The 128,243-nt window shown below is 33.2% G+C and overlaps 6 protein-coding genes across 17 annotated transcripts; 3 read left to right on the top strand and 3 right to left on the bottom strand.

Annotated features, from left to right (window-relative positions):
* Nucleotides 1-9,752: 9,752 nt before the first annotated feature.
* LOC128180990 (hairy/enhancer-of-split related with YRPW motif protein 1-like) lies at nt 9,753-14,530 on the top strand. The gene is made up of 4 exons (XM_052849226.1): nt 9,753-11,632; nt 11,855-11,903; nt 12,059-12,215; nt 12,742-14,530. Exons 1-4 carry the CDS (start codon nt 11,367-11,369, stop codon nt 13,374-13,376), a joined length of 1,107 nt encoding a protein of 368 aa, XP_052705186.1. The 5' UTR covers nt 9,753-11,366; the 3' UTR covers nt 13,377-14,530.
* Nucleotides 14,531-14,650: 120 nt separating this feature from the next.
* On the bottom strand, nt 14,651-22,548 carry LOC128180981 (origin recognition complex subunit 4-like). Of its 2 annotated transcripts, XM_052849214.1 has the most exons (13): nt 22,292-22,548; nt 22,008-22,098; nt 19,428-19,503; nt 18,082-18,167; nt 17,428-17,476; nt 17,078-17,226; nt 16,727-16,900; nt 16,438-16,524; nt 16,120-16,228; nt 15,828-15,923; nt 15,622-15,686; nt 15,259-15,458; nt 14,651-14,873 (listed from the first exon to the last, which is right to left on the bottom strand). In XM_052849214.1, the coding sequence occupies exons 1-12, from the start codon at nt 22,513-22,515 to the stop codon at nt 15,273-15,275; spliced, it is 1,392 nt and encodes a 463-aa protein (XP_052705174.1). In that variant the 5' UTR covers nt 22,516-22,548; the 3' UTR covers nt 14,651-14,873; nt 15,259-15,272. The 2 variants fall into 2 exon arrangements, with proteins under 2 accessions (XP_052705174.1, XP_052705165.1); XM_052849205.1 differs by lacking the exon at nt 14,651-14,873 and having other exon boundaries at nt 15,250-15,458.
* Nucleotides 22,549-33,565: 11,017 nt separating this feature from the next.
* On the top strand, nt 33,566-48,627 carry LOC128182482 (zinc transporter 1-like). Of its 4 annotated transcripts, none has more exons than XM_052851120.1 (10): nt 33,566-33,835; nt 37,662-37,903; nt 38,293-38,521; nt 39,696-39,884; nt 40,068-40,094; nt 43,769-43,910; nt 45,272-45,315; nt 45,466-45,545; nt 46,017-46,199; nt 46,567-48,627. In XM_052851120.1, exons 2-10 carry the CDS (start codon nt 37,727-37,729, stop codon nt 46,774-46,776), a joined length of 1,281 nt encoding a protein of 426 aa, XP_052707080.1. In that variant the 5' UTR covers nt 33,566-33,835; nt 37,662-37,726; the 3' UTR covers nt 46,777-48,627. The 4 variants fall into 4 exon arrangements, with proteins under 4 accessions (XP_052707080.1, XP_052707087.1, XP_052707102.1 ...); XM_052851127.1 differs by having other exon boundaries at nt 33,567-33,727; XM_052851135.1 differs by lacking the exon at nt 33,566-33,835 and adding an exon at nt 36,412-37,246.
* A 671-nt stretch (nt 48,628-49,298) lies between these two features.
* On the bottom strand, nt 49,299-85,167 carry LOC128169185 (oxysterol-binding protein-related protein 8-like). Of its 8 annotated transcripts, XM_052835353.1 has the most exons (22): nt 84,965-85,167; nt 76,985-77,062; nt 72,076-72,186; nt 64,161-64,249; nt 59,401-59,478; nt 59,087-59,275; nt 57,763-57,885; nt 57,437-57,521; nt 56,988-57,182; nt 56,272-56,420; nt 55,826-55,897; nt 54,848-54,960; nt 54,553-54,634; nt 54,224-54,322; nt 53,705-53,801; nt 53,428-53,526; nt 53,233-53,330; nt 52,938-53,063; nt 52,728-52,828; nt 52,324-52,509; nt 51,837-52,105; nt 49,299-51,647 (listed from the first exon to the last, which is right to left on the bottom strand). In XM_052835353.1, exons 2-22 carry the CDS (start codon nt 77,019-77,021, stop codon nt 51,403-51,405), a joined length of 2,643 nt encoding a protein of 880 aa, XP_052691313.1. In that variant the 5' UTR covers nt 77,022-77,062; nt 84,965-85,167; the 3' UTR covers nt 49,299-51,402. The 8 variants fall into 8 exon arrangements, with proteins under 8 accessions (XP_052691313.1, XP_052691334.1, XP_052691321.1 ...); XM_052835374.1 differs by lacking the exons at nt 76,985-77,062; nt 84,965-85,167 and adding an exon at nt 76,826-76,952; XM_052835361.1 differs by lacking the exons at nt 76,985-77,062; nt 84,965-85,167 and adding an exon at nt 76,506-76,723.
* Nucleotides 85,168-85,305: 138 nt separating this feature from the next.
* Nucleotides 85,306-118,634, bottom strand: LOC128169176 (RNA polymerase-associated protein CTR9 homolog). Its single transcript, XM_052835344.1, has 23 exons — nt 118,495-118,634; nt 117,191-117,289; nt 116,552-116,791; nt 116,082-116,171; nt 115,582-115,760; nt 115,113-115,308; nt 113,636-113,743; nt 113,291-113,410; nt 113,063-113,179; nt 112,791-112,880; nt 112,435-112,563; nt 111,701-111,884; nt 111,298-111,386; nt 111,000-111,185; nt 110,438-110,525; nt 95,015-95,163; nt 92,693-92,809; nt 91,758-91,903; nt 91,070-91,277; nt 90,621-90,755; nt 89,967-90,100; nt 89,408-89,593; nt 85,306-86,259 (listed from the first exon to the last, which is right to left on the bottom strand). Exons 1-23 carry the CDS (start codon nt 118,534-118,536, stop codon nt 85,686-85,688), a joined length of 3,606 nt encoding a protein of 1,201 aa, XP_052691304.1. The 5' UTR covers nt 118,537-118,634; the 3' UTR covers nt 85,306-85,685.
* Nucleotides 106,159-110,401, top strand: LOC128169240 (uncharacterized). Its single transcript, XM_052835408.1, has one exon. It carries the CDS (start codon nt 106,563-106,565, stop codon nt 107,703-107,705), a length of 1,143 nt encoding a protein of 380 aa, XP_052691368.1. The 5' UTR covers nt 106,159-106,562; the 3' UTR covers nt 107,706-110,401.
* Nucleotides 118,635-128,243: the final 9,609 nt, after the last annotated feature.

Genomic DNA, 128,243 nt, shown 5'->3' on the forward strand with positions numbered 1-128,243 from the left:
ATATATCTACAATTTCACCGTTAACCGTCTTTGTCTGTGATAACATTACAAATCAATTTTTAAGCCTATAACCCAATAATTTCATGAAAAGCTGAGCGACACAAAATGGGCGTGTCTTACAGCATAACCGAAACACGGTATCGGCTGCGCCGCGTAGTAATATATAGCATGTGCTACATGAAATAAAAAATACTGATTTTAAAATATTGTTTTAAACTGTCGAAATTGGAAATAATATAAATATAAGTAATAAGAAATCACTCTTTTAATATTATGAGGTGATAATTTCGGTTGGAGCGTGGTCCAATTTATCATAAAGCCATTCGGGCTTTACTTGGATTTGACCACATCCCGACCAAAATTATCACCTCATAATGCTTAACGAATGATTCCTTAATCCTTAAGTACATGTGTGTATAAAGCTAATATACTAGTATGCAAAATATTTAAATTATTATTGACTAGAAATGGCCTTTTTTTATCTAAGAGAAGATAAATGCAAAATTGTACTCTGCCCCCCCCCCCCCCCAAAAAAAAAAGTGCGTCGATGTTTCACCGTTCGATAATTAACTTTTCGCATATCTTATTAATTCAGTATATTTTTAATCAATCAAATGAATCGTCTGAACACAGAAAATTGTTATCGTGTCATATCCAGAATCCACGTGACCAACACGTGTACACCAGCTGTAGCATCGAATCGAAGTTTCATGACAGTTATGTGTATCTTCTGGGAATAGCATAATCTTTATGTTCCGTCATAAAATTTCGATCAGTAGTTTTTTTCTATCGAAGACAAGGCTGTATATTTATTAATAATTTAATTTAATGAAAATAATTTTAATTCGACGTGTGCGGCTTTGAAACCTTTTTTTTTGTCATTATTACTTCTACTGTACATGTGATCCTTGACTGTATTCGTGTACATTTGTATATACTGATTTTGAACCTCAAATACCAGTGAACTGGTCTTGAGCGAATAAAGAATTGAAATTGAGAAAGTTTATTGAAAAACATACAATGAATTAAATACTTTCCAAAAAAATAATAGCAATTTACCCCGGTATCGCAACAAACAGCTACTTTTAATACCAATACTGGGAATCATATTATTGTGTTTACACCTGCGCCCTGGGGTGATTGCCAACTTTTAATTAAGTATTACAAGTAGTAATTTCTAACTATTTCTACTGGTATCAGTGCCTTTTTAATTTTCAGAAGCAAGTTACCAGGCGCAATGAAGAGTACATTTTTAAAATGGTCGATTCCACTCATTTTCCTTTAATACACGACACTGGATTTTGAGACTTTTTCTCATAAATACTTATTTTTAAATGAGTATTGATTTATTACTTCAAATAGATGCATTGTATTGGACGTAGCAGTTCTTCGGATTTTATGGATTACTATATCCGATTTGCTCACGTACGCGTATTAACACAGAAACTTGAACAAGTATTTTTTCTTTAAAATTTGGAGACAAAAAAAGGAAAAAATATGGAAATTTTAGAAATTAAATTTTGAACTAATTAACCGAATAAAGATATCCGAACGCTAATACTAGTAACCAAGATTGGTGTCGAGTATAAACTATTTCATTACTTTTAAATATCATATTCAGACGACTTTTCATAATATGTAATGAAGTAGTAAAGAAAGAGGATTACATAATTCCCATTTGTTTATTAGCTAGTGAATTGTGACATTCGAAAAGATATTCCACTGATATGATGACCATAGCAAAATGCTCTGCTTTAACTAAAAAGAAATTACATTGTTGATTATAGAAAAGCGTTTGATAGTGTGAATAGAAACAAGCTATTGCATAAACTTGCCACAAATGGAGTCACGGAAAAGTTGTTAAATATTATTAAGCATATTTATTGAGAGTTATAATCATTTGTCAGATATAAGTCTGAACTGTCAAATTATTTTTCGTCTACAACTGGACTTAAAGGGGCATGCTCACGATTTTGGTCAAAATTTTTTTTTTTGTTAGTAAGGCATTTTTAATAGGCAACCAAAATTTTGTGTCATTCGTTGAGTTATAAGCGAGTTACAAAGCTTGCAATTCTTTGCTATGTAAACAAAGCTTTTGTTTACATTTTGAATGTTGAAGTAAAATTTCCAGTTTTAGACCTAAAATGAATGTGGTGAACGTTAGGAACTTTTTATTTATGCTTAAAATCAATAAGATGATAAACAAATCTGCTTGAAAAAGATTTTTTACTGGTATATTAAACCTATGTAAACAAAAACAGGGCACGAGCCTTGTTTACGTGACAAATAATTGTGAGCCCTGTATCTTGCTAATAACTCATTGACATTATTATGTAATTGCAAGAAAAAATCTTTTTGAATTACTTTTTAATAGGTTTGATGAAACAATTTTAATTAACTCACTTTTGCTTCTTTGGGGTAGTGACAATTTGTCTTACAATACAAACTGCTTTATTTTTTCAGCAGTTCAAAAGTTCATTAAAGAGTCTGGAAGATTTAATAATTAAATTCCTTTTTGCTTTTACTGTATATTAACGTTATCTACTATATATTTGCAATTACTTTGTAAATGTATGTCTATGAATTTAATTATTATAAAGTCAATAACTATAAGTAACATGTAATATTACATGTACTATGACAAATGTATATATTGTATGCATTATCATTAGGAGAGGAACTTGTAAGTTGCAAGAACTTGTTTCCAACCCTTTTGTGTTATTTACACAATGAAATATGTTCAAATCAACTCATTGACAGACTCTCTAATTTCATTTGATCACTATATATGCATTCTTAAAAAAAATAAAAATAAAAACAGGAAAATAGAATTTGACCAAAATCGTGCCCCTTTAAGCATAGAGAGGCATTGTCGTCTTTTCTTGATGTTGATTTTCGATAAAATGATTGTTCCAATTTTACTGTATGGTTCTGAATTGTGGGGTTTTAAAAAAAATTGTATCATTGAAAAATTGCATCTTAAAGAAAGTGAGCGCACAAGATTGTAAGTTTGCAGGAATCCTCGACACGAATCAATTGGGATTTAAATGTCTATAACCTCGAAAGGCTAAGTACAGGTTTCAACAAAAATATATCATGTTGAGAGTCAAAATACATGGCTATTCCGGTTATTAAAAAACTCACAAGCTTTCAAAAATGGCAATGAGAGGTAAACCGAAAACTTGTTAGAAATGTTAATGCAAACATATTTTAATGAAGTTATATTGTGTATATCCTAAAAAACTAGTAATAAGAAAAGAAAATAGTGTTAATTCAGCAGATCTAGAAATCAATAACAACAAATTAAAATATACCGGCATATTATAATTCAACATCATGTTACAATAACAAACATTTAAAACAAAAAAGTTTAATTTTTTTTCAAAAGACCACCCGTTGGATTTGAACCCAAAACACTGAATGTTTGTATTCACTAATCCAGGACGAAACCACTGAGCCATGCGAGACTTGTCAATATGCTCTATAAAGTACTGTTTGAAACAACATTGTCATATCAATGGACTTTGTTTTTTATCCTTAAGTAGTCATCTCTAGGTCATCTCTCCATTTTTTTTAAAAAAGCGACATTTTTAATGTTGAAATATATCATGTTGAGAGTCGAAATACATGGCTATTCCGGTTATTAAAAATCTTTATCTTTAAAAATCCTTTAAAATCCTATCTTTACACGTTTCAAATTTGTGAAGAGAAGACCCAGAGACAACAAAATCATTTAAAAACAGTTGTAAACAAGTAGGAATTTGCACGAATTGCATCGTGTTGCTACATTTAGACCCATATTATGATAAAACCTTTTGCATTTCAAATATTTGTCCACTCATTCCACATCCAACAGACACCAAATACCGGTTATATTTCGAAAAATATTTAAAATTAATTGATGAAATTTTCACTCCCCTTGTGCGCCCAGATTCCTGCCGAATGTACATCTTAAATATCAGATTGTAACGCATCTAGTAAAGGATTGATCTATAACTCGTTTACCAATAACATTTTTGTACCTAGAAATCATATAAACTCCGGTTCTTATATGAATAACATTACTACATTACTTAGATTTAGAACAAGCAACCATAAACTGCCAATTGAGTCAGGCAGATGGAACAATGTACCTACAAAACCTGCGAATATTATTGTCATTTAAATTTTAGACCACGTGATTTTATTTGACCCTTTCAGTTTCGCAGTAAAAATCATACCTCGTGTTTATAGTTCATAGAATCTAAGTACTTGTAGTCAAATATAAAATCTAGAGCTTTATTGATTTTAAACTTTATCTTCATTAATTGGTGGATAAAATGTGTTCTAGAAATAAATACAATACAAAAAAACAGTTTTTGTCTGCTGTTGCAAGTTAACATGCTTGTGGAGATCCTCCCTGAGGATTAATTTTCGATCGGCTGACCCAGTAATGGCATCAATAGTGAAACAGACTATACTATTTTATGGAGAATGTTCCTTGAAAATGATTCGATATACAAAATTTTGATGCAAAACAGACACTCATTATTTTTCTTAAAACATGGTATTGCACACCACTAGCATCAAACATGGCTATGATTTTATTAAGCAACCCGTTGTTTATATTTTCAACCACTCTACACGTGGTTGAACACGATCGACAACTCTGTTCTGAATATTATCGTTTAATATAAATAACCGCTATATGGTGAAATAAGACATATATCTTAAACGATTTTTCATGTTTTAACATAAAGCCAAGTAGGATATGATATGAAAAACGACAAGTACTTAAGCATTTTGTGAATATTATCCGAACATTTATACTTCCGCTCGAAGTTTTACAGGAACTGAACAAATCTCGGTGAAGTCTCGTGAACTTTCATTCGAGCTCCTCTGGATTTATTACATAGTTAGCAAGGATAAAGAAAACATTTCGAACACATTCGCAGGGGTGACCTAGAAATCAACGATTTTGTAATTTATGTAAAAATAACATTAGCGACGAATATCATTATATTATGATATGTCCGGAATTGAAAGAATATTTCAAATCTTTTGAATTATTTTCATGTAACAAATTAGTTATTAAATTAATAACTTTTGTAAATTTAACAATATTATAAATAAGAAAGTCAACTCTCCAGGTTGATGTGTACAGTATACACTCGTTGTTGATTTATACAATATGAGAATAAATAAAATGAAATGAAATGGACTTATGACTAAAAGCATGTTGAGGTTACCAATTTTAGGAATTGTATTAAAAAAAATATTACTGGACTCGTCCTTCAATGTTCAAGTTAGTTCAACTCCTTGCCATTCATAATCGCAAATAATTGTGCCATCTCGCAATGTATCTGCGTGAGGATGGAGAAAACGGGAATATAAGACTATTCGTACATCCAATTAATGAAAAATCTTTAAAACCTATAAAATATTGGATATTTTTCTTTTTTGTTCGCAAGTTTTCTTTTAAAATCTGTAATGAAGATATTAATCTGAAAATATTTTTTTTTCTTTTTGAAGAAATTTAAAAACAATATCTATATATATATATATGTGTCAACTGTTTCATTCCAGCACCTGACATTTTAAGAAGCCTTCCTGTTCTTCGACCACCTGCATTTCTGGGTTTCTTTCAAACCTCTCGTAGACTGTATGCTGAGAATGTCTATACCTTTTAATTGGTTCAAAGAGTATCAACGACCTGTGGTGCGTAAAAGGATAGACTGTTGCGTATTTAAGGGCGGTAGCTTCCTTGTCTGAGCTCACACCTTGTTTAGACAAAGGCATTGGGTTTTGAAAGTTAAGGAAAACAGAAATTTGAGCAGTATTTGCCTTTAGGTTTTCCATCTGGTTTGATGAACTTGAAGACGAAATTATGAGTTTCGTATTTTACCAGTGTAGGCCGTATTTGTTAAGAATGTTGTTCTTGAACTCTTCAGTTTTCCTCACTGAACATTGCTTTCACATATTTAAACGCGATTTAATAATAAATGCTCAACGACATGCACTCCTTAGTCGTTAGAACTATTTTTTTCACCAAACAGGTGCTCTACAGTTGTACATAATATACCCAAGATAATTTTCAATCATCTGAGATACAAGAGAAACAAGTGTATAGATTTTAGTAATTCTTCCCTCCAAAGAATATGTTATCATATTGAACAGTTGACACAGGCATATTCTTTTTCCCCTTGGATTTCTCAACGAGTTCTGACAACAGGGTTCGAGTCTCTAACCTTTTCCATTGTAGATGATTGACACGTAAACGATAAAATTGATTATGTTCAAAAATAAAACTACAGTTCGACGAGGCATCTCTAAAAAATGTTCAGTGTATATTAGTGCAAAGGCACTAAGAATATCCTACATCCACTCTGTTCAACCTTATACAAATTAACTTCTTTTATCATTTTCATTTGACCGAAACAAACCAATTCGAAATGCTTTACTTTAAAAATTGTTCTCTTCTTACTTTTCAACTAAAGGGAGATGATTAACATGATTAACAAGTGAATTGTGACCAAAATGAATATATCTACAATTAGACAATTTAACAAGATTTTCAATATACATGTATTAGTAACGAGGATAAAAGGGCAAAATTAACAATTCATTGGAAATAAATTTATTTTTTTAAAGGAACTAGAAGAAAATGTTTAAATTACACAGATGATTTTTTTTTCAACATGTTAATGTTCAAATTCTAGAAGTAAATACTGATCGAGTATAAATGTTTTCCTCGACTCTCAACAATTGATTTTCCTTTTGAAACAATTTATTGACAAATACAATGAAACAAACTAATATTTAGTCATCTTTAAAAGAATCTGAGAGTTATTGGAGTTGTAATTTCAAGAGTGGTGTATTAACCATCTGAAGATATTAAAGTTACGAGTTGCATTCAAAAAATTCAAAATTATGCATAGTAATATACAAGTCATGCAACTGTTAGAGATTGTTACTGAACGTTATACTTGTGTATACCAAAACTGTGAATCAATTCAAAAATGGCGACGCTATCCAAATAAAGATATTAAAGTACGAGAGAATGAGAAAAACCAACAAAAAGAAGCTTTAGGAACACTAGATAAGAAACAAACGAAATCGATAAAGACTGGTCCTGAGAAAGTGAGAGGCAGGAACAGCGGTCAATAAAGAGTCTTGTTTAAATGCTGGGAAATGCAACTTGGACGAGTTTCTCATGAAAATTACTGTATCGCTCGCGTGTATCATTAATCAATGATCTTCAGTTACAGTAGATGATTAAATTAATATCTGTTCCTGTTTCAATGTCTCCACAACCCCCAAATTGTCCCAGGAAGGTAGCTGGTTAAATATTTATGTAACCATTGTTGGAAAACTTGATTTGTCTTCAATGACCAGTGTGAGAAACGTTCTGGTGGATAAAAATATATATAGACAAATAATAAAGACATCATCATCAAACATATTTCTTTATTACTTGTAAAACAAAGGTAATGTACTCTTATATTTTAAATTGGAAAGAAAATACTACATAAAAATTTTACATTAAAGTAACTGGTCTTCGGTAAAACTGAACATCTAATTTTAAGAAAAAAGTCTAACACTGGAATTGACTTAACACAATCAACTGATATAAGATAAAAAGAATCAAATGGATCAATTTCAAACATCTACCTTTTGTCAAAGATGGTGCCTTCCAATTCGATCCATACTAGTACACATACTTTATTATAGATTATTACAAAACATATCATAATGAATGTGCAGCTTATTTTGTTCTCGGTCATTTTAATTTTTTAAAAAGAAAAATTAAAACCAATTCTAAAATTCTGTACAATATACTATGCTCTTGCTTTTCGCTTTTTTTTCATGTTTATTTATTGCTGTTTATTTCAGGTTGTACTACGCGGTATGTTGCAGTCGAAATCAGGCATGTGTTTAATATATTTATTTCATGTCTCATTACTTGTAAATATTTTAGTGCAATCTTACAATATTAAGTAAACAGCGTCAAAGAAAAATCCTGAACATATCAATTATTATATACATAAACGATAACTTCATATGGTTAAAAGAGTCAATAAAATCATCAATTTAATGTCTTTAAATGTCTGACCTAAACAGATTTCTACCGTTATTGGTATGGCTCCTTTAGGTGTCAGATATGTGCATCTGGCAGTTGACAAAGACAAAAATGATGTATCAATCTGCTGTATCAATGTCAAAAATACAGCCAAAATGTCACTGCAGAAATTTACTGTTAGCTTACAAAACACCCTATTAAATCTTTGTCGTTTAAAGTGTCAGATATGGTTCAGTGTCGCCTACAAATAGCGTGGCACGCGACTCGACACATTATCGCTCAATGAGGTGACGTCACATAAGCCAGGTGCGCGGTGGCAAGAACAGCCCAAGCATAGAGTTCGCGTGCCCACTAAGCAATCGATTTTCATAATTCAATGAGCTCCAGACAAAATATTAAACCTCGTATTTACATAGTGTTACTTCTACGAGAAAATCATAACTTTGTATGTCGAGGAACATTTTTCACAACTCTATACCACTTTCCTGCATTTGAATAGGTTAAGTTTCCGGAATAAACATTTACACTACAGACAAAAGCAGACGAGCTGGCGAATACCCGTATTTACAGTAGCAGGTGACTTATTGGTTTTTGGCACGACTAGGGGGAGGACTTCCTCTTCATTCAGAGCGTGTCAACCGTTATATTTCATGCAAGGCCGAGTTTTGGCATGCATATGACATGCATTGGTGGAGTTGTCAGGAAATCTAATAGCACAAAAAAATCGATATTTTTCAATGGATTACTAGCAATTTGCTCGATTGGCTCCAATGCAACATTAATATTTAGTACGTGTCAAAATTAAGCACAGGTGAAAATGTTTTGACATTTTAATGACAATGATGTTTCTCAAGATTTTTTTCCGTGAAAAAAAAAACAAACAAACTAAAATAGGTATTTCATTTAAAAAAAAGAATAGTTCTGTTTTCTTTAACAGAAGCTATTATAAACGTCGATATATATCTGGGGTATTAAATTTTACCAATTTATATACATGTATATTGGTTTGTTTTTTCATCGTAATAAAATATCTCAATTCAATTTTACAAATGAAGTTTTCTGATCAATCAAATTGTACTTTTAGAAATTGGCGCGATTTTTCATTGGCTTTAGTGTCTCATTGGGAAAGATTTTTCAAAAATAATATATAAAAATTTGTTAATAAATTCACCATCAGTTAAAGCATTCTGCTTCGTCACAAACACATATGGTACATGTACGAACATGTGTAAAAAAAATCTTACACATTTCTAGTTTTCTATCTTATCAGTTTTTCAATATTCAAAAAGTTTTACGTCAGAAATGTCTCCTTTTGTATCTTTTTTATTTCATATCATTAGTAATTTGCGTCTTATCAATTTTTTTAAATTTCAGTAATCCTATTTGGGTAACAATTCCATTCATTCATTTTCTCAAAACCATATAAATGGTCTTATTAACGAGTGCAAGTCAAATAAACTTATTTACATACATGTAAATGTATTATGTATATAAATTGTCAGGAAGAACAAAGCTAAATCATTGTGTTTGTGGAGAACAGACAAATAATTAGTGATGATTATACACAGATTTTTAAAAGAAATTCAGAGTTCGTGTTTTTATTTTAAAACATTTTCTTGCTAAAAAAAATTTCGAGTTGGGGATACGTGTAATATGTTACATTTTAACTTCGTCACATATTTAATTTTTAATACATAAATTTGATTTTATTTTTTTTACGTGTCAATGTAACCTGCAACAAACCTTTACATCATTTTTATAATCATTATGTGTTAAATTTACAAATAATAAAAACCCTGATTTAAAAACTTGTTCACAAACATACCCTCATGAGTTTTAAAAAAGTGTACATTTGTTCACACATTTATTTTACATATACAGGTGGATAAAAGATGGATTATTATCACTTTATTTAAAAATTTACAAGAGGTTCAGAGGCAAATTCCAACAACTTACAAGTTCTTCTTAAATTGTAATCTAATTATACACAAATGTCGTTGAAAAATTAATATACAGAGAACATATTCAATCAATTCTATTCTCTTGATATGTATATTATCAACAGCTAATCTTTTTAGTTTCATGAAAATACGTCTGTACATAGGAAAAAATGGAATTATTTACTAGTATCTAATTTACAAATTATTTGGTATACAAGACAACATCACCCCGAAGTGAATAAGCTAAACAATATTGCCATAAATTCATATCTCGCATAAAAAGCATGCATATTTCAACAAATTTGATTTATGAGTAAATATATACATGTAATGATGAAACTTCGAATCATTACAGAAGAATGTATAGTTTTTGAAGAGTGCCAGAAAAAATGAGGAACACAAGCTTTTTTTCAAACACGTATACCGCGTGTATTTTGTCTTTACTACTTATCGGAATTCCAATGGCAACCATCATAAAGGTTCACCTTTGTGTAATCTAATATAGGCTAATAACGAATTCCGTTTGAGTCTAGATAGATAAAATGGCCCTTGGGAAAAAAAGAGTAACGTGCATTACACAATGAAGTGTTTAATCGCGATCGCCACCCAAATTATCAGTTGGTTTTGTATTACAAACCTAAAATGTGATATATTCGTTAAACGTCTACCTTTGATGTGAAACACTTGTGTACGTTACAATACATAGAGGACTAATGTGAGTAGGTAAAAGAGTGTTAATTAGTAACATTCGCAACACGGTGTAAATTTATCTACCAATACTAAATAAATACTAAATAAATAACAAATAAAACACATTTATACAAGGAATGATTTTATATATACCCACTGTTTATTCTGATTTGTATACGTTTTCTTCAGTTCACACGGGACTTGCTGTGTGTTAGTATTGTGCAGTTAAAGAACACTGCAAACAAATGCAGAACAGTTCCCAAATTAAATGATGGAGGAATAAAATATCGGGGTTTCCCACGATCTACTCGTGCAAGCCGTGCGGTTCCAATTTACATTCACCTGCATTATACCTGATAAAGTACATATCAGTTACAACACAACATAAACAAATATGTATACTACTTAAAACTCTCTTTAAATCAAATAAAGTGTCTGAAATAAATAAATTTTTCTATGTAATATAGTCATATTTAACTGTCTTCATAATTTGAGACATACTTTGACACTTAATTTTGGCCAAAGCACGTGGATGGTAGCCGGTTTGTTTAGCATCGGACGCCTGCCATGTGTATCTTCGCTGCAGTATGCATGGCACGGGCCGCGCATCTGGCGCGCGCGTGAGGGCCGTCAGCCAATCGCATCGCGTGTGACAATCGGTATCAAACAATCTACGCATGTCGGACAAGCGACTGACTGTCAATCAACCGCGGGTTACAATTAACGGGAGGCGTGCGCTTCGTCCGGAGACACATTTTAATAGATTAAAGTGCGTGGGAAACGTAGGTCAATTTTACTCTGAACGTGGCTCAGGAAGGGAGCAACATCCGCAATTTATTTCTTTTCACAAATTCGCCTTTTCCGCTTTAAGAAAAAAGAACATGAAACGAAGCTTAAGCGACAGTGAGGCCGAAGATTGCTACGATGATTCTCTGAAATCCAGGTAGGTAGTATTGATGTGTGCATTTTGACAGACACGCGCGTGAATACTATACTACGAACGTACAACTCCGGACTTGTGCCATCGCACGTGCACACGTGCGATATGACATCCACCTTTTTACTTTGGATATGAATACATATGTACGAATTTAATGAACTCATTTGACTTCTAACGAAGGAAATATGAACATAAGTCTTATGGATCTTTTATTTTCATTTACAGCTCTCCTTCACAAAGTTGTCAAATTGGAGACAGGAAAAAAAGGCGTGGGGTTAGTACTTTGGAATTTTAATAAACTTAACGCTAAAATTTCTTATAATTCTTCTTATTTACAAGGCAATAATCAAAGCTATTCATAAACACTCCTATTTCAATCCGAAAATTTTATTCATTCATTTTAAAATTAAATTATTTATTTTGTTTTAGGTGATAGAGAAACGGCGCAGAGATCGCATTAACAACAGTCTCTCCGAGCTTAGAAGACTAGTTCCCACTGCCTTCGAAAAACAGGGGTCCGCGAAATTAGAAAAAGCCGAAATTCTTCAGATGACAGTTGACCACTTGAAACTTCTTCATCAGAAAGGTAAATATTCTTCAATCTTTAAAAAACTGTAATCAAAATAATTTTACTTTTACCGCGATTCTACTTTTACATTACATCTCTTTGTACAATATTGTACGAACGAGTTTAAAATAAGAGTGATTGGGAGAAGGCTGTACCTAATTTGTTAAAAGGGTCGTTGATGATACTGTGACAGAGATTAAGATGTCAAGAGAAAAGTAAACGGGACATTTGGCCTTTGTCTCTGGCGATGGCCGATGTGCGACCTAACCGTAGTAACTAGCTAAGATGATTTAATAAAATTAACACTGAAACAATATCGCGGCGATGAGAGGCTAATGTGTGAAATCTTGATGAAACAAAGCCCAAGTGTGCAAGGGCGACACGAGAAAACTATCACTGTCCATGTTAAATATCAGTAATAAAATAAATCATACGAAAATATTCTCTGGGTAATAACGAATAACTCAATTTCTCAAGACTAGATCGTAATGAGATTTACCGATGATGTGGAATAAGATTTGAATTCTTTCTCTTTATTTTCCAGGTTTGAATACTTACAACTATCCAGATCCACAAGCACTGGCCATTGATTACCGGGGCGTTGGCTTCCGTGAGTGTGCTGCAGAGGTTGCCCGTTACTTGGTAGCAGTAGAGGGGCTAGATTTACAAGACCCCCTCCGCATGAGGTTGCTCAGTCACCTTCAGTGTTTCTCCGCCCAACGGGAAGCCGCAGCCAAAGCTTCCCTTCAACATTCCTCCTGGAGCCCCCTTCCCTCTCACACAGGGATAAACAGTCAGTACCCGACAAGTGCGATGACGCCGATGGGGTCCATGATTACGTCACAATTACCGAATCAGTCAGAGTTAAACATGGGTCCTCATTCGTCCGCACAGGCGCTGTCGTCGTTGTCCTACAGTGAATCCAGAGTGAGTCAAACGGACATGTCATCATCCTCACTCCACGGGAATATGCGAATTCAGTCCTCTGCTAACATGTCTTCCCACTCTCAGATGGCCAGCATGAATTCCACGGGACAGGACCCGTTAATTTCCTCCATCCCCCAACTATCCAGTCAGTTCCCAGTGTCTCTTAACTCTATGAACATGATGTCTCAAAACGGGAACTTCAACAGTTCATCAAAGCCGTATCGGCCTTGGGGAGCAGAACTTGCCTACTAAATCAAAAGAACTAAACCACATTCCTTAAACTCATTGCGTGGCAGCAAGTGTGGTGTTGTGTTTGTAAATACAATTTCTTTTTTTGCTGCTTTCAAGTGCTTTTTCTTTTTACAATTAATTTATTCCGATTCATTCTTGGAGTAAACATTTACATATTTTGGATTTAAGTGCCATTGTGTTCAGGGGTATTGCAATAAGAATTTCTTTGTACTTACATGTATATTTTTACAATTTTATTATTATTTTCATTTTTTTGCCACACTTCGATGCTTTTTTCTAGTGCTTATACATGTGATTTATTTTATTGTTTACATTTTAAGTATATGTATACAGTAGAGCAGCGCTTTGTTAGATATCTTTGTTATAGAACGCCAGATTTTTGATACCTTTTTCCCGTTTTGCGTCCGTGTGCTACGTCATTTGCTACCATAACGAGACTTGTCTGTTCAAAGATTTGCGTTTCTATTTTCTACAGACATCTGATAACCTTTAAACGTTAGTTCCATTTTGTGTAGCATTATGACGCAAAAACGGAAAATAGGTCTGTATTTATTTGGCGTTTTTTTTTATTCATTTTCATTTATTGACATTTCCATTTTGCAATTACATGGATCAACTATGCAATAATTCTTTAAACAACGAAGATAAGCGATTACAAAATATTCCTCCAATATCACAACGATTTGAGGTTTACATGCGTTAACTTTTGTAAGTCTGAATATTAGAGTTGTTCAGACTGTTACTTTTTATATATACATTTTTTTCTCCCAATCAAAATGAGCATGCTTGATTACTTGCTTGACTTTACATGAAAGTTTATACATGAATATTTTCAATTTGATACAACAAAATAAACGTTAATGAAATATAATGTCTGTGTTCCATTCCTTTACTTTTATTGCATAGATGTGACTGTCGTATTTTCATCGTTTTAAAAATCATCTCTCTACAAGAAGAAACACAAAGGCGCCGCCATCTTCAAAATTTGTTTGCCTTCTCCAAACTCACTCATGAAAAAATATCACACTCCGATATTTCCATTTAAAATCATCATTCAATTATTTTCTACATATTCTATTTGTTTGCAGATCAACTTATTGCTGTTATTCCATCAATATAATTTCAAAATTTAATTTTTAATGTACCGGTAATTCCTTTATCATAGAGTCTTGAGGGAGGGCAAACAATTACAATTTTAAAGTCGCCCAAAAAAACAAATGATTTTTTGTTAATTGAATTATTTAATAAATAACATAAAAACTCAAACAACCAAATGAATGTGAACATTTTCTAATAATCCCATCAATGAAAAGAAAGTACAAACTGAAACTGTGTTAGTATAAACAGTCTTTATCAAAGACATTCACAAAACAAAAGTTTCCAGAGTACCAGGACGTCAGATTCCAGTCTCCACCACTGGTTTGCTCAGGCGAGGCCTTCACAGGACTTCAGCTTATATACCGTCTTATGACAAACCTCATTTTTCATAAGTTTGTTCTGTAAATATAAAATATTATTAATGAATAAACCTGTCAAAGCAATTGAAAAGAAGTTTATTGTTTACAGTTCATTGTTTTCTAATGCCCATTCAAACCATTTTTTGAGCAATCATAATATCTCCTATAAGAAATATCACCTTCATATAAAAAGATTGCTTTTCAATTCACCTGGTTTTTTTTTATATAGAAAGGCAAGTTTATTTTAAAGGCCATTTTTTGTTCTCCACTAAGGTGGAAAACCAATAAATGAAGAACAAAATCATTTACTAGTATATAAATTGTTAATCAAAAATTTATGCTGAAATTTTTCTTAATATATAGATACCCCTTACAGGGTAATCAGAGTGCATCTTCTATATGAACTGCCATTATACCAGAGGTGCCTTTAATGATGCCATCATGTAGCTAGAGAAGAGGCTGCCCACTGTCGTACGTCGGTTGGACACTGGGGGTACTTCTGCAGAGCGTCCAGTATCTGGGTCGGGTGGATCAACATCTGCATCAGTCTGTACTCCTTCTGGACTCGGCTGCCTGCTCCATCCACGGTCCGCACTAGCTCCAGGTGGATCAGGTGCTCAAACGCCTGAAAGACCAGGAATTGCACAGAAAAACTCTACATTTAACAACATTCAATACCATACAGATTTTATTCATGGAAATGTATGTCACAGGAATATTTAATAGCTACAACATTGATAAAGATGAGCCTATTAATGAGTACTTAACATTGGATGTTAACAACTGACCTTTAGTACAACTGCTTTTTCAAACACCTGCATGGAAGATTTTCTTTGTGCAAATTTTGAATATTCTACAACAAAAATTGAAATTTACCAATAAAACAACTCAGTAAGGATTTGAATGGTTGAGCTTATTATTTCATACAGTAAATTTATCTATCAATTACCTATTTTAATCAAAATAGATCAACATATCAAAGATAAGGACTTACCACTGTATACCATTTCAAAGTTAAATGGTTCTCCTTCATAAATTTCCGTCAGGTGTTTCATTGCAATGATCAGACAAAGTTCCAGAATAGAAACGCCTACAAGATAAGGCAGGTAATTGCCTATTACTACACAAGAAATCGAGAAACCTTGTATGCTGTATCACAGAGATAAAAGTAATGTGTCAAAATTAGTATTATCACATTAACTGTCAACATACATCATGTTAATGCAGTCTTGTGTGATTATTTTCTTCAATGAAATTTTTTTTAATAAAAGTGTTTTACATCCTACCATGCAGCATAGCCGACTTGGAATCCATTGTGATCAGCTTTCTCGACTCAACAAAATCGCTAACAGATAAACTGGGCGACATTTCGCTTAGCTGACAGACTGGATACATCTGTAAAAGATGGCATCCTTTTACACTATAGTCTTACATATTGTTACAGCATCCCATAAAACTCAGCATACATTACTTGGCTGGGTTAAGATGTTCAACATTTTGATGATAAAACTGACCAGAGTATAATCATTTAAATAATGAAATAGAAAATCCCGATTGTTTCCTCTATAAAATCAGAACATTTTTAGAGATAAAGAAATAATTACCAGCAGCTGTTGGAGAGCTCTAACATCTTTAGTAAACTCAAACTGCTGTCTCAGTATATCAGTAATGGTTGGATCCCTGGCAAGTTGCTGTAATCACAGAATGTTATGACCATTTGCAACACAAGGTCAACCAATACAGAGCCCAAGTATACCCTATACAGAACACAATCATTAACAAACAATTTTGATACATGGAAAAAAATCCAGAGATATATTTTTGACTGGCTTAACATTTTACTATATTTCTAATTATTTTATGCATGAACATCTGCTATATTTGATGACAAACCTCAACTTGAAGATTCCAACTGTCTGCAAATTTTTGATCAGGGAAATTAACATCCAAACATAACAATTTCTTGAATATGACAATAAAGTCTTCAAATGTCTGACTGTTGAAAAGATGAATCTGACGATGTGAAAAGCGAGACTTCACTCTTTTTTCCAACAGTTCAATCACATCCTGTCAAAGAAATAAAATTTCAAGTACAAGAGAGATAACCCCGGCTTTTCAAAACAACTAATATTCAAGAACAAGAGAGATAACTCCTATCACACTAAATAAAATATATTCAGGTACATGTATGAGGGATATAACTCCTGCTTTTAAAAAATAGCTACAAAGGAAAGAGATGCCTACCAATCGGCAGGTGATCCCAACAACACAGATAGGAGCCTGGGCTGATTGAGCCACATCAAACAGATTGTAGAGTAGGGTCTGGTTCTTGTGATGGGCAAATAAGTCAAACTCATCCAACAGAAATAAGATTGGTTTACTGCTCTGGTCCCCTAACAAAGCCATTGAAAGAGGTCATATTTCTGAGTAAATGTGAAACCAAATATGTAATTCCATTGATAATGTTAACATTGCTTTAACATATATTTTTTTTAAAGTGAGCCTTCAATATTTTCCATTCTGTCAAAATCTTTTAGTGGCAATATGCCAAAAACAGTCTTCGCAGTGTAAGTGTCCAACTCTCAATTACTTGCCACTTTTCAAGGCTTCCAACAAGAACTGCAGAGTTTCTGAGAATGATCCCTGTAACAAAAACAAACATTTCAATAAATGCAGTTTGTACAAAAAAAAAGTTCCAATTATTGATAAACAAGCTGATCATAAGTTTCCGAACACCCTGCTAAAGCCAGAGTAAATAAGTTATGTGTATGTGCAATGTTATCGATCTACACATACATGTAAAATATGTGGATAAATGAATTTGCTTATAAAAATTGCTAAATATTCATATCAATCGGAATAAGGCACAAGGGTGTATAGAACACAACTTGGGGTAGATCTCTGCAATGTCCAGATTTGAACCTGGATACCTAATAACAAGAAGTAAAATATTCATGGCTCCAATGTCAATCAAAAATGCTTAGCCTTGAAGAAATTTCATACCTTATAAAAATGATAAAAGCAGGTTTTACGAAATTACCACTGTCGCCCTACAAAGTGCTGCCTGTTTTCTTAAAACAATATTTAATTGTACATGTTATTAATAATTACCTGTAACTGCTCTAAAACAGATCTCAACACTAAATGAAGATGAACAATAAGGAATCAATTTTGTCCCTTTTAAATCGTCTACACATAAAAGTTTGTTACATATTTAAATTCTATGATTGAAGAAAAAAATTGCCTACAAAAACTTTGTCTCCAAGAGTGTTTTCCAGTTTCAACTGCCGGGTGATTTCTGTGAGGGCTATCCTATCATCAGTCTGCAACAAACCTGTAAAGAATTTTTCAATCAACATTTTCAAAACTAAGATTGATATTTCATCTAAAAATTTACTTGAAAATATTCATATATTAAATACATGAATATTTTCCAGTAGATATATATAAAGTACACAGTACTGTTTAAGGATATTAAAGTGCTTATAAATCCAATAAAATTTAGCAGATTTATTATTTTTTAATAAGGCTTCATAATCTAACATGACTGTCTGCTTGATGAGGCAAGTATTAGTACCCTATTTCCTTAAAAGGTTAAATTTATATATCAAAACAGTAAAAGTTCGTGTCCCCAGTAGAGCTAAGGGATTTCTGCCTGCAATAGGGACAAAATAATATTTTAAAGTATATCAACAACATTTTGGATGTCCAATTTCTCCATTATTGTTTGAAAATCACCCTCATTCACATCATTTAAAATTTTGAGGACGGAAAGCTCATGCACATTTGTATTGGTAACATTATTGTGATATCAAATTTTCTTTAGAAAAAATTTTCTTGCCATGATTGATGGTAAGCATGTTAAACTGGCATTGTATGGCATTGTAATATATTATGTACATTGTACAACAAGGAGAGCCTGGATTCTGTAAGTGGAACTTGTGTCCAATCCTTTTGGCATCATTAGTCAATAAAATATGTTCAACTCAAACATGTTTTCTCTACTAAATAATTAAAAAGGAAATGTTGATTTTTTTAATTTACAGCCTGCATCTCCGTGTCAATTTAATATTTGGGCATCTAAATTGTCACCAGGAAGAAAGATAGCTATTTCTTTCTTTTTAGCAAGTGGCAAGAAGGAAAACTCTACATGTCCTGTTACAGCCTCGACGATTGTCATCAGACATGCAAGTATTGCATTTTATATCATATTGTGAAGGAGGCACTTGGATTCAGTCCTAGTCATCAAAAATCCTCAAAAATAATTGGACGAACATAAATTAAACTAATTAACCACTGAATATCATATATCTAAGGTCATTCTTATTAAATTGTTTGTTTGGAATTGCTACCTGGAGGTTTTTAGACTCAAAAGGGAGGAAGGAAATTTTTTTGAGTTTTCAAACTTGTAATTTAACTAAATTAAGAATTGGAAACAAATAAAAATCTCCTGAGATAATAATAAGGAGTCTCATTTTAAAACCAGAAATTTGAAGTTTTTCAGTTGAAAAAATTTCAGTGAGTATATGATTTTAATATAAATCTTTGGTATGTTGTAGATTGTACCACATGATTAGTTTACCACTCTACTTACCATTCAGATGTACTTGTAGAAGATTCTCTCTAATGTGATCATCTAACAATAACTCTGCAATCACATGTTTGATCAGCTGAAAAGGAAAGTGGTCTGTACTAACACTTGATACTGAGTCATGCAGGATACATACTGAGCAGCTTACGTACCTTATACCGTATTTTTCCGACGATTAGTCGGTATTTTTTTCATCTGAAGCAGAGCACCCGACTTATCGTCTTGTTCGACTTGTCGTAGGCTCGTAGTCAGAAATTTTTTAAAAATAGCATTAAAAATCTTGGTTTTAATCATCTTGAGTTGGCTGTGTGATTGAAAATTACGTTGTTGAATTCACTGTTCATCTTTAATAATTATCATTTTCACTCATCTGTCAACACTTGAATACATAATAATAACAACAGTTATTAAAAAATGTTACATTGTCGTTTATCAATTAAAAGTTTTACCGTTCCGTTTTTATAAACACATCGTCACATGGTTCTATGTATCACTAGTAGGAAGATAACATTGCGCAGTAAAATTGAAACCAAGTTTGAATGGAAGAAAATATTGCAGTAGGTCCGGGGGATGTTTTTTTAAATTTAATTATTTTATTTGTAAAGAGTTGTTAGTGGAAAGTATAAATCAGAAATATTTAATGGTCAAATTCAATCTTAAAATACGTAATTGGCAATTATCAATACTACTGTTTATACAATAGGCTGACACCGGTTGTGTTAATAATCTTGCCCTAAGGCTGAGATCTTTACGGCAATTTCACTCCCTGTGTATATAAAGAGTACCGTTATAAGAGTGATTATAGTTCATTGATTAATTATTGTCCAATTCTTTGATTATTGTTAGATAATTTTTTTAGGAAACGTATGTATGTCGTATATCGTCATTATCAAGTCGTACAAATGATCGATCTATTTCTAACAGTGTCTATGTAAAACAATAGCGTGTAACTGCATTACTGGATACAAAGTAAACAAGTTTCATCAAATCATAGTAATTGCTAAGCTTTCTGCACTTGAGATCCCCCTTTGAAGTCCGACACGAGACAGGTGCATGCCTATGACACCGGAAATTGTTAAACAAACATTGACCACGCGCCGAGTCAACAGGTGGCTGGTTACGTAATGGCGAATACACTGGCGATAGTCAGAGTGGATACTTATTTTAATGCTTGGGAATAAAATATTTCTGACAAAGTAAGTTTAGTTTTGCATAACACGCGATATCGGGAATTGTTTAAAATGCAAGCGACTTTGTAGAAGTTGCCGGTATTTGAAAATTTGATGCATAAGTATAAAGCGTAATTGTTTAAATGTTAATCATTAATAATAATTGGTAGCAATATCGGTGACATCGTGGCATCATACACTGATAATGTTACTGCAGTTTTATAGGCCATTTTGAAGTGATAAGATCGACGTATGGTCTGAGATCGACGTATCATAGGATTTTGTTAAAATTTTGGCTAAAAATGGGCAATTCGACGAGTCGTCCGCATCGACGAGTCGTCGGGAAAATACGGTAATCAGTACTTTCCATAAAAAAATCTAGTTCTAGAAAATTGACACTTAAATATTGTTTTTTCCCCACTGAATGTTGACTTTTCCTACATTTTACATTACATTTACAGACTTTCTATTTTCATGTAAAATAGTGGGGGAACACAAAAATATATACAAATATATATTGAAAGATAATCAATTAATTCATATGAAAAAAATACATCCTTACTTATCATTACTGACCAGGTCTATTTTGCAGTGTCAATTGAATAATATTACTAAAAACAGCTTCATTGATTGTAGAAATAATTTTTCAGGGGGCAAGAACAAAATTACAGAATGCAAGATAAAAGAAAAAAAATTGACCTGAAGCTTGATCAACTAATCAATAGTAAAATGAACATAAAAATGAAACGTGTTACAAAGCTATACAGTAATACAGATAAATGTCTCCATGCATGTAGAGTTAACTAGTAATAATTACAGTCAAACTTTGTTATCTCAAACTAGATGGGACTATTTAAAAACTTTGAGATAACCGAGTATTCAAGATATCAAAGGTAAAATACTTTAAAAATAAGTGATTGGGACTTACAAATTACTTCGACATATCTATTATATTCGAGATATTGGTATTTGAGATATTGAAGTTTAGCTGTATATCCATGTCCAAGTTTAATTTGTTAAGCCATGATTCTGTGCTTCATTCAAATCGCAAAGTACTTAAAAAATAAGACTGGCATATGGATAAATCTTGTTTCAGTGGCAATTTCTTTCTCAAATTTATCATTTGTTTTGGGAATAAAAATTTATACAATCATCTGCACAAATTTTTCATGTTCCCTTGACCAGATGAATTTGGCAACTATTTGATTATTCTTACAATTATCTACTGCAATATGCAGCATGATACTGACAATACTTTTATTGTCAATCATTATTGCTGATTCATGACACCTAAAAACTTCTATCAGTGATAGCAAGACTTTGATTATCACTACATTTAGTTAGAATCTACATTGCTGTTACTGTAATCACCATTTACCTCTACCAATGGTACAGTGTATCAAGACTTACTCACCTTCGACTTGCCACTCCCTCTTGGTCCAATCACGAGGACAGAGTTACTTTCTCCTGATGTTGCTGTTCTTCTCAACAAATCTAACAGCTGCCTGTTCAATCAAAATTCTTTTGTACTGTCTGACGATCAAAAATTTGCAAGCTTAAACTGTCATATACTTTTCTCTCTACCCTTTTTTTTTTGCATAGTGCTGAGATAAAATTTGTTTTTCTATCTGTTGCATTTTATATGTGTAATCATGGCATTCTGTGATATATTTACCTGAATAAAATGAAATGAAATACCTTTCTTCCTGATGAAGTCCCTCGCCAAGGTGTGTACCCTTTTCACTGTTTCTGTATGTGGACACTCCTTCTGTTAGCTGCTTCCTCAGCACTGCCTGACATAAAGAGACAGGAGACATGTCACCTTGTGACACACAACCAACAGAATCTTTCAGGGCAGTAGATTCTGGCGTCGATGCATCATGTGATGAGGCTGCTTTACTTCTTCTCTTGTTCTTTGTCATTGTTGTTCACAGACAAAATGGCTTTTTGACTTTCTAAAAAAATTATATAAATCAACTTTAGATAAAAAGAATTCATATTGACAAGTCAAATATAAATTTAATGATCATGAAATGGAGTATCAAATTGCATACACTTACACAAACAAGCTCTACATGTTTTTGCATCACATTTTCCTTAATCATTCAAAATTCATGAAACTTTTAAAACTTTTGGTTCTCAACAATATTCATTAACAAGTAAGAAAAAATCCTCATAATTTCCCAATTCAAATAATCTTGTCAAATTCTACAATAAAAAGTCTTTTGATTTCTGTATTGCAAACGTCATGAAACTATTACACCAGAACATATAGTTCGCCAGCTTGCGATGAAAACAGTCCAAATTCTGATCCAAAATTTGATTTTGTAACTGGAATTAAAAGTTACTTTTATTTTCATGACTCCATCTTTGATCATTTAGGCCTAAGAAAAAATTGTTTGTTTCCGCTATCCAGACCGACCCTATCTTTTACCGCCGACTCAAAACTTTTTTTAAAGGAATTGGCGAAAATTGTTTTTATCCGTTTTTATCTGATTTGGAAAAAATTTTTACTGAAAATTTTAGTCACAAAAACGCTTTAGCAGTTACTCTTCTCAAATCAGTGTAACTCAAATGTTTTGTTTCAAAATAACTGTATATTCCATGTGTTGTAGATAATGATAATGTTCTCATCGCTGGCAGAGGAAGTATCTGATATATAATATCGTTTTTTGTTTACTTTAGGCCAGCTTAAAAGTCAGGAAAGATAATAAAGAGTATTTCTCATTTTATACCATTAGCAAAGCAGAACCAGTACCTTACTGGCAAATATGGATAGTGCACTCAATACCTACTACTGTGCAACAAGGGAAAAAAAATTATTTAAATTTTTTTTTTTAAATTCCAACATAGCGACCCTACTTTTTTCAGCATGAAAGCGGAAACAAACCATTATCAATTTTTTTTACGTGTCAGTCTTTAAAAATATGTTTGAATAAATACTTTCTTGAATAATTTTTACAATGTGCTAAAAGAATTAATATTGACAACAGCTGCCATAAAAAAAAAAGGGATGAAGCCATCAATTAACACAAGATTCAGAAAACAGAGAAACAAAAGACTGGTTTAAAAAAAACTTGCAGAGACTAAGTAATTTTTGACAACCCTGTTAATACCTGAAAGCAGGTAAATCCTGTTTAAAATATTACATAATTTGTTTAATTACTGTGGTTTAATTAACATTCAAGGGTATCAGTTTTCATGGATAAAGTGGAAAGCACATGCAGTTACAATGATACATAAATTCCATACATACAATGACCCTATCAATACAAAATGTTAATAGAAATTGCACTTCAATGAACACTTAATTTCGTGGATCAACTTATTAACCCTTTGTGTGCTGACTTGTTTTACGGCAACTTATGTCCCAGTACTGAGTTGTTTAAGAACATCAGCAAATTTAGTAGCTTTCGTATTTAACATTAAGTAATTTTAGTAATTGTTAGCTTACGCTGTTGAAATTTGTCACAGATATTGTTTAATATCAGCTCTCTCTGACACAAATTAATGAAGATGGATTTTTACATTTATGCCCATTTTTCGGTAACCATGGCAACAAAAATTAAGTAAAATGAAGATTTTTTGATATTCAATGTTTTAATATGGGGATAACATCAAACTTCCCATAATAAAATGAAAAAAAAATTAATACAAGTACTTTTGAGAAATTAAATCAAGAAAATAAAAAGAATTGCTGGCAAAATTATCAGAAATCAATTCAAAAAATTCATTTCAATGCATGCGTTAAATCAATGAATATCAAATGTCAATTAATGTCAATAAATTATAAATTCCGATAAAATGTGGACAGTTAAATATATAGTGAAGTGAGTTCACCTCTCAGTAGGCTGGCCTAATAGCCTCTTATAAGCTAAAACATAGTCTTGCTTGGTGTGGTATATCGCAAAACATGGCTCTATGCACAATGCCAGATTACATTGGCTACATTCATATAAAGTCTGCCTTCCTGGCCTTTTTCTTCTTTCCACTCATCTGCACGCTTTGCAGCATATACAAAATATTTTTTTCTAACAATTGATGAAATTTAAGTCTGTTAAGTTGAAATCAGTTCGGTTTTTCAACTTTCATCAGAGAATTTTACGAGTATGGAGTTACCTTAATTGTATTTATATGCTTATTCCTCCTTTCCTACTACAGATGATGTTGTGACCTTCCTTGTTCAGGCAATATAAATATAAGTCTTGACAAGGTGAACTTGTGTTGCGTCTTCGGGGTCAAAGACTATTTAAGGAGAGAGGAATGTAGTAGTTGGGGCTTTATGATATGACAGTGGATATTGGCCTGGATAGCTCAATGGTAGGCTCCAGACTAGAGTTGCAGGGGTCCCAGGTTCGATTCCTTGTCCAACCATAGATTTTAATTGTATTTGTATGCTCATTCCTGTTTTTGTACCACACATTAAATATTACCACCAGAGTTGCTCAGGAGCTTATGGATCAGTTTTCTTTGAAAAAGCCTATGATTTCTTCACAATTTTCCTTGTAAAGGACATAAGTATTTAAAATGATGAGGGTCAAAATGGGAAAAAATACTTTTTTCCATCATTTCAAAGTTTTCACTGCAAGCAAAGATCAATTCAAGAGTCCTAATAAATACATTTTACTTTCCACATGCATGGTTGGAAAGTGATTACAATTCATGCATTTTAAAACTGCTTATCAATAAACTATATTTTTGGTAAAGTTTGGTTTATGTTGAAAACATTTCAGATCAACAGAGCACAAAATAAATGTTTATAGCAAATGCAAAATAGGAAAGTAGAATGCTGCAATAACTATCTGAAAATAGTTTGGGAACCTCTTAGAGTATCCCACGTCAATAAGAACGGACTGTGCCAGCTAGTAGCACCCATTACGAGACACCATAGATCCATGAATAGTTGTGGACTTGAAAAATACATGTACCGGTAATTGTCACAGTATAGAATGTGTCCAAAAGCATAGTGGTTTCATAAAAGTGACATAACCAAGTCGCAAGTATCACCTTTGTCACTGGGGGGGGGTGGGTGGGGGGGGGGGGGGGGGGGTCTGAAGATTTCCCTGTGTGCAACTTCATTTTCAAACAATACTTATTTTCTGCATCACAAAGTATGTAAGCTTTAGGCCCATACTTGTCTGGCTTAATTATCTGGACTGTACACTTGGAAATGTAGATTTCCTCTCCAAGGGACCATGGCTTTATCTATGCATAAATTTTGATGGGGCTGATACACATGCAATGTCAAACCTTGAAAGAATCAAGTTAGCAGAAATATATTCACAGAATCAGTATTTATTTCAGTAAACAAATTCTTTTACTATGACCATTTTACAGGATATATATTTAAGAAACGGACTAACACACTCTGTGAAATTGAATTTTGATTGTGATGTGACCATGACTTGTTCAATAACTTGGATTAGGGACATGATGCATCCTCAGGTCAAGTTTGACCAAAGGGTTTTGAACTAGTGACCATTCGGTTACTGATATACCGGTAATACTTTTGACCACTTAGCTACATGTATGTGCTCCACAACATTTGATGTTTCTTACAAGGATTTATAATGGGTAAATCTTACATATTGTATCCATCTCTATCTACCAGAAGGGCACAAACATATAAGTGTTTGATTATCTACCGTAAATATTAAGCAAAAGATAGTGGTAGTAGAAACCTGGGACAGAATATCGAAGTGGTCTGCACAAATCACGTCCTCTAGCTCACAAATATACAGACAAACAAGGTGATTCTAAAACCCCCCAATTCCATTTCAGGTAGGTATCATAATAAAAGTTCTATATCATCAGACTTATTACATGCATTACATTTTCTTTACCCCTCCAAAATCTTGTGATACAATGGACCCAGTTTAAAGAGAGAATCATAGCCATCTTTTCCATGTGGCACATAATCTGAGTTGTCATTGAGATGAAAAAACAGTCATCAAAGACAAACACCTGTCCCTTGGCATGACACTTGGAAAAAAGGGTGTTGCAGTCAGTTAGTCTGTTTTCCAGTACTTGATGCAGAAGTTCCACCAGCATGAGAAGTGATATGAATTACTTCATATCTGAGGAAGTTGTTTCATACCGTTTGTGAAACCTACTACATGAACATTGTCAATTGAGCAGAGCTCAAGAATTGCTGTGCATACAGATCTGTCTGTTGTGCAAGAAAATCAAAAACACTGTTATTGAAAAATGATTTAAATATTCTTGTGGTGAACATTTGTTGTTTATTGCTTGTATTAAGCCAGGAGATTTTGCCTAGTCAAGGGATGGGGGCTCCCCGTCTCCTGCCACCCAGTTGTCTGAATCTATAAAATTTTCTAAGTTTTCGGTAGGTCGATCTACTCACAAATCAAAATCGTCAAATTCAAAATCACTGTTCTCTGCTGCAAACTCATTCAAAAATGCTTCAAAATCGATGCTCCTTGCTGTTGCCATTAAATTATCTTCTGCTCAGTACACTCAGAAGATAAGTATTTACATGTACACTTGCATGTCAAAAGTACGTCAATTTTTTAATTTTTTCCCTATATATTTCATTGAAAACAAGACTTATTTGAAAAAAGTTTTCTGTTGTTATTTTTTGACAGATTTTGAAGAAATTTATATTGATTAAAGTAGATTGAATTCGCAAATTTTGACATTCATTGTAATATTTTTTTGATGACTCATTTGTAAAATTTGATATTTCAAACACAACACAAAGATATTTTTTAAGAGCTCTACTATATATCTTTTGCAATATGCAAGCCTTTGGATTATTACATGTAACTCCAAATCTCAGAAACAAAAGATTGGAAAAAATATTTAAATATGATGCAAAAAAGCTATAGAAATTGTGAATTTATCAATCCAGGTCTTTTCAAAATCGGTCAAGGGGTTACTTTTTAATGATTCTTTGAAAAATGTTGGTTTTCAATGAAATATATAATGAAAAGGAAAAACATTGACATACTTTTGACGTATGCATAGCAACATTCATTATAGCTACATTTTCCATAATTTTTGCTGTGTTCATACTAGGTTTAAATAATAGTTTCATGAATAATAACGTTTCACTTAAAAGATTATAAATAATAAGGACAAAAGATGAAAGAATTGTGGTTAAACTTTTATTTTAAAACACTGATAAGATGTAAATAACTCGCGTTTTCTGTTTGGAGATATCTCGCGCGTTTTCGAACGTGTTTATATAATTATCATGAAGGCATATGTCGTACTTACAGCAAGGATGAAACAATCAAATGTACACACAGTCCGAAAAACAATTAATCACATTGGTGTAATCATTTTTTAGCGAAAATATCACGAATGAACAAAAACAACCTGCAACTTTCGTTTTAACCGGAAGAAATACGCAAGGTTAAGGTCAATGTTAAGAAAGTCTCCAAATTTCCTCTTCTTCTTACTTTTTTATACATTAACCTAAGTAATCTTTTACTTTTTTATCAAAATTATAGTTTTTCTCTTGATTATATATGTTATTGATTTTGTTTTCTTTGTTAGAGTTTTAGATTGACCGATTGTTTTAGAGATTAGTAATGGCGCGGAATTTCCCTATTTCCAAAATTAGATGACGAATTTAAATTCGTCTTTTAAGCTATATTCTTTTAAAAATAGGCTTATATTTTTCATTTTTTAAACAGAAATCATTTATTGTCTTTAAATTTATTGATTCACAAGAAAAACACTCGACCGTTTTAATTTTATTTTAGGCTAAAGTAACTAAGTGCTGATTTCTTTCTCAAACCCAACATGTTGGGTTGCCGCACGGTAACGTCGGCTATTCCATACCCAATATGTTGGGTCGCCGCACACAAAGGGTTAACGAAATCCACGAAAATTGGTATTCAACGAATATTGATGAAACCACAGTACCTTGTGTATTGTTTTAATGTAATAATGATTATCAAATACTTCAATTCAAATACTGTCATTTCTTTTACTGTTTTACAGTATAAGTTATCTCCTTTTGATTATTGAATAAATCAATATTTACCGGGAGTTTTCCAATTATATGACTTCAATAATAGCAATATGTATGTACCCAGAAATCACACCTGATCAAACATGTTTATTGTTTGTATATGTACTACAGTGTTCATCTCAGCCAGTGTTCATAATTTTTGTAACAAAGTATCTAATTTAAAACAACATGTACATATGTCATATGTAATTCATTAGTGACAAATAATACACTTTCCCAGATGATAAAAATGAAAAGTAGAGAGTCCGAGGAATGATGCCATGTCATGTTTTGAATAAAATCAATCTTTTTTTTAAGATAAAAACACATTGTTACGAGTGTGTATTATACACAATACTTTACAATACACATAGGCTGTAACACATCATTCCCTGCAGACAAATTGAATACTGCATGTTAGCATGGTATGAGGATTTGTCTGCACCGCTTGGTGTGTTATGGGACCAACAATATCCCAAAATAAGTATGTGCATGCTAATATGCCGTGATCAGGTTTGTCTTGTGTTATAGAACATTTAGTGTTAGATTTCTATAGCAAACATAAGGGGAAATACAGGCACTGAATGTAGATAATCAGTAAGTAAACATGTCAAGAGTACTTGCCCCTGTGATAAAGTTGATGAACTTTTACTTCAGAAAAATGTAATCTGAGATAAATGAAACTGTCCATGAACAAAAAATGTCCCATTTGGTAGTTAAACAGGTCCATTACAATCACTAGCTTTAGTTACCTAGCTTGATTTACCCTACATAGCTTTATTTACCTACCTGAAGTAGGTTTATTTAGCTACTCAATCATACTTTTGTCTTAAATGGGCATTTGTACTAAAAGTCATACTCAGGTGCAGCAATAATTTTCAACTTTAAACTAATCTGAAAATAATTCACAAAAAAATCACTCTTAAAATTGTTGCTCTTTTTACGCAAATGCAGTCAAAAGTTCTAAAAGTTTCGGGGCTATGTATAACTGTTTATGTGTTGCCAAACAGCTAGTTACCAGGTCCAGTACAATCCCTAGATTTACCTATGTAGTTTGATTTACCTACATAGCTTTATTTACCTACCTGAAGTAGGTTTATTTAGCTACCTTTATGCAATTTATTATTTTGCATTTTATGTAAAACAGACAAAAAGTCTCAAGGAACTGTCAATCTATATTTGTACTGTGTAGTTTTATAAAAGCAACCCAGAGCAAAAATAGTTAAAACATCGCTGCATTTAAGGTCAGATGACACGTTCCTCGAGAATCTCCTAGTAATAAAGAGTTCCAATGAAAAAAATTAATTTTATAATTATTTTAAAAATGATTAAAATTTAATCGAATGTGGTTATGTGTCTAAATGGCCGAGTGGTTAGAACCGTGGCTGCTTATTGCCAGAAGCGCATAGGTTCTAGTGGTCGTGAGTTCAAAGCCCCCCCCCCGGCCGAGATAGAGTTCCAATATGCTGTGCTGTATCTATACTACTATATTAAAATAATAAACTCGAATTTTTGGTCTTTAATACCGATAAATCGGAAGAATACAGTCTTTTGTTTTATATATTCTAAACATCATTGATACTTGAAGATTACCAATTTGTTTTTATTTTTTCTCATTTAAGCTTCGTTAATTAATACTCAACGAAAATTCATAAAACAATCCCGGAAATCTTCTGGATTTTTCATATTTTACAATCTTGCTCTTGCACAATACATTCATGCTAACGAGAATGGCCGGATCTTTAGTTTATGTTTCCACAATATCATATTTGCATGAATAAACTCAGAAAAGATAATATAAAAACGGGTAAATTTTCATAGGAAATTTGCTTTATATTCTGTTCATATACCCTAATGATTTCTCATGAGAGAAAGTATAAAATACCAAATATACATTTCAACTAAGAACATGTACTTACTTTTGTCTTCGTGATGACAAATAATATTTGATTACATGCAAAAATTTACATTATATTTCTTAGGAGAGTGAAGATAGAATATGTTTTATCGTAAAAATGAAAAATGTCCTACAAACACTGTTTTACAATAGAATGTGTTCCGTATATTGTCTCTGTAGGAAAGAAAATATGTGTACGTTGGTGAAAAAAGTGTTGAATTCTTCCATTATATGGATTAAAATTTTTAAATGAAAGGTACACATACTTACAGTCTCAAAAAGGTTTATTATGATGAATTTGACTGTTATTTTCAAGGCAATTTCATTAATTTTCTCTAAATTAATTCTGAAATTTTCTGCTACATTACGGGACACGGGTAAATTATTCAAACTAAGGAAAGTGTAGTGAAATTAATAGCATTATTGTAGGCTTATAGCTTTGTTATGTAAATGTCAATAATTGTGTGTAGATGTATCTATTTCGTAAATGTCTGATATGCAAAGTCTAGTATGTATTTATTTTTATATCAGCAATTCAAGTGTATTTTCAAGAAGATTATACAGGAAATTGCATACTGTAGTATTTTGCAGAAATGCCTGGTAAGGTACCCTAATTTTTTGCAAGAAAACTTGTCAAAATAGTAGTAAACCATCAACAAATTCCTGGAAAAAGTTATATAAAATTGAGGAACGTGTCGTCTGACCTTAAACAGTTTGAAGGAAAACATGCATTTCTATTGTTTGATTAACTGAATGATACCTTGTGTGCGATGACGCATGGATAAGTGTGATTACTTCATATTGTGCTGAATTATCAATCAATCATCATGTTAACCAGAACTGTTCTTCTTTGTTGTTCCGTTTAGAAAATAGCTGTTTGGAAACACAAAAACAGTAAAACTAAAACATAGCCCCAAAACTTTTAAAACTTTGACTGCATTTGGGCAAAAAGAGCAATAGTTTTAAGAGTGATTTTTTTATGAATTGTTTTTGGATCAATTCAAAGTAAAAAAAATTACTGCTGCACCTTAGTGCGACTTTTAGTACAAGTGCCCATTTCTGACAAAAGTATGGTTGAGTAGCTAAATAAACGACATCGGGTGCGTTCGCCCTATCCACATGTTCGCCTTAGTCCATTCGCTCTAGGACCCTTCGCTCTAATTATCGTTCGCCCAAATAATCGTTCGCCTTAAACCTCGTTCGCTTCTTGTTTATAAATAAAACATACTATAAGTTATTTCATTTACTTTTAACTTGTTAACTTTTATTAATTATTCGTAAACAATATGTTTTTCCTTCATCAAAAGACGTAATTGGTATAGTTGTAAGATTTTATTGCCGTAAATTGTCGATAACCGTCTTATTGTTTTTATAATGATTTGCTTGGTGTTTTTTAAACAATTAAAGAATTTAATTGAGACTTTAATTGGCTCATTCAGAAGCTTAGCAGATGATTATCACCTATTCTATCTTTAAAGAATTTACATAATACAATCCTTTGATCTCTAAATATTATATATATATATATATATATATATATATATATATATATATATATATATATATATATATATATATATATATATATATATATATATATATATATATACGGAAATGGAACATGTAACTGTATTAAACTACTGTCAACCATGGTGATTATTATGTAGAAGTAGAAAGGGCGATATTGTTTTATATATGTATCTTTCAAAATGTTTAAATTGACCAGAATACACAAAAATATATAAATTAATTAATCCTATATAAAAATTAAGGCGAACGGACACAGTGCGAACGGCGTAAAGAGCGAACGGACCTAGGGCGAACGAAAACTAGAGCGAACGGCGTCAAGGGCGGACGCGTTTTAGGGCGAACGAACAGCCAATCTAAATAAACCTACTTCAGGTAGGTAAATAAAGCTATGTAGGTAAATCAAGCCACGTAACTAAAGCTAGTGATTGTACTTGACCTGTTTAACTTTGGTTACTTCTTAAATGGAATAACAAAGAACAGGGGTCTATATATACTATAAAAAAAAAACAGTATATATAGATCCCTGCAAAGAAGAACAGTTCTGGTTAACATGATGATTGATACATTGCTTAATTGACAACCAGGATGTCAATAAAGGATTGAAATTCATAGTCTACAACAAATAATATTCTTAGCATACAAATAATCACTCTAAATAACGGAGTAAAATACTCACATAGTTTAACCCAATATTTCCCGCCAAATTGTCCACGAAAACTAATCAATTCTTTCAATGTTGATTCTTATATGGAGTGTATACATAAACGTAGAAGGCAACATTGTTGTGGCATCCATTTTTATCTCTTATGATATAATTTGTTGAATCATCATATAGTTGAAATACCCTTATATTTAATGTCTATTTTTTAAAATGAGAATTTATCAATCGAATGGGAGTATGTAAGAACTAATATGGAAGTGTCCCTGGTTTTATAATATACCCAAAAGGACACAATAATACACCCATTGTGGAAACAAAATTTTTTAAAAATGTTATGTTTAACTATCTTTTTTATATCAATTGAATTTTCAAAAGAAAATACAAGGACAGGGGAAATGTATTTATTTTTAAAAAAGATAACGATATCATGCCTTAATTTCTGTTTTGGCACGACTGTTAGAGAAAATTAACAATTAACAAAGTCATTACCGATGCTTCAATAATGTGGAAAACATATAAAGATATTTTCATTGCTAATAACTCAAAAAAAATTTAATATATTCGAATAAACTTATTTTTATCAAATAAAAAACTAAACAGATCATTTGGGTTATCAGCTGCTATGTTTGTGGAGACAAGACCAGTCGGAACGTGTATTAATGAATAATAATTATACTGCAGTTTACAAAAGGTACATTGAAAGTATGATGCAACGATTTACATCAACTTCTATATATGTTTATAAGCTCTGCACATCTGTACACATAATTCTCTTTCTGTGACCTTCACATTGTGGCCCATAATGGGATTGAGAAACGTGCACACGAAGATAATGCATGCCGTATCCCTCGCAAAAAATGAGCCATAGGCTGTGGTCATTGTGGTGGTTAGGGGTTTGAACTTGGTATCCAACGATAGGCCTAACTCAAATACCTTACTCGGATAAAGTTCAGTTTTTTTATCGATGGCTGTTTGCACACAGTCCCATTTAAAAACATGGAGTGACGCGTGCATATTAAATATATTTCCATTAAATGACTTCAGACCGGCTCGCCACTTTTTTAGGTGATGTGTGCAAATTTTTGTCTTTTATATAATTAACTGAAGTCTTGAAATTTTATGAATGTGAATTCTTGTGGGACTGATACACTGCGTTGATTATTTAGGATCACAGTAAGTATGAACAGCTGATTTTTTTTTACAGCACGTTTCATTGTCTCATTATTTATATAATGCCTATATATAAGATGTGTTTCATTGCACTTAAATGTTGAAACTAATAAGAATCAACCAATTTTTAAATGATAACAGTTGTATGATTTATTGATTCTTTTGTAAGATATATGAACATGTATTTATAATATTGCACCCTCTTTGAAGAAGGTTTATTTGCATAAAACAAACATAATTTTACATTTAACCAGGTAAGGGGATTGATTTTGGTTAATTATTAGGTTAGTTTAATGATATCAAAGACATAAATATTTTATTTATGTCTCTGATGATATGATCATGATGATGTGGACCACTCCAGTAAAAGATCCCGGGTCTGAGAGATAATTTTGTTTGCCAGAGGGGAATGGGTTCAGAGACCTATTCTTGGTAATTTTACCATTAGAATTTAATAAGTTTGAATTTATCAGGGGGATTGGTCCAGACCTTGACACTAACTTCTAGATCATATTCATTTATTTTGTAAATGATATACATGCAGTTGTAGATATCGAAAATTAAGACTCTGTTTGTTGAGGGTTTTAATGTATTATGACAATGTATTTAACTCAATAACAATCCTTGGCTGTAAGTTATAAACATCAAGCAAGAAAAAGCACATTATGTAACTTTCTTTAGGTCAAGGTTTAGGAAATAAAACTCTAGTATATACCTGTTTATAACAAATATATACACAAGCAACACAAATGTTTAATATATGTACCGGTATATCTTTAGGATAGCCAACCAAGTGCATTTTCTGGCCATCAAATTTATTAGCAATAGCTGCAGATTTAGATTTAGCTACTTCAGATTTGATATGCCTCAAAAAAATTAACACCTGCATGATAAGGACTATAAGAAAGATGCATGGTTCAAGGCTTTTCAGTGTTCAAATAATTTTATGTGCAATTGTAACTTTCCATGCAGTCTGAATGTGTGTTACTACATAAAAACAGAATGCACTGTTATGTTACTACATTGTACTGACCGTCAAGTCCAACGGTAATTTTCCCTCTTTAATGTAAGACATGAACCAGCTGCATTCAATGTCATTCTCTCTCTTCTACCGCTGAGTTCATTAATTAACATGTGAGAACACTGCACCCCACTGCTTAACCTTTGACATTAACACATGCCTTGTCTATTTACCAGTGCATGTCTGAGTCTGGACTAAATACTCCAAGCATGCATATTCAGCATGTATGAACCGAATGCTCTTTACTTTAGGTGCACATATTACATGTATTTTGCATATGAACTGAATGTTCTGGGTTTAGTATGCACTCATGCATGCACCAATTGCTATATACTTTATAAGTACATGTTACATGTATTTATCATCTGAACTGAGTGTTTTTTACTAGATGTGTTGATTGCATGGATTTAGAATTTAAACTGAATGCTGATTTCTTAACAAGACCATCTTACTTTTTTTGCCTTATACCTATCTGTACCGGTTTTACAGCGTCTAAATGGAATGTTCTATATGGTACTTCATTTTAGCACTTGAAAGGCTATAAATTTTTCTCAGAAAAAAAGGTTTTATTAAACAATTATTGTCAATGAAAATTCTAATGTTAATGTATTACCCTGTGTATCATCAGATAAGACTGACACAATAGAAAATTTATGCACCTGTTTTTAAAATATACGAGTTTTTCAGTCTTCAAAAAGATATTTTATGATAGTGTTTCTAATAGTTAATCCAATGGAGGCAGTACCGGTAGGTTCTGAGAATCAGATTTTTTTAAACAAGTCACACAGATTATAGGTACAGATGAATAATGATACGGTATGGTAACTTGGTAAGTGAAGAGTACTGGTAGATTCTAGAAAATCTTGACAGAAGGAGAAAATCTACCTTTGTTCCCTCTTGTTTTATCCTTATTTTTATTGGTTTTAATTCCATGAGATTGTAGATTTTCTTGTTGGGTCCTTAGGCAATTTAGCTGTGATATACACTATAACCTTTTAAAACAACAATTTATGGCACACCATCATATGGTACGTGTGTACTGGTGCATGTACTTTTAGAACATGCATGTAAAAAATGGCCAGGGTCATGGCCAGGTGACCCTGGCCGAATGTTATCAGGGCGATAAAGTACACAGTGCATTATGATTCAGGGCAATTTGTTATTTTATTTATTTCCGAAAGGTAGCCTGATATACCAGATATGCTGCTTATACAAGGTCTAGAAACAATTTGAAACAATATCACACTATGGGAAATCTTTAACTTTATCTGTCACATTGAGGTGAAGGTCTGACTCTTAAAATCTGCTAACTGATAAAGTTGGAGAAAGTATGTACCAGTATTTCAAGAAGTAATTACCCGGTACATGATTGGATTGTTCTGTGTAACACAGTAAAGGCTGCATGTACCTATATTTAATAATTTAGTTGAATTGAATTCCAAGACTTCTAAATAAAAATAATTACTGTAAAATATCAATGGATCTAAGAATGATTGCATGCAGTCACAAATTGCTGATCTTCTACTTAAATATTCTATCTGTGTCATCTAATACTTGACAATGATTTATGAATGACAAGCATTTATAAAAGATGCCTTCCTTTTGGTTGAGTATAAAGAGCAAATTTGGTCGTACAAATCTATGAAAGTGCTGAGATTTCATTCTTATTGTCCAGCCCATGTTGTCTACCCTTCAGTTGTCAGTTTATTTTAAAAAAAAACAACCAAGCAGTGTCACTATGCCACTTTCAAAATTCAGCTGTCATTTTAAATCTTATCCTTAATAAAAACTTGTATTAATGTCTTCAAAAAGTGTTTGTTATGTTAATCATGTTATAGAGATTTTTGTTTTGTTAAGTTTTCCAGTAAAGTTTAAGTGTAAAATAAGAACTTTGATTTGTTAACTGGCATGTAAGAGGAGAGTGAAATGATTTCTTGAATGTTATTTGCTTGAACTATAATTGTGTTTTCTTCATTTGTGTCACGTACTATACAGAGATGGATTAGATGACCTATCAATTACTAATTGTACTATATACTAATTTAGTTTCAAGCTTCAGAAGGATTGGTGCAAAGCTGGTCCAATCTATTTAACTCGGCCTACTAGTAACTTTAATTTGTAGAAACATTTTTCTAACCTATTTTGAAGATGAATAAACATGCGCAGTATTGTAAGTTTTTCAAGCTATTAATCTTCTTGGCGGTCTGGAAAAATGCAAATCATCTGGTTGAAATACACATAAATGGGAACAACTCTTTATATTGATGAATTTAGGGAGTATATATATCAGCACACGCTCAAATGTTGCACGCAGACTGTAGTACTGTAAATATAATACATCACCAAGGGGAATTTAGATATTTGATCACGGAATAGTTTCAGCTGCCAGTCCAGTATGTTAATTTTACTTTAATTTTATTTTATTGTTTTAAGACTATTATAACATTGTGTGGAATGCCTTTATGGGGAAAATTGATTTATAATACTTTTCAGTTCAAATACATGTATTAAATTGTATGTGTGATGGGGGGGGGGGGGGGATTATAATTATTTTTTTTTTACAGACATACCTTATACATGTATACCGGTATATACAGTACAGAAACATAATGTACATGTATAAGCATTCATTTGAAATGGATGATAATTGAATTAACCATAACTTCACAATCTATTGCATGCTTTTACCCCAATAAAATGATATACCAGTATATACATGTATTTGGTGCTTAATTTTTTCATAACAGCTAGTGTAGCATTATTTGAGCTAAATATTAACTCTATTCTAATAGTGTGTCATTATTTCAGGAAGGTTGTAAGCAGTGTGACCTATCTTTATTGCTTTACGTCGGAGACATCCAGTGAATTACAACATGGCAAAGTACTCGGGGAAGACGTGTCGTCTGCTGACCATGCTGTCCATGACTGCCTCATTCTTCCTTGTGGAGATCATCGTCGGCTACATCACCAACTCCATTGCTCTGGTGGCCGACTCCTTCCACATGCTATCTGATGTTGTGGCACTCATCGTAGGATTTGCCTCCGTTAGAGTAAGTATTGCCACCTTGTTTCTTCTTGATTCTACTGTAGTTTTGCAATATACTGTGGAGTCATTAGGATTTGTGGAGGCTCAATTTTCGTGGTATTTGTGGGTAGCCCTCCCCCACAAATTTACATCCTCAATGAAAACAAATTTTGAAAGGGTTTGTTTTCTTACTGAAACTGAAAACTGACGCATCCAAGAAATTACATTCCCACAAATAAGGATCCACAATCCACGAAATTTGACCCCCAAAAATTTAAATGATTCCAAAGTATTGGATGAAGTTTTTTAATGTGAGTAGAAGAATTGCACTGATGAAAGACTTTTTTTTTCCCACTACAGATAAAGACTAAGTACATGTATTGAAATGTTTATAATAGTCCTTTCTTTGGGCAGATTTCAAAATGGCAGACAGAAAAGAATACATTTGGCTGGATCCGGGCGGAGGTACTCGGAGCTTTGGTGAATGCCGTCTTTCTAGTGGCGCTCTGCTTCTCTATCCTGGTGGAAGCTCTGAAGCGATTGGTGGAATTTGAAGAAGTGAACAACCCCAAGCTGCTGTTGATTGTTGGGGGTGCTGGACTGCTGGTCAATGTCATTGGGCTGTTCCTGTTCCATGAACATGGTGAGGATAATTAACAAAGAAATTAATTAGCATAGGGAATCAATGTAAACCAGTTTTTATTTGTGGGATGATGCCACTGGCATCTTTATTTTGTGAAATACTAGAGATAAACTTGTTTATAAACAGCAATTTTTTTTTTGCAATCAAGCCATAACCATACTCATGTTTTTATTATATCCATGTGCCAATTAGGACTGGTTCGCAGCAAGAAATATTCACAACCATGAGAATCTCGCAAAAGTAATGAAAATTTCTTGCTCGCAAATAAAAGTTGATTTACAGTAATGGGACGTTATTGGTAGTCCATTTTTTTTAAAGATAAAAAGCAAATAAGACCTGTTCCAGTTGTTGTTCAGAAGATAGCTTATAAAGAGAGAGAGAGTTTATAATCGATAATTTTAGATATACAGGTTATAACTAATGGTTAAACATGTCGGGCTCTGCAATTATTCACAAAGTCCCTGTATGTCCTGCTACAGTACTGGTATGTAAGTGTAATGACTGGAGCAGTAAAGTGACCAGATGCATCATTAGTCCGTACAATTGGACCATTACTGCCTGTGATTAGCAAGCATGAGATCAACAATCTAGGAATGAATTGCTGCGGGTCAAATGTTAAAATCACTGGTGTGAAATCTGTGTACGGTGGCTATATCCATCAAGTGAATTAAACAGACAATAGATCTGGTTACTGTCACCTGTCTAGGTCCTCAATCCCTGAAAATAGTGTGTGTATATATGTAGATGTTGTGTGCAGGATGCTGTTTATGAAATTAAAACGTTTAAAATAATACAAACAGATCAATCTAAATTAAGATATGATCGTAAGTATACATCTACTGCTCATGTAAGGTAGACTGTATTAGTTTTTGTATGATTAACATTTAATTATCATTTCACATGGACCAGACAAGTACTTCATATAAGCTAGTCTATTTGTCAAGAATATTGCTTTTCAGATTAAGGGCCCCCATTATAAGTTATTATATAGACACATTTGCTGTATTAATGTACCGGTATGTGAAATGGATGCAAAAAACAAAAATTACATAACCAGTCTTACTTAATTTTAAATTTCTGAAGCAAGAAAATTTCATTTGATCCAACAATTAGCATGTAATATGAAATGTCTTACAGCAAACATTTTTCATAAGCAGATGGAATTGTATTTTAGGTCACAGCCATGGGGGGTCAGGAGGTCACGGTCACGGCCACAGTCATGGAGGTGACCCAGAAAACGTTGATCATCACGAGGGTGAAGAGAGCAACGCCTTGATGGACAGGTCAGCAGGGAGCAACACAGCAACTGAAGTAGCCATCCGGAACGGGACAGTCAAACTGGATTTAGATAACCCCAAAGTCGGTAGGTGTCGCAAAGGAAATAAGCAATTGATCAGATGTCTAAATGAAGTGGTTTTCACAAGTTTATATATGTCTTAATTGTTTCAGTATTTTAAGTTTGTGAAGTGAAGAATAAAAAATTAAAATGTGATGATTGTTACAACTCAAGATATGTATGTGAAAAGCCCTTGTTTTCTTTCTAAAGAGATAGAGGAGAGCAGGAAAAAGCCGAGTAAGCCATTTGTTTTGTTTCATTTAACCTTGCACAGAGCCCGCACTCACTCTCCTCTCAATATCTCCAGTAGACATTTAATTACTTCTGATTAAACACTAGGATCTCTGTAGTGTCTCCAAGGTTAACACAAAGGTCTCTTATATTGAACTCTATCTTTCTCAGTCTATGTGACTCTCAGTCTTTGTCTCTACACAGTGGTTGGGAGTAGATTTTTTTTTTCATTTTACACTCAAGCTTTCTTCATTGTGTGAAGTTTTAACATATATATATATCACTGGGTCAAAAGGTTCTTTAGGGCAAAACCATAGTTTGCCTTTAAAACATACATATATTGTAAGCTGATAAAGGAACTTTGATATACAAAATTGCAGTGTTTCACTAGAGCTTTTGTGTTTAGTGTGCTAGATTTTCACATTATAATTTCTTACTAAGAAATTTATAATGTAATTTCATTTGCTGGTTGTAAGTATAAGTTTGTAGTGTGAATAAAAATTTATTTGATTCTCCAGGAACATTTCGTATTTTCATATTATATGTATAATGTAAATATTTTCAAAATGTCCTTAGAAACATGTACAAATCCTTCTGCACAATACATAGAAATAATGTTTTTATCCAACATCTATACATACATGTGCAGATCCAGAGAGTATGGGGATCAAGGAATTTTTTTTCTGGATCTGCATTTGACTTGTATGTGTGTGCTCTTCTCCAATGCTTGCAAATCCTACCAGTGTGCAGACACACTGTTTTAAGACAACATTAACTGGCAAGATTGGAAATATACAGCTTACGTCAGTTTGACTTGTTACATGTACAGTCAAAACATTTGAAATGGGCTGGAACAAATTGACACGGACGTCTTTCAATCCACCTCAGCATTTCTAACTTGAATACTAATGTAAAGCGATCGAAAATCATTTTAGTTAGTATCAGAAAAGCGGTTGAAAAACATTTTATCAATAAGTACATAATCAGCAAATGTGAAAAAATACCAATATCATACGCAGGACAATCACTTTGCTAATACTAAATATACTGTTTTTCGATCGCTTTAATTAAAATGTATATAGCAAGTTAGAAATGCCAAGGTGGATTGAAAATACATTTCCTATAACTACATGTACATATACAGTTTCAATCCAATGTTTTCTCAGACCTCCGTGTCAATTTGTTCCCGCCCATTTCAAATGTTTTGACTGCAACAAGTGAAATTGATGTACGCTGTATATATCCAATCTTGCCAGTTAATGTTCCGCGGTCTTATATCTATACATTTACTACATTGGTTCAATGAAGTAATTCAAGTTTGTATTCAGAGATTGTTAATCATGATACAGATTTCTAATACAGTACACAGAGTGACTTATACCTCATTTAAAATCATAATGCTAATTAAGATTCATAGTAGACGGATATAAATATTTTTAATACCAATTAAATTGGGAACATAATAAAGTTGTGTGATTGTATTGTGCATTATTAACTCTATAATCATGCAGAGTGTCATTTAATAATTTATTAAAAGTTGCTGCTTAAAAAAGACAACAGAAATTAATCAGAGTGAATTTGGTTAAGAAGCCTTTAGAGGAACAAAACAAACAAAACTCATTAATGAAAACTTTTTAATCATTTCAAGTAGTGGATTGCAAATTCTTTGGAGTTTGGGCGTAACATTAAGATGGATCATGAGTTATAAATAAAACTTATGTAACAGAATTTGCCAATGGTATAATTAAAATATGCGGGGAACGATAATAATTCATTGTTGGATACCCACAGTTGATTACGCTTTGTTCTTCTGTCACAAACAATACGGAGAGAAACGAAGCGTAAGCAGCCATGGGAATTTCTAATAATGCATTTAGCCAGCATGAATACTAATGATTCCACAGTTTCTGTTAAAATTAAAGATCTCTACATGTAGTATAGAGTGATGCAGATAATAGAGCTATCTAACAAAACAGTTCATTTACTGACACAGAACATTTCAAGTGATTTGGTGAATATACATATTAAATTGGTCAATAGAAATCCCCTATTGGAGGTAAGACTGTCAGAAGGCACCAGCCAACTTATGCATCAGCCACTCAGAAACTTTTACTTTATATATTTGATTTGATATACAGTAAATTTGTGACATGTACAGTAATTTGCAGTAGAGATTTGACTTGATTTTATTTTTTAGAGATATAGTCCCCATACCCAAAAAATGTACATTATAGGCATACTTTTTGTCTAAAAATTTAGGTACAAAAAAAACATAACTAAAGTATGCAAGTTTGGAACCATTTATTAGGCATGGTTCAAAATTTGCACTTTCTAGGCATGCCAATCTTGTACTTATTCCCAAAATAAGTACAACATAGGCATGCTTTTAAAAAATTTATTTCTTTTATATAAAAATAAAGGCACATAAAAAGCATGATGCAGGTATGTCTAACAAGTAGGCATGACTAATATGTGCCTAGCAATTACACACATATTGATGTACTATTGTAGGCATACTTTAGGCATGTCTTACACAAGACAATCTTATCATAGGCATACTTGAGGTACTATTATAGGCATACTTTAGGCATGTCTTACACAAGACAATCTTATCATAGGCATACTTGAGTTACTATTATAGGCATACTTTAGGCACGCCTGTACACAAGACAATCTTATCATAGGCATACTTGAGGGACTATTATAGGTATACTTTTGACACGTCTGTACAATTTCATTATAGGCATATATTTGGCACCAAATAGGTTCATTTCAGGCACAGTCAAAAGCATGCTTAAGGCATATCTTTACTTAAAGATGACAGCACGATTTAGGTATACTTAAAGTACATGTTAGGCACATTTTTATAAAAAGTAGGTATACTTTAGATACATATTGGGTACATTTTAGGTACACATATAGACTTACTTTACATGCAGAAAAAGCACAAAATAGGTACATAAGAAGGTATCACCAAGGCATTGAAAAAGGAACCTTTCTGATAAATTTACTGACATAAACATGTTTACAACAACAACACACACACACACACACACACATATAGTTATTTATTTATATATATCAATGATAAATAATCTCTCTAACACATAAAAAGAGTATATACTATTTAGTATACTAGTATATTTCTTTCGTACTAAGAACAGTAATTAATGTACACAAAAATGATACTAGCTACTATTACAGATATGTTACCTATGTACAGTGGTGATAGTAGCTACTATTATGTTATATACTGGTATGAATATCTAAGTTATTAATTTATCTATACTTTTAATAGATTTAATAGAATAGGATTTACTTTGTATAGTGTAAATACAGTGCATTAGGAATATATGACTTACAGTATATTTGTTAATTACTGGTAATGTACAGTGTATTTGTTAATTACTGGTAATGTACAGTGTACATGTTTATGTTAATTTAGAGTATAATGTATATATGATTTGCAGTTAATATGTTAAATACCAGTGATATACAAAAGATGTGTTACATGTATACCTGGTAATTTACAGAGGATTATACAGGACTTGATTTACTTTAGATTATTTACCGTAATTAAAATGCAGTAGAGACGTTAATTAATTTACAATAGATATGCTCCTTGATTTACAGTAACTTTACAGCTTGATTCACAGTCAATCTTTCTTTGGTTTTGACAGCTTCTAGCTCCCAGCTGAACATGAGGGGTGTGTTCCTGCACGTTTTGGGGGATGCCTTGGGGTCTGTGGTCGTCATCATCAGTGCCCTGATCATCTGGCTGTGTGAGGGAGAGTGGAGGTTCTATGTTGACCCAGCCATGAGGTAAAGTTTGGACAGAAACTATTATACAATATGGATATGGATAAGTCAGCTACAACACTTGCACAATATCTATACTGACTACAAATTGACAAGTCAGCGACAACTCTTATTCAATACATGTATCTATACATTACCACACACAAATAGACAAGTCAGCAACAACTCTTATACAATACATGTATCTGTAGATGACTACAAATAGACAAGTCAGCAACAACACTTGTACAGTACTTACACTGACTACAAATAGACAAGTCAGAGACAACACTTGTACAGTACTTACACTGACGACAAATAGACAAGTCAGAGACAACACTTGTACAGTACTTACACTGACTACAAATAGACAAGTCAGAGACAACACTTGTACAGTACTTACACTGACTACAAATAGACAAGTCAGAGACAACACTTGTACAGTTCTTACACTGACTACAAATAGACAAGTCAGAGACAACTCTTGTACAGTACTTACACTGACTACAAATAGACAAGTCAGAGACAACTCTTGTACAGTACTTACACTGACTACAAATAGACAAGTGAGAGACAACACTTGTACAGTACTTACACTGACTACAAATAGACAAGTCAGAGACAACACTTGTACAGTACTTACACTGACTACAAATAGACAAGTCAGAGACAACACTTGTACAGTTCTTACACTGACTACAAATAGACAAGTCAGAGACAACTCTTGTACAGTACTTACACTGACTACAAATAGACAAGTCAGAGACAACACTTGTACAGTTCTTACACTGACTACAAATAGACAAGTCAGCAACAACACTTGTACAGTACTTATACTGACTACAAATAGACAAGTCAGAGACAACACTTGTACAGTACTTATACTGACTACAAATAGACAAGTCAGAGACAACACTTGTACAGTACTTACACTGACTACAAATAGACAAGTCAGAGACAACACTTGTACAGTACTTACACTGACTACAAGTAGACAAGTCAGAGACAACTCTTGTACAGTACTTACACTGACTACAAATAGATCGATCAGTATCATCATTTACACAGTACAGTAAATCATGGTTGTAGTAAAGCATTAGGAATGAGCAATTTGGATTTTATTTTATTTTATTCAATAGTTTTGTAATACAGACTTCTAGTTCTAAGCATGATTTTGTAATAAGAGTTTTTGCTGTGACCATGTGTTTCTGTACCCGTATATTTTGTATTTTAATAACTTTAGAAATTAAGAAAAATTTGAGGTGGGGGATAGGTACATGTATATATCAGTAAGAAAGATACAATGTTTCACAGTTTCACAAAATATTAAAATTGACGAATAATAAATGTAACCAGAATTCTGACCATCTATGATTTTTTTACAGCATTATAATGGTGATAATAATTCTAGGAACCACATTCCCTCTCTGTGAGTATACCTCGCAATATTCTCTATAAACCAAATATTAGAACTTAAGCACAATATTATGAAAAAAAAATTAAATTGTCAATTTTTTTAATATATGAATTTTTGAAATTATGTGAAGTCTTGATTAAGATGTCTTTTCTTCTCTTTCAGTAAAAGAGTCCGGTTTCATTTTGTTGCAGACAGTTCCATCTCATATAAAGCTTGAGGACATTCAAAGAAAAATAGAAGAGGTGAGTGGGGCTGTTCACCTTTGAACAGATGATATGTGTACATGTAACAATTGTAAAAAAAAAAAAAAAAAATTTAAACCCACTCGTAAAGCCCAAATTACATAAACTTGTATCTGATAAGGAGTGAGAAAAAGAATTCAAGTTACAAAGAGAGAAAATATTTGTCTGTAGACTTGATGGACAATGTTTGTTGAACAATTTCTAAGCCTTTCCCTTATCAGGCTTCTCAAACATTTAATTATACTGGTACTTTAAAACTGACCAGAAAAGATAAGTATAGTATGGAATCAAATTTTATTTTTTTCTCCAATTAAATTCTTTTCACATTTGTCACACTTTGTGACTTGCAATCCTGGTTATTAATTTCAAGTCCAAGAGTTACCATAATGAAACTTTCTGCCTCAAACTTCAATTGGAAGAACTTTTGTTAGATGTATTTTTGAATTCTGAGTCTATTCTTCTAACTCCTAGGTTGAAGGTGTTCTTGCTGTTCACGAGTTCCATGTATGGCAGCTAGCCGGCAGTAGGATCATCGCATCAGCTCACATCACATGTAAAAATCTACATGATTATTTTACAATATCAGAGACAGTGAAGGAGATCTTTCATAATGAAGGAATCCACTCAACCTCAATTCAACCAGAGTTTGTACAGGTAATATCTCTTGGGTTTTGTTTTGTCAATTTTTTTTTTCATTAATGAAATATTGTTAAGTACCTATAGATCACTATTCTGTGTATTATCTTGTTATATAAATGCACAGTCTCAAAGCTTTCAGTAAGAGGGGAGGAGGTGAATAACTCATTTGACGAATCATCAGAAAATTCATTTTTAATACTTTATTTTATTGATTATGAAATTTGAAGTGGCCTATTCTGATCATTTAAACAATGAAAAATCACAAGCCCAGCATTCCTCTTCCCTGACAGAGCTATTTAAATTCCTCTGTATTCAAAAATAGCATATAGCTATAGACTGATGCTTTTATACTTGATTGATGGGTTTTTTATTTGTGCTTTAGGATCCTCTAGAGGAAGGGGAAGAGAACAAGACAAACTGTATCCTGGAGTGTGGACCAGACAAGGTGTGTTACACTGACACCTGCTGTGGTCAAAAAAGAACGGACTCCAAAAAAATGAAAAACGGGGATAGCCCCCTAAGGGAGGGAAGCACCAAGGGGCTGGAGCGTTCCAAATCAGACCCCAAAACAACAGCGCTGGAGGAGGTGTAACACGCTGGAGGGGCAGGGGATTTAGGAACATAGCCGATCAGGGATAATTATTCTATACACTCTCACAGATGTGATAGGATGCTTGTCTGTATAGTTCTACAGTTGTCTGTGATTGCAATGTGATAGACACAACAAAACACAGGGTGCAATAAGAGAGGACAATGGTGGGACCAGGAAACAGGGTTTACATATTTGTCTTGCCAGTTTGCTTATTAATCAATGTAATGCACACTGCAGTGTGATATATTGAAAAGGACGGTGAATGGCATACATGTATATGGCTATTTCACTGTCAAGTGATTGTGTTTAAGTTGTGTTCTTATTATTTTCAGATTATTTATGAAACCCCAAAAAATATATTTATTAAACATGTTTAATGTAGAATGTGTTTCAGTATGTAACATACACACAAGTAAAATTTTAAATGTCATATTTTGACGGGTCATTGACAGAATACTACAAATCAGGAAAAGTTACTTACTGTGTGATAATGGTGAAAAAGTTTGGCAACTTATCATGGACTCAATGAACCAGTAGAAACTATTAGTGCATGTTTTATGAAACCAAGTGAAATCCATGTTTTAATGCTTTAAATATTACTTGTATAAATGAACAGCTGTTTGATGATAAGGTTGTGTGAGCTATTCTACATTGCTTCATATATTAACTGGGTTTGTTTTCTTCTGTTTGTTTATATTTATTTTGCTAATTTTTTTGGTTGGGAAAATATTGCATTTACTGTTGGTGAACAAAATTTTTAAATCATAGATCATGAACAAACATGATGGTAAGATGCAAGGTACTCGGAATCCAGGTGTTCCCTCTCACCTGTCAGGTGTCGCATGTTACCGTGGTTTCTTCAGTATTCATTAAACACTCTTTTTTGGGATTTCGTTGTCAGACCATTCCACAAAAAACATTTATCAAGAAAAAAAACTTGATATCAAATGTTATTGAAATTATCATTGTCCAACTTTCAAAACTGTGATTTTTAGTTAAATTCACAGATACTATTATTAGTAAAATTATTTTACTATATCATAAAATTTGATGCTGTGAAATGTTAATGAAAACACAGTAATTCAGGTAAAAAATTCAAACGTATTTATGTACAGGCATTTATTTTAAACCTGTATGATGCCAGTATGTTGTATAATTGTGATTACATGTTTTTAAGATTTATAAAGAAGAATACAGTATATTTTTCATCTTTTTATGCAGTTTTAGAAATGTGTTAATGAGGAATACAATAACATTTGAAATACCGGTAGACAACTTATGGAATGATTCAATGGACATGTATTCAAATGGAAGGTTTTGATTTTATGTATGAAACTTTTTTTTTATCAAGACACAAAATATAATTCCAGTTCCATTTATTACCGTACTCTACAATCATTTAGACATTCATGGGGTATACGTGTATCAATATTGATATATAGTTTTCTTCTTTTATGATAACAAATGTTAATTTTCATGAATATAGAACTTTTTTATATTAAACATATATTTTCAAGACACAAAATGCTTTATTTTTAAAATGACTAAATATGATTGATCTAGTTTTAACCTTTTTTTATAACTTTATTTTTACCAGAAGTGTTGAACGGAAAATATTGTTTGTAAAGCCTGTTTGATTGTACATACCAGGCATCCCTCAAGTAAACCTATAGTAAAAATAATTTGTACTATGTACAAGTACTGTGCTATATTTGTACTCTGTGACAGTTGCTATGCCTGTGTTGCACTAATCATAAGGATGGAATTTTTTGAATTTTATTATTATTTTAAACTATCTTCAATGTAATAACTGTTATTCTATTGTTCAATATTAAACATATGATAAAACTCCCTCAGTGTTGTAATATGTATTCTGAATTTCATCCAACAAGTTTCCACACCTTGTGCGGACTTGCAGTTTTGGGCAAAGTGCACACAACAGTTATAAAGTTGAATTTAAAAATTTATATTTTCATGGAAAATAATGTTTTTCAGTATAAACAAAATTCTCCTTCAGGATGTTGATAACAGCTCAACCATTTTTAGGTATTATCTACTAACTAGGTTTTGAAATGTTCATTTCATGTAGACAATCAATAGAAATCTCATTTACTGAATGAACTATCAATACAAGCCTCCCATCTATGGGAAATCATTGCTGCAATGTAAAATATACATTTTTAGCTTGCCAAAATGAAGTCTTGGTGAGCTCTGTAACTTTGATTACCTAGGTTTTAGTATATAACTTGATTTCTAGTTTTGAGTCAGTCCCTGAAATATCAGATGGCAACTCATTTTTATATGCCCTTCTATCTCTTTTTCAAAAGAATTGCCATACTTTTAAGGGTAAAAAATATCATTAGTATCAGAAATGATACCTCTATGGCAGGTGTGGAGGTTATCATGAATTACATTTAGACTTGTCTCATTAAAATTGTAAGTTCCTTACATTTCAACCATTAATTCTACACAACTGATTGCAGAACGTATTAGATTTTCCTTGATACTTATATAAAAAAAAATTTAAGATTTTGGTTTGTTTTATTGCATCAATATATGCATACAATTAAAACTGTCAACAATTAAGGTACAGTAACATGTACATGTACATTTATCTGTACAGAGAACTTGGTTATACAGAATATCTTTTGTATAAATACTAGTACACGCTTGACAAAACTTGAGTGAAAAAGTTACGTCCATCCCAACAATAACTTCATGTTTGTAAAATCCCTTTTACTACAGAATTTCCTCAGTCTACTATTTGTGCATCTTTTTAGTTGGATGCACATGGAGGTAGGGATATTATCCCAGATATGTCATATACTGTGGTTTCATCAATATTCACTGAATAACATTTTAAATGGATTTTGTTGTGATCCACAAATTTAAAATTAAATGTTCATTGACATGCAATATCTAGTAACATATTGTATTGTTATTGATAGGATCATTGGCAGCTGCCACAAATTTATAAATCTTTTAAAATGATTTGCACAAAATCCACGAAATTTGGATCTCATTAATATACATGTAAATTAAACCACAGTACAATTAATAAAAAAAAATCTTAAATTATCTTTTTAAACAGATCTAATTGCACAAGAATCACGCCCAATATCTTGTTTTAGCCATTGAACAAGTGGTCCTCCACTGGTTATGTCCCAGACATGGCATTTCTTTAAATTGAATGTTTCATGTATATGTAGCTCATCACTTGGCCAAAGCAACATCTATTATAATAGTACATAAAAGCTGTTCATGCTTGTTATTCCCCCTGGAGATACATCTGCCATGCATTACAGATAGAAGTACATGTATAGTAAGTCAGACTGCCTGCACCTGACTACAAGACACTTCATACAGTCTTAAGTAGTACCAGTGGATAGAACTTCTACTAAATTAACACAAGTACTGTATATTATACATGTAATATTGATTGACAATTCATTCTTTGGGTCTACATTGTTACACTGTATCTTTCCCAAAAATAAAGACCTGCTAAGGAAAGAAAAAGAATTTGTGACAGCAGCAAATATTGCTTACACTTGGTAAATAAAGCATAAGACATAAATAATGCACCAAATAGTACGTCAAGTAAATATAAAGTACTCAATATATATTAAATTCATAAAGTAACAGAACAACCCCAGATTGCACATTAGAGGGATACAAACGCTGATACTCATATTGATATATTGCACAACAAATCAAGCAGAAATAAATAAATAAAGAGCTAAAATCAACAAATGAAGTAAACTGAACACATAAATCTGAAACACATTGCAGTTACTGATTGATATAACGATCATACATTACATTGCAGTTACTGACTGATATAACAATCATACAACACATTGCAGTTACTGATTGATATAACTATCATATAACACATTGCAGTTACTGATTGATATAACGATCATACAACACATTGCAGTTACTGATTGATATAACGATCATATAACACATTGCAGTTACTGATTGATATAACGATCATATAACACATTGCAGTTACTGATTGATATAACAATCATATAACACATTGCAGTTACTGATTGATATAACGATCATACAACACATTGCAGTTACTGATTGATATAACAATCATATAGCACATTGCAGTTACTGATTGATATAACGATCATACAACACATTGCAGTTACTGACTGATATAACAATCATACAACACATTGCAGTTACTGATTGATATAACTATCATAAAACACTTTTCAGTTACTGATTGATATAAAAATCATATAACACATATCAGTTACTGATTGAAATAACAATCATATAACACATTGCAGTTACTGATTGATATAACCATCATATAACACATTGCAGTTACTGATTGATATAACCATCATATAACACATTGCAGTTACTGATTGATATAACAATCATATAACACATTGCAGTTACTCATTGATATAATAATCATATTATACATTGCAGTTACTCTTTCAATTGATATAACAATCATATACATTGTAGATGATTATTGCACCTGATCCCAAAACAACAATCAACATAAGAAGTCAATCATCACACAGATAAAGTCTCCTATCTGCTCTTACTGGATTTCAATGGGACGTTAAATTACATACAGTAGTCTCTCTATGTTTTTCACCGAAAGAGCCACTGAACAAACAACTGAATAACAAAGGCAGCAATCAGTACAACCAGGGACCACGATGATAGGCTTCCTTGCTGCTGCTCACTGATGCGATTGGACAGGGAGTTCAGGCGGGCATTCATCAATTTCAAAGATTCGTTTGTCTCCTCCTGTAGCTTAGTCAGTGGTTGAATCGCTTTGACTAGAGCATCTTCAGACAACCTTACTCTGGAGGAGGATTTCTGTACCCTTCGACCTTTAACAGAAATTTGCATCATAAAAAAAGATGTACATTGTATCACTGGGCAAAGCTTTTCTGCATCCTCTTTCATTCAAAAGAAATTTCAGATACAATTTAATTTTCTGGTTTAACATTTCATTATCCTTTCAAAGTACAAGTGTCTCCATCTGAGTTGAAGTACCAGGGAAGTTTATGTTGGCCTACCTTTACTAGGCTCTGAGGAGTCGCTATCCAGACGGGAATTCTCGATCTCTGCGGTAGAACTTTCGCTCTCCTCCACAGCACACAACGCCTTGTTTTTGATGGAACAGTTGCGGGACAGGATCTTCCTGCCGACGAAGGTCTCCGGCTTCTGCTCCAGACTGGTGATGCTGCAGGTCCGAACGACCGGAGTGCGATGCTTGGTCCACGTCTGGATCCTGTAGCCCTGTTCATACTGCAGCAAGTCATTGCTTTGATCCCATGGCCGCATGCTACACAATAAAACATACTAGTTGAATGTACATACAACATATATATGGCAAAGTGTAAATTTTACACTGAACAAATTACAATCTTTAGAGTGGTTCTCAAACTAAGCATGTCTTAGTATACAGTATTACAGAACTGTGGCTGTTTACATTATTACAGTTACTGTATTGTGGCTTTTTACAGTATTACAGTACTTTGGCTGTTTAGTTGACCCACTTACTCCACAAACTTGTACACCCAGTCCCCTGTCAGAGGGTCCCTCTCAAACAGGCGCGGCATCCATTCCAGCATCTTGGCCTTCCTCTCCTTAGCCTCATTTCTCTGCCGTTCCTCCAATATATATTTCTCATGAGTTGCTGCATGCATGTCAGAAGTTGCTATTGCATCACTGACATTTTTCCACAACCTTTTCAAGAGACATGTTAGTGAAAATGCATTTTTATAGCATTGTTGTGTGAAAAAAATCATAATTTTGATATTCTACTGCACAAAATTCAATTGTGAACAAAATTATAATATTCATAGATTCACAGAATGTTACAATTGAATGATCTTTTGTTCCATATACATATATATAATGAGGCTGCTAAGGACAGCTACCACTCAAACACTGCCTCTGGATACCTTTCAGATTCCATGTCCTCTTGATGGTCTACAGGCACAGTGAATCTCCTCAGTCTCTGAGCCTTTACCTCCACTGTTGGACTCCAAAACAAATGGGACTCCTGTAAACATACAGAATGATAACCATTGATTGTAACTTGTATACTGTTATATTCCTTTATTTCTGTCATTCAGTGCGAGAATTGTGCAGAGACACAGATATGCACATACCCCTGTGCTTCTGTCCCTGATGTAGATATCCTGGTCCCAGTGACCCTCCAGCGTGGCCAGTGTATCCGAGCCTACTTTCAGTTTCCCTATGATCTTGTTAGAGGCCTCGCCCATATTAAGGAAAGGCTGGAAAAACAATAAACAGAAATAATACACTGCATGTACATGTAGAATACAATGCATTTAACACACAGGTAGGAATATGTTTGCAATTTATTGGGTAGTTAATTTTGTAACAGGAATATTCCGAGTTGTAGACTGATGATTATGGAGATATCTGAGGTAAGGGTCTCACCTTGAGCTTGAACTCGACCTCTGCTCTGTAGCTAGTTTTGGGACAACTGATGGTCACTTTCCCTCCCATCTCCATGGTCAGGGTACCAATCAAAATTCCTTCACAAAATAGATTGTTACATGTTGATTCATCTTTTACATTGGAAAAGTGTCACATTGAAAACCTTTATATCAAAGAGTTAAATTCACACCTTACCTTTACAATGAGCATAAGGCATAGTGATGAGGTAATCTTCCCCTCTTTTCAGGAAAGTTAATTTGGCAGTGCCATCTAGTATAGCTGATAATGAATTCCCTGTACAAAAGTGAAGGTCAGTCTCAGTTCATTGATCTCAAGTATAAGCTTGTGCATGTATTAGTAATTAATTATATATCTGTACATTAAAATTCATAATTACATAAGATACTGGTGTGCAATATTTAAAATTTCATTAGGCTTCACTGCAGTTATGACTTTTGGTTCAAATACCTACCGTAAAATTTTGATTTTGCTAGGATGCTGCCACTGATATTGAATCCGTCCTGACGATTTGTGATATGAAAGGCAGACACAGGGGGATGATGGGAAATCTACAAAAACGTCAAACATCAACCCCAACTTATTCAGTGACTAAAGACTTCAGAAGCTTCATTGATTTCTGTTCTTGATAGTAACTTTATTAAAAAAAATTCTTTCCCACTTGATCAGGCTAACAAACAAGTTTATCAAATTATGTTGTCTTGAATTAAAATAAAATAGTTTTAAGACCCCAAAAATTCTTAAATTTCTCTGGTCGGATATTTGAAAATACATGTATCAATGCCAAAAGCAGGAATTTTATTTTCTTTTTGAATGCAAGATAATTAACATTTCATATATTAAACTTCAAAATTGAAAAAGAGAGTTATTCCCCTTTTCAATATGGCAATCCTGCAGCTGGCCATTCCTGAGAACATTTTAAAACTTTTTGGCCTCATAAAAATTACTATGTTCATCAGGTTCGTGTACCTACCTGTTCAGCAATGTAAAATGTTCTACTGTTAGTTTTAGGATGCTTCCAGTAACATCTAAAGGTTTCTCCAATAATTGGATTATATGGTTTTTTGAGACCCTGTTTATGACATAAAAATCATAAATTGAAGACATTTTTCAAATTCCTTAAGTGATTTAAAGTATTCACAGATACACATGCAACGAAATGAAAAAAGGAAATGTTTGCTAGATTTTCCCTAACATTCTAAAATTAAGGCAAAAATGTTTCAAAATAACAAAATGAAGTATTTTTTTGCTTCCATTTGACAAAATACTAATTTTTAGGACAAGCTATGGATCAGATTTTACCTTAGGTTTCTTGTAGAATCCTGAGAGGTACCAGCGCACCACAGCCTTCAGCCTGGCATAGGGATCGTCTAACAAAACAGCCCTGACAGAGAGAGTAATAGTCGTTGCAGTGAAACTCAGTGAGTACATGTATAGCCTAACATACACTGCATGTATTTAGCTTTGACAGAAAAGTAACAATCAATGCAGTGAACCATAGTGAGCGGAGCTTAGGTTTTATCATATTCAAAATCAGAAGAATTTGTACTGGTACATCTTGTAACCAACAGCTGATAAGTTCTGTTAAGTGACGTACTCTGAGAGGATGTCCGAGTGGTAGTAGTAATCACTCAGTTTGTCGAGGAAGGACCGCGGCTCCAGGATAAAGGTGGGCAATACCACCTTAGATAGATCCATGCCTGGACGAACCTGTTCATAAAAAGAAGATATAAGAATATAATAATGAAAAAGTTAATAACACAGAAATCATGCAATCATCACCTTGTAAAGATAAATAATCAAAATGTCTTTAATCTAAACAAAAAATGTTTCAAACATTTTATCTACATATTAAAATCAAAGTACTGAAGAATTGATTGGAGTTGATTTTGTTGATGTTTATTTATTTTAAAATCACTGATGTGTTATTTTGCATGACAAGTACATGTAGTTTCTAATTTGAATTGCGCACATTTTTATGATATGGATTTCTCGACCAAACGCTCGGCTGACACCGTAAATTTCCGACAAGGATTTACGGAGACAGCCGAGCATCGAGTTGAACGAGACCATATTGAACTCCGTCGTAGGAATACATACATGTACGACTACAAAAAATATTTAAATTGTTCGTACCATTTAAAATCTGACTATTTTCAAGGTATTTATAAATAAGTTTTCTTGAAAAACAATGCTTTAGCATACATTACAACGAATTGATAAACTATTTTCAAGAACTAAGTCTTGTCAGCAGCAATGATTTGTGCTGAGGTCCAAACACTGTTTCACTTTCGGTTTGTCTGAGTAACTGCATAGGAGAGTTGATTAAAATCAACTCCCAAAAATCAAAATTCAACAAAAAATGTTTCAAACAGAAGTATGAAATGGCTTTAAGGAGAATATTGGGAACTAAAACATATTGTTCTAGATACCAATTTCACTGTCAAAATTAAAGATTTAATGTTCCATGTTCTAGATTTTTTCACATTTGTAAACATGGTTACATTGATCAGATATAATTGGAAATCTAGACAGTTTTTGGCCTTTTTTAAGAGGCAGTAATCTGTGTATTGACCTGTTTGACTAGGGTCCATATAAGGCTTTTGTTTTCTTCGTCCACTTCCTCTGTCTGACTGGAATCGCCTTGCTATCCAACAAAATAGTCTCAATTAATAACACGTTGAACAGTAGTGACAAAAGTATAAATTTAGTTGTATAGTGCAACAAAGAGGTCTTTAGCTCTTTTCTGGAGCCTTCATTAACTCTACAACTGGGTTTAAAGTATTGATATCCAACAACAAGAGATCATGACCTCTCTCTCTCTAGTACTGTACTGGTGCCTCAGCCTATTTATGACCTCTTTACTAACATTGTGGTGTTGACACTGACCTTCAGTGACAGAGGTCACGACCTCTATTAATAGTATTGTTGCACATGAATTGACACTGTCTGACTTCCAGTAGCTAATAGGTCATGACCTTTGGTTACAAGAATTTGACCTACATTTAAAGAAGTTCTTACCTGTCCCAGCTCCTCCCTGGCATTCTCCACATACTTGGTCTCTGTGGGTGGCCGGTCGTCCTCAAACACCTTGACCTCCTCCTCCTCTGACTCGGATTCTGTGTCTGTCTTCATTTCCTCTCGGTCCGTTTTACTGTCCTCATCAAGGCCTGCGTATTACAAACAATACACAATGTTAGAACCATGTAACACACAATACACAATTTCAATACACAATAGAGAAATGGAAGAACTAGGAACAATTGATGATTGCAATTTTAATAGTTTGTAAACTTTCCTGAATGAAACATAGGCAAAAAAAGTATTTTTCGATGATATTTCTTTTAATCTGTAATGCTATAATATGAACAAATAAGGACAACCACTAATATGTATTAGTACTACATGTATATATAAAAACATTATGTTTCTGTTGTCTTTTATATAGGCGGTACAATGGTTCTGTCTTTATTAGTCTGATCACAAAAATCTTCCATTGGATTTTGCCCACAACCAGTCTCTTTTGATAATCATTTTCTGTATTGATGTATTACCCTTCAGTTATAAGGCACTGCTGTTAATCAATTCTCTATGATAGAACTTTATCAACTAAATAATTTCTGATCAGCCAACTGTGGTTAAAATGTTTTGCTAATAAATCCATCTTTATAAAATAATTAAGATCTTGCAAAATAAACAAGATCTACAGTACTATGACCTTTAACAATTCCTTTTACCTTGTCCTTCAAAATGTTTTTCGCAGTCACTCTCATTCATCTGTTCGCTATGATTGGTTGGAAATGTGGGGGTGAGAATGGCCTCCTGGGATAGGTCTGAGGCAACATGAGCGATTTCTACATCCTTTTTCATGGAACGTACCAACAGGCTAGTGCAGCGGAGAGCAAGGTCCAAGGCGTCCATCCAGCATTTTCCTGTGAGAGGACAGAATAAGTCATCATTCATTTGACTGAATGACGAAGTGATCTATTTATTGCAATTTATTTCGATTTGAAAGATTTTAAACGAGTATGTCTTATTTTTTTATGAAAATATATGGTATATGCATACAAGTGCTAATTGATGACCACTGCTTGAAATCAGTTAAAACATTATCAGTGCTATACAAATAGATTCAGTGCACGCACATCACAAATAAAGATTTGATATTAAACAGCTCTAAAATTACCTGCAGATTCTGACATTGCTCTGAAAATAAGATAGGAGTAAGGTAGGGGCTGTACAATGGCCCCAATGGTCTCTCCTTTAGGTCCCTACAAAAAAGGTTACCATGGAAACATCATAACAAGTTCACACAATTTTGTCAGACAATGGTGTATAAATCCTTTGATGCTTAGCTTTACATACTGGTTCTTGTTATTGAGATTCCAAAGTCAACAGTTTCTTTTATGCTACTGACATGATTCACATATATATTTAAGTGAAATTCATTCTTGTTGAGTTTGTGTGTTTTTTAAATGCTTTTGATATACTGGTAAAAACCCTTGCTCTGACCTTTGTGGCCCATATGGATTGGTCAAGTGGATGGAAGAGTTTGAAACAGAATCCATCTTTTTTGGACGGTCTTTCAATGATTCTGCACGTGTTCAATAAAACTGTGCCAACCCAATGGCTGCTCTGAAAAACCAATACATGTACGGGTATTACAGGATAGATTCCCTTTCAGAATGATTCAACTCTTACTTCTGTGAACATTGTGGATTATTATTGACATTGATCTCAAGAGATTCTTAACAATAGTGAAGGATTGAATGCTTAAACTTTCATTCAAATAAACATTTGTATGTCAAGCACATTTTATGGCATGAAACGGCTTTACTTTTTCAATAACAGAAAATCATTCATTCCTCCTAATAATTCTTTGAAAACACAATGTGAAAATGTGGAGACATATTTTCAAGCATACAACAGATTGGTTGACTTCTCAACAAGTAAATCTATATATGGACAAAGTACATGACAATATACAAGTATGCAATTTAAAATCTACTTTTTATATCACTCATGTTACAAGGTATTCCAATTCCCAAGAGAAAACTGTAATGACAGATATATTCATCATTGAGCCAGTTCTTTAAGCCAAGAATGTAAAGGTATTCTCAAGTTTACACATGTTATTGCTTGTACCAACATAGAACTGATGTTTGCTGTTTATTTATCAGGAGTCAATCTATTCACATAGTACTGGTCAAATTAGTGAAGAAAAAAAGGTTCAGATTGCTTATTTATCCATATTTTGAAATGTTCATTGATGTTTGATAGTTCTTGTGTACATCCTCATCCTTGTTGTAAACATAGATCAATCAACTTCCAGCTTCATATGCTACACTTTATTTAAAAAGCTAAAATTACCCCAAATTAAGCAAACTGCTGCGTTTATTTCAAGAATGATCACATTCTTTCTATTTTCAGATTTGAATTACCGGTATATAAACACAAATAGCACCAAGTTCAATTTTACATGTCATATAGTCCAACGCTATGATCCCCAAGAGGATATTATATTCAACAAAATAACAAAACACATGACACATAAGATTACATATTGTCCAACGTTAGCAAGTTCAATTACGTAACAAGTGTAACGAATCAAATTTCAAGTTTTCTTTTTAAATGACCTTCAATGAGGAAGTATTTAACAAAGTAACTTTGATAAAACATTATTGATTTTGTGAAACTTACAACCATAATTCAAACACCGACACACCAGAAACCAATCCTTTCTTATAGGAAAGATTGCATTAGACACTCCCATTATATTTTTCTGGCAAGATATTGATGTTTTCCCGAACGTCAAGCGGCCTGGCACTGTGCTTACCTTCTGTTTCTCACTTTTATACAGCACCAGTAGTCCTGGCTTGAGCACACACCATAACTTGGTCCAGCTTTTGAGAGTGCCCCTGACCTTGAGCCAGTCCGCAAGTACCACCACCGAGGAGTCGGACAGCGTGCTCTGTAGCTCCTTGGCCGCTTGCTTCTTCTGACTCCGGTAATTCTTCTTCTGTACCTGCATGCAAGGAGAGTCGGGGTCCATTGTTAGTAAACAAGTCTTATGTTCTGTACAGTTTAAAATCTTTTTGATAGTACAAGCACAGTCTTGAATTTGTGTATTTAAAGTGATAAGGAGTATACCTTTAAGGATTCCCTCTTGGAGAGTTTGGCACTGGTTTTGTCGGGGGTTCCAGTGGGGGAAAAAAGCTTGGACTCAGACTGAAAAATAAAACTCACTCAATTACTTGCACTCTGAATATGGCAAGCAAACAGAACTCATAGTATAATTAAATGAAACTTATTCAAGTGCAACCTTCATTCACAGGAAGTGGTACAAAAAAATTGAAATCAAGATCCTATATTTTATGCACTCTAAATGTAATATTCTACTCCAATCATAAATAAAAATATTGTTAAATAAACAACACAAGGTCCTATCAAAACAGATAAGTCCACTCACACAATTTCTCAACACTAAACTAAGTTAATCCCTCAATGTACAGTAGTTGGCCATAAGTATGTTCCCAAAATGGCCGCTGTAACTTTTTTTTTTTCTGTAAGGTACATTTTAAAAGGAAATAAAGCATATTTTTCTTTGATGTCCAGATTCAAAAAATGTGCCCTATGATTCTCCGACTTTTTTTCTTCTTTTGCCGAGTTAATTTTTGGAGTTATTCCCCTTTGGTAAACATTTATCGTCTGCACAACAACATGGCGACGAACGACAAAAAATGTATGGGAAGACAGAAACAAGTCGTAATACAGATGTCAGATTTGGGATTTATACATAAATAAAACTGGAAGGATCAACGGAATAAACAACCGAAACTGTTATGTAAAGTTTAAAAATACGGAAGACCGGAATAATGGTAAAATCGTAACTCGATCTGAAAGTTGTAAGATTCGGTAACCACGAGATGACTGAATCCCATTTTAAAGTCCCCAGAACAAACCAAAAACATGCTTTCAAAAATCAAACAGCTTGATTTACAGCAAGACCAAAGTATAATGTGATAAATAAAACTGTAAGTAGACTGTTTCTCATCAGTAATTGTTTGGCACTTCACATATCGCCAATAGTTTGTTAGAAAAAGATAACCAGGCTTTCTAGTCCCAATTAAACAGAGCAGAATGACAGCATCAACATATATTTTAGCTAACATACTGTTCAGACACTAATATCATTAAAATTATGTGAAAAATGCTAATAATACGGTAACAAAGGTAAAAAAACGAAATCCGAATTTTCCAAAACCTAGAAAAAGTTGTACTTGACATTTCGAGTAGTCTCACTTTATATTGACTGCAAGCCTTTACATCGTTAAACGAGGAAAATTGCAAGAATATTTCATATCCTAGGATATAATACAAAGTAATATATATGTTTGCCTAGTCATTTTTTCTTTGTTGTTAGAAGTAGTTAGTCAAAAAACTTCAGGCGATGACGAGATCTACGTTAACGTCGACCATTTTGGGAACATACTTATGGCCAACTACTGTACATTACAAATAAATCAAGTTTTACCTTCATCACAACACAAGGTCACAAAGTCAAATCTCTTAAGATCAGCTGATCACCAACAATAAAAATAAATCCTTCAATTACAACGAAACAATAAACCTCTCTCTATCTTGACCTTCTATGAGAGGGACAGTAATTGTCTTAGGATGGTCCCACCCCCAGATTTTGCTCGGTCCGCTGCTGTAAACATTCCCTGCTTAATGACCACCCTCTGGCCCATCAAGAGATGGTGTCTATAGACAGGGTGATTGGGTTCACCTTACTCTCTCGTGGACAATAATGTGTACTGTGTGTTTTGGTTGTAGGTGAATCATGAAATATCTGTTGATTGCCCGGACTAAGCAAGGACAGACAGATCAATAAAGTTGTCTAATTATGTGCAGTATTATAGGCCTGCCTCCACTATACTGCAATGGCACTCAATAAAACATCATCAAATTGTTTCTATATAGTTAATTACAATATTTTTTCTCCACTCCATTAATTCAAATACTTCAATGGTTAATGATGTACAACACTCTGAGTTAACAGACTGACTTGATACAATTACTGCATGAATGTGCTGACTGTGGTCTGACTTCAGTCATCAATACACAATTATCTGCATTAGAAAGCTTTCAATAGATGAAATCACTTGTGTGAGATTGAGATTAATTCAGACAAGAGTTGATAATCTTATCAAAGCCTCTTAAGAAGATGAAGGATACAGATAAATTGTCAAATCAAAGCATAACAAGAAAACAAACCTTCAAGCGCATGGTAAATATTGTAAATGTCTGAGCTGGAATTGTAAATATTCAAATTGGAATAAACAAAAACACGACAATAAGGAAATACAATGCACACTCTCAATAAGAATGGTTCCCGGTTTGATATCTCTAGTTTCAATTTCCTTTTTTGATGCACACATTGTAAGACTGCCCTATTTTGCCCCTATCATATTTCTTGAACTTCCTCCTTTCCCCTAAGATACACAGGGAAGTGTTATCTCCAAGTACCAGCAGGGAATATATGTCAGCATTCACAACCCAGGGTCTCAGGTGAAACTATACAAATACAAGGACCTAGTCCTTAGAGAACTGGAAGAGTGTTTATGTGTAGTAGTCAAACTCCCCACCCCCACTCACACACACTTTCTTTCAATTTCCATTTCGTATAAATCTTTACACACAAATACTCTTATCTATATGTGTATCCTCATGTTAGGTTCGGAAGCATGATGAAAATTAATTGAATGTTTAAAGTGATTGAATGAACTGCACTTAAAATGGTGATATGATTAACGTAAAAATATTACTATGATAAGCACTAAGTACCTGTACACATAAATATCTGTCAAATCAAAGAATAAAACTGTTGCTTTATTGTGTTCATACAATATGCTACTCAAAATGAAGGCCAACATATGAAAACAGAGACTTTTTTAAAGATACTTTGCAAATGAATGAATGAATGAATGAAAAGGCTGTAGATTTGAATGCACTAAGCATATGCTTTAACAAATTCTCTGGAAATAATATAAACCAAAAATTATTTCAATATCTTCTAACTGAGTTTTAAAATTAAGTTATCTCTTAACTTTCCTAAGTCTGAGGCAAGTTAAGAGATAAATTCAGCATGAAGATATTGAAATAATTTTTGATATAGAATTCAGTATGTAGTTACAGATCTTTAGCTTATTTCAACCATCTTACAATATATGTATTCCCAATCTCTTGATATTCCAATCACACCACAAGAAATATTTCTAACACTATTTTGAGCAAATATTCCTGTTCCGTCTGACCATAGATACAGTATTTTTTGCATACCAGCCAAGTAGAAATTCTACCACTTTTACAAAATCTTGATATTTCTTCCCTTCCACAATACATATTCCAGCCAGAAGTGGATGTTCCTACCATTCCATAAAGGTTATTTCTACCATGCAAATATTGATATTCCAATCAGCTCATAAAAGAAATCTTTACATCTCACAAAAAACATTTGGACCATCTCACAAGAGATATCCCCCCTGCCCATCTCATTGATGAATATTCCCTCAGACTATCTCACAAGAAATATTCCCTCTTCCCATCTCACAAGAAATCTCACAAGAAATATTCCTCTCACAAGAAATATTGCCTCAGATTATCACAAAAGAAATATTCCCTCTGACCATCTCTCAAGAAATATTCCATCTCAGAATATATAATCCTTCTGCCCATCTCACAAGAGATTCCCTTAGACCATCTCTCAAGAAACATTTTCTCCACCCAGCCTAAGTCATGTTGGGGTGGATCTTGGTACAAACCTTGGCAGTCAGGTTTTTGAAGCTCTGGGACAGGGACTTCTTCAGCATGGTGTGGAGAGAGAGAGAGAACTCCTCACACCCCGCACCTAGCGCCGCCAAACCGCCAGCACAGTCCCGACTTCATTAATATTTCATCACTTCCTCACTCTCCTTCTCCTCAGGATGTACACACATCAGCTCCTCTACTTTATCAAAACCCCAATCTTTTGGTGTACATATTTATATATATACTTCACCACCGGTCCATACCAACAAGACTGTTACAATGAAATCGGTCTATAAAGGTATCCTAATTGTTTTTCACCCCCAATCACATCCCTGTTCCCTCTAGAACTGGATCCATTTGGATATTGATACATATTTATAGATACAGGAAGACATGCCTCAACAATTTTACTTGTTTTTAATTTTAACAATCAACATAGGCAAATAACATGTGCGTTGTAGTTTAGCATACAAGATGTGTGTTTCATTTCAAGTACACAAATCAAAGTACATAAAGGAACTCATGGTACTTGAGAGAGTCTTCATAATATCAACCCTTAACAAGGGGTTAACATATTCTTAATCTAGGACAATTTCATTTTTTCAGAAAACTTACTTTCAATTAAATAATACATGTCCTGCAATTTTTACAATCAATTACACAAGATTTAGGTTCTTATTTTGTCTTCTTTTTTTTAAATAAAAAGGACAAAATTTTCAAAAACTCTTAATGTAAGTCAAAATTATTTTAATATAATTGTTTATAAGTAAATGGCAGTATCAAATTGTGTCAATATTAGCTACCGGTACTTTGAAATAAGGACTCCCCCATCCCCGCCCAACCCTCGAAATCCTATAGGTAGACATGTTTTATGGTTATACATTGGGTATAAAGCCCTCGTGTGTAAGCTATGATATATATAAATAATTGATTACTCTAATTCCATATGGTCATTGTCTACAACCAATTTATGTTATCAATAGAGAATGTTTGCAAATTTAATAATGACCATAAATGTTAGTGCTACAATCTTCTCCCCCACAGGTCATTTCTCGAGCTACACTACACCCACACAGCTTTGTACGTATATGTATACTTACGTTGGCCCTGTTTTGTGCGAACACGAACGCTGGTGAGGAGACGGAAGGGTGCATACAGTGGGTCTGGTCAGCATGTTCTACTTCTTGACCTGTAAATACAAGTTCAAGGTCAGCAATCTGTTCTATCTGTGTAAAGACATCATATTCATCCAATGAAAGTTTAGGGTAATGTGGTTTCATCAATATTCGTTAAATACCAATTTTCGTGGATTTCATTGTTAAGTTGATCCACGAAATTAAATGTTTATTGAAGTTCAATTTCAAGTAACATTTTGTATTGATAGGATCATTGGCCACGAATTTACGTATCCTTGAAACTGTGATTTTCAGAAAATCCACGAAAATTGATACCCACGAAAATTAATGAAACCACAGTATTAAAGATAAGTCTTTAAAAGGGTCTTCAGATCTAAACATCAAAGATTGACATCTCTCACACTGGGATGCTAGCAGTAAAGTAATCAATGTTTCTATTATTATAAAACTGCCCATGGACAGTCTATACTAAGAACAACTCGCAACTGTTCATAATGTCAGAGATTAGCTAAAGGGAACACTATCTGTAACAATAGCCCATACTGACTAGAACTACAGTCCATACTGACCAGGGCTATAGTCCATATGACTAAGACTACCGACCACATTTACTGGAACTAAAGCCCACGCTTTCAAGGGCTATAGTCAATATTAATAAGGAATACAGTCCACAGTCACTAGTGCTACAGTTCCAGAGACAAGAAATACACTCCACAATGATTTGGACTTCAGTCAACATTGAAGGAGACTATAGTCCACACTACAGTAACTTTTGCACTGAATATGACTACAGTCACCATTACCTAAAATTACAATCCACAGTGACATAAACTATCACAGTCCTTACTGACTTGAACTACAGTCCACACTGTCTAGGACCACAGTCCACAATGACTTAAACTATAGTCCACACAGTCTTCGATGACTTAAACTATAGTCCATACTTACGAGACTACAGTCCACATCCACTAGAGCTAAACCCCAACAATGACAAGAGCTACAGTCCCAATTTATTAGCACTGTAGTACACAATGACTGTCTAGTACTACAGCTATGATGACTAGAGTTACAATCCACACTGACTACAACTACAGTCCACACTAAATAGGACTACAGTCCACACTGACTAGCACTACAGTCAGCCCTAACTTAAAACTAAAAACCATACTTTCACACCAGAACTTTGTTGATACTAACAAAAACTACAGTCCACACTTAAGAGGCTACAGTTCACACTGACTAGAACTGCAGTCCACATTGATTAGGACTATAGTCCACACTGATTAAAACTTCAGTCCACATTGATTGGGACTACAAGCCACACTGACTAGAATTGCCCCAGTGACAAAGACAGTAGACCTTCAGACCATATTGACTATACTCTGTCCAAAGTTTCTGCTTCCACCTCTTTTTGCGTAATATTTTGATGATCATAAATACCTTTAGACCAAAACTACATCCATTCACTAGAATGACAGGCCCTCTTTACCACTTCAGGTCTATATACACAGTCAAAAAGAAAACCTCTACGTGGATTTTGCATTGCAAGAGACATGAAACGACCCAGGATATCATGAACGTTAAAAAATTGTGTGAGGTGTCCCAAATACTTCCGAATGGAGAAAATGTTAACACTTCCCATTTTGAATCTCTGTAGGATGTTTTAATTCATGCAAAATTCTCCAGGTATAAACAGATGATGTATCAATATATAAATCTTTGATTTTTCCCTTTTTATCGATTTGAATTACACTTCATTGACAGGTATATGTAATTTAATATTCATAAATTTCATAAAAAAGTGATGGAAGCAATAACTTGGAACAGACTAAAGGACTATAATAAACACAGACCAAAACTTCCGGAAACATTGAGTGGACCAACAGACCATACTGAGTGGGACTTGAGCCCACGGTAAGTGGAATTAAAGCTCAAACTGATGGTTACTACAGCAAAATCTGAAGTCAGCTTCAGTATTAATGACTGGGGGGGGGGGGGGGGGGGTATAAACATTCATTTCATATTCATTCAAAATCTTCTTATACCAATGAATGTCAAGCAAACTGCTGCAGGTTTACCTCATGTTGACTATTCAATTAACTTGCATTCATCAGTGATAAAGATAATATATCACAATTACTTTATCAATCTATACAAAATGTTTAGCAAAACAGAAATATGACGGAGGTCATTGACTCTGTCATAACAGATCATTGATCATTTCTTGTCATCCAGATACAAAGGATAAAACAGTTTACCGCGTACTATCATCTAGAATAAACTATAACTCATTTATCATACAAACCCAACCAAGCTATATTGAACTTCACAAGCGCTGCAAGCAAATTAAATGTCAACACGTGGGACTAAGCAAGAACTTGCACAGAGACAACTGAAGATGAAAAAGCAGACATTAGCTGCTAGAAATCTGATCGGGGACATACATAAGTCCCTGATCTGATTAAATGATGGAGATGTACAGTCTTTTCACTTAATGATGTCATCAATTCAGGGTGTGGCAGTATATAATTGTCAATTAACTGAGTCAGCATCAGCAACAACAACACACAGAATGACAAGCACAAAAAGATCAACAAATTACGAAATTAATCAGACAAGTTTAGGACATCAGTCTCTGAACTTACCATCTGAGCGAGTCCTACGTTTTGGTAAGTTCATTTTCTCTACTGAGTGCTTCATTGGCAAGTTCTTAATCCCTTTGAACAAAGCCATATCATAACCACTGGTAATCATACACAACAATGACAACTGAGGATCGGCTGGGGTATACCATCATACTAATCCATTAAAGGAAGAAAGCATCAAAGGACATAGACCCTTGACCTGAATTAAACTCATAAACAAATTATGTCTCCTGTGAAATTCATCACATTTTATCCCCATTGCTTATAGTCACATCGCTTTTGTGTCATTCAAAGAAAAATAAAATAAATTGATATACGATGCACTCCTTGTTATCTTAGCAGCGACAGTAAAATCCAAGGGTTTTCCAAATCATTTGTGTATTAGCTTCAACTCCAGACAGCCTTGATGCCCTCAATCTAATCTGAATGCAGATAGTCATTAATTTATAATTCTGTACAGTTTCTGCTCCATCTACATCAGACGGTAGTCTCTCTAATCACAATGCACTCCAAACCCCTGTAAACAAGGCAAAGAAGTCGCTCTGACACATTCCATATATCATGACTTTAGCTCCATCCTCAACACTGATTCACAATCAATGGATACTTAGAGAAAGGACTGCTTCCAGGGACTGTATTTTGATCACTGAGTGTTGTGGTATTCCATCTGCACATTCCTGACAATTACTTATTCTATCTGAGGAGACTAGGGTACGATTATATATACTCCAGAGCACTATTAACTCCGAGTCCTCAGCAAGTAGGAACCATCACTGTCATAATCATTATCTCTAATTGTCACGAATAATTCAAACTTCAGCAACTATATGGCCAGTGCCTCTCTTATGCAAGCCGGATTCATTCAACTTACTAAGTGTCATTCTATATCCCCGCCCCGGCCATAAAATTATGTATTAACTTATCAGTCAACAACTACCTGTAGTAGAATTATATAACGTACGACGCACTTCTTTTTATTATATCATAATCTTCTTTCAATCCACACAAAAAAAAAATTCAAATGTGTTAACGTACAACGCAGAATATTAACTTGGTTTTTTTTTATGAATACCTGTTTGTCAGCTAGATAGAAATTAGGTCACATTCCCTGTCTTCTGACATTATCATAACACTAATTGTATGTAAATAGTTCTCAAGGCCAGAGATCAAGGCCTATTTGTTATAAACACATCTTCCACAATAAGGTCCATAGCATCTCAGGTTATTTGTTACCAACAAGATCAATTACAAGGATGCAAATTTTGGAAGGTCACAACCGATAGAGCATTTTAAAATAGTTGCTCAATTCTCCACACTGTAGAATATCATATTCCATTGGCACACTAAATGCTAGATATGATTCCCTTTCTCAATCAATGCACCACTCCACAGGTCAAGCAAACAGTCAAAGGAATCACTATAAATGGTGAAGCAACAAGTGCACAGTAATTTTGAGTGGAAAATTTATTAACATCTCTATATCTGGCCATTTGTAAATAAACACTCTGTGCTTCTGGAACATTGTGGCCAGATAAAAATTGATAAGGATTCATAAATAATTCTGGTAATGGGAACATTAACACCTACATAAACATTCTGACTGTAGGCTGTGACATATAAAACTCTGTCATTGTCCATGGTCAGTTGGACAATAACCAAATTCATTGGTCTGAATTCTACCCTGGGTCCTTAGATAATCTACATGTACCTAGTAAGTGTATTCAATACCACACTGGGCCCATGGTCCATCTACATGAACCTGAGTATTTACAACCCTATACTAAGACCTGCTACATGAACTGAGTATTTACAACCCTACACTAAGATCTGTGCTACATGAACCTGGGTATTTACAACCCTACACTAGGACCTGCTACATGAACCTGAGTATTTACAACCCTCCACTAAGACCTGTGCTGTATGAACCTAGGTATTTACAACCCTACACTAAGACCTGCTACATGAACCTGAGTATTTACAACCCCACACTAGAACCAGAGCGACATGAACCTGAGTATTTACAACCCTACACTAGAACCAGTGCGACATGAACCTGAGTATTTACAACCCTACACTAAGACCTGCTACATGAACCTGAGTATTTACAACCCTACACTAAGACCTGCTACATGAACCTGAGTAATTACAACCATACACTAGGACCAGTGCTACATGAACCTGAGTATTCACAACACTACACTAGGACCTGCTACATGAACCTGAGTAATTACAACCCTACACTAAGACCTGCTACATGAACCTGAGTAATTACAACCATACACTAGGACCAGTGCTACATGAACCTGAGTATTCACAACACTACACTAGGACCTGCTACATGAACCTGAGTAATTACAACCCTACACTAAGACCTACTACATGAACCTGAGTATTTACAACCCTACACTAGGACCAGTGCTACATGAACCTGAGTAATTACAACACTACACTAGGACCAGTGCTACATGAACCTGAGTAATTACAACCTTACACTAGAACCAGTGCGACATGAAACCCTACACTAAGACCTGCTACATGAACCTGAGTATTTACAACCCTACACTAAGACCTGTGCTGTATGAACCTAGGTATTTACAACCCTACACTAAGACCTGCTACATGAACCTGAGTATTTACAACCCTACACTAGAACCAGAGCGACATGAACCTGAGTATTTACAACCCTACACTAGAACCAGTGCGACATGAACCTGAGTATTTACAACCCTACACTAAGACCTGCTACATGAACCTGAGTATTTACAACCCTACACTAAGACCTGCTACATGAACCTGAGTAATTACAACCCTACACTAGGACCAGTGCTACATGAACCTGAGTATTCACAACACTACACTAGGACCTGCTACATGAACCTGAGTAATTACAACCATACACTAAGACCTGCTACATGAACCTGAGTATTTACAACCCTACACTAGGACCAGTGCGACATGAACCTGAGTAATTACAACCCTACACTAGAACCAGAGCGACATGAACCTGAGTATTTACAACCCTACACTAGAACCAGTGCGACATGAACCTGAGTATTTACAACCCTACACTAAGACCTGCTACATGAACCTGAGTATTTACTACCCTACACTAAGACCTGCTACATGAACCTGAGTAATTACAACCCTACACTAGGACCAGTGCTACATGAACCTGAGTATTCACAACACTACACTAGGACCTGCTACATGAACCTGAGTAATTACAACCCTACACTAAGACCTGCTACATGAACCTGAGTAATTACAACCTTACACTAGGACCTGCTACATGAACCTGAGTATTTACAACCTTACACTAGGACCTTCTACATATACCTAAGAGTTTACAATCCTACTATGAGCCCTTGCACCATCTACTCAGTATATGTACTTATCTGAGTATCATATCCTGGGCCTATAAACCATCTACATACACATACACCTATCTCAGTATTTAATTTACTGGACTATTGACAACAACAAAATTGAGTAATCATCCTTTTTTGTAAATAAAGCAAACAATCCTGAATCGCAATAAATAAATGTACCTAATTTCTGAGTGGAATTACCAAAACTTCCTCCTATATTAGATATTTAGAGTTCTAGGGTACCAGCGTTAAGAGTATAGCATGCCCTAAGATACAGAGCACTGCATTACAAATATTATTTGTTGACTGCCACACAATTCTAACAAAAGCATTATAACCATAATCACCACAATTCACTATCTAAAGCAAGTTAGGAGTAGAAAATCTTTGAAGTTGAAATACTGTTGACTTGAAATTTTAAGCTTAATATTCATTTGGTTTTCCCTTCAGGAAGGGTTATTTTACTAATAAATGGGTGTTGTGCAAATATGTTTAAAAAATAACCATCCTTAGGCTAGTTTTAATCGTAGATAGTCACTGAAAATAGATTCAAAACAAAAAACAGTACATTATTTTGTGTTTTTTCTTTTCATTTTATTGTGGAATGTATTAGGTCTTTAAAGCTCAATTTTTAAGGCTTCTGCAGATACCTTATCCAAAAATATATAACCTTAAAATTATACAATTTTATAAATCACTCTTTTCCACCGTACAATAACATAAACAATGTTATGACCTCACAAATCTATCAAACTTTGGCATCTAAAATCTCCTTTTTTGACAATTTCAACGTCTGATACATATTATTCCATATATCAAAATTAGGGTAAAGAAGTTCAGCAAAGGACAACTTTTTATTTACCATAGCTCCAATCAGTTCCCAATCATCAATGGAAGCAATTTAATTGAAAGGCTATCACATCTATAAAGCTCGTAGGCATTAAATGATATTAAATTTTCAGACAAGTTTAATTCAAAATCAAACATTTTAATACATGTTGTCGTAAAATACCAAACAAACACTTAAAATTTCATTTTAAAGAGATGGCTCCTGATAAATTTGAATCAACAAGATTCAATGGGAAAATCTTACTTCTCATTTTTTCTAATGAGATTTTCTGTTTCCAATGCAAGGTGTAAAACCTTATGACTTATTGAACTCTACACATCATTCAAATCTGACCCTGTTCTTTCAAACACCAGTCTGATGCATGTACCAGGTAATTTAAAAGGAATGTATAACCTTGGTAATAAGATCTTTGGTTTTGAGTTCGTCAAATAAATTTAAACAAAATTGTGAAATCAACAAAAGTAACAAAATTTCTTCACAGGTTGGGAACAGAAAAAAACATAATCAAACTGACTTTTACATGCATAACAACCAACTGTCCAAAGCGTAACACATAAGTTAACAAGGGATACTTTACTGTCATTGTGCAATATCTCCATTGTGTAAGTCCGCGGCAGTCGGTCCTGCACTAATACATAATAATCTGTGCCAAAAAATTAGTACCTATCAACCAGTTGTGAAGTTACAATTATGTAATTTTGTGTGCACATGCACATGTATCTAACATGTGTTAACTTCATGAAGTATATGTAATATGTTTAAACTTCATTCATAATGAAGTGAATAGTGACTAAATATCATATGTGACACCATCTATATCAGTTCATGTATTTATGTAAACTGCATTTAAAATGAAGTCTACGCGTAATATGTATAAACTTCATTCATTGTGGGGCTTTTTTTAAATCATTAACTGCATATTTTGAGATATCAGCATTTATAGTAAAATTACAGTACTACCCCACCAATAAATGCCATATATAAAATCTGATGACTAGATCACTAACAGTACTTACCATTGAGGGGCATCTTGCGGGGGGTGGAGGTTTGTGAATCGGCACTCGGTGACCGTGGCATCATGGACCCAGGGCTCTTATCCTCCCAGTCTGTGTCTTCTACATATATCACTGTATAGACATACAAAGAGAGATAACTCTAACTCAAAATTGCATACATTTTTGACTGGCAGAAGTTCTATATGTTTTTACAATGCATACATTATAAATATCTTGGTTAGCCAGAAGAGATGATAAAAACATGATAGCTACCATTCACTTTCTTCTATCTATCCAAGCAAAAACTAATGCAAACTGGATATATATAATTAAATTTTGTGTTAATAGCAATACAATATATATAATTAAATTTTGTGTTAATAGCAATACAATGTACCAAAATCTATAAAGCTGTGCTAACAATTCCCATTCTCATCAGCACAGGTCTAAAGTACATGCACTTCTATTTAATTTTATGCATGGAACAGCTTCCCTGCTTAACGAGGCCGAGTACAGAACGAGTACGCACGCTTTCGCGCAGCGTTTCATTTGTATTGTGACGTCATCTTTTTGCTTGGTTGACGCCATGGCGTGATAGTTTGAACTGCAGATATTCAGCGAAAATTGTTGAAAATATCTCGTTTGATGCGTAAAAATAATGTTATATTGTGGAATAAACATAAATGTCTCTAAGTATAAGCTATATTTGGGCTCGGGTCGAAAACGAGAAGAGGGTTCAGCAAGCCTAGCCCTCTGTCACGTTTTCTTAACCCGCCTAAATATAGCTTAATTCATATATTTCAAGACAGTAACCATGTATTTTATATTAATGACCCTTAATATGTAATGTTATATATTTTTTTATTACTTAAATAAGTCTGAATGTTTTAATAATACTATATAGATCACCTTTTCCGCCTTTGTCAAATAAAAAATAGCCATTATCTGACGAATCTGGGAAATTGGGCATACAAAAATCAATTTTGATAAGACCCCTGGAACAAACCAGGAGGTAAAAGGTTTTTTTTATTTGACCATTTGATGCCTTTTAGCAATAACTTTAATATGTAGAACAGAAAAAGAAATCCCTAGGGCAGAAGTTTTGAGAAAATGTAAAAAATATGCAAAATTGATACATTTCAAGCAAAATCCCATAGGGTCCTATGTTAAAGATTAACAAACTTTGAGATGACCCCCTAAACAAACGGTGTGGTAAATGTCTTATTTTTTAATCTTAAAATAATAATTATATCAGTAGAAATCCATGTAAAAAGTTTCATCCAAAAATCTAGGGCAGAACAAATTAGACCCGGCCTCGTTAAGACAATGTATATTCCAGCATTTAAATAGAAACTCTATTTTTTTCCATTAGCAAAGCTGATTAATTTTTAACATAAAAATCTGTGCATCTGTCACACCGAAATGACAGGAAATTATGCAGGAGACAATACATATTAGATTAACTTGACTATGCTATGTTCAAAGCTTCACAATTCATAACCTAAACACACATATTTCCTGTTTGAATGAAGAGGGCTGGCTTTTGCCATTTCATACTGCACTTGATTTACATTTCATGAATACCACAGTGCCAACTCATTTGAGCAAGATAATTGGTCAAAGTAAAAGAACTTTGGATAGTGCCATTGTCATGATTGACATTGTACATTTGGAACAAAAGATGCAAGACAATAAATGGCTAAAATTGTGGAAAAATTAGGGTTTCAAAACAGTAATTACTTGTCTATTGTCAAGCAAATGGAATAACATTATTAGCTGTTTTAATTCTAGTTTGTCTATTTTTCACAATATACTGAATGCGTTTTAAGATCCACTTCAAATTAGCTTTATAGACAACTCTTTTTAACATGTGGTTTGTCATTCTGTATGGAATTAAAGATTTTGGTGCTCTCCATGATGTCATTCTGTTTCATTGTTTTTAGCTTCAACTGTGAACTGTGACAAAATTCTGAAGAAGGGAAAATACTCTAATGCAAATATTAAATGGCTTAATTAAAAGAAGTCTACATGACATACTATGGGAATTAAGCACTTGTACTTTCATAATTTTTTTTGTACTATAATGAACATGTGAACAAAGGAGCATACCAGTTATTTATTGTGGTATGGTACACCTGTCAACATTAATTTGGATAAAGGTATACAATAATCAAAAAACTTTCACCGTTTAAGAATTTTCCCATTTCACAATAACTGACCAAAAGATAAGTGTGGATTATTTGAGATACTAGAAACTGAGGAGAGGGATAAAAATCATAAAAGCTCCAGCAGGTTTCGAACTCATGACTTACAGATTCATAGTTAACACTAACCCATTGCGCTTATACGCTGTAAGGTAACAACATCGGGAAAGAAACAGATTTATAAAATTATACTTTATTTTACAGTTTATTTTGATATCTTAATATGGAGTTGTCCCATACCACCTAAAGCTTATATGATTATAATAATGGGTTGAAAAAATGTGTACTATATTTTTAAATATGTAATTATATAATAAGCAGAAATAAGCTACTAAGTTTATTTTTAACTCTCTGTACATCTATTATTACCTAATGAGACATATTTTATATTCCCAATATCACCCCAAGGTTCACTTCTCATTACAAGTATACATGTACATATATTTTGTAACTGAGGAGAATTGGTTTCCTGAATTACATCATTCAACAGTAACTGAAGTTAATATGTTTTACGGTGCGACCGTTGGGGCGAGCACAGCATGTGATCAAACAATGAATTATAATAAATTAATAAAATAAAATTAACAACGTGAAATTTGAATGCCAAAAAATAAAACATACCTATTTTTCAGTAAATTTTCATTATTCATAGTTTATAAGATTTGTTATAATTTATTTATTTATATGTAGAACAATAGTTTAATCTCAGATACAATGTTGTTAAATAATAAAGATTTTAATATATAAATATTCATTGCACTGCATTTTTTTTCATTTTTGTCAATTTATACATAGAAAATCGACTTACCATGGATTTGCCCCTCCACTTAAAAAAAAATAATTAATGTTTAATTTTATTTTTAATTTACGCTTAAAAATATTTGCTTATCATGTTAAAAGAATATGGTGTTGTCCCCCCCCCCCCCCCCCCCCCCCCCCCCCGGATGTAATAAATGGAAGTGAAAATAAAGAAACCATTGAACTGCTAAAGAGCTGAAGGATTAGAATTTTCATGATTTATTTTTCTTTTTGCTTGCAAAGACCCACCCACCCCCTTTAAAAAAAAAAAGGCGCTGCTACGTATAACGTTACGTTTCAGGAAATTACCGTAATTATAGTAAATAAAATATTTGTGAGCATTCATCCAAATTAGTGCAATTTACAACTGTTTCCTGTATCTGAAGAAATGTCCTTATTCGTCAGCTGTTCTTTATCTTAGCCTTTGCAAGATTTTAAGAGGATTTTGGTCATTTCAGCAGATTTACAATAACTTCAATTAGAGTAATTTCCCCTTATCAGTGCTTATTGTGACGTCAAAGCTGACGTTGGTTAAGTGTCGTCTTACTCTTTAAAACTCCCCTGAGAAATAAAAGTATGCGAAGTATACTGTTTTATTTACTTAAAAAGCATGATGTTCTTAAAATGACACATCTTATAAGCTTTTCAAAGGTTTTACTTTGATTCTCGGGAGAACGTGATGTTGGAACGTGAGGTTGGAAACCATTGGTACTATGAATTGTGGGTCAAAATTTACTGACTCCGAAAAAATATATCGGATCAATGTGTAAACGTTTGTGACGTCACACGATTATTTTTTATTGAAAGTGTACTGAGGTGAACTTTAGAGGTAACATTGACTGTATGTCGCTTACATCGTTATTGTTTTTACTGTCTAAATTTGTCTTGCTGATTCTCGTGAGAGTGTGAAGTGATAAAAATTGCCATGATTACAGGGAACTACTGGGACGATTAAAACGATGCATTACTGGTCCGATTTACTGACGCCAAAAAAATCCGTTGAATGAATGTGCAAATAGTCCGAATTTTCTATTCACACACGCCTTGCCGGTAGAGCTCGCTTCGCGCCGGCGCTGCGCGCCGGCTAGCTGCGCTCGCTATAATACCAGGTATGTTATTATGTATTATTTTGTGTCGCTAAGCCTCCACCAACTGAAAGAGATGATATGTTAGTATATACGTCCCTGATAATATATAGGGAAATAAAAATTTCAAAATGCTTTAATCCAACCAATTTGGGATTAAGACTGTCATACTTTTTGTGTCGCTAAGCCTCCACCAACTTAAAGTAAATGTCAACAAATGTGTTATTTCAAAACACTAATGACATTTATAATTATCCTGAGTTTTCATAACCATTGTCCTTGAAAATTAAACCATTGGTTTAATGCAGTTTTCCACATATGAAATACACACAAAATAATCTGGCAACCCATTATCAGTGGTTACCTTCTGGGGTAAGTCCATTCTCTTGTTCCATTTTGTGAAATTGTCACGTCCTCTGCTTCAGCAAAGCAAAAGCAGTGAAATGACTCACCAAGAAACACCAAGAAAATCAAATGAAGGTCTGTTTGGTTGTGTATTGAGTGCTTTGAACATAGTAATATTAGCTTGATTGAATTACATGAATTATATTGTCTATTTAAAGGCCAACAGCCCAACACGTATGAATTGATCACGCCATATATTAAACAGTTAAATCCCAATCTTCTTAACAGTTTTAAATAGAACGGAGCAAACTTTCAAAATAACCGTGACAATTTACTTACACGAAACATACACCTATATTCATCCATCATTTTCTCGATTCAACCGTTTTGTTTTCACCCATCAATATTCAGCGCCACCATTCGGGAGAAAATTTCAGATAAAAATAAAATCTGAGATGGATATTATATTTCCGGCATTCAACTTAAGCGAAATCTTACCTGGAGTTTGTATAGTGTGTTCATTGGTCCCATTCATTTCCAATTTTGTTAATTTTCTGCTGACTCGACAAAAATTAGCTGTAATGGAAAAGAGTATTGTATTTTCATGGTTCAATGGTAGTTTAATATATTTTTTTTAAATCTCACTCGTATAAATTTATTTTCCTCCAAAATATAAATAACGGGCGATGATCATATATGCTCTTCTACAGTGTTCTATGCACAATTTCAATTTACCATTAAGTCGTGCACAGGTCTAGAGAGGAGAAGGTCGGGTCTGGACCTCCCTTTAATATGCAGTAAGTTAATAAATAACAATCTATACTAAAAATACTTGATGGTACACATTGAACACCCCCCCCCCTTTTCGGGAAGGAAGAAAAAACAATGCTAATGACGCATTGAATTCTGCGTTTGTTTCAATTGATTGAAAGAGCTGGGATCTACCAAGTGAGACCAATTATTCTACCGAAACTCTTACTCCACACTCAGGAGTTCTGATGGATGACTAAAATTTTAGTGTGATGCCTGAATTGATAAACGGCATTTATTTCTCCTTTTTACGTATTATTGAATTTCTACCGGTACCAACTTACACCAAAATATTAACCAAGATGTAATGACAGTCGTTTTTTATACCAGAGATCCACCGAAATATTTTGAATTTTACCAAGGTGTAGTTCTGGTTGGTGATCATGTGAATAATGCATGGTCGAAACATTGATTATTGGGCTTTAAATATACCTAACTTGAAGTACATGTCTACAATAGATATGTTGGTAAAGAAAAAAGTAAGTGGCATATATTCCTTATAGGCTAAAAAGGCTGCAGCCTACACATCATTTTATCTAGGTGTATGTATATATAAATATATTTGATACTAGTAATTGAAAAAATGGACAGTAAAGTAATGATAAAATTAGCCTTACCTTGGAGTCAGTAACAGAATATTAAAAAAAACATCAGTAACTAATGAACAAGAAACGACAGAAAAAACCAAATGTAGTTATATCATGCGAGAATACCAGGTGTTTTGCATGAGCCAGTGTACATGTTTCTTTTCAATTTTTGTGTACTAACGATTGATTAAAGTTGCGTTTTTCACAGAAAACTCCTATCTTAACAGTAAGTAATGAAACAAACAGAAAGATCTTTTTTTTATTTTGGTTATCCGAATCATTATCAACACTGAGCCGTATGTACCTTTAAATAAATTATTACATGTATTTGAATTCGGAATAATTATCAGGAGGGAAGCATTAACAACAATTCGGAATGTTTTTTGTGGAAGAAAGTTTCCGTCTTTACCAGGTACTAAAAAGGTTCAAATGTATGCTGTTAACATTTGTCGATTTTACCAAATGGTACGATTTGATTTCTGAATAACCTAAAATATGATAACACTATTTTTTATTTTCATAGCACTGGGCAAATAACATTAAGGCTGTCTTCAAATTCGCAAAATAAAAAATCAAAATTTTCCTAGGAGACGATTTTTTCCCTCTTTTTTTTTTGGTGGTGGTGGGGGGGGGGGGGACAACAACAATGATTTATATACATGTACACTGTACTTGTACATGATTACAAACAGAGTCATTGTTTTCAATCTTAATATCATAAATAAGTTACATATAATATTCCTGCATTGTTTTCTTTTTATGAAACAAATTAATATATTCGAGGATTTTTCGGGGGGGGGGGGGGGGCTGCAAATATGATATAACCAGGACTTGTCTCCCAAACATAGTTAAATCCGCCCACTCTAGTCCATACACAAGGCTTGATTTATACAAAGATCGCAAATAAGGAATCATTCGTTGAGTATTATGAGGCGATAATTTTGGTCGGGGCGTGATCAAATCCAGTAAAGCCCGAAGGGCTTTATGATAGATTTGATCACGCCCGATCGAAATTATCACCTCATATTATTTAAAGAATGATTGCTTATTACTTATATTTATATAATTTTAAGCCACTATACGATTAAATATTAATACAAATAAGAAAACTACGCTGGCGCCCCAATTATACATGTACGTCTTTTGAAGTTATGGGTTATATAGTACAAAATGGATGCGTAGTGTTATCACAGGCGAAGAATAGACACTCGAAAATGTAAATATTAAGACATATACATGCAATGTATCCTTAATCTCTCTTGTGAGTTGATGAGTCCCTGGAACATTTTGAAGACAGATGTCAGATGGGAGGCTGGTGTAGACGAATGACGGTGTTTCGTAGAAACTCATTTCAGTAGACAGTCATCTGATTGTCGAGATGGAAGGCACCCCCCACCCCACCCCACCACCCCCAAATGACCAGCCAACCTTCCACTTCCCTTTTGGTGATTTTGATCAAGATAAGTTTTTGTTCTTTAAGCATATGTTACATCAAAGTTTTAAAATTCAGAGAATTTAAAACTATATAAGGAATAAGGAATCATTCTATGAGTATTATGATGTGATAATTTTGGTCGGGGCGTGATCAAATCCAGTAAAGCCCGAAGGGCTTTATGATAGATTTGATCACGCCCCGACCAAAATTATCACCTCATAATATTCAAAGAATGACTCCTTTTTACTTATATTTATATAATATTGAGCCATCGTACGATTAAATATTTAAATATAAATAAGCAAACCCCGCTGGCGCCTCAATTTGGCGTCTTTGTATTATGGGTTATATAGTACAAAATCGATACGTAGTGTTATCACAGGCAAAGACACTGGAAAATGTAAATAGATATCAATATTGTTATAAATAGTTTTAAATTCTCTGGATTTTAAAACTTTGATGTAACACATATATCAAAACCATGTGTATCTGGAAATCGATGTAAACCTGAGTGTGCGTTATTTAATTTCATAAATTCATAAAACTTCTTGTTTCCTTTACATAAATGCTACCCTTAATGCTAGACTATAGAATTTTTTCATATTAGTAATCAGTATCAAACAATCGACAGAGTTAAAGCTTCGCTTGAAGTATTAAAAAGACTACCTTGCTTCGTGAACTGAAGAAATGAAGAAACTGAATGAAGAAATTTTAATGCATGTAAAAAACAGCTTGGCGCAGGTGAAAGATCAATACAATTCAAGAATATTTTACTTTAAATTAGTAGAGAATATAAGTACCAATGTGAATCATGGTTGGGAAACCAACGGATTTACCTCAATTTCAAGTAAATCGCTTTCAATTAGTAAAAATGTGCTTTATTTTGATGATTTGGTGAAGTGTTTTTACAATATCTTTAATAAACGAAATATCTATTTCAAGCCCAAGCAAGAACTTCAAAGAATATGGCATAACAAAAGATTTTTCTGAAAAAAAATGTTTCTGATTAAATGTAATAAATCACCTGCGCCGATGCGATTTAATTAGATAATTTGCAATGTTAGGATACGAACGTTACGTGACAACGAAGTACATATGACGTCACAAAAATGCATAAAAAATAATGTTTAACATTGTTGTCAATATATGTTATTGAGATTTTGAGAAATACTCCCGGTCAAAGTATTATTTCGTTGATTCCAAAAATATTGTTTTTCAGCCGTATTTTAGTTTCGGGACGCTTTAACATTGCTGCGTTGTGGCCAAAATTGTCATTTAGTGTTAATGTAATGTATAATGTTTAAAAAACGTCTACTTACAAAGAATAAAAACCGACTGCATATTATAAGAAAAAAAATTACCTGCCATCTTTATTAATATTTCATGTCACCTACATGTAAGGAAAGGTTTATGGCCGGGGGGGGGGGGGGGGGGGGGGTTGTCTTATTATTTTGCTCAGGAATGTGAACTGTGACAAAATTCTGAAGAAGGGAAAATACTCTAATGCAAATATTAAATGGCTTAATTAAAAGAAGTCTACATGACATACTATGGGAATTAAGCACTTGTACTTTCATAATTTCAATGAAAGAAATGAGTAAATTCACATATTTAATAGAGAGAAAAAATAAAGCAAGACATTGTGAAAGCATTTAAAGAGTTAAGGGGGAAGGGTTGTAACAGTTAATGAAGTTGTCTCCCTTGCTTCTTCATAATGGAGTTACCTTCCTTTGCTTGTTCATACTTAGTAATTAATCATTGAATATAATGTAATTTAGAAGTTGTATGATAAAAAGAGTTATGCAAGTTTTTTATCACTTGAAACAGAAACCTGTTTTTGAACTTTCTAAATAAACAAATAGACTTGTTAATAATAAAGTAATCATTGGCTAACCAAAATCACTGATAAGCAGTATACATATAAAATGATTTTGGTATGTACATGTACATGCCAGATCGTGGTAAAAAGTCAATGAGGGATGAATATTCAAAAGCTTTAACAGGAGATTAGCCGACTTTTTGGTTTTAATGCCCACAGTGAGGGTTTCTGTCTGCCCCATGGGATGGGGAATGGGGGACGTGTATGTATATACATACTAGCCACCTTGTTTTAGTTTACCTATGAAAACAGATGCACTTAAAACCTATCTTGAAAGTTAACAAATATGGGTAAGTTATTTTTCCAGCAGAATTTTGTACCCTTTTCAATACCAGGTCATGTACTCTATAATGATCTTTAAGTTTTTCGCTAAAATTAAAGGTTTGATGGTCCTTTTTGAAAGATTTCAGGCAGGGAGGTGGTCTACACTAAATCGTCCATATGAAACTCAATTAAATGCATATATGAAACTCCTCGACAAGTTTGTGTATGTGCTATGGTACTCAGGTGACCGTTAAGACCAATTGGCCTCTTCTTTAAGTGCATTTTTATGTAAAATGTACCCTTTTTTATGAATAAAATATATAACGCCAGGCGCCAGTGACACTGACATAATATTTAATAATTGAAAATTAATGTAGACTTAATTTTGAATTATTAAAACCGATTCCTCGTTTACCGAAAATATTTGATCAATCAATAAATGTTTAACAACAATTAATCGTTGAGGGAAATGCACGGTACAAGAGCATTAATTTTGCCAGTCATGATCTTAGATTTATTGCAATGTTCTCTACCAAAGTAAATGAAATCTAAAACATTAAATAAGCCAAATAAGTCTAATTTTATTTCATTGGAAGAAGTAAAACCTTTTTCAGTATTTTGTTCGACTTGCCCATGAAATCTAAAACATTGCTGTTTTTTTTTTTTTTTTTTTGTTTTTTTTTTTTTTTTTTGGGGGGGGGGGGGGGGTGTTATATATCATTGACCCAGAAATGTCGACTACAAACAATGAATTATTTTATTGTCTTTGGTGATCTTCTTTTTTTTTTTGGAACATTAGCAATGGCCAATTACTTCACAAGATGTTGCTGTATGCCATATTCGTAGAACATTTGATTAAACTGGCAACTCGCTGGAACCGTCTCACTATGGTATGATGAGTACGACAGTGTTCAGGCGTCCTTCTTTGTCACGTCTTAATGCTTTTTAAGAATTATTTTAGCAGTCCCCCAAAACCCACTCTCTCTCTCTCTCTCTCTCTCTCTGACAATGTGCAATTCATAAAATACATGCATTGTACTTCTCGTCCACAGACACCCGACGTTAAACTTTAAACGTTAAATGTCTTTCAAAAGACGAGGATTTCCTGTACTATCGTTATTACCATAGTACATGAAATCATCTTATCATAAAAAGAATATGTCCAACATCTCAATAATCACAGGTGCAATAAGTGAACGATAACACAGGGGATTAGATTTACAAAGCTTCTAGCTCGGTGGTTTTCACATCCTATATTTACACATGGATGATTTATTGCACGCACTTTAGATTATCCTACATTGCAAATATTTCTGTGTCCCAATTTAACGAAGATCTAAGTAAATACTGCTGGTTTAAAGTTACTCTGAACTGGTTTATAATTCAAGAAAATTCGTACTTAATTGTAAACTTTTGTTTAAAAAAATTGAACTTAAAAAATATTGAATCAGGGGTTACTACTATTTGTTCAGAGAGGAAAATGATAGTCCATTGAAATACTAATGATATATCAATATATATGATATGTCAAAATTACAGGTTTAAGTGTGTAAAATTCCATTGATTCTGTTGTTTTACTGATAAAACATGTTTAAATGAAGTCAGTTCAGGTCATTAACATGATCAATTCCTGTGGGGTACTCAAAAGATGTTGGATCAACAAATTTGATGTCCCATAAAAAGTCTTATTTCTTGTACCAATTTATATTGAAACCACCTGATTCAAGTTCAAAATAAAATTGTCATGCAACCGCTGACCCTTCAATATACATGTACTTCCCAGAGAATAATCAATGAAGGTATGTTCCTTTTAACCATGAGAGGACTGGGTAGTTGAGACAATTTATCTTTTTTATATGATAAAATAAATAGCTCTGTATATATACATGTATTGATTGATAGGAAAATATTCAAATTTTGACACAAAATAATTTAGATTTTTTCCTTACTGAATAATACATTTTATGGCTTAGAATTATATTGAAAATTTTATGAGGGTAAATCTCATGGGCAATTTAACTGTTAAGCACCCAGCCTCCTTATATGGACAGGGTGGTCTAGTTCGGCCATTTTGAGACTATTTATTAATCTCTAGAGATGAAGAGATCAGTATAAGGCTATAGAAAAGTAACAAATGTTATGGCCAAAAAATATTCTCAATTTTTTGTTCTTTACTTAATAATAGTTTATAGTTAATTAAAACACTGCTGTGATGTCATTCCTTTGTTCCAGCAGTCTAAATTTTTACCTGTGACAGTCCAATATTAGATTTTTAATATCAGACCGTTACCAGTGGTTACAGTACTGATATCCTTCAATAGGACTGTCTCAAGTAAATCAACGATGAAGTTCAATGGCAGTGTTTTAAGTATGATATATGCCTCAAACACTTCTGTATAAGAAAATATCAGACATTTCTTGACCCTAACAAACCTCGAAAGTCTCTGATATTTTTTTCATACAGCTGTGTTTGAGGCACATATCCATTACAAAAATCATATTTGATAAATTAAGGTAGATCTGATAAAGGTAAATTGTTGTCCCACAGTCTCCTAAAATGCTAGTTGCAGGACTGTACCTCATCGGGAAATTTTGGTTGACAGACTGTTATTTCCCGTAGAGCAACAGTTCTACAGCTACACAAATGCTTGTGGATACACTTGGGAGATTTGGTATAAGCCTCTCACCATACCTGATACTAATATCACATCAATGGTCTCCAACAGTAAATAAATTGAGGTATACTTGACACTCTTCCAGTTTATATGGAGGAGAAGAGTAAACTAATGGTTATCCGAGACCTTGTCTGTGGATTGTACTCCCCTCAGCTTGTATTACTCTACACCGTGTTACTTTACACTTCAATGTATGGGTAGATCTCCGGTTTCTCAGAGAACACTAATGTTATTTCTATATAACTCAAGGCAAATCAGAAAATAATAAACTTCATTGCAAGAAATATTTTGTATAACGCTTGGTCATTTCAGAACGAAGATAAAACTATCACAGAGCTAATCTACTACCCTGCATTTGTAGGGACGGGAACTAAAAATATAGGAATTCAAAAATGGGATACAATTAATCTGATACATTCATAATTCTTTAAACTATTTGATGGCAGCAGGTCCTGTCACAAAAATAAAACAGATTTGTGTTGACAATTTCCTTAACTTTCTGATTTATTTGAATTCAACTGAACCTATGAAAATCTACAAAAATTGAAAAAAACATACAAAATTGCTAACATACTTCAGTAACAAAAATAAAACAGATTTGTGTTGACAATTTCTTTAACTTTCCGATTTATTTGAATTAAACAGAACCCTATATCTATGAAAATTGAAAAACCATACAAAATTGCTAACTTTAGTAAATTATGTAGAACATTACATCAGTACATGTACTACTGTTGTCATTTACTACTAATTAGTCATTTACTACTAATTAGTCACTGAATAACACTGTATTCAAAAAGCAATTAATAGAGCAAAGACAAGACTTACCACTCAACAGATGTCAATTCATCAAGAAACTGTCAACAGCTTACACCACCATTTTAAATCAATATCCATTCGCCCATGCTATTTACCGGCACTAAATCTCCAGCAAACACTGACCAGAGTCCATCAGGGAAGGAAGTACAACTACAAATGGCGTTGTTTATCAGACCGATTCATGAAGGAAACGTTTGATTAAGACTCTGCCATGCAATCCATTGTCGCCACTTCTTGTGAGCTATTTATATCCCCTACTCTAACTGTTGTCAACAATCGCCATCTGTGATTTTGTAAATCATTCCAGATAGCCTCATGTCTGACTTCACAATGAGGACAACTTAATGAAATTTCAATGTTTGATTCTATGCTACAATTTATTTTGAAAATCAAAACCAGTTTCAATATGAATATACAACAATATGTAAGCTTTGAACATTCTGATGATTACAAAAACAATGCACAGCTGTTACAAAACCTAAAAAATGATAAATTAGTAACTTGCTCAAATCAATACTTTTTAATGATTTCATAACACTTTTTTCTATGCATTCAATTGGATGAATAACAGCATTAAATTTTGTATTCAACACAACAACCTATACTCTGTTACTCTTAGCTGCAACAAATATCTCTTCTTTAGTTATAAGAATAATCTGGATGATTTTCAGATATAAGTTCATTTTTGCAAGTACATGCATGTGTATTTGTTCAGAGTAAATGTTAATGTTTAATCGCTTTCATTTCCACTGTTAGAATTTGCTGGTGACCTTTGACCTCCAGATCCTGGACTTCCACTTCTAGCTGGACTGCCGGACCTAGATCTGGATCGTGACCTGGAAGCAGACCTTGATCTGGCTGGTGACCCACTTCCACTTCTAGCTGGTGACCCACTTCCACTTCTAGCTGGTGACCCACTTCCACTTCTGGCTGGTGACCCACTTCCACTTCTGGCTGGAGATCCACTTCTGGATCTGCTGCCAGATCTTGATCTTGATTTGGAAACAGATCGTGACCTTGATCTGGATCGGGAAGGTGACCGAGACCCGGAGCGTGATCTGGAGCGAGACCTGGAACGGGATCCAGATCTGGATCGAGATCTGGATCCTGACTTCCTGCTTGCTGCACTTCCTGACCTCCTTGAACCAGAGCGACTCCTGGATCGACTCCTCGATCCTGACCGGCTGCGAGATCGTGACCTTGAACCAGATTTTTTACTGCCAGCATCACTCTCACTGTCTGACATTATCCTCCTTCTTTTACCCACACCTTCTGCTGCCTCATCCTCACTTCCACTGCTAGCCCTACAGAAAAAGGAAAATGTACATCAATTATTACAATCCACCATATATAACACAATACTCATCCAAATTCTTGGATTCAGTGAATCTTTAAATACTGTTGCTTCAGAGTGTCACCAATGAAATTTTTAGAACGGATCATAAGGACGCCTTATATTTTGTTATTTTTACAATCAGCCTTTAATTTTAATGTGTACGACTTACAATATTTCTTAACCATTTTCTTAATATGACTGTTCATAGTTCATTTGATCTGGTCTGAAGTCTTTTATAGAACATCAAGCCAAAAACTACTGTAAACGTTTAACATTCGGCTGTGTACTCTATTTTGGAGGAAAACAACGTCCACTAAATCAAGTACATCGCCAAATGCAAAACATATGAGTAGATAAATAGGTACATTCAGAATTGCGCTAAATCAAATTCACGCTAACTTGTTGTAAAACCACATTCCGCCAGATATTGTACACACTAAATATAGTACGTTTACAGTATATCTTTACGTAAACACTGCAGTGGTTATTTTTCAAAGATCAATTGAACATGATTTTTCCTTTCTTAAATATTTAAATTGGCAAGAACCTCTGGAAGAAAAATAGTTATCAATGTTTATATCTGTATAACCATTACTATATCTATGCATTGGGTTTTCTGGATACATTGAATTCTTTTTGCTGACTTCCTTGTAACAGAGCATTAATGGCTTGTAAGCCTTCCAATGAGACCATGCTGTCCCGTGGGGATACATGGCAGATTCAATATAAACGATTCTATTGATTACTAAGACTAATAACCCAAGACGCATTATCACTGGTAGGTTCCTAAGCTTGCGGTCAACTGAAATTGCCTCATTAAAGTCTGTTAAAAATCTCCTCTACAACATTGTGATGCCTCCATGAAAACAACACTCCCAGCTTCTTAACTAATCAATATTGGCTTGAACAGGACAATCACATTGTCTTCTGGAGAGAATTTTTGTTTCTATTTATAAATCACAAGATTGCTAGCATCTTTTACATATATATTCTGGAAAAAGTTGATCAGAGATGACAGTTGTTAATATGTCTACGATATACATGATCAGCTTTGACACCGAAAAACCAATTCTATTTGTTCATCATCATCACACACAATTACTGAATGAAACAAAATGTCTATGATGCAGACAGCTAGCTGCAAACAAAGCTATAAACAAATTTCAGCGAAAGAATTAAACAAAGCCACTTTGTTAGAGTAGGTGCTGAGGGAAAAGCACAAATAACCATTACTCAAGAAAGATATCTGAACCCAATTCTGCAATAGCCAAATAAACAAGCACTCTGAGAGTATTGCATAAGCAATATACGTCCCATACCGGTTTGTGGAAATTGTGAGAACAATGCACTGTTATGCAGAATATCGAACCCGATCATTAAAAAATTGGAATATAAAAAATTAATTTTCTCGAAAATATGTCAGTTAGACGCTACAAAAGTGTAAACTTGATCTGTAGTTTGACATTTTGAAGCTGTTCAGCAAATTTCATATTATTCCTCAAACGCATAAAGAAAAAAAGTGTGGAAAACTGAAGTGGGACAGACAGACGGACGGACAGACAGACGGACTGACGGATGCAGAGGAAAGCTAATGTCCCTTCCGGTGAAACCGGTAGGGGACTAAAAATGAAATCTATTAGTCAACAACAACAAAATCCCATCTAGAGGTCACAACAACATGACAACAAGTGAATCTATATACCAAAATAGAATAGCCTAATGAAATCAAATGTCACCTTAAGGTTAAAAAAACTTTACCACCAATTTCATCTAGGCAGCGCAGACCAAATATTGACAACAAATATCAATTAAAAGTAAAGATCATACAATGACAACAAATACCATATGAAAGTCAAGACAACTTATTGAAAACAAATATGATTTGAAAGTTGAGACAATCAGATGTCATTATTATGCCTGAGATCATTACAACAAATCTGGAGGGCTAGACAACAAACATCATCTCAGTATGTAGAAAACATTTAGACAACAAACATCATCTCAATATGCAGAAATCTATTGACAACAATATTCATCTTGATTTGTAGACAACCTATTGGCAACAAAAAATATCTTGATATGTAGGCAACTTTTTGACAGCAAAAATCATCTTGATATGTAGACAACCTACTGACAACTGAAGTCATCTTGATAAGCAGACAATCTATTGACAACAAAAATCATCTTGATGTAAAGACAACTACTGACAACTAAAGTCATCTTGCTATGGACAACATATTGACGATAAAAATCATCTTGAAATGTAGACAACTTACTGACAACTAAAGTTATCTTGCAATGTAGACAACATATAGACAAAAATAATCATCTTGACATGTAGAAAACCTATTGACAACAAAAATCATCTTGATATGTAGACAACCTACTGACAACAATATTCATCTTGATTTGTAAACCCTTATTAACAACAAACATCTAGAAGTCAATACAACAATAAATTCTCAACAAATTTTAGTCATTGACAAGATAACTGTATCAATTTGCTATTCTAATTCAGGACAACATTACACAAATGTCAATGTGATGTCGAAAAAAAGTCTAGCTAGTAGTCAGGTACTCCTTGAAAGCAAGACAACAATAAAGACAACAAATGTAGTCTACAGGTCAGGACAACACAACCACAACAAACCAACACAGGTAACAATAAAGACAACAAATGTTGTCTACAGGTCAGGACAACACAACCACAACAAACCAACACAGGGCAATTATAAAGACAACAAATGTAGTCTACAGGTCAGGACAACACAACCACAACAAACCAAAACAGGACAACAATAAAGACAACAAATGTAGTCTACAGGTCAGGACAACACAACCACAACAAACCAAAACAGGGCAACAATAAAGACAACAAATGTAGTCTACAGGTCAGGACAACACAACCACAACAAACCAACACAGGGCAATTATAAAGACAACAAATGTAGTCTACAGGTCAGGACAACACAACCACAACAAACCAACACAGGGCAACAATTAAGACAACAATAATGTCAAAAAACTTTTCAATTCAAAGCCCACTCATATACAATAAACTAAAGAAATCCACATAAACTTTTAGAGAGACCATCACATAAATACAATGTACGTACGCAATTTTAAGTTTCTTCCCGCCATCCGAATCTGAGTCTTCACTAGAGGAGATGATGGCCTTGGAGCGAATTTTCCGTCGCTGTTTCTCAGTGAGTCGCTCCCCTTTCTGACTCGACTCCTTCCTCTTCTTCCCGCGAGAGCGCCCTTCTTCGTCAGAATCACCACCCCCTCGTCTAGCCCTTTGCCTGAGAATTCAGAAATACTGGTATTCAAACAAATTCAATCATTTACCAGATATATCAGTAGTATGTTTTTTGGCAGGTGTCTACTTTGGCTTTTCTCATCAGGGTCTGGTTTTTCAAAAGATAATTAAACATAGAATTTTTTGTTAAAAACACTGGTTTGCATTATAACAGAACTCTATGTCTACAAAAATATTCTACCAAAATAACTGAAATTCAGTTGAGAAACCCAACTATCAAATTTAACACTTTCAAAAAAATCCATTATAACTATTATAATATCCAAAGACCAAAGCAGCATCAAATCATTCTATGGTGTTCTATGACATTTAGAAACATGTTGTAAATCCAGTTAGTGAGTGGACATTACTCTGACCTCTTTTTCTTCCTGCGCCCCTCCCCGTCCTCGTTATTTTCTGTGTCTGACCCGCGCCTCTTCTTCTTCTTGGGTCGGTCGTCACTGCTGCCCTCAGAGATAAAGTCGTCCGCGTCATCATTCTTCTTTCCCTTCTGTAACAAATGAGATACGATGTGAAATATTTGTATAATTTAACGGTAATATAATGTTTATAGATACATGTATCTGGTTTGTTGATGCAGGTCAGTTAAAAAAATCAAAGAATTCCAAATTGACTGCCTAGATGTATATCATAGTATACTTATTTAGAAGTATTTTTTTCTGTGATTTGATAATGATTTAATAAATGGACAATATATATATGTACAATATATGTACAATGTTAATGAAAAAATAAATGTACATTTTCCTGTAATTTTAAAAAAACATCAAAGTTGAATCTTTCACTTGTCAAATGTCATTTATACAAAATAGTAAGTAATATACGATAAACCTTTTAATAAACAGTATGCAAAAAGTACATGTATGTGTTTAGCTATCAATTCTAAAATTCTCCCAACCACATAACCTTAGAAAATATGATAATAATAACTTTAAAAAGTTCAGTGAAAAAAATAAGAATAATGAGCCCCCCTGTCGGTCTATATACATGTATTAGAATATTGCCCTGACCTTTGACCCTGACTTCCGGGGCTTCTCGTCGCCGTCAGGATCTAGCAGCGAGATCTTCTTGGCTTTCTCCACAAACTTGGCACGCTGCTCCATCAACTTCTTGTCCATCTCTTGCTTGATCTTCTGTTTCTCCATCTGTTCAAAGAAAAGTTAATGCCTTTACTTATATATCTATTTTTGGGGTTCAAAAAAAATTATTGCTGCATAAATTGAGCAGGGGAAAATATTTTCCAAGATTATGAAACTCTTTTCTTTAATATAAAATTTGAAACATAAATGTACTATTATTAACATGTATTTCTTCTATTTATAAGGTATGCTGTATCTTGTAAATAATTCATTATTTGTATTTGTACACAAAATATTTTACAGGACCCTCTGTCTCAACTCTGTATACTTCTACAAATTTAAACAGAATTGAAAATTGTTACAAATAATGTCATCAATACCTGTTCAGCCTTTTGCTTTTGTCGGATTGCCTCCCTTTCCTCTTCATGCCTCTTTCTCATTTCTCTCTCCGCTTCGTCAATCTTGCGTGCTCGCTCCACATGATACTGAGCCTGACTCAGCAGATCCGAGCATTGTCGAGCCTCAGATGCTGCCTGGTTCAAATCAAACTTCATCCGGTCTCCGTGAGTGGAAAGTTGGTTAAAATATCTGTCAACACAAATTTTTATTTCATATTTTCCTTCCCTTTGAATCTGTCAACATTTTTTTTATTACTTGTACTATAAAATCTTTCTTTAACTTGTTTTCCTATGCAAATGCCATCTCTTTTTACATTTTTAAATTCTACTCTGTTAAGAAAATTCTTTTTATATTTAGTTTAATAAATGTATTCAGCATGGAATTTATATTCCTACTGCATCAAATTTTTTGTGTGCCACTTTTCCATTAATTCAAATAATTCTAGGGTATATTTCTACTTTGGGTAATAGCTAAGTTTGAAATATTTGGCATATAACCAGTTACCATCATTGCAAAATGACCCCCCCCCATACTGCACTCTCTTAGATCAGCTAGATACTTCACAACACTTTTTGGACAGCACAGCCTCTAGCTAGTTTACATCCCTTCAATATGACCCCTTGAATGAATACCCTTCAGTAGCTAGACATCAGATATAATGGTGCTCACTTGATGGCCAGTTCCAGGTCTTTGACGGCACTGAGAACCGTCTTCAGGTTACTCTTCTCGTCCTTCAGGATGGAGGTGGCCAGCTTCTGTAGCACCAGGGCAATGTTGTACAGTAGGACCGTGTCGCTGGGGGACACGTGCCGCGCCTGTAAAAAAATATCAATACTCTGATGTACTTGTGCATTAGTATTGTATAAGTGTAACATATTTATATACATATATAATATATGCATAATTATAAATCCTTGGGAAATTTTATGGCTATGACGCACTCGGTCATAACAAATTTACTGATATAGCGAATTGTTTCGAGCCCCATAAAGGTGAAAAATAATAAATTTACACCTTTAATGAATTGTTTTAAACTTTCAAAAGTTAGCAATACTAATTGACACAATTGATATGAATTTATTTTCACAAATTTTTTTCCAATTCACAATTCGATAATATTTGATTTCATAACAATTTATTTTTATTTAATGTTTAAATACATTTGGTAGTCAGGAAGGAAACATGTATATAGAATATGCTACGCTTATCATTATGAATTTGTTATACTTTTAGTACAAATTAACATATATAGCTAAGTAAATCCAATAATCCACAGGGATTTGCTATATCCAAGTTTTACTGTATACTTATCTGTTGGGGTTACCATAATACTGTAAATTCCTAATTCTAACTTAATTCTGTGATTCCACTGTTTTGTATCATACGCCGAAAATATAAAATCACGAGCACTTATTTTTTGTTGTAAATTTCATTTACCAGTAGTTCAAAACTGTTTTAAAAAATAAAAGTCTGCAAGAGTTGCTTCTTGTGATTAAATAATATTTCTAAGCTAGTGTGGGGGTTGAGTATGATAGTCTTGTTCTATAGTATCAAATCTGAAGTTATCTCTGTGTTTGGTAGGGAGAGGGGGGTAATGTTTGTACCTTCAGTAGGATGGTCTTGCACTCCTTGAGGCGTCCACACTTGAAGTAAGCTCTGGCCAGGTACACCATCACCTCCGTGTTGTGGTACTTAAAGAACTTCTTCAAACAGTTCTCGTACTGTCAAATAGAAATCACAGGTTGAGCAGGATACTGTGTTAACACTACACCATGGATTCTTTCTTGAAGTATGTGTGCTAATTTTAACTTTTTATTTATTCACAATACAATAAAAATAACAGTTTTATAAAACTGAAGTGAATTTCAATAGACCAAAGCAATTCTTCATTATAACTGAAATTCATTTTATGTAATCAAAAATTGGTATTAAAACAGTAGTTAAAAATATCATATGTTATGTAATTAAAAATAATGTACTATAATATTTTTGGTTCTTATTTGGTGATTGACCCGACACTTCAAGTACATAGCACCACTCTACAGTGCTAACAATAGTCTGTAGTGAAAAGTTATTTAAACTGCACGTCCCTAATTTCGTTTTAAAGTTTTTGGTAGAAGACTGCTTACAAACTTTTAGGTGTCTTGAAAAGTGAAATACACATGTAAATGTACTGATTTTCATTTTTGATTGAATTTTTATTTTAATCTTAACTTCAAAGTTTATCATTTGTAACAAGATATAGTTTTTAAGATTCTTTGAACAAATTAAAAAAAAATCCTATAAAGAGACTTAGAGCTTATATTCAATGGTCTTAGTATTGTGAAAGAATAATTGGTAATTTATATATAGATCCATGAAATAATCTATGCACCTGCAGGCATGCTGAACCCCTTAAAATTGTCTTTAATATGATTTATCATAAGAAAGATTAATTTCTATGGTTAAAAAATATATATTAAAGTAGTCCGAGTATCGCACAACGTCATAATACGGATTTTACAATATTGGTTCGACTTTTACAAAGCGTTTTAGATACCCGGTATTGATTTTGCTCTACATAACTGTTGTAAACAAAGGCAATAATAAGCAATTAGAACGGTAATATATGTATTCTCTGAGAGATAGAAATGATTAATGTTGAGAAACTCGATTCTGCTAAAGTAAAATGAAAAACGAAGTTTCTGATTAACAGGATCTCAGGTATGCTTATATGTTCTTTGTTTTGATGCCCCCCCCCCCCCCCCCCCCCGAAATTTTATTTTTGTTTTACTAAAATCAGTTTAAATTTAGAGACAGAAGCTATTTCGAATTTAATCAATCATCAATTAATTTATGTTTAAATGTTTAAATGATATCTAACATTGTTGACAGATCCAGGCAGAAAACTGTAGCAAAATGTGATTTTTACGGATTTTTTCGTCAGGGTCTACTTGGTTTAGAGCTTATAGCGTGAAAAGTAATCTGTCAACATATAATTTTTTTTACCAAATCTTTTTTCTAAGATGTCAATCTATAGATTAAACACCATGAATTTAAGTTTGAATCCATAAAATAGTAAAAAAAATTACCAAACGCGATACTAGCATTGCATTTTATGTATTCTATTTTGATACATCAGGTCTATAAAGCATACTTACTTACAAAAATATGCGCAAAATTATTGATGAGATATGGCTTAAATAAATATTTATACTCTATTTTGTATATTCAGTTCTAATTTTCCCAAAATTGGTAATTATTTTTAGGAAAAACGGACGTCTGGCAAATTTCATAATTGTTAATAATTTTCGCAAAGGGGTACACCTTCTGATAGGTGATAACAGACAAACTAGCATGTAAACATGCATATTTTCTTTTGTATATGTATTGCTGGAATGTATATTTATCATTTAAAGCCAAGCTTTTAATGATTGAGCCCATTTAGTGCCGAGTATAGGACTACCTTAAAATTACGTTAATAATCTTGTAAAATTAATTTAGTTCTTTCATTCAATTTCGTGGATTTTTGCAATAGAATGTGTACATTTTATTCAATAAATTTATTGAGAGGACTTTGATAGGAAATAATTTATAAATAAAATCTTTATACCATTCATATCTATCATCTATATTTCTTTTCTTTTTTTTCATGTTGCAAACTTTGCAAAAATGAAGTACAAACTGTACCATAAATTTATTTTTTTTTGTTCGCAAAAGAAATTTATTTAGGACATGTAAGACACAATTCAAAATGCCTATATAGACATGTTATTTTTATTAAATTTAAATATTATTAAGATATCATAATCAGCAAAAAATAAAATGTGAAAAAAGGATACCAGCTAGTATATAAATGGTATGACATATTCAAGCATGCTATATTTGAGCCAGAGTGTTACTATAAATTTAATTTTTGCAATATGCAAGAACTATTAGAGAACTACCATTTGTACTGCGGCGACGTATTGCTTCTGCTCCACATAGATATGGGCAATGTTGAGCCAGACATCACAGAAGTCAGCTGTGGCCTCACGAACCTGGGCGAACACGTCTCGAGCCTCGTTAATACAGCCCTTGTGAGCCAAAACACAGCCTGCAAATAAAACAGGACCAACAGTTCAAAAAAAGTTCCACCACTTATATCAATGTACAATAATGAAAACTTGGATAAAACATTTTAAACAGGCATTAAACTGAGACACATGCTTTATTTTGGGGCTTAATGTCTCACTTTTTACAAACTATCTTGTTGGCAGTGAGACACTGATCAATTTGAGCTTGTTTGACATTAAGAGCACAGACAAATTTACACTTAAATTTTCAGGGTAAAGATACAATAGTGAGGATAATATACTTTGACACATATTTTTTCTAATTGATAACCAATAAAACACAAGACATATTTATAAATTTCATAAAGTATAAACTGTTATACTGAGCTTTTATCACATACAATGTATGTAATTCTACTAAAACCTCTTTTAGTTTACCCGAACCTCGTTTATCACAAAACCTCCTTGATGGGTGTTACCCAAAAATAACATACGGGGATACATTTAAAAAATCAGCCAATCAAATCTCAGCGAAGCAAATGCACTCAGACTGTGACTATTTGCATGCAGTTAAAATTTCTCACAGTCTCTCAACTGCCCCGGAAAAGGAAAACTTTGAACTTAAACATGTACTTCACTTTTGGACTAGCCAGCGAACACTTATCCTTGTACCGATTCACACCGTATAATTAGCCTCCAAATATTCTTCTCCGCAGATTCAGTAAACAATGAACAGCATTTATTTATTCATCTCTAATTACGATTACGTTATTAATTTCAACTATTTAAATGATCTGGAGGAGATTTCATTGTAACTAAGCATACAGGGTCATAAAAGGTTTTTTCAAAGCCCAAGCTGTTAGTAAACATTTACATTTCTAAGGTAAGCACACTTCAAAGTAATAAGCCTGGCCAAAACTATGTGAAGCAACCAAGTGCATATGACTTGTCGGAAAATACTTCATATCAATATCTGTACAAATCAAGTATCTTCACTATTGTTGCTTAAAGGAGAAGGCGGGGCTTACTTTGCATTCAATGTTTAAATGAACGTGGCTTCTCTTTAAAACATACAATTCAATGTGTGGCTTTTTTCCTAAACTTCATTTGTGATCCGAACAAAGTTTTCTGTTGAATTAGGATTCTTTACTGGTTTCTATGTTCGGGAATGTCAATATTCAGGTTTTCAAATGTTTCTTTTGATTCGACTTATTTTTTTTCACAAATGAAATGGAATAATTGAATTTCTTTTTTTAAATCTAAAATAGAAAATGAAAAAGAAAAAATTGGATTTCTACCACACAAATTTTCCACCTAGCGGTAAATAGCAAAAAAAGGGGTAATTGATGGTTTGGCAATAATAATCCAATACGATCGATTGGAAAATATTACTTTTAAATGGTCCAAAGGGCCAAATCAAAAAAGTCTTTCTAATTGCCTTCAAATATGGATATTCATTGCCCGCAAGATCATTTGCAAACTGTTTGCACTGTATTTATTTGGAATAATGAAATGAAATCCAAATGTGTAACATTGGGCCACACTTAGCCTTTGCACTAGATGTTCGCTCTAAAGGCTTTGGGAGGGCATGCCCATCTCTCTCTACTCGCGTAATTTGTCATAATATCGCCGATTTGAAGCTTTGCTCAACAAAAGGTTATTTCGTGCAGCTCTTAGTAAAGTCACACCACTGCTTTTGTTAACGTGATCTCGAAGCAGAATACTTATATTCAGTATCTCAAAGCACGATTTACACAGAATGCATCCGATATATTACTTTCTTTGTTCATTTGTTAGTTTTCCAAAGATTACATACACACTAGGAACAAAGCTATCAAAGACCTCGCAATGTTATACACTTCTCTTCGCATACACAAAGATACTTCATTTTCAAAACTAATTTTCATTTCCAATTGCCACTACTTTCACAGCTTTTACCCTCACTGTTTCAAAAGCCTTACGCTGGATTTTAATTAGTAATTGTCTCCACTCTACTAAGAACTCAATTTTTGGAACCTAGGAGAAAATGCAACATCATATGACCATACCAGAGTTCTTTAAAATACAGCACTATACTTGTATCAAATCTTTACTGCTTCTTTTATGAATTTGAGGTACCATAGAATTGGATTTTCTACAGATGTGATTTTTTTACTGAATTTTGTATTACCAGTATAAATATTCAATTGCAGAAAATGTGCTAAAAAACAACGTCACAAAAAAATAACAAACATATTTCTTATTCATTGAGAAGCAAAACTTTTGCATCTGCTGAGAAACCAGTTATGTGATATGGCAAGCTTTAGCCATTGTCTTGTGTATCAAATATCATGATAAGTTTTATCTAACTGAAAAGAAGGACATTTTCTTGATGCACCGTCTGGTCATCAGAATGACAGGTAAACAGAAGGTACTTTATATCTCCATGATTGAATTTTTGCAAGATCTTCAAATCTGTCCAATTGTCCGTTTCATATCATGGCGTTTATTGCTACTAGCTATTATTTCAAGTGAGCCAAAAAAAAAAAACCCAGTATCGTAACCTAGCTACTAATTCAATTGTGCATCTTTTGAGTATGGAATAGATACATTGAACCTTAATATGCATTTTCATTGAGTAGCCTTTGATTTAAAATCAATTTTGGACCATCTGCTTCTTATGACCAATGAGTGTAGGGGTTTTATTTTGCAAGAAACTCAACAAAAATGTTTACAGGGAATTGATTGGACAACAGACAGCTAGGCAACCAATAAAAAAGTACAATGTTCACTTAAACCTTTAAAAGTGAAAAAAAATTATTGCAAAAATATTAAAATTAATAATTAAACCAATTGCAAAAGTAAGTTTTTTGGGCAACCAACATCCATTACCCTTTGCAATTGTTTCAATTCCAGTTATATGCATTCATTCAGATTTTGGGATTATGCATAATACCCCCAAAAATAACGCTTTTACCAAAGTCTGCCTTGCCTCGCTAAACCTCACAAATTTACAAGCTTTAAGCGTAACAAGTATATGACTTGAAACTTTTTAATTGGTCACTTGAGAAACTATAGGCATAAAAAACTATTGTCATCTTTGTCAGAAACACTCAGAAAAAGAGATCTGGAACATCCAGTATAATCCCGCGGCTTAGATAAATCAATGGTAAGCCCTGCGAACATACTCATAAAAGCTTTTATCAAAGATACTTCAATATTGTTCAGGCATCAATTTCAATCTAACCGTTTTTAATATGAAGTGATCTGGTACCTTTGCCGATATTACGCAGAATAAACTGTTATCGTGAACTATTGAAACAAACTTTCAAACGTGTTAAAGATGCCAAAGTAGTGTTTTTTCTCACAAAGATTTATCAAATTTTGTCAATGCTTGAGAGAAGATGACATCGTATAGAACAAACTGACCCGACACCTGCATAAAACTCCGGTATACTTTTTAATTTCTCAAGTTAATGAGTATCGAAAGAGAAAAAACAAAACAAACATAGGATACCGAAAATCTTAAAACGATAAATTAATCTACCCCATGCATATCAAATCGATCAAAATTCTATTACCGCTTTACTGACGGGCTTTAGTATCCAAATTTAGCCTGACAATACAGGAAACTTCAAAACATGAACCAGACAATAAGATCAAAAGAGACCCAGATAGAAGGCATACGGTGCGTTCATATTGACCTTTTAACTCTGAATATGATAGCACTAGGTTGGCCTTGCAATATTTAAATAAACATTTCATAATCATACAATGGCCTGTCACTGTAATCTATTCTTATTAATTCAATTAATATTGCGTGTAATTATTTGTCGCATTCAAGATATTTTTACACTTTCTTGCAATGTTGACAGTGTATTCAGGAAAGAATTCTTTACAGCGCTACAAAATATTAATTTTTTTCTCTAACCCCCTTTCAATACATCCATATTGATAATACAAAAAAATGCTTCAGCAAACACAAGACTCTAATGACTTTCTTGGGACGTTACTTTATGTATCAGAGTGCAATTAACCAATCATTCTGAACCAGGTATCATGGTACGGCCCTGAAATTCCACTGCGATGCGGACTTAAAGTTTTCCCACTTTTTCCGCCAAGAGCACTATGAACGGACCCGACTTTAGTGTAAATTGTCATATAACGCTGAAAACAAGAGCAGTTGCGGGCATATCTAGCGACTATAATGACAAACATATGAGCGACCAGACATATCTGTCTGCGCAAGCACCTCTTACAGTTAGACTCGACATGGAGAACCGGCGGCCACATTTAGGTCTACCACTCAAACTTCCGACCCTGGAGAACAATGCTGCCGACTTGTACCCACATAGCTCCAGCTTCATCACTCCGTCCAGCTATGCGGGCAACCAGAGCTGGCCAATGTATCCCCTGCAGTCGGCCGGACACTACGACGTAGGAAGCTCCTACTCCAACTCTCACTCATACATGCTCCCGGGACTTCCCTTCTCATCGGGGCATTCATTGAGCTTTCTTCCTCAAGAGTCAGACAGTCATCCCACAACTTCTCATCACCGGCAATTTGAGACCGGCGCGTTTCATTCCTACGAACGAGGAGGAATTCACAGCTCGGACCCTCCTTATTGGTCATCTGACTTCAACATTTCAAGCAACCCATCGGACAGCGATCAACACCATCACAACAGGTACCAGCATCAGAACTTTGTGCCGTTGAACGGCAATCTTCCGGCCTGGCCGCAGTTTGTGCCCCATCCTCATCATCACGATGCTTTTCATTATTACTCTGAACCCGGTGCAAGCTCAAAATCAACCTACTCAACACATGAGACTGATGAAGGTGCTAAAAATCAATGGTATCACCCCAGAGAGGGTGCTTACCAAGGATGTGAGAATGACTCTGATCCACGGTGCCAAGACATTCAGCGCTCAAGAACCAGAAACCTGAAATACAGAACTAGAACGGAGGAGCTGCCTTTGTCGTATCACATCAGGAAACAGGAAAAGTACATGATGAAGAAACTGAAAGAACTTGAAAAGACCGACTTAGAAAAATCCCGCCAACTGATGGAGTTCTATCAGTACCAGATAACCTTTGTGGAAAAACATCACAAAGAGAAACTTGAATCTTCAACGGCCTGCTCAATGGACTCAAACGGCATGGACGATATTGAGGGACAATTTCTACAGATAATTAATCAGGTTTTGGAGAGGATTCAAGTGATACAGGATGATTCTCAGGCCCGGTCAGAGGGAGGGCTCGATTCTTGCTGTGGGGAGGCCAGGAAAACTCGACTTTTACCGAAGCGTTCTGTGAAGATTCTCGACGGATGGTTCACGGATAACATCAGTAATCCGTATCCTTCCCGAGATCAGACAATTCGATTGGCGTTAGATTGTGGACTTACTGTTGAACAGGTCAGGAAGTGGTTCGCAAACAAACGGAACCGTTCCCGCAACAATCGCAGTCAGTACTTCAAGTGACAAGAAAAACCTTCATAAACCTTGGTAATTTATTTCAACTAAATAACAAGCACTAGAAAGACCTTAGTTGTATGAGTATTAGAAAACTTCAGTCTTAGTCTTTGTTTGAATGATTACAATGCAAATTAATTCAAGCATGGTTCATATATCTTAGCCTGAAGTTAGCTTACAATGAATATTTATATTATTATAGATCATTGATCAGAAAATGTCTTAATTATATATCAATAGTTATATGTAGAAACATGTATTTATTAAAATATTTTAGAAAATTATATTCAGTATTTTTATATATCAAAATCACATTATATTATACTGTCGTCAAAAATTGAAGAAAAAAAACTTAGAAGAAAACAACAAAATTTGTTAAAAAAATAAAACAACTTGTTTTCCTTTAACACCATTATACATTAATGAATAAAAAAATAATAATGATAAATTTACATCCAAGAAGAAACTACCAGTAAAGTAATTTTTTTTTCAAATTTGATGCACTTATATAATTACTTTCGGAAAAATAGAATTTAGTTATTCTCAACATCTTCAACAAGTTTCAAAGTAGCAGTGTTATAATATTTAGTTAATCTATCTATTATAATAGTCGTTACAAAATATTAAGCTGCAATTTCATTGTAAACTTGCAATTTACAATTTTTATGAAAAAAACAACTTTTGTTTATAAATTTCTGTTAGTCATATTTAAATGGAGAAGATTTTTAATAGGCTTTTTATATAGCAAAACTGTATATTTGTAATCTTGTTCAAAAAAGATTTCAATTGCTATATATATATTAACACAAAACAGAAATCAATTTTTCTGATAGAAAGTAAGAATTTGTTTTTTTCTTCATGAATTAAGTTAAAGTTGCATGCAAAGTTATAGCACGTCTTTGCAGAAAAAAAACCTGGAATTTTTTTTTTTACACTGCTTAGAAGAAAAATAATATTTTAAAAATCCAACAGTCCAAACCGATGGGGGTCCACAAAGCCCATTTCTTATTTTGTTGAAATTAATTATCATATCATATTTTCAATCTATTTAACAACTATACTGTGCCAAACATTTATTAACAAGATATAACAATTTAAATGAAATTAACATTCAATTAATATCACAATCATGTTGAATTTTTTTTTGTTCACTTTTATAAAAAGTTGGGTGTAAAATGCCTATACAAGGACGGATAAGATACTGAAAAATTAAAATATTAATAAATCGGATATTTTCTTTAAAATTATTCAAAACAATATATATTTAACATATCATCAATTTTTAACCTTCAAATAAGTTCAATACTTGGAATATGTTGACTCAAACAGGCGTATACATATCAAAATCTCCAAATAGTGTAATTTTTAAACTTCAAGGCCTTTTCTGGTTTAGAGTGGGACTGTGCTCTACATTTTTCTCATAGTCTAAATAATTAAGGTCTAGTGGAAAACAAAGAGATGACCCAATATACAATAAAAATAATCATTTTGTATCCAAACAATTGAATGTTTTGAAAAAAAATTATACAAGTCCGTAAATTCTTGGCCAAAGTCACACACAGTATTTAAACAGCCTACTTTATTGTGTCTGAAGTAGCTCAGTGGTTACAGCACCAGACTTAGCTAACAGTACATAACTAGCGATTTTATATTGTGAGTTCGCACTAAAATATAAGGCAATATTTTTTTTCTTATTATTTGATAAATATATCAAAAACTAAATGTAGTATGAAACTGTACTTTTGCAAACTTGTATCATAATATATTTGAGTAGATGTTATTGAAAAAAAATTCATTCAAAATTGTATTTTATGACTAAACCGAATGGGCATTTTCGCTATCTTATCCCCCTATTTTCTTTGTGTTAGTGTGACAATTATTGTTATAACATCTTTCTGTATTAAAATTTTTCTAAATCAACAGACAATTGATGAATAAACTTGTATAAATCAAACTACATGTACTAATATTAATTATTCAACAAACTTTAGCGTCATATTTTGACAACATATAAGATCATGCCCACTGTGTAATAGTAGCTGTAAACACAGGTGGTTAATTATGAAACCAAGAGTTATTCTTTTTTTCTTTATTGACTGTTTCTTTTCTTCTATAATGAGATCATTGTTTGGCCGATTCTTTCTATTTTGAGTAAAAAATTGATTCTTCAATTGTTTGAGAAAATTAAAATCAGCTATATTTGCTTTCCACTCAAGCAAGTCTTTAATCAAGCAATACCATAATTGAGTAATTAATATTAATAATAAAATAATTAATACCGTTGACTAAGAATTTTTCAAAGGGAAAGGAAATTATTGAAAAAGAATAGGTTTTTGATTATAAATAAAGAAAAACAAACCAAAGAAGAGGAACTAAAGATTGAGATAATGGAAATATAAAATTCATAATTTAGAGATTTATTACAGAAATTCAAAATGTTAAATAACTATACATTCTTTAGAAACATGCTGAAAAAATGTTTCCTTTTTCTCGAAAGTAATTACAGGAATTCATGATGTTGGGCATATGAAAAAGGGAAATACTTTTTGTCAGTGAATTACTGTAATCTTTGTATATGGTCAGGCTTGCATGGTCACAATTGATGACAATGACCAAGAAATTTAAGAAGGCGTTCAAGCACTGTTCAATAACATGTGACAAACCAGAGGAGCGCCTGAGATGTTTAGATCTATGTTGTTTAAAAACCACATGGATACATCTAAAATCTGTATCGCATAATTATATTGTTTATGAATTTGAATTTTTTTTATATTGACACATAGTCAAAAAAGGGTTGGACCCAATTATTGTGTGACTAAGAATTATGTTATGTGGATACCTGAATATAATAAAATTTCAAAACTTTGATAGTCTTCTCCTTATATAAGATGTATATAATTGCCAAAATATAAAATAAATACATGTATTTCTTTGCAAATTTAATAAATGTCTGATAAAAATGCATAGTACTAAAATAATATTTTGATTTAATCTGTAGATTAAACATATTTTTTTGTTGTAGAAATGAAGCCTTTTTTAAAAGAAATATCTCTTATAAATGTAAGAAGTATATACTGAGGTGATTGTTTGCTTTATTCAATAAATTCAGGAAATAAATATTTAATTCTAAATAGGACCATACCTGTGAATATTGTTTTGATATAACAACCTGACCGCTTATAATAAATTTTCATAAAATCCTATGATTCATTAGGCCATATATTTTTTGCATTCAAAAACTTTTTCCAAATCAATTTGGTCAGATCAAAATTTTAAAAAAATATTAGAGAGACATCTTTGCATCAATATATCAATTGAAAACGCAATACAGTTTTTGTAGTAATAACACTCCAAACCCCCACTCACATCCAAAATTATTAAAAACTTATCCTATTATATCTTGTTACAGGTGTTCTTTTCATTAATCTGACTTCACACACAAAATTTTACAGGGTCAGTCAGTCTTGAAAAACAGCTACTAAAAAAATGGCATTTTGAACATTGTTCTGGGTTTTCTTTTTATTACCTTAAAGCATATACACATTGCTAACGTTTATAAAACTATATTCACATTTTCCAAAGTCTTTGTCCGAGATAAAACTATGAATCAATTTTGTAATGCATATAGTCGAACATTTCATTAATGACTATTTTTAATATTTAATCATACAATTGCTGAAAATTATGTAAATATAATAAGAAATCATTCTTTGAATATTATGAGGTGTTTAATATCTATCATAAAGCCCTTTGAGTTTTATTAGATTTGATTACTCCCGGACGAATTTTATCACCTCATAATACTGAAAAAATGATTCCATATTCCTTAATTAAAAACAAGAAAGAATAACTTGGTGTGCAGCCCAGGTGAAACATAAATATCTGATATAAAATTGCACACAATTATTAATATAAAAATTTACATTTATATTAACATTATAATTGAGTTTTAATTTCATTTTGTATAAAGACAAAGATATAAAAATTAGTATCTTTTTTTTTACAATGAAATCGAACTTATCCTTATTTTATACAACACCCATAATGGTAATTTATTTTTGTACTGATGATTTGTTAATGTTGATTTAATGAATAAAATCTTAATCTTTGAAATCTGGACATTGCCCACCAATGCTATAGTCATTCTCAGAGATTATCAGTAAGTAAATTCTCGTGCATGCATTATTTGGTGTTAACAGACTACAGTATGTGACTTATATACCGGTAGATCCCATGAGCCGGTGTTTGATTATGTAAATGTGTTATTTTCATTGTAAAAGAAACAAAGTTCACTGAAATAAATAATTTACTTACTTACCAGTAGTCAAGGAAATGCCTTTACTACAGTTTATTAATAATCACAAATATATTTGATATTAACATATCTGTACTTTACACTTTTCTTTTGCTGGATGTTATGAAAATAAGACCTTATCTGGGTAACATAATACATAAATTAAATAAAACAATAATTTTAAAAGCATTGTATTTTCTTGTGACAGCAAAATAAACTTTGAACTTTTTAAACACAATGGAAGACATCTATACACATGTGCAAATTCAGAAATTGTTTATAAATTTGGAAAAATTTATGTGAAAATGTTTACAAATTTTTACATAATATTTTAATCATTAATACCTTTACATAAAATTATTTTATACATGTATTTCTTTGCAATAATCTGGAGCACAAAACATTATTAGTAAGTGAAGAGTTTTTTGCAAAATTTGTAATCTCTTTGCATATTAAAAAAGAAATCTTTTTATGGTAAAAAAAAATTTTGTCTAGGAGAAAAAAAATAGATAATAAACTAAAACCATTTAAATTCAACTATCAAAGTATCATATTCAAATGAGAAAAATGATCTCAAATTTCATGCCTTGCAATTCAGTTTTAAACTTGTCATTAATTTTTAATTTTGAACATATAAGTTACTTTATTCATAATTTACATTAACATCAGGCACTGCGAGGCCAAGAATACAAATACATGCAGTTTAGTTATCCATTTGTCTGACACATATCCAAATGCATGAGCAAGGATATGGTTGTCACACAAAGGTATATGGACAATTTTTAATTTAAAGTTTTCTTTATAATCTAAAAATATTCTAATAAGAAACAGTTTTCTCACACATATGAAGACATATGTAAAATGCATTTAATAAACTTATTTTTGAAGTTATCTGGAAAAGATATATCAATAAGAGTAAAATTCTGAGAAGATCTTTATTCAAATTAATTTATTCTCATATATTTTACTGCATGCAATATCATGATGTATATATCTTTAGTTAAGATAAAAAAAATTGAACTTTTATATCATTAACATATTACAGAATCTATCAAATAATCTCTATTTTCTGTACTTATGTCACACACACACTATAAATGTTTGTTTATATATATTTCTTCACTTTATAAAGTAAATAAAAAATGATTTGCTACATTAAATGTTTAACACAGATGTTAATTAATTTGAAATGATTTAAAATATACCATTATTTTGTTCAAAAGTTTATCTTAATTTTTCCTTTATTTCATAATTTTTAAAATGATATTCTTACATTGTTTCTTAAAATTTCATCAATGATCTCATGTCTTATAATTGTAATCAAAACATATCTACAAAGTGTGCCTGAGTTAAGCAAACACAATTATACACAGCAAGTATTATCAAAACAAATTGGACACCATGAGCAGATAATGACTGCATTGTCTAAACCTAACACCTACAAACTAATTACCCCTCAAATGATGAGCAACTCAAATTATGTCTAACAGACCAATGAACATTTAGATTTACAACTTTGAGTTTCAAAAATTAGAAACTGACCAATGAAATTTCCTCCTTCTGTCTGATGCCAGGTCCTACTCAAACAAAAACCCTGACACCAGAGCTCAGGTCATGACACTTTGATTTCAAAGTTCAAATCTCCTGACCTTGAGTTAATCATTGATTGCGTGTGTAAGAGATTGGAGCACAATGGATCTACGAGTCTATCACTACATTGATGACATTGAGTCTGATTCCGAGAAGACCTCCCCGAGTCCAGGTCAGCCTCCCGTGATTGACCTCTCAGAGGTCATTGCCACCACCATATTCAGTGACCACTCTGAAGACTCCTCCCTCACCGACGACCTTGACAACCTGACCGATGTGTTTGACCCCTGTAAGACAGACTTGGACGATTCAGGCGTATCTCAAGACCAAGGATTACTGTGTGGGGACAAGCTTCATGTCCAACATCGTAGTGCTCTGTCCAGCATTGAGGTTCTGGAATTCGACACGGAAGAAAATGATGTTTCCATTGTCACCAACAACTGTCAACCTCTATCATCAACTCCTGCTACAATGCGTACTCAACCAATGGCGCCTGTAACACCCGGCAACAAGAACAACAGTTTTGTTGGAGACTCCCGATTCAACGATTCCCTCAGCAATTTACTTGGATCTCCTCCTCCAGAGAGCTCCTTATACAACAACCCATTCTTCAACGACCTTCAAGCCGCCCTTGCCAATGAGTGTACAACAGTGAAAACTTCTCTTCCCCAGTCCTTATTTGATGCCCTGACAACTCAGCCCAACAGTGATGTGTTTTCCAGAGAACAGATGCTCCAGCAGCGTTTCAACAGTCTGCTACCTGCATTCCCCAACGACATTCAGAGCCTGTCCAACTTTTACCATCATCAAGCCTCTGAGGTAGAAACAGAGAGATTCTGTGCGATACAGCAGAAGGATTTACCCAGTGAAGTGAAGTACTCCATGAACTTCCACTACGATTCCCAGCTCCATCAAATCATGGATCGAGTAGAACAGAGCCTGATGCTGCTGGAGAAAACGGAACAGATGAGCTTCTCCGGTCGACCAATCAAGCCACGACCTCTACTGTCCAAGCGGGCAGTGCAACTTATGGAGAAATGGTACGACAATCACCTAGAGCATCCCTACCCCAACATTGACACCATCGAGCACCTGGCCACCACCGGGAACATCACCCCGGAACAAGTGAAGAAGTGGTTTGCCAACAAACGAAACCGCTCCAATAACACGAGGACCTTGACCGAAATTGCCAAAAAGAAACGACAGTTGGCCCTGAAGAACATGGACTGTTACAGTGAAGACTGAGAGTGATTCCTAATTTATGTTGTGTTGTTATTGTTACATTCTGAAGTGCTGTTATGTATATGTTTATTTGTTTACATACAAAAGCTGCCAAATTTGTACACTGCATTATTTGTTGAATTTTGTTATGAAAATTAAAAATCTGAAAATATAAAATGATCTTTTTTTTCCATAAATGAACATGCTTAAAAATAAGGAGAAAAAAAAATGAAAGAGAATAAAAATGTTAAACTAGCTTACTGGTGAATTCAAGATTTTTTTCTTCAACACAGGTTTTCAATCTTAAAAATATAAGTCATTGTTAAAACTAAATAGAACCAGCAAGTCCATATCATCAATTGTTTTATTGTAATCTGAATGTAAGAATCAGCCAAAGATAATGGAATGAACGGGTCCGGTCTGTTAACACTGCACTGATTGTCCTAACAAAAACTTGTCACACACAATGCAGTGAGTAGGAAAAAGTCAATGGTTCATTACTGACACAAAGCAGCCACTTTGATAGAAACCTGGGGACTGTTAATGTTAATCTTATAGACAATACAATGCATTAATTTTTTTTACTAGTTCTTGCTGACATAAAGCAAAATGAAAACTTCAATCTTTAAACACTATTACTAACAGGAAACATGGAAGGACACGCTAAAAATGATCTTTTCTTCTACACACAGACATTAAAAAATGTGGAGTCATGAACACAGTATTTTGTGAACAAGAGCAGTTTTTAAACTTTCATGGATCAGGTTGTCTTCTGTATAAAACACTAAGTTTTGCATGTCAAAAGCAAAGTACCAGTATTTCCATACAGAATATTCTGCAGTAGTAAATCAAAGCAGATCCGACATTTCTGGTGGTAAATTCTGGTAATCAATAATAAATCATTTTGTCTGAACTCAATTTTTTTGTCTTCAGTTTTTTAATGATTTTTTAAAAAAATTTTGTTGAATGAGTATTGACTGTCTAACTTGAATGCATGTTTAAAAATTTCACTTTTCACAACACACAAAAAGTATTAGTTTCAGCCATTTACACAGTGGGCAATAAGATATTGAGCACTCATAAGCGAGCCGAGGAATTTTTTATTTATTTTTCTTTCCCAATAGAAATAAGACATAGGTTGTAAAATGAGAGTTCCACAAAAAATGGATGAGAAAATGTTTACAAGCCGATGCCTTAGATCATAAACAAATTGATTGTAGAGTCAATATTGACTTGCTCAAATGTAAGCTACTCAGAACCTATCATAAAACTCAACCAATCAAAAGACAAATATCAACGATTCTTGCTGCTTCGGTTCAAACTTGTTGTCGGTGGGAAATTTTAACTTGTGAACACTTTAATGAATGGAATTTCCCCTCTACTCACTTGTTTATGTTTCATAAATAAGGAATATTACACAACGAGAAAATTTTGATGAAAAAACAGAAAAGCTGACCCCTGTCTGGCCTAACTTTTAACTGCTTTCATGCATACAACTTATGTAATAATTGGTATTATTTCAAACCAGCCACGAATTCTAGTGCCCCTTTGGAGGAGTGGCTGGGTAAATTTGACCTGGGTCGTCTCCCTTTATTATGACTTGATTGAGCACATGTATTAGTGAATATATTGCTTTCCCATTCTCTTTAAATGAAGATTTCATTGCTGTCCAATATTTTCTAAAGGATCTGCTTGCATCAACACTTATGCTTCAAAGACATACATCATGATATCTATGTACATTGCAAAACCCTTTATTTTTTTTTTAATTTTGATTTGCAAAGTTGTTATCTCTTTGAAATGCTTAACAAAAGCAAGACAAAGTTAAATAATATGGGTCTTATAATCTTAACAAACCTGATTATCAATTTTAAAATGATTGAAAGGTCCTAAATACCCTGTGACTTATACTTTTTATGCCAGTACGTCACAACCGTGTTGGGAAATTGATTATATTGACGCGATTGTGTGTCGAACTTCTTAATGCAGCAGACTTGGCATCAGATAAAATTCCTGCAGATACCACGTTTGAATACACCTGAGTATTTTTGTTTACCGGTACTTTTATTGCACAAATATTTTAAAAATTAGGTTTTTTCCAAAATATGACAATTTTTAAAATCATTATCATATTGTACAGATGCTAGAATACCATTTAAAAAAAAAAAATAAGTGACTATATACTTTTTGAGAAACTTTTCTGTACGGTGAGGGCTCTTAAGGAACACCTTTGTTCATGAATCATGTAAATAATCGATTTATTATCTAAATCTTAAAATATAAGTTCCTGCTCATTTTTCAAACTGATTGCAAAACCCTAATTAAAAAATTAATGTTTTCACATATTTTTCTTTCAATAAAATCTCTTTCCCTATTCATTTTTTCAATTTGTTTTTATACCCGATTAAGTATTTTTTTGGTCTTTCAATGCTCTTTGTTTACTTTTAAAATAATCCTCAAACAAGGAAACAGAATTAAATCAGGAAAGTTTATCACATACAGAAATCAGTATTAACAGGAATAATTGAACATTTGTTATTAAAGAGCTATCATACAAAACATTGATTAGCTCCTCTTAGTTTACCACTTATGATATGATTTAGACTTGATCGTGATTTTCCCAGTGAAGAGAGATCTAAATTTGCAGTGTTTTTACACTAGACATTGACTAAGCTTCCCTTTTCCCCAAACAATCTGGTTTTACAGTCTGTGATGTGATAGTGCACATACATTGAAATTCATTGGTTTATTCTTACCAATTCCATTTGCGGCCCAGATGTTGCGGTCATCATTTCGGAGCACTTGTTTATACATCGCCAAAGCTCTTTCCTGGTGACGTTTTTCCTGGAAAAAGACAAAACCTAATGTGTCATACTGGTACATACATATGTATCATCATCAGCTTAATGATACCATGTCAATCATATCATTGAGCCATTCTGCAATACTCTGTTTTGTTTCAATTCATTTTATTGTACATGTACATGGCATTTACAACGTAAAAGTAAATGGTTGCTGAAAACAAAATGCTAATTCTTCATGATGATGAATTAATTGTATAAATTACTGATACATGAAACTTTTTCTAATACAAAATTAAATAAAATTGAGCACTTCGTTTTGAACGATAAAGACTATTGATGTTAAAATACTGATTTACAGGCTATCAAATTGAATTGCTCTATAACTATAGAACTGACTGACTAATAATATGAATAAGTAGTGGATGAGGACATAAAGAGGATGGTAAAAACTATAAAACTACTTATTCTCTGTTTATACTTCTACTTCGCAACTTGACTTTCTACGACTAGGTACCTTGTCCTTGTCTCTCATTGGTGTGTGTAGTGTCTGTAGCCACACATTGCCCAGGGCGATCAGAGAGTAGGCATCGTCTTTGGTGTTAGGTCGTCCAATGATTCGCTCAAACTTCTTTTGTCCTGGTCCCCACTCTTGCTTTGCTAAATGGAGATTTCCAATCAGAGACCAAGCATCTGGGTGATCCTGATCAATGAAAAGACATTTTATTTTGTACTAAACAGTTCTGACCAATAATCAGAGTTGTTCTGTCTGAAGTGCATGCAATTGCTAATCTTGTGATTATGTATGTGGTCACCTGATTAATCTGCAGGGCTTCCTTAAACCAATCAGAGGCTTCGTAAATCTGGCCGCGTTCTCGAGCCATGCATCCCAATCTCAGATAACCTACAATGTGTTTAAAATAAAATTATCACTGCTGAAGTTGCAGTGTTCTTATACAAAATTATAGAGAAAAATCAAGAATTGGATATGCAAGTATGATTAAGAATATTTCTAGTACTGGTTGTTGTTCACTTATTTTAAATACAGTTCACACAGAATCAATTTGACATAGTTCAGATTATCCTGACATAGTTCAACATAGCTAGGATTAATATGGCATACAGTCAGCATAGCTAGGATCAATATGACATAGGTCAACATAGCTAAGATAAATGTGACAATATTCTGTCAATATAGTTAAGATCAATATGGCATACAGTCGACATAGTTAGGATGGTCTCTGAGGATACTCTTGTACAGTCTCTCGGCATCGTCATACTCGTGAGTCGCCTCATACAGCCTGGCTAGGTTATAGGTGGTCGTCACTGAGATGGCACTGTAGTATGTCTCATCATGCTGGGCCTCACTGCGAGATCTCTCCAGAGATGCCTCGTAACATTTCTGTCATCAATATTAACCAAAAAAAGTTAGTAAGATTTAGACAGGAAAACAATATTTATTGTCTATATAACTTAATTACAGGAAACAATTTATTCAACAGCATATAAATACCAATGCGAGAATTTAAAGTCAAAGAACTTTTTTTATCATTATCAAAGGATGCAAAAATAAAAAAATTAGAATAATTTTATAACATCCACACATCTGAGAAATGGTGGTATAAACTTGTTATGAATGACAAGGGAAACAAAATCTGTAAACTCACTGACTATATATTTTTTTTCTAACCCCTTCTGCTAAATAAGTATTTTAAAATACTCAATGACATATAAGTTCACGTTTTTAAACTAAACAGATTGTTTAAAGCAACAAGTGATTGGACAAACATATACTCACAATTGTCACCGGGATAACAATTAAATAATGTACTAATCATATAAATGTGTTTTGATAAGTAAATGTTATTAGATATAACACAACTTGCTTGTTTAAATGTTAAAATATCCTACTCAAAACAGTGTAAGATTTCACTGTCACTGCATGTACTAACCCTAGCCTCTTGGAGATTTCCAAGTCGAAAATGAAGAGCTGCAACATTGTTCAAGATCTCCGGAGGAACGTCTGCCTCTACTTTCTCTTTCAGAATGCGAGTCGCTGTTCCATAAGCGGACAAAGCTCCCTGTAATAACATTTATTTCTCATTTTTAGATTATCAATAAAGAAATATAAAACTTGAAACCAAGAAATGAAACATTAATCTCTACATTTTCTCTTAAAATTACACCTGTAAATCTTAAGAGTACATTTAATTGTTTACAATATAAGTTCATGCTTTAAGGTTTAATTTTCCATTACAAAGATTTAACAAGGCTGAGTAGAGCTGTACATTTGTGTAAGGGAGACTACCTGTACATCCTGCTGCTCCAAGATCTGGGCCAGCTCTATCCAGGCTTCTACATCATCAGGGAACTGTTCTGTCACCTTCTTCAAGTGTTGCTACAATTACAAATATACCATTATTTCTCAATAATCTAAAACAACAAACCTTTAGACCTACATTTCAGAAATCTATTATAGGACTCAACTTGGCCATGTTAGCAGCAACAAAAAAAGACCCCCACCCTTTCTCCTCCTTTTTGAATTCCTTGATATGTTTTTATTACTGTAAAAGAACCCACCTTAGCTATGTCTCTTTTCCCGGGGTCCGATGAGTTGGCATACAGGGAACCCAGAATCTTCATTGTCTCATAGTTCCCTGACTGAGCCTTCAGAACTTTCTCAAAACAGGTGGAGGCCTAATGGACAAAGAAAATCATAGTCAGAATCAGAGAGACCATAGATGGCTCTACATGACCATACTGCCACTTCCTTGAATATTCTCTGCAGTAATCAGCTTGTAGACTTACATTTTCATTGTCACCTCTGTAGATGTACATCTGGCCCAGTCCAAAGAATGGCAGCACAAAGTTAGGGGGAGCGAACTGTGTGGACTGGTAGTAATACTGAAAGGCCTGGTCATAGTCTTGCTGCAAGGTTAATATCATCATATACATGTATTATAAATTTAAAACAGGACGAACTCTTTATTACAACAAATAAAGTTTTTTTCTATTTCCTTTTTCACATGTAGAGTTCGATTTTACTTTCTTCCATTGAAATTACACATCTCACACTAATACATGTATCACGCCCATGATATGGGGATTTAGCTTCCTTTCTACCTGAGTAGTCTTGAGGGTCTATTCTCATACCTGAACATGGAAGGCCCTGGCCAGCTGGTAACAGCTCTCTGCCCGCATGCCTTCATTCTCTGTGTTATGGAAAGAATGGAGGGCCAGGTGCTGTACTTTTTGATAATCCTAGAGCAAACATGAAAATTTAATTAAATGCTGATAATTGCACAATATATATTCATAGATTTAATCAATTTTAGAAGAACTTGTAAGTCTCTACATAACAAATTGCAACACAGGTATTTATATACTAACTTTACAGATACCAAAAGTTTAGTAGATCAATTAAATAATGAGTTTCACCAAAATTTCTGTTTATATAAAAAAAACACCATAAACTAACATTTATAAAATCAAAGGCCGCAACGGCCACAAAGGCGTCGAGCTGACATTTTCTTTTAATATATAGAATGATATCAATAATTTGAATTTCTGTACTAATATAATATATATAGTCGTTTATCAAATAATATTAGAATAAAAAAGGAAATAAATTACGTTTTGTGCTGTTTCAAAAACAATAATCAGTATATTTCGTTATAAAATAGGTAGTGATGAGTTTATAATACAATAACTCATCATGGTTACAAAAATCGAAGAAATTTCAAAGTTCATAAAAAATTATTATTTTCTTTCTGCTTTAAAAAGTCTTAGCACATTTCACAGGCTCATAATTTGAATACATTAACAGTGTGTCCCTAATTATAATAATAAAACATACTTTTATTTATTTCAATTCCCGTTTGAAACAAGATTACCTATGCTATGGTTGTTTACAAACAAATCCACAACACGTGCTATCTAAAATGCTCGACCAAACCAACTGCATTATCGTGTTTATTAATTGCAACAAAATCTCTAGATAAGTTTATCGCTTACAATTATTTTGGAGACCATGCCCGATAACAAATACATTTACATATCAAATTTTATTTCTATCGGGCACAGTCTCCAATCAAAATGTAAGCGATAAACTTAAATAATATTTTAGAGAATGTTTACATTGCACCTTATTGTATTCATCCGCCATTTCTTGATTAAGCAAATTTATACTAATGCAATGAGTTGTCAATAACCAGGGAGGCAAAGTTGGTTTTTTTGTACACAATTTAGTTGAATAAAAGGAATACAAATCTTGTAATACGTTTAATACTTCAAGGAACTTATTTTTTATGCGCATTAAAAAGGCGGTGCAGTGCATGAATTTTTGGACGATTGCCAATCCAGACGATCGCTAGAAGGCTGCCGAGCATTAGCTCGACGCCTTAAAAATTAATATTTTGAAAATATACAACCCTATGTATGTTTGAATGGATGATTAGCAATTCAACGGGAGTAAAACTCCCTTTATTACCTTCAGTTTTAAAATTAGGTATAATAACACATGCTTCATTATATGAATATATATTTATATTTTTATATATTTATATAATTTATATAAATATGTCCATATTTAATATTATTAAAATTGACAGAACCAGTTGTGTTATTTTACCTTCTTGTAGAAGAAATGATTGGCCAGGTGGTTGAGGATCATGGGATTGGTGGAGTCAATGGTGTAGGCTTTGGACAGTAACTGGACGCCATTCTTGATGGAGTCCTGTGTCTTAGAATTCAGCTCCAGAATAGCCAGACCGATCAAAGCTCCAACACACTGCGAGTCCAGCTGTAGGGCTCTCTCAAACGCCATCCTACACAAAGAGCCAAACAATTCCTCTGAAATATCTGTGTTTTGTGCTCATTAGATTGTGATTAACAATTTTCTTTTATCTTATATTGACACATATTTTATATAAGATAATTCATACTGAGAATAAACTTTTACTAGGTACATGTATTTTATAATTCTAAGATTTTAATAAATGCTTTCTGTGATATAATGATTTTTTATTGATACTTGTATAAGTAAAGGGAAGTAACTTTTTGTAACACATGATGCTTTGATTTTGTTACAACTGACAAACCTTGCTTTCTCGAGACGATTGAGTTTGACAAAGCAGTGACCGAGGCCGAGTCTGACGGAGGCCGGACAGTTGTGGTTTGTCTTCAGTGCCTTCTTGTAATAGGCCAAGGCGCCTCGGTAATCCTTCTTGTTAAAGGCGATGCAGGCCTTACCCAGGAGTGAGGGGATGTTGTTGTTTGCCTGTAGCAGCATTAAAATCATACAAATTACATTAGACATTTCACCAAATTTCTCAATATTATTGGCTTTATTTCTACAATCAATGAGACTATTACACATGGAGAATCTTTATTTATATGTTTATACCATTTTTTTCTTTTACAATGTTTTTGTGGGGGATTAAAAGAATTACTTAAAAAATACAGCAAGTTACCACTACAGAAATAAATTTATTTACTCCTCAATATAAATCAGAAAGACCTTCTAAATCAAAGTGCAAAGGGAAAGACAAAGTATTTTTTTTAACAGAAGAATTGAAAGTAGAAACCTTTTAATACATACCTGACCCAACACAAAGTTAAACTGTGCATCAGCTTGTTCCATTTTGTCTCCCTCCAACAAACAGAAGTAGGCTCGACCCAACAAATGGTTCTAAGGAATTATTGTAAACATCACATCAAAAATTATTCCAACAAATGACAATTAAAAAAGCAAACTTATGCTTCAATGCTAAAGCGTTATCCAAAGGGGACAGATGTTGACAGATTAGCCAAAAAAAAAAATTGTGATAGAAATAAAATTAAAATTGAACAATATTTCAACATTTTCAAGAAAGTAATGCATTATATTATAACTCATTGTAATTGAACATTGGGTCTATTGCACATACACTTCACATCCCTCTGAAAATAGACAATAATGATAATAATATTACAATTAATCCAGGTCTGATTTTTACAAACATATATATTTTGTATTTTTTAAGGGGGTATGTAAACTTTTAATACCCATTTCTTTTGCGGTAAGCTTACCTGGTCATACATGATGATTCTGTCAGCAGTAGTGTACAGCAGGGTAGCCTGGGTAAACAGCTCTCTCTTCTTATCCTTGTTCTTTTCTTTGTGTCCTTTCTGGACATAGTAGGCAGCCAGTGTGTCAAGAGCGCGCATTTGGTCTCTCTCAAAGTTGGGATAATCCAACCCTGCATCCGTTCTGGAGGCATCCAGAATCTTGACAAAGTCTTGGACATAGTTCTGTTTGTAATACTCCAACTACAAGGAGGTACAATATCCAAACATTTAGCCATAAGCTTACATGCATCATGTAAAAGAAAAAAAACTTCTTCATGTTAGGTAAATCTTTAAGTATTGCAATCTTATGAATATTAAATGCAAATTTAAATAATTAACTAACAAAAACAATTTTGGTATTAGTAACTCCTTATTTTTCAATTTACAGTGATGGATTTGTCAAATGAGAAAGATGCTCAAAATATGATTACTATGTTATGTGTTTTATACATGCAGTTAAGATCATAAAAGAGTCATATCTAAATCATTTTACCCAAGTATATATAATCCACTGGCATCATTATAGAATTAAATCAACAAATTGAACTCCTCTATGTCTGGTTTTAAAAAATCAAATATAGCAAAACAATATCAACCTACAGCTAGAGTCACCCAGATATGAAGAGGGGCCACTTCCTGTCTCAGAATGCTGAGTACCTCCTCCCCCTCAGGCAGCTGGTCCAGATCCAACTCAATCACCTGTAACACACCATTGCAAACAGCGTCAAATTATGTATAGCGCAACTCACAAAAACAGAATTACAGAATCAAGATTAATCCACAACTCAGCTAATGTTGGAATACAAAAGTATATGAAAAAGTATTAAATGTCACAATCCAGTGACAAAACGCAGTGGGCGTTTTGCAGGAACGGATGTACATGTATGGTGTGGCCGGTGTCCATACACATGGAATCAAGTTAAGTCGTACCCAACCTGACTCCAACCCAAACCAACTTGTACCCAAATATTTGAGTACGACTTCACTAGTCAACTCATACCAACGGGAAAAATATATTTATACTAGGAAAATAAAATACAATAGTTTTCATTCATATGTTATGTTTTTTATTTATGTTTTAATTAAATTAACTTTGCCTGTTGCCTAATCCATTTGATTACTCAAAAAAATATGTTTTAATTATAAAACAATATCTAATATAGTGATTTACTTACCATTTTCTTGCAGGAAACACACCACTCTCGAACCATGTTAATCTTCCAAAAGTGATGAAAATGTGTGTTTCTTCTTAATTATGAGCAGCATGTTTATTTTGTGCTGACAAACTCATTGGTTGATCGGTTGAACGGAATCGCATAAAGCAATTAATCTTAATTTTAATTGATGATAGTTAGCCTGCTCATAATCATTCTTTGATCCGTCCGCATTCAAGTACAGAACTATAGTATACCAGATTTTTATAACAAATTCTTTTAAATTTGTTATACAATTCGCATATTAATGTTATCGAAAATATACAAAACATAACAACATACGAATAAAAGCCATTCATTTTATTTTCCTAGTATACGTATATTTTTTCCCCGTGGGTACGAGTTGACTAGTGAAGTCGTACTCAAATATTTGGGTACGAGTTGGTTTGGGTGCGAGTCGGGTTGGGTACGACTTGACTGTAATTCATACACATGACTAACATGTGTGTTTCACTACAAGCCAAAGTTCATTGTTTAGAGCTGATAAACCTTAAGGATATATACTAAGAAAATATATAAATTACAAGGTATGTTCCAATGTATGATAAGGCATGCTTGACAATTATTCGCTGAAATCACCAAAACAGAAGAATAACGCGGCAACACCAAACGAGGGTTCCTAACACGCATGTCTCTTGCTGACGATCAACAGCGTGGTTTGTGCATCCACAGAGAAAATACTTTACTTACCTCATCGGTGTCCCGAAGAGGGATTTCTATTGAGCCAGACATTACTGCAGGTTGTAGGTTGATCAACCTGTTGGCTGATCAGGGTAGCATTCAGGCTTGTGGTGCTCTTTCTTTTCACAAACTTCCGGTTAATTGGTTGATGGTTTATGGTAGGCCTATCCCGATTAAAATACTGTTTGCGCATTTCATTTATAGTATATATTTTAGAATGCTGTTCAACTGGTAAACTGATATGGGTTATGAATTTTAAAAATTCAAACCTAATTTTAAGAGGCTTGTATGAATTTTTAAAAATTCCACTTTATTTTAGCGTGTAACGTTAGGGGAGAGAAGTATTATAATGCACATACTGATCCAAAACAAGATTTTTCATGCAATGTGTCAAGCTGTCTTTTTATAAGGAGAACAAATTTAATGGTTGGTCTACGTGTAGGTGGAATAGGTTTTGTTGGTGTAGAGAGTATATAACAGCAGAGACATGTCTCCGATAACAGTAGAACTAAAACTGAATATTGTGCGTGACAATGAACTTTATATTACTTTGTTCATTTAGAATTCATAATTGGAAAAATTTTATTCGTGAATTTTTACAATAACAAAACTAGGTACAAAAATATACTAGATAAATTAATAAAATAAATGCCCTTTCTTTGTTTTTTGATTTATAAATTTGAAAAGAAGAATATAAAAAATGGATAATCTTTTTTCTGCATTTATTAAATAACACTTTTTCGTATTCGTGATTGTTTTGCAAGCATGGAAACAGAATCAAGTTATTTTGGATTATGTTTTATTTAATTAATGTAATGAGAGAGAGAGAGAGAGAGGGAGAGAGAGAGAGAGAGAGAGAGAGAGAGAGAGAGATTTTTTTTTAATGTTTTCAAAACACACAATATTTAGTGGTATACAAATAAAGTTACATCGACTGAACAAATTAAATCCGGTGTTCTAGATAGAAGTCCCCAGCGTGTAGTAATTTCTTCGTGAATCCATGGCAATGTGTGAAATTTTATCGTGTCTCGATTTAATTAACCGGAATATATGTATATAAAGATCGAAATTTGATCAGTCAGTGTTATATAATTAGAACAAAATGACGTTTTCGATTTTTATTCCTTTCAAGATAAGTGCTTGTGGATTGAAATTGATTTGTCTTACCACGAAATCGAAAACTATACCAGTTTGACGTAAAAATGCTTCTATATAGGATATAACTGACAATAATTAATTAGATTTCATTTGTTGTGAAGAATAATGATTTTAAACGTTGCGGTTTTTGGCATCAAGTTAAGTTAATGAAGAATGCGAAACACACTGAAGAAATCTTCTATCAATAATGATAATGTACCCCAAATATTAAACCCCCGTTTGAACCAAGAGAGATCCACTATATTTGACTGTTGTACTAGTCTTATATAACTGACAACTTACAGATAAAAGTTCATAACAATAATCTTTTATTTTTCTTGATATCAACAAAGGAAAATTAAAAAAAAGTTATTCAATTTACGCAAATCAATTTGATTTGATATACATGTATAGACATTGTAGTGCATCATTAATCCCTTTTTTTGGCAGGATCCATTTAATGGAAATGTATGAGTTCCCTGTGCATCCCATTCCTTTAATCGATGTATATATTCAACGCCTTTTTGTAATATGTGAGATCTATTCAAGCTGTCTATAGGTTGGATTATTGAGTATAAAAAAAGAATTTTTAGGAGTGCCGGTGGTGGAAAAAAGTACAACCTCCATATTTTTACATCAGGTCCATACCTGTAGAATTTCTTTTTAAAGCAACATCTTTAGAATCAGTTCCATGGTAACAGAATATCACTATATATACTGTGAAGAAGACAGCGTCTTTGGAAAACAAAAAACCCCAATAGATTTATTCCTGATAAAAGCATGAAAAGCCAGATATGAAAAGCCAGATATCAATTACAATTTGCGGAGGACGAAGAAGTATAGATTTTTGAAATGTTGACAATTTATAGCTACGCACTTGCTGTGAATCTAGTACAGGGGCCATGATGGAAGAGAGCTTCTAATCTCAGCAATACTCTTGATGGGATTAAGTAACCATGTGGTCTTATCTTTATGACAAAATATATATAATGAAGGAAAGACGTGGGATGTAATGCATATTGATCGAGTGGTATTTATTCTGATTTCACATTTATCAAGATATCTCGTAGAATAGAATCACGGATCTTAAAACTCTTAAAAACATCTATATCAAATTCTAACAATTAGAAATATATAAGAAATAGTTCATCTATCGGCACATTAAATATCGTTTGGTAATCATTTATGACTTATATAACAACCGGTATTCGATGCATTTGAATATATGAATGTAAATCTATATGAAAAGCGGTACATATAGCTATTCGTTTTTATCATTAAGGTTAAACAGCATAATTATAAGACAAATCAGACGTCATAACAGTACAATCTGCAACGCAAACAAGTAGGTAATCATTGAAAGCATCAGTAGAACCTTGTTACAAAGCATGTAACCATTGAAGGCATCAGTAGAACGTTGTTACAAAATTTGTAACCTTTAAAAGCATCAGTAGAGAGTAGTTACAAAGCATGTAACCATTGAAGGCATCAGTAGAACGTTGTTACAAAGTTCGTAATTTGAAGACACCAGTACAACGTTCATAAAAAGTAAAAGTATGTAACCATTGAGGGCATCATTAGAACGTTGTTACAAAGTACGTAACCATTGAAGGCATCAGTAGAACGTTGTTACAAAGTATGTAACCTTTGAAAGCATCAGTAGAAAGTTGTTACAAAGCATGTAACCATTGAAGGCATCATTAGAACGTTGTTTCAAAGTTCGTAACTATTGAAGACACCAGTACAACGTTCATAAAAAGTACGTAATCATTGGAGGCATCAGCTGAACGTTGTTACAAAGTATGTAACCATTGAAGGAATCAGTAGAACGTTGTTACAAAGCGTGTAATCATTGAAGGCATCATTAGAACCTGATCATAACCCAACAAGGAATCGCTATAACGACAGAGAAAAATTAAAACGTCTTAAGATTAGAACAAGTTTTCATATTTAATACCGGTAACTTGTTCTTGGAGAAAAAATGGATATTTTAAAAGATCGAGATTGTCTGTTCACAATGATTATAAATTATAAAGGATATTATTCTTGAAATATCCTGCCATCGCGTGTTTTTTGTAATTAATGCCGTTATCTGATACAGTGTATGACGTTTTATTATGGTACTTGTGTGTTTGCGATACTTCAAACTAATTACCGGTATTACAATTCAGTATGGCGTCAGTTTGAACAATGTGATTATCCAGAAAAAAAACCCACCAAACAATCTAAACTGAAAATATATATATAAGCTAGATGAGCAGTATCATACTTTAAAAAAAAGAAAGAAAACTAGAGCAAAGCTCGTTGCAAAGCAACGAGTGGGTCCTCCGGTAATGTCGAAAGTAAAGCTAGAAGTTCCTGTAAAAAGCAGGGTTCTTAAACCAACATAAGAAACTAAGACGAAAAAAATTGAATTATTCTTGGTACGAATTAACAAAATCCGAATGATTCCAAGTACGAATTAACAAAGCTTATCGATTTCAAGAACGACTTAGCAAATACAAATCCGAATGTGTAAAAGTACGATTCAACAATTATCGAATAATTTTAGGTACCAGTTAATTTAACTCTGAACATAAAACTATTTTCTTAACCAAGAATGTGGAATCAAAATGTCCGGAAAAATCAATTTTTAAACCCCTTTATCTCTGTATTGTATCGTCCGATTATAGAACGGATTTCAGTTTTGAATTATGAATAATAAGCTCTTATTTTCTGTTATTATGATTAATAACAAATTATCGCAAAAAATAAGTTATTATGAAAAGTCTTCGTAGCCCCTTTGGCCCCTTATTTGAGGGGTCACTCCTTTTTTCGTGATATCAAATGAAAGGTCTTTTAAATATAAACATATTTTGTTCTACATGTATTCACGAATTGTTGACCGTTCTAGAGATATCCGAACAATTGTGTTTTAGGGGCCGACCCTTAAACTCCTTACCAGGGCCACCAACATAAATGTTTTAGATACCATATCGTTAAGAACATTATTTTAAGCATTTTTTGTTCTATAATGCTTATCAAAATATTTTTCCTTTTCTAGATATTAATGATCAAAGTTTTGGACATATGGCCCCTTGAAATCCCTAATTACGTATCATATAACATATGTATGGTACCGTATAGATAAACAGATGTACAATGAACAATTTTGGTTCTATAATTGATAACAAATTATTTTTCAGTAAAGAGTTATTATAAAAAGAATTTATAGCCCTCTTGGCTTCTTATTTGAGGGGCCTGCCCCTTTTTCTTGATATCAAATAAAAGGTCTTGTAAATATAAACGCATTTTGTTCAACAAGTGTTCAGAAATTGTTGACCGTTCTAAAGATATCTGAACAAATGTATTTTAGGGGCCGACCCTTAAAATCCTTACTGGGACCACCAACAAAAATTTTTTAGGGAGCATATTGTTAAGAACATTATTTTAAGCATTTTTTGTTCTATAATGCTTATCAAAATATTTTTCCTTTTCTAGATATTTAAAATCAAAATTTCGGACTTTTGGCCCCTTAAAGCCCCTTATTACGTAACATATGACTTAGACATGGTACCGTATAGATAAACAGATGTACAATGAACATTTTTGGTTCTATAATTGATAACAAATTATTTTTCAGTAAAGAGTTATTGCAAAAATACTTTAGAGCCCTTTTGGCCCCTAATTTGAGGGGCCAGCCCCTTTTTCTGAAATCAAACAAAAGATCTAGTTAATCTGAACAACTTTTGCATTACATGTCTTAACAAAATATTTACACATTAAAAGCTAGGGCCGAAAATGTGCGAAAATTTCGTGAAAAAAATTGGTGCCAATTTTCGAGCTCGGGCGAGCTTCGCCGCCTTGCGCATTTTTCAAAATATAAAATAAATAGGATCATCTACAAACATTCATCTACTATCCCTGAAAGTTTCATATTTCTATCGCAATTAGTTTTTGAGAAGTTACGTGGACAAAATGGTCCTTAAAAAATCACTAAATCCTCAAAATCTCAAACCGGAAGTGACGTCATCGGCCAGAAATTTTATAATATCAAGTTTGTTTGATGCTCAATACGTCCTGTAAATTTCATGCAAATCGGTCAAGTAGTTCACGAGAAATAGAGTTCGAAAAAAGTCAGAAAAAAAACTAGAGCAAAGCTCGTTGCAAAGCAACGAGTGGGTCTTCCGTTAATGTCGGAAGTAAAGCTGGAAGTTCCTGTAAGAAGCAGAGCTCTTAAACCAATAACAAGAGTAACTAAAATAAAAAGATGAAAAAAAATCGAATTATTCGTGGTACGACCTAACAAAACCCGAATGATTTTAAGTACGATTTAACAAAAACCTTTTTGATTTCAAGAACGACTTAACAAAAAAATCCGAAAGTGTTTAAGTACGACTTAACAATTATTTTTGGTACGAGTTAATTTTACTATAAACATTACGCTATTTTTTAAACCAAGGACGCGGAAACAAAATTTCCGGAAAAATCAATTTTTAAACCCCGATATCTCTGTAATGCATCGTCTGATTTTAAAACGGATTTCAGTTTTTAATTAAGCTTAATAAAAGCTGCTTTGTTGCTTTATATTAAATATCAAATTATTAGTCAGAAAAGAGTTATCATAAAAAGACTTAGTAGCCATTGTACCCCCTAATTTGTGGGGCCAGCCCCTTTTTTTTGATATCAAATAAAAGGTCTCGCTAATATAAACATATTTTGTTCTACAAGTGTTCATGAATTGTAAACCGTTCTCGAGATATCTGTACAAATGTGTTTTAGGGGCCGACCCTTAAACCCCTTACCGGGGGCACTAACAACAAAACTTTTGGTTTAATATTGTTTAGAACATTATTTTGAACAACTTTTGTTCTACATTGCTTTTAAAAATATTTCTCCTTTTTCAGATATTAATGATCAAAGTTTTGAGTTCTGGCCCCTTGAAACCCCTAATTACGTATTATATGACTTAGGTATGGTACTGTATAGATGAACAGATGTACAATGAACATTTTTGCTTCTATAATTAATAACAAAATATTGTTCAGTAAAGAGTTATTGTTATAAGACATTAGAGCCCTTTTGGCCCCTAATTTGAGAGGCCAGCCCCTTTTTCTTGATATCAAATTTAAGGTCTTGCAAATTTAAACATATTTTGTTCAACAAGTGTTCATGAAATGTTAACCGTTCTTGAGATAATTTATCTGTACGAATGTGTTTTAGGGGCCGACCCTTTAACTCCTAAATGGGGTCATAAACAAAAGCATTTAAGGTAGCATATTGACAAGAACACCATTTTAAGCAACTTTTGTTCTACATTGCTTTTAAAAATATTTCTCCTTTTTCAGATATTAATGATCAAAGTTTTGAACTTTTGGCCCCTTGAAACCCCTAATTACGTAATATATGACTTAACTATGGTACTGTATAGATAAACAGTTGTACAATGAACATTTTTGCTTCTATGATTGATAAAAAATTATTGTTCAGTAAAAGGTTATTGTAAGAAGACTTTAGAGCCCTCTTGGCCCCTAATTTGAGGGGCCAGCCCCTTTTCCTTGATATCAAATTAAAGGTCTTGCAAAAATAAACATCTTTTGCATACATTATTTAACAAAATATGTGTACATCAAAGGATATTTTTGAAAATATTCAAAACTTTCGTGGAAAAATTTGATGCTTATTTTCAGGTTCAGGCGAGCTTCTAAGCCTTACACAATTTTCCTATGTGAAGGCAATGGGGTACATCTACAAACATTTATCTACAATCCCTGAAAATTTCAAGCTTCTATCTTGATGAGTTTCGGAGGAGATGCGTGGACAAAATGACCCTTAAAAATTTACAAAATCGTCAATTTCTGAAACCTGAAGTGACGTCATAACTTTAAATTTTGATAACCTCGAGTATTTACGATTCCAAACAACTTCTGAAAATTTCGTGGAAATCGGTTGAATAGTTTTTGAGATATAAGCAACAAAAAAGGTCAGAGGAAGAATAATAATAATGAAAAAGAATCCGAAGAAAAACAAAAGGGTCTTCCGTTGGAAACGGAAGACCCTAATAAAAAATAAAATAATAATAAGGAAAAGAAACAATAGAATAACAAGAGGGTCTTCCGTCGGAAACGGAAGACCCTAATAACCATGATTCAGAATCTGTGTTCTTTAATTTTCTCTATTCCGTTTCATACGGGAGCCGATGTGTTTATCGATACAGTGAATTGACATTTTTCATGCTATTGAATAGGGCTTGCAATAATTCTAAGTTGAAAATAGTTTTGTGTTAGTTTTTTGTATATTTTCTTACCAAAAAATATAAAAGCATAAATATCAATATATTAGGACCCTTTTTAACAATAGCAGGCGTCATTTTTGGGAGTTGATTTTAATCAACTCTCCTATGCAGTTACTCAGACAAACCGAAAGTGAAACAGTGTTTGGACCTCAGCACAAATCATTCCTGCTGACAAGACTTAGTTCTTGAAAATAATTGATGAATTCGATGTAATGTATGCTAAAGGATTGTTTTTCAAGGAAACTTATTCATAAATACCTTGAAAATCTTCATATTTTAAATGGTACGAACAATTTGAATATTTTTTGTAGTCGTATGTATTCCTACGCCAGAGTTAAATATAGTATCGTTCAACTCGACGCTCGGCTGTCTCCGTAAATCCTTGTCGGAGATTTACGTTGTCAGCCGAGCGTTTGGTTGAACGAGACTAGAGTTCAATATTGCTTGGATCCAGGCTTGGGGCGAATTACATTGTAAAGTAATGCATTACATTACCATTACTTCATGAATTTGGGCATTAAATTACCATTACCATTACTTGATTTTCTTGAAGTAATGCATTACATTACCATTACATGAGTAAAGTAATGCATTACCATTACCATTACTTTGTTTAAAAAAAGCAAAGCTAATAAAGAGTTTTAGCAAATGTTTCAAATATAAAACACTCTTTAACATATCTAGAGGTTCATGCTCAGTATCAGGTTCAAATTCAATGACTTTACAAGAGTCATTCTTTATTTGCTCAATATATAATCATCTTGTGGCATTATTAACAACATACGTATTACATAAGTAAAATGATATTCATAGACATTTGGCATGATCCAATGTAGGATACGAAATAGAGACACAGAATTACATGCATAACAAAAAACAATTTATGGAATAATGTTGCGGTTATCAAAAGCTAAATAGAGATATTTCCCCAGATTACACAAATCTTTAAAATTTTGGACACTTAATTGTATTAATTCATAAACAGATGGTTTTTTCCAGTTATATTTTTTAAGATACTGTCTTTTAATCGTATTTCTTTCTACTGAGGACACTTTAAGACATAAGATTGCTGTTGCACTTTATGATCGAAGTTTCAAAGGGCTCATCTTTTATCTGCATCCTGTTAGTTTGAAAATCTTCCCAGCTATACTAAATAAATGTTTTAAAAATACAGGAGCAGTCGAAGCTTGGACTGAAAAGTACTGTTTGATGATCTTTATCTTAGGATATATTAAGTGCAATATTAATAGAAAAAATACATGAATCTTGTATTTTCTATCAGTCCAAACTAATGTACAGTATACTTAATATACAAGAGAGAGAGAGAGAGAGAGAGAGAGAGAGAGAGAGAGAGAGAGAGAGAGAGAGAGAGAGAGAGAGAGAGAAGAGAGAGAGAGAAATTAAGTAAAATTATTTTCAAATGGGTTATAATATTGTAAGTGATATTTATTTTGATCATGGATGGACAGTGCATTGATTTTGCTTTTAAAGGTGCATGTCTGTCTCCTATTCTATTGGGACAATTAGCGAAGGGAAGGGGATTGGGGTGTTTAGCACTTAATTCTTATAACAATAGATTGTTTTGATACTTAGATTATCCTGGGGGCATAGTGTGTTGTTGACACATTTCTTATTGAAGTGCAAACTAATTGGAGTAAATTGTTTAAATGATTAAAAACTCTTAATAACAACACTCTTAGATATGTATTGAAGTTGTGCTGTTATATTTAGTAATACATGTATTAACAATTCAAAAATGAATTTTTAAAAAACTTTTTTAATAATACAATTAAAACATTTTCATCTCAAGAATTATTTCTTTCTTCTTTAATTTAATCAAATTCAATTTCAACTATTCATTTATTCATCACATTTTTAAAAGTGAACATGCATAAATAAGCATAGTAATGCCATGTAATGCCAGCATTACACTAGATTTTGGAAAGTAATTAATTACATTAGCATTACTTGTAATGCTAATTTTGTGGCATTACACATTACTAGCATTACTTCGAAAACATGTAATGCATTGTAATGCATTACCATTACATTTAGCATTACCCCAAGCCTGCTTGGATCCATACAATTTTCGAGAAATATTTCTATCACTGATACATAGTTTGAATGAATTAATTTTATCTTTAAATATTATTTAACATTATTCATATGGGGGTTTCTCGAAATTCTTGTCGAAAACGTACCTACTTCAAATTAGGAAATACATGTACTTGTCATGAAAAATAACATATCATTGATTTTAAAATAAATAAACATCGACAAAATCAACTCCCGTCAGTTCTTCAGTACTTTGATTAAAAGTTGTTGCCATTATCTAACGGTGTGTTCC

This window comes from Crassostrea angulata, chromosome 1, assembly GCF_025612915.1.
Source record: "Crassostrea angulata isolate pt1a10 chromosome 1, ASM2561291v2, whole genome shotgun sequence".
Lineage (NCBI taxonomy): Eukaryota > Metazoa > Mollusca > Bivalvia > Ostreida > Ostreidae > Magallana > Magallana angulata.

Coding starts and splice junctions, on each gene's coding strand:
- LOC128180990 (XM_052849226.1), top strand. CDS start 11,367: ATGTCGGACAAGCGACTGACTGTCAATCAACCGCGGGTTACAATTAAC. Junction 11,633..11,854: donor GATGATTCTCTGAAATCCAG/GTAGGTAGTATT, acceptor TTTCATTTACAG/CTCTCCTTCACAAAGTTGTC. Junction 11,904..12,058: donor ACAGGAAAAAAAGGCGTGGG/GTTAGTACTTTG, acceptor ATTTTGTTTTAG/GTGATAGAGAAACGGCGCAG.
- LOC128180981 (XM_052849214.1), bottom strand. CDS start 22,515: ATGACAAAGAACAAGAGAAGAAGTAAAGCAGCCTCATCACATGATGCA. Junction 16,525..16,726: donor GTTGGAATCTTCAAGTTGAG/GTTTGTCATCAA, acceptor CTGTGATTACAG/CAACTTGCCAGGGATCCAAC. Junction 15,687..15,827: donor CTTTGAAATGGTATACAGTG/GTAAGTCCTTAT, acceptor TTTTTGTTGTAG/AATATTCAAAATTTGCACAA.
- LOC128182482 (XM_052851120.1), top strand. CDS start 37,727: ATGGCAAAGTACTCGGGGAAGACGTGTCGTCTGCTGACCATGCTGTCC. Junction 37,904..38,292: donor TAGGATTTGCCTCCGTTAGA/GTAAGTATTGCC, acceptor TTCTTTGGGCAG/ATTTCAAAATGGCAGACAGA. Junction 38,522..39,695: donor GTTCCTGTTCCATGAACATG/GTGAGGATAATT, acceptor ATTGTATTTTAG/GTCACAGCCATGGGGGGTCA.
- LOC128169185 (XM_052835353.1), bottom strand. CDS start 77,021: ATGAATGGGACCAATGAACACACTATACAAACTCCAG. Junction 59,479..64,160: donor TCGCACAAAACAGGGCCAAC/GTAAGTATACAT, acceptor TTTATTTTTCAG/TCTGAGTCCAAGCTTTTTTC. Junction 57,522..57,762: donor AATCCATATGGGCCACAAAG/GTCAGAGCAAGG, acceptor CCTTTTTTGTAG/GGACCTAAAGGAGAGACCAT.
- LOC128169240 (XM_052835408.1), top strand. CDS start 106,563: ATGGATCTACGAGTCTATCACTACATTGATGACATTGAGTCTGATTCC.
- LOC128169176 (XM_052835344.1), bottom strand. CDS start 118,536: ATGTCTGGCTCAATAGAAATCCCTCTTCGGGACACCGATGAG. Junction 116,172..116,551: donor GAATCATCATGTATGACCAG/GTAAGCTTACCG, acceptor ATAATTCCTTAG/AACCATTTGTTGGGTCGAGC. Junction 95,164..110,437: donor CTGGGCCGCAAATGGAATTG/GTAAGAATAAAC, acceptor TTTTATTTGCAG/GCTGTGTTTTGGCTCACAAG.